Source organism: Dendropsophus ebraccatus, chromosome 15, assembly GCF_027789765.1.
Source record: "Dendropsophus ebraccatus isolate aDenEbr1 chromosome 15, aDenEbr1.pat, whole genome shotgun sequence".
NCBI lineage: Eukaryota > Metazoa > Chordata > Amphibia > Anura > Hylidae > Dendropsophus > Dendropsophus ebraccatus.
This window is the reverse complement of record NC_091468.1, coordinates 3,861,299-3,972,877: the sequence shown is the minus strand read 5'-3', so window position 1 is coordinate 3,972,877 and position 111,579 is coordinate 3,861,299. Positions and strand designations below refer to the sequence as shown.

At 49.2% G+C, this 111,579-nt stretch overlaps 2 protein-coding genes across 3 annotated transcripts in view; both read right to left on the bottom strand.

Moving 5' to 3' along the window:
- STON1 (stonin 1) overlaps positions 1–27,100 on the bottom strand; it is a 93,836-nt gene extending 66,736 nt beyond the window's left edge. The window contains exons 1-2 of one of the 2 annotated variants that reach the window (XM_069955547.1): positions 27,008–27,100; positions 14,919–15,134 (exon numbers count right to left, since the gene is read on the bottom strand). The gene's annotated coding sequence lies outside the window, so the exon portion shown is untranslated. The remainder of the gene's footprint in view (positions 1–14,918; positions 15,135–27,007) is intronic. The other variant, XM_069955546.1, reaches the window with a different exon arrangement.
- Positions 27,101–47,449: 20,349 nt separating this feature from the next.
- PPP1R21 (protein phosphatase 1 regulatory subunit 21) lies at positions 47,450–100,537 on the bottom strand. The gene is made up of 22 exons (XM_069954603.1): positions 100,251–100,537; positions 93,517–93,585; positions 93,082–93,228; positions 90,481–90,579; positions 89,130–89,294; positions 87,222–87,280; positions 85,690–85,784; positions 72,873–72,925; positions 71,415–71,564; positions 68,067–68,168; positions 67,881–67,969; positions 63,905–64,041; positions 63,027–63,119; positions 61,584–61,711; positions 60,849–61,001; positions 56,295–56,387; positions 55,311–55,526; positions 54,415–54,450; positions 52,906–53,022; positions 52,301–52,399; positions 49,270–49,398; positions 47,450–48,050 (listed from the first exon to the last, which is right to left on the bottom strand). The coding sequence occupies exons 1-22, from the start codon at positions 100,305–100,307 to the stop codon at positions 48,021–48,023; spliced, it is 2,316 nt and encodes a 771-aa protein (XP_069810704.1). The 5' UTR covers positions 100,308–100,537; the 3' UTR covers positions 47,450–48,020.
- Positions 100,538–111,579: the final 11,042 nt, after the last annotated feature.

Genomic DNA, 111,579 nt, shown 5'->3' with positions numbered 1-111,579 from the left:
CTCCTATCTATCTCCTATCTATCTATCTATCTATCTATCTATCTATCTATCTATCTATCTCCTATCTATCTATCTATCTATCTATTTATCTCCTATCTATCTCCTATCTATCTCCTATCTATCTATCTATCTATCTATCTATCTATCTATCTATATATCTATCTCCTATCTATCTATCTATCTCCTATCTATCTATCTATCTATCTATCTATCTCCTATCTATCTATCTCCTATCTATCTCCTATCTATCTATCTCCTATCTATCTATCTATCTATCTATCTCCTATCTATCTATCTATCTATTATCTATCTCCTATCTATCTATCTATCTATCTATCTATCTATCTATTATCTATCTCCTATCTATCTATCTATCTATCTATCTATCTATCTATCTATCTATCTATCTACCTCCTATCTATCTATCTATCTATCTATCTATCTATTTATCTCCTATCTATCTATCTATCTATTTATCTATCTATCTATCTATCTATCTATCTATTATCTATCTCCTATCTATCTATCTATCTATCTATCTCCTATCTATCTATCTATCTATCTATCTCCTATCTATCAATCTATCTATCTATCTATCTATCTATCTATCTCCTATCTATCTATCTATCTATCTATCTCCTATCTATCTATCTATCTATCTATCTATCTATCTATCTATCTTCTATCTATCTATCTATCTCCTATCTATCTATCTCCTATCTATCTATCTATCTATCTATCTATCTATCTATCTATCTATCTCCTATCTATCTATCTATCTATCTATCTATCTATCTATCTATCTCCTATCTATCTCCTATCTATCTATCTATCTATCTCCTATCTATCTATCTATCTATCTATCTATCTATCTATCTATCTATCTCCTATCTATCTATCTCCTATCTATCTATCTATCTCCTATCTATCTATCTATCTATCTATCTATCTCCTATCTATCTATCTATCTATCTATCTATCTATCTATCTATCTATCTCCTATCTATCTATCTATCTATCTATCTCCTATCTATCTATCTATCTATCTATCTATCTATCTATCTATCTATCTATCTTCCTATCTATCTCCTATCTATCTATCTATCTCCTATCTATCTATCTATCTATCTCCTATCTATCTATCTATCTATCTATCTATCTATCTATCTATCTCCTATCTCCTATCTATCTATCTATCTATGTGGTATTCTAGTTCGGCTACATTCACTGCAATACCACACACAACCTGAGGACAAGAGAGGCGCTGTTTCTGGAAGACAACACTTATGTTTTTGTAATTCTGGAGAACCCCTTAAATGTTCCATGTTGCTCCATCCTGTATGTAGCAGAGCTGAACCTGCACTATATCACCGGATCATTGATTCTTATACAGAACAAGGTGCATGGGGCGCGGGCCGGGGGGTGGGGTCACTCTAAATAATGAAGTGATGTTCTTATTCATGTGTGGACCTCAGCGCTAGATAATCACTGGCCAACAAATTTTCAAAAGTTGTTTGGTTTAGAAATAAAATTCTCCATTTCTTAATTATTTTTGTGCTGAATTCAAATATCACAAGGAAAAATGTGAATTGTCTCTAGTTTCTCTGATATGGGAGAGTTCTCATGTTACTGTGAATTGTATAGAATACAGTATAATAGCCGACATATTTATTACTTCTGCATCATAAGGAAGCTCGGTCACTGTTCATAAACTCCTGAAATAAATTCATAGAAAACTCAGTTCTATCGGAAATCAGCTACAATTTACAGGCAGATCCAAGAATTTTTACAAATTAATTCTGTTTATTGACCTCTGGAATGTCGCTCCTTATTCAATGGCTTCTCGGTGCATTTACACGTCTTTTGTATTCATACATGGGATTGTCTCTGATAACCGGCCAACAGTAATCTGCAAGCATTGATGGCTTCCATTTACCCCGATACCTTAGGCTAGGTTCAAACTGCGTTTTTGCAATCCGTTTTTTTCAAAAAACGAATGAAAAACGGATGCATTTGTGTGCATCCTTTTTGATCCGTTTTTCCATTGACTTCCATTATAAATAAAAACGGATCAAAACAGATCCGTTTTTTTAACGGACACAAAAGTAGTGTTGACACTACTTTTGTGTCCATTAAAAAAAACATCCATTTTTTTATTTTGTATAATGGAAGTCAATGGAAAAGCAGATCAAAACGGATGCACACAAATGCTAAAAAGCAGTGTGAACCTAGCCTTATACCATAACTATTGGTCATTCTAAGATGATGCAATATACCAGTTGATGATGCAATACTGATGATGCAAACTTTTCTCAGTATTGTATCACAGGCTGTGAGAAGTATAGAAAGTGCGTCTATATCTGGAGATATCAGAGATAAATCCCTGATTCTGCTCAGTCTGCAAAACGATTCCATCAGGCAGATTAGGCGTTAGTGATTCCGGGAATATCCGCACAGGTCTGCCATGGCTTACTGGTAAAGGGGTACTCTGCTCATACATAACTTTTGATATGTTGCCTCCTATGGTGAGACTAACAATTCCTTCCATACTTGTTATTATCTATTCTCCAGCACTGGGGTCCGCTGTCCATCACTCTGGCTCCCGGTCCCCCAACCACTTCCTGGTCCACTTCAGGACCCCACTACGGCCACTGACTGGCTGAGCAGGGCTGACACGTCATGACCCGAGTCCCGCTCAGAACAGGAAGCGGCAGGGGGAGCGGACCCCAGTGCTGGAGCCGGGGAGGTAGGGGCATGTGGTTATATTCAGCCACCTCCTCCCCAGCTGTTTTGAAAGACCTTACTGGTCTTTACTGATGAACTCTGCAGACAGTATATAGATATATAGCTTTGCAGTTGTTCTATTGAGGTGATACACAGTCCTTTGTGCTCTTCTCAGATCTAGCAGACACAGCTGATACACTGGTAGAGGAGAGCAGATACCTCTGATACTTACACAGCTTAGGAACTGGAATACACTGATGAGCTGCAGATGCAAACTATGAAGACGATAGACCTCTGAGATAAGTAACCTTGAGAAGTGGAGTTGAAGCGACTTGGGGGGCTGTGGGGGTGAATGTGGGTTCCTTATCCAGTCTACTATGGTACTCAGCTGGGGCCATAAGAGAAAGTCCTCTATCCATTAAAATTAACATCCACCTAAGCTACCACATAGGCACAGAGTGACACATGATCAGGGATTACAGGCCCACCCAGTGCGTAGAGCTAACCGTCCGTTGACCCTTAGGAATCCTAGCAGGTTTGCATTAGAGACTCTGACTTTGCACTGTGCTATACTACTGACTTGGACAGAACCTCAGTTACTTGTGCGTTGCATTCAGAGGTAGAAGAAGACGACTATACCCAAGCGTGGATAGGATTTAGAGCTGGTGTTCCACAGTCCCTTACTCGCAGTGCTCTAGCTGGACATGGCTAGGGTATCAGGATATAGAAGAAACATAATAGTCACGCACATGGGTCCTGGCCACCTGACCAGGCCCAGGAAGAATACTCTCTGGAATAATCAATAATCACTACAGAACACACTCTCTAGACTGACCAACTCACAGCTAGACCCACCCCTTCTTTCTCTCTCTCTCTCTCTCTCTCTCTCTACATATATATATATATATATATATATATATATATATATATATATATATATACTGTATATCCCTTAAAGGGAGGAATCTAAATGGGCAAGAGACATAATAACCCTCTGTGATAGGGCAATAGCCCCTGAGGTATCTGGCTCAGGGATTGGCTAAAGTGTCTAACACTGGCACGACTGATACAATCAATAGAGCAATCAGTTAACCCTAACATACTTCTGACCTTTAGCCGGGCAGCGAACACAGCGACACCTGGTGGTGGGAGCAGCATACTACAGGCTTCATCCCCAGAGCCTATAACACACAGTACTGACCTATACGTGTTGCTACATTAGTAGTGAACACGGCTCTGGGACACTGCAGCTATACACACTGACTACTGACATTAGTGCAGATCTCTCCTAATCACAGAACGCTGCATAAAGGTCTAATGTAACATTTTTTATATATTTCCTCTTTTAATCTATTTATATAACCTCCATTTTTTAGGTGACCACCACCCATTAGTCACAGACACATGCGGCTCCCATGGGACAAGCGATTGTAATAAGTAACCACTGGGCTCCTCTCTGACCCCCATAATCCCAGTATATGTTGACTATCCCCCCGGCTGGCCGGCGTTCTCACACGATGCAATGATCTGGACAGGAAGCTTTCATCTGATAGCTGGACGTGCACGCAACAGGAAAAAACACTGATACCGGACTATTTTTTTTATAGCCTCATGTAATGTTTGGAATAATCTATGACTGGTGCCATCCTGTTCCCCCAAAATAACACCTAATAGAGGTTCTGCTGAATTGCTGAATATAAGGCCTCCCCGGAAAGTAAGACCTAGCAATGTTTTTGTCTGGAAGCATGGCCGCCGCACAGACCACCAGGACATGCAGCTCGGATTCTTTTTAGCCCACCGCTGTTGTCCCCTACCTGCACCGTCCATTGCAGAGCAGCTGTATGCAGGATATAAAGACCATACCATATAAAGCCACCATACCGTACGCTCTGTCCCTGCTGTGCTGTACGAGTGTGCTGCGGTGAGCTCCCCTTGGTGGCTGGAAGCTGCCATATAAGATGCTCTGTCCCTGCTGTGCTGTACGAGTGTGCTGCGGTGAGCTCCCCTTTGTGGCTGGAAGCTGCCATATAAGATGCTCTGTCCCTGCTGTGCTGTACGAGTGTGCTGCGGTGAGCTCCCCTTTGTGGCTGGAAGCTGCCATACTGTACACTCTGTTCCTGCTCTACGTGTGTACTGTGATGATCTCCCCCTGGAGGCCGGGAGCTGCCATACTGTACATCTGTTCCTGCTGTGCTGTAAGAGTTTGTCGTGGTGAGCTCCCCTTGGTGGCCAGAAGCCGCAATACTGTACGCTGTCCCTGCTGTGCTGTATGAGTGTGCTGTGGTAAGCTCCCCATGCTCTGTCCTGGCTGTGCATGTGACACGTAAATTCTTCTTCACAAAAAAATCCTGAAAATAAGACCCAGCGCATCTTTGGGAGCAAAAATGAATATGACACTGTTATTTTTGGGAAACGCGTTATCTATGTGTAATGGGGTCTCAAGCGCCCCCACCCCCACCCCCGGCAGAGCTTTCCTGAACTATCCCTCTGACCCCTGTAGATGCCACAACGTTCCTCTCTTCCACCAGAAGTGATGACTCCAGGTGCACCGGCAGGTTTTCTGGCCTCTGTACACGACCACCTTGGCCTCCAGGTCTATGGACAATGTTGGGTCCAGCAGTTCCCCAGGTCAGGGGTGTCTTGGTCCCCCGGGAAATACTTCAGCATAGAGAATCCATAAAGCATCATGGGCTACAGGACACAATGTGGTATATCCAGTATATCCATAACACGGTATAAATATGAGGTTATTAGAATGCGGCTCGGAGATGTGGTGACACAGCTGGAAGGACCATGTGATATCGGCTCCATACAATGCATTTCTAATGGGATCATTAATATTGTTGGAGCAGATTATGAAATGTGTGAATATTATAAGCAGAGTAATGGGCGACTGCAGGGGGATTGCATGCTAATAGTGCAGATAGATGAGCCGGGGTCTGATGCCGGGGAACCTGGGTTACTAATAACTAACAGAGAGCAGGCGGTGCACCTCCATAATACAAGACACATGGAGCCGTCTGGGAGATGCTCGGACGTTGTATGGAAGACAGACTGGGCCAACCATGCTTCAGCTGAGTATCTAGAATACAAGGATTAACAACCCACTAAGGCCGTGTTCACACTGCATTTCTGCAATGCGTTTTTGTTATCCGTTTTATGCAAAGGACAAATGAAAAAAAACAATGAAAAACGGAAGCATTTGTGTGCATCCGTTTTGATCTGTTTTTCCATTGACTTTTATTATAAAAACGGATAAAAAAAAAACAGGTCAAAATGCGTCCTTGTTTTTTAGCGGACACAAAAATGTGACTACCTGAGAACTCGATTTAAACAGTAAATTTCTGCAGACACTTTCCCTGTAACCACTGGAGCCCATCAGAGGTCCTGGCTGGGTTCACACTCGCTTGTGTCACATGTTCTGTCCAATTGCTGCTGTTTTGTCTGTTTTGTCTAGTGAAATCCCAGACCGTGCTGGAAACCCTAGGAATCCCATAGTCCACACTAAAAAGATCAAATGCTCCTAAGCCTGGCTGCTCTTACTCACCAAGCCCCCCTGAGTATTTTCAGACGCCTCCTGTCTTTCTAGCTGCTGCAATACGTTTTTCTAAAAGTCGATCTATATCCAAGATGGCGACGGCCAGGAAACTACATTTCCCATCATGCACCTTCCTGATTGGTTTCCCATCATGCACCCCTTTAGCTTTCTCACTCCTATCATTACTATTGCGCAGTAACCAGAGGACTTTTTATTTCACTAATTTTGCATCCTGACATTGCCGATGTCTGTACTCTGAAGTAGTCTGGCGTCTGCTAAAGAGTGAAATGTTTCACTGAAAATGCAGCTGATCGGTGAGCGTCCTCAGCTTCCTTTCTATGTGTCATTCATTCTAATTTTGCATCATATTCCCCCAATCTGGATTCCATACTAGCTGATGGTGTAGCAGAGCTGACGCGTGCATGGTGTAACAGAGCTGACGCGTGCATGGTGTAACAGAGCTGACGTGTGCATAATGTAGCTATGTGCTGCATAATAAGCATCTGTTTACCCAGGGGTGGAAGTGTAGTGTAGATTTAAATCTCTGCTTGCTGACTTTGAATAAAAAAATTCTAGTTTAGAGATAAGCGAACCTGGAGCATGCTGGAGTCCATCCGAACCCGAACTTTCGGCATGTGATTAGCGGTGGCTGCTGAAGTTGGATAAAGCCCTAAGGCTATGTGGAAAACTTGGATATAGTCATTGGCTGTATCCATGTTTTCCAGACAACCTTAGAGCTTTATCCAACTTCAGTAGCCACGGCCAATCAAATACCGAACGTTTGGGTTTGGATGGACTCGAACCCGAACCCGGTTCGCTCATCTCTATTCTAGTTCCATCTAGACTCTAAGAACATCCATAACACTTACAATATACAGAGCTGTGACACAAAGACAGGTACATACGCCTGCATTCACTGACAGCAAGCAGAGATAGAATTACACATCTGCATTCACTGACAGTAAGCAGAGATAGAACTATACCTTCTTATGTTACAGAGACCTAGGCTCAGGGACACATGTAAGTCTATGAAAGCAGCACAGGTGCATTGAGATGATGCAGATATTGTCTCCTGGGGTCTGGTTACCAAGTCAATAGGCAGCTAACCCCGCCCCCAGAGAGATCAGCTTCCCTGTGACTACAAAGGGAGAGGGGGAAGAGGGAGGGTTTTGTTGCAGGGTGTTGTTAGAGAGGATACAGAGAAGATGACTTTAGACATCAAGAGTGGGTAAGTATGATTTAAAAAAACAGGGAAAGGGCGCAGAATAGGTCATATATGTATATTAGACATAGGATGGTATTCAGATGGGGGATCATTTACAATATTGTTTCTGTAACCCAGACAAGCCCTTTAAGGTCAAGGTGGGGGCGCTGTGGCAGACAGACAGCTGCACTCCTAACTTAGTAATAGAAGATATGCTGTCTATCTGCCAGAGCGCCCCCCCACCACCACCACCAAGTGGCCGCCCACCCTCCTCCTATGGTGGTTCGTTGGGGGTGATCCAGTAGACAAACAGCACTGTAGTTGTGTGGGGGAGGGTAGTTGTATGCTAAAGGGGGTAGTAGTTGGGTGTAAGGCTGGGGTAGTTGTTTGTATGGCGGGGGTAGTTGGTTGTATGGCAGGGGTAGTTGTGTGTATGGCTGGGGGGTAGTTGGTTGTATGGCAGGGGTAGTTGGTTGTATGGCTGGGGGGTAGTTGGTTGTATGGCAGGGGTAGTTGCGTGTATGCCTGGCGGGGTAGTTGGTTGTATGGCTGGGGGGTAGTTGGTTGTATGGCTGGGGGGTAGTTGCGTGTACGGCAGGGGGGTAATTGTTTGTATAGCGGGGGTAGTTGCGTGTATGGCAGGGGGGTAATTGTTTGTATAGCGGGGGTAGTTGCGTGTATGGCAGGGGGTAGGGTGATGGGTGTTGGTTGTTGTTTGGAGGGGTGGGAGGATAAAGGAGGTTTATGTTACTTTAAGTGGGGGCGTCAAAAAAACGTTTTGCACGGGGCGCCATTTACCCGAAGGCCGGCCCTGATGGAGTCTATCAGGGGCCCTTGGCGTCCAATAGCGTTGAGCAATCTCAAGCATGTTCACGTCCCTTAAGCTGCATCCAACTTCTTCAGTCACCGGTAATCAAATGCCGCAAGCTCGGCTGCGGACAGATGTGCAACAGCTCCACTGTGTTCCCGTGCGTCTACATTACCATTTTGCACATTTACTACACCTGGGGGCCATATTTATAGGGGGCACCCCGGCACCCAAGACCCTCCCAGGAGGTCAGGACTATAGATGAAGCATTATAGTTGAGGGGCCCTGGGACAGGTTTTGCACTGGGGCCCATTGGCTTTAGGTTAAGCATATGGTAATGACATAGTACAGAACTATCTGGCCGTATTATAGTATTAGTAAGTGGGTACCTACCTACCCTCCCTGAAGAAGTTGCACTTTATGCATGTTCTGTACCATTTTCTTAAAGGGCAACTCCAGGGGAAAAAAATTCTTTCAAACCAACTGGTTTCAGAACGTTATATAGATTTGTAATTTACTTCTATTAAAAAAAATCTCCAGTCTTCAAGTACTTATCAGCTGCTGTATGTCCTGCAGGAAGTGGTGCATTCTCTCCAGTCTGACACAGCGCTCTCTGCTGCCACCTCTGTTCATGTCAGGAACTGTCCAGAGCAGCAGCAAATCCCCATAGAAAACCTCTCCTGCTCTGGACAGTTCCTGACATGGACAGAGGTGGCAGCAGAGAGCGCTGTGTCAGACTGGAGAGAATACATCACTTCCTGCAGGACATACAGCAGCTGATAAGTACTGGAAGACTGGAGATTTTTAAATAGAAGTAAATTACAAAGCTCTGACACTTTCTGAAAGTTTATTTGAAAGAAATTTTTTTTTAACAGAGTGCCCCTTTAAAGCTAAAGACTAATAATGTGGGACGTCATACATGGTCCCAATATATAAACATGGAGTCGGCTTGTATATTCACCTTATCCCAGTGAAGCTGACATCAGTAATGGACAGAATACATTTAATGGAATCCTCGGAGATAACCGGAAATATATTTATAAGGATATCCGCCGTATGGGTCAATCATGGCGGCTTACCTGATCAGCTGCTAATCAGGAAAATGGATTGGATGTCATTTCTGTATATTCTGCCGTCGTGTTTCAAGCACTTTCCATAGAGATTAATACAGAAGATGAATGCGCGGGGTCTGGAGGCGAATGTGTCAGATTAGGGACGGCTGAGGTGCGGGAAGCCTCGGACTCTCACAGTGCAATGGATTACCGCTATCACAGGGACCGCCAGGGGATCGGCGGCCGGCAGTTATCTCTGTCCCAGTCTTCGTGTATTTGGTCCATCATGTGTTTGACTCCAGCAATGCGGCTATAAAGAGTCACCCGGCGTAGCCTGGACGCGGTAACTGCTCCAGGGCGTAAGTGAGAGACTGGACGACATGAGCGAGAAGAGGGAAGACTAAGGGCCCTATTCCACCAGACGATTATCGTTCGCATAATCGTTAACGGTTAACAATCTCAAACGACCGCTATTGCGAAAGACCTGAAAACGTTTACTCATTTCCATGGAACGATAATCGTTACTTATGATCGTATTTGCGATCGTTTTTTCTTCGCTATTTCTTCGCTATTGTGTTTGTACCTACTGCGAACGACCGAACGACGTCTTATTCAATGCTAACGATTTGCGAACATTTTGCGAACAAGCAACGATAAAAATAAGTCCAGGTCCTATAAAGCGAGTAACCATTTCTCGTTCGGTCGTTAATCGTTAACTGCATTTCAACCAAATGATTATCGTTTAGATTCGAACAATTTAACGATAATCTGAATGATAATCGTCCGGTGGAATAGGGCCCTAAGCCTGATGTTACAGCATTGTATGGGCACTGCATGGCGGTATGTTGGTAAACTAGAAAGAAGAAACCATGTGGCACTATGCTATAAGCCTACATGGGCAAAGTATGGCAGTATATAGGGGCTATACGGCTATGTGGGTAATGGCACTATATAGAGGTTATATGGCTATGTAGGTAATGGCACTATATAGAGGTTATACAGCTATGTGGGTAATGGCACTATATAGAGGTTATACGGCTATGTGGGTAATGGCACTATATAGAGGTTATACAGCTATGTGGGTAATGGCACTATATAGAGGTTATACAGCTATGTGGGTAATGGCACTATATAGAGGTTATATGGCTATGTGGGTAATGGCACTATATAGGGGCTATACGGCTATGTGGGTAATAGCACTATATAGAGGTTATACTGCTATGTGGGTAATGGCACTATATAGAGGTTATATGGCTATGTGGGTAATGGCACTATATAGAGGTTATACTGCTATGTGGGTAATGGCACTATATAGAGGTTATACGGCTATGTGGGTAATGGCACTATATAGAGGTTATACTGCTATGTGGGTAATGGCACTATATAGAGGTTATATGGCTATGTGGGTAATGGCACTATATAGAGGTTATGCGGCTATGTGGGTAATGGCACTATATAGAGGTTATACGGCTATGTGGGTAATGGCACTATATAGAGGTTATATGGCTATGTGGGTAATGACACTATATAGAGGTTATACAGCTATGTGGGTAATGGCACTATATAGAGGTTATACAGCTATGTGGGTAATGGCACTATATAGAGGTTATACAGCTATGTGGGTAATGGCACTATATAGAGGTTATATGGCTATGTGGGTAATGGCACTATATATAGAGGTTATACGGCTATGTGGGTAATGGCACTATATAGAGGTTATATGGCTATGTGGGTAATGGCACTATATAGAGGTTATATGGCTATGTGGGTAATGACACTATATAGAGGTTATACTGCTATGTGGGTAATGGCACTATATAGAGGTTATATGGCTATGTGGGTAATGACACTATATAGAGGTTATACAGCTATGTGGGTAATGGCACTATATAGAGGTTATACTGCTATGTGGGTAATGGCACTATATAGAGGTTATACTGCTATGTGGGTAATGGCACTATATAGGGGCTATACGGCTATGTGGGTAATAGCACTATATAGAGGATATATGGCTATGTGGGTAATGGCACTATATAGAGGTTATACAGCTATGTGGGTAATGGCACTATATAGAGGTTATATGGCTATGTGGGTAATGGCACTATATAGAGGTTATATGGCTATGTGGGTAATGGCACTATATAGAGGTTATACTGCTATGTGGGTAATGGCACTATATAGAGGTTATATGGCTATGTGGGTAATGGCACTATATAGAGGTTATACTGCTATGTGGGTAATGGCACTATATAGAGGTTATATGGCTATGTGGGTAATGGCACTATATAGAGGTTATATGGCTATGTGGGTAATGGCACTATATAGAGGTTATACTGCTATGTGGGTAATGGCACTATATAGAGGTTATATGGCTATGTGGGTAATGGCACTATATAGAGGTTATATGGCTATGTGGGTAATGGCACTATATAGAGGTTATACTGCTATGTGGGTAATGGCACTATATAGAGGTTATAGGGCTATGTGGGTAATGGCACTATATAGAGGTTATACGGCTATGTGGGTAATGGCACTATATAGAGGTTATACGGCTATGTGGGTAATGGCACTATATAGAGGTTATACGGCTATGTGGGTAATGGCACTATATAGAGGTTATATGGCTATGTGGGTAATGGCACTATATAGAGGTTATATGGCTATGTGGGTAATGGCACTATATAGAGGTTATACGGCTATGTGGGTAATGGCACTATATAGAGGTTATACTGCTATGTGGGTAATGGCACTATATAGAGGTTATACTGCTATGTGGGTAATGGCACTATATAGAGGTTATACTGCTATGTGGGTAATGGCACTATATAGAGGTTATATGGCTATGTGGGTAATGGCACTATATAGAGGTTATATGGCTATGTGGGTAATGACACTATATAGAGGTTATACTTCTATGTGGGTAATGGCACTATATAGAGGTTATACTGCTATGTGGGTAATGGCACTATATAGGGGCTATACGGCTATGTGGGTAATGGCACTATATAGAGGTTATATGGCTATGTGGGTAATGGCACTATATAGAGGTTATACAGCTATGTGGGTAATGGCACTATATAGAGGTTATACTGCTATGTGGGTAATGACACTATATAGAGGTTATACTGCTATGTGGGTAATGGCACTATATAGAGGTTATACTGCTATGTGGGTAATGGCACTATATAGAGGTTATACAGCTATGTGGGTAATGGCACTATATAGAGGTTATACAGCTATGTGGGTAATGGCACTATATAACCTCTAAGTGTAACCTGGTGTGTAGGTGCAGAATGACAGAGTCCGGCAGCGTAACCAGAATAACGTCCGTTTACGTATAATAATAATAATGCTTTTATTTGTATAGCGCACGCAGATTCCGCAGCACTTTACATAGTCCCTGTCCCCATTAGGGCTCACAATCTAAAGTCACGGAGAGAACATACAAACTCTTTGCAGATGTTGTCCTTGGTGGGATTTGAACCCAGGACCCCAGTACTGTAAGATTAACCCCTGAGCCACCGTGCTGCAATGCAACAATAGGAGAAGTAACTGCAGGTTCAGACAAGAGGTAGGAGAAGTAGTAACTGTAGAGGTGAGAGGAGTGTCGTGAGGGCCCTGTCCAGGGTAGCCGTGTACTCTGCCGGGATAGTGTAGAGGAGAGAAGAAGAAGATACTTGGACTCACGTATAGATCTCTCTGATCTGACCACCTCATGCCCTACAACGTCGGGATAGCCTAGCGCTATTTATATCACTGCTCTAATCAGAGAAGATAGCCCAGAGTAAGAGTGCAAAAACCGCACTCGAAACGCGTCGGCGTATTTATGCTGGGGGCCTGTGTGCAGATGTACCACATGGTGATTCATACTAAACAAACGGGACGTCATTTCTTCCATTATAACCGAGCCTGCTGGATCATTTATTTTGAAGCTGATATATATATATATATATATATATATATATATATATATTGCACTGTATGTATATATCTTTATATCTCTATATTACAGTGTATATACAGTATATTTCATCATGATATTTGGAAGCCATTATAACTGAGAACAGAAACTGCTGCTTTGGATTTCTTTGGTGCGTACGCGGCCGAGAACGGACAGGTGACCGGACGGCTGTCATTAGATTCTGTGAGAAATCAGAAAAAACTGAAGAAAAATGGGAAAAGGAAACAAGATTTGTGGTGAGAAGAGGAAGATGGTGTGAGGAAGTATAGTCAGCCGGAATCCCCTCCGCCGGTCACACGGTTATACGGACACAGGGTCAGAGGTGAAAAGTTATTGCTGAAGTAAAACAGAAGTGAAACTAGAAGCTTCCGGGCCCTAAAATGTGTAATAAAGCCTCGACCCATCATCAGCAGCTATAGCTACACCTTACATGGCAGAGATGCCACCCCACCCCCCCCACATGGAAGAGATGCCACCCCGCCACCCCCACATGGCAGAGATGCCACCCCGCCCCCCCCCCCCACACACACACACATGGAAGAGATGCCACCCCGCCCCCCCCCCACATGGCAAAGATGCCACCCCGCCCCCCCACATGGCAAAGATGCCACCCCGCCCCCCCCCCCACATGGCAGAGATGCCGAGCCCCCTTTATATGGCGGAGATGCAGAGCCCCCCTTATATAGGAGAGATACCGTGCTCCCCTTATATGGCGGAGATACCCTGCCCCCCCCTTATATGGCGGAGATACCCTGCCCCCCCCTTATATGGCGGAGATACCCTGCCCCCCCCCCCTTATATGGCGGAGATACCCTGCCCCCCCCCTTATATGGCGGAGATACCCTGCCCCCCCCCCTTATATGGCGGAGATACCCTGCCCCCCCCCTTATATGGCGGAGATACCCTGCCCCCCCCCTTATATGGCGGAGATACCCTGCCCCCCCCCTTATATGGCGGAGATACCCTGCCCCCCCCCTTATATGGCGGAGATACCGTGCCCCCCTTATATGGCGGAGATACTGTGCCCCCCCTTATATGGCGGAGATACCCTGCCCCCCCCCCTTATATGGCGGAGATACCGTGCCCCCCTTATATGGCGGAGATACTGTGCCCCCCCTTATATGGCGGAGATACCCTTTCCCCCCCCCCCCCTTATATGGCGGAGATACTGTGCCCCCCCTTATATGGCGGAGATACCCTGCCCCCCCCCTTATATGGCGGAGATACCCTGCCCCCCCCCCTTATATGGCAGAGATGCCGTGCCCCCCCTTATATTGTTGTTTCTTGTCTTTCCTCTCTGAGAATCTGGTGGGAACTGAAGGGCACCTTCTCCACCATGTGACTCCTCCTACAGGGGCCTACAGTGTGCATCTTCCTGAGTGGTAGTGGAGTGTGTGCAGGAGAAAGATAATAGGCTTCCCATTGGTCAGCAACAATCACATGGCATACACAAAACCTTAACCCAATACTGACTTCAGCTGGGCATATAAATAAGAGCATAGAAAATACTGACACCTAGTGGTGAAACTTTAGAATATCTCATCACTACTGTAACCTGGGAGAAAAGGCTTTTGGACAAGTGCACAGGAGAGAGAAAAACACCCGTGGTAGGACACCACATCATGTCTTACCTTTAGCTGTTCCAGGGCGGTTCCTGTAGCCAAGGGGTTTGTCTTTGTGACACCGGCCCTTTAAGTATCTAAGAGGTAAAAGGATCCGTACCAAGCGAGTGAACGTGCGATAAAGGATGATGCCATTAGGAGGGCGAAGAGATTAAACGTTCATCACGTCCTTCCTCGGCACAAATCATCTCTCCGGCTCTCCATCAAGCACATTACTTCTTTGACCTATGTAAAGACAATGACAAGCGGGGTCTTAGTGTGGACGTGTGAATTATAACGATCGTTCTGTCATCTCCTCCGTCATCTATCACCATCATGGAGCAGTGTTGGGTTGCGGCGTCTCTTGAGCGTTATCAAGGATAGTCAGTCGTGAATGACTTATGTCTTATTTATCGGATGACTGACAAAGGAGGAACACCGAAATGGAAAATTCCCATCCATCTGATAGAAGAGGCCTGGAGGAGCACCGGGAGGGCACCGTGTGACCGTCACCTCTAATGGTGGGCCGAGGGCTTGCGTATTCAGTCCTTACACAGATCTCTAGGTGTTGGTGACTGATGGGGTGGTACGCCACATGTGATGTTAGTGCTGGTGTTTGGTAACTCAGTCTGAGGTGTTGCTGGTCCAGCATTGATACCTGCTTATTGTGTGCGGCTGGCGGTGTTCCTCAAATGGTCGGTTACCAGGCGGGTTGTTGCAGGTCCCTTGGGCTCTTGTCACGGCAGTCCTGAGTGGCAACTAACCCACCGGGACTGTCGCTACCGCCACCCACAGGAGGGGAAAAATAACCCAAGGTGTGCGGTGGTGTGTGTGTACAGGTGCAGGTGCAGACAGAAGATGACCGAGTCCCATACGTTAGTATAAAAATATAACAGCTTTACTGTAGAATTTGCACATTACAGTACACGGTTTCACAAGTAATAAATCTTGACACACTTAAATGCTTGACCTTAGTGCTGGAGGTAGGTGCTTGAGAAAAGTAAGAGAGGTGGTTGTAGTAGTATTTGTGGATAGTAGAGTAGTAGAGAGAAGTTTGCCAGAGGAGCCCTAACCCAGTGTAGCTTTGTACTCTGCTGGAACCTTGAGAGATATCTTGAGTAAAGTGATACTTGTACTCACGTTTACACACTGTCTGATTGCCTTCTGCCCTCTGGTAACATAGAACCCATTCCAGTAGGGTAGTACACCAGTGGTTATCTGGGTGTAGCTATATGTCTTCCCGTTTACCTGCACTGCGCAGTAGTATACGTAGACCTTGTATACTGGTAGCTTTGTCCTGCTAAGGCTAGTTCCTATCTTGTTCAGGATACTGCCCTGCACTTTTCTGACGTGTTCCTGGTGTGGATCAGGGTGTTCCTCGCTGATTACTCTCCCTGTTGTGTGCTTAGCACTGCATTGTGAATGTAGTGGTAGTTGTAGAAGAAGTGTCGGTCTCTAACTCCATCTGCTCATGCTCATGGATAGACTCAACTGCTTGCGTCCCTGACAAGGGTCCTGGCATCAGCCAGGCCCTGACTTAGCTTCCGCAAGCTTTTGTGTGTCCTCTCTTGCTGAGAATCAGACTAGAACCAAACTGCACTTCCTCCACCAATGTAACTCCTCCTACAGTGGACTTCGCATGGCTGTGAGTGGTGGGCATGAGTGTGTGCAGGAGAAAGGTAAAAGAGGATAGGTTAGTAGGAAAGAGCACAGCATGAAACAAATGGTACAGATAAACATTAACCCATGACCTTCTTCAGCTCTGCAATACATATAAATACATAGGAAATACTGACACCTAGTGGGGAAACTTAATATACCTCATCCACCACTTTAGAAGTCCCTATGAGAGATGAGGACAACTGGAGCAGATGAGTCCGATCGCTCGGCATTTGATTACCTGTGGCTGAAGAAGTTGGATGCAGCTCTTGGGAGTTTGGGAAAATATGGATACAGTCTGTGGCCTATGGGTGCACTCATGGTTTCCTGGACTGCGTTAAACTTCTTCAGCCACCGGTAATCAAATACTGAACGATGGGACTGGAGCATCCTCGAATCCCGCTCATCTCTAGCCCCTTCAGCTTCCCAGAAACAGATCTATCTAAGACAAAAAGAGTAATAATTTTAAAGAGACTGCCAGCAAGGTAATGGGGTCCTATCTCAGGGTCAGCAGGGTAATGGGGTCCTATCTCAGGGCCAGCAGGGTAATGGGGTCCTATCTCAGGGTCAGCAGGTGTATGGCGTCCTATCTCAGGGTCAGCAGGTTATGGCGTCCTATCTCAGGGTCAGCAGGTGTATGGCGTCCTATCTCAGGGTCAGCAGGGTAATGGGGTCCTATCTCAGGGTCAGCAGGTTATGGCGTCCTATCTCAGGGTCAGCAGGTGTATGGCGTCCTATCTCAGGGTCAGCAGGTTATGGCGTCCTATCTCAGGGTCAGCAGGTGTATGGCGTCCTATCTCAGGGTAAGCAGGGTTATACTGTCCTATCTCAGGGTCAGCAGGTTATGGCGTCCTATCTCAGGGTCAGCAGGGTTATGGTGTCCTATCTCAGGGTCAGCAGGTTATGGCGTCCTATCTCAGGGTCAGCAGGGTAATGGCGTCCTATCTCAGGGTCAGCAGGTTATGGCCTCCTATCTCAGGGTCAGCAGGTGTATGGCGTCCTATCTCAGGGTCAGCAGGGTTATGGCGTCCTATCTCAGGGTCAGCAGGTGTATGGCGTCCTATCTCAGGGTCAGCAGGTGTATGGCGTCCTATCTCAGGATCAGCAGGTGTATGGCGTCCTATCTCAGGGTCAACAGGTTATGGCGTCCTATCTCAGGGTCAGCAGGTGTATGGCGTCCTATCTCAGGGTAAGCAGGGTTATACTGTCCTATCTCAGGGTCAGCAGGTTATGGCGTCCTATCTCAGGGTCAGCAGGGTTATGGTGTCCTATCTCAGGGTCAGCAGGGTAATGGCGTCCTATCTCAGGGTCAGCAGGTGTATGGCGTCCTATCTCAGGGTCAGCAGGTTATGGCGTCCTATCTCAGGGTCAGCAGGGTTATGGCGTCCTATCTCAGGGTCAGCAGGGTTATGGCGTCCTATCTCAGGGTCAGCAGGTGTATGGCGTCCTATCTCAGGGTCAGCAGGTGTATGGAGTCCTATCTCAGGGTCAGCAGGGTTATGGCGTCCTATCTCAGGGTCAGCAGGGTTATGGCATCCTATCTCAGGGTCAGCAGGGTTATGGCGTCCTATCTCAGAGTCAGCAGGTGTATGGCGTCCTATCTCAGGGTCAGCGGGTTATGGCGTCCTATCTCAGGGTCAGCAGGTTATGTTGTCCTATCTCAGGGTCAGCAGGGTTATGGTGTCCTATCTCAGGGTCAGCAGGTGTATGGTGTCCTATCTCAGGGTCAGCAGGTTATGGCGTCCTATCTCAGGGTCAGCAGGGTTATGGCGTCCTATCTCAGGGTCAGCAGGGTTATGGTGTCCTATCTCAGGGTCAGCAGGTTATGGCGTCCTATCTCAAGGTCAGCAGGTGTATGGCGTCCTATCTCAGGGTCAGCAGGGTTATGGCGTCCTATCTCAGGGTCAGCAGGTGTATGGGGTCCTATCTCAGGGTAAGCAGGGTTATACTGTCCTATCTCAGGGTCAGCAGGTTATGGCGTCCTATCTCAGGGTCAGCAGGTGTATGGCGTCCTATCTCAGGGTCAGTAGGGTTATGGCGCCCTATCTCAGGGTCAGTAGGGTTATGGCGTCCTATCTCAGGGTCAGCAGGGTTATGGTGTCCTATCTCAGGGTCAGCAGGGTTATGGCGTCCTATCTCAGGGTCAGCAGGGTTATGGCGTCCTATCTCAGGGTCAGCAGGTTATGGCGTCCTATCTCAGGGTCATCAGGTGTATGGCGTCCTATCTCAGGGTCAGCAGGGTAATGGCGTCCTATCTCAGGGTCAGCAGGGTAATGGCGTCCTATCTCAGGGTCAGCAGGTGTATGGCGTCCTATCTCAGGGTCAGCAGGTTATGGCGTCCTATCTCAGGGTCAGCAGGGTTATGGCGTCCTATCTCAGGGTCAGCAGGGTTATGGCGTCCTATCTCAGGGTCAGCAGGTGTATGGCGTCCTATCTCAGGGTCAGCAGGTGTATGGAGTCCTATCTCAGGGTCAGCAGGGTTATGGCGTCCTATCTCAGGGTCAGCAGGGTTATGGCGTCCTATCTCAGAGTCAGCAGGTGTATGGCGTCCTATCTCAGGGTCAGCGGGTTATGGCGTCCTATCTCAGGGTCAGCAGGTTATGTTGTCCTATCTCAGGGTCAGCAGGGTTATGGTGTCCTATCTCAGGGTCAGCAGGTGTATGGTGTCCTATCTCAGGGTCAGCAGGTTATGGCGTCCTATCTCAGGGTCAGCAGGGTTATGGCGTCCTATCTCAGGGTCAGCAGGGTTATGGTGTCCTATCTCAGGGTCAGCAGGTTATGGCGTCCTATCTCAAGGTCAGCAGGTGTATGGCGTCCTATCTCAGGGTCAGCAGGGTTATGGCGTCCTATCTCAGGGTCAGCAGGTGTATGGGGTCCTATCTCAGGGTAAGCAGGGTTATACTGTCCTATCTCAGGGTCAGCAGGTTATGGCGTCCTATCTCAGGGTCAGCAGGGTTATGGCGTCCTATCTCAGGGTCAGCAGGTTATGGTGTCCTATCTCAGGGTCAGCAGGTTATGGCCTCCTATCTCAGGGTCAGCAGGTGTATGGCGTCCTATCTCAGGGTCAGCAGGGTTATGGCGTCCTATCTCAGGGTCAGCAGGGTAATGGCGTCCTATCTCAGGGTCAGCAGGTGTATGGCGTCCTATCTCAGGGTCAGCAGGGTTATGGCGTCCTATCTCAGGGTCAGCAGGTGTATGGTGTCCTATCTCAGGGTCAGCAGGTTATGGCGTCCTATCTCAGGGTCAGCAGGTGTATGGCGTCCTATCTCAGGGTCAGCAGGTGTATGGCGTCCTATCTCAGGGTCAGCAGGTTATGACGTCCTATCTCAGGGTCAGCAGGGTTATGGCGTCCTATCTCAGGGTCAGCAGGGTTATGGTGTCCTATCTCAGGGTCAGCAGGTTATGGCGTCCTATCTCAAGGTCAGCAGGTGTATGGCGTCCTATCTCAGGGTCAGCAGGGTTATGGCGTCCTATCTCAGGGTCAGCAGGTGTATGGGGTCCTATCTCAGGGTAAGCAGGGTTATACTGTCCTATCTCAGGGTCAGCAGGTTATGGCGTCCTATCTCAGGGTCAGCAGGGTTATGGCGTCCTATCTCAGGGTCAGCAGGTTATGGTGTCCTATCTCAGGGTCAGCAGGGTAATGGCGTCCTATCTCAGGGTCAGCAGGGTAATGGCGTCCTATCTCAGGGTCAGCAGGTGTATGGCGTCCTATCTCAGGGTCAGCAGGGTTATGGCGTCCTATCTCAGGGTCAGCAGGTGTATGGCGTCCTATCTCAGGGTCAGCAGGTTATGGCGTCCTATCTCAGGGTCAGCAGGTGTATGGCGTCCTATCTCAGGGTCAGCAGGTGTATGGCGTCCTATCTCAGGGTCAGCAGGTTATGACGTCCTATCTCAGGGTCAGCAGGGTTATGGCGTCCTATCTCAGGGTCAGCAGGGTTATGGCGTCCTATCTCAGGGTCAGCAGGTGTATGGCGTCCTATCTCAGGGTCAGCAGGTGTATGGAGTCCTATCTCAGGGTCAGCAGGGTTATGGCGTCCTATCTCAGGGTCAGCAGGGTTATGGTGTCCTATCTCAGGGTCAACAGGTGTATGGCGTCCTATCTCAGGGTCAGCGGGTTATGGCGTCCTATCTCAGGGTCAGCAGGTTATGTTGTCCTATCTCAGGGTCAGCAGGGTTATGGTGTCCTATCTCAGGGTCAGCAGGTGTATGGCGTCCTATCTCAGGGTCAGCAGGGTTATGGCGTCCTATCTCAGGGTCAGCAGGGTTATGGCGTCCTATCTCAGGGTCAGCAGGTGTATGGCGTCCTATCTCAGGGTCAGCAGGTTATGGCGTCCTATCTCAGGGTCAGCAGGTGTATGGCGTCCTATCTCAGGGTCAGCAGGGTTATGGCGTCCTATCCTAGGGTCAGCAGGTGTATGGCGTCCTATCTCAGGGTCAGCAGGTGTATGGCGTCCTATCTCATGGTCAGCAGGTGTATGGCGTCCTCTCTCAGGGTCAGTAGGGTTATGGCGTCCTATCTCAGGGTCAGCAGGGTTATGGCGTCCTATCTCAGGGTCAGCAGGTGTATGGCGTCCTATCTCAGGGTCAGCAGGTGTATGGCGTCCTCTCTCAGGGTCAGTAGGATTATGGCGTCCTATCTCAGGGTCAGCAGGGTTATGGCGTCCTATCTCAGGGTCAGCAGGTGTATGGCGTCCTATCTCAGGGCCAGCAGGGTAATGGCGTCCTATCTCAGGGTCAGCAGGGTTATGGCGTCCTATCTCAGGGTCAGCAGGTTATGGCCTCCTATCTCAGGGTCAGCAGGTTATGGTGTCCTATCTCAGGGTCAGCAGGGTAATGGCGTCCTATCTCAGGGTCAGCAGGTGTATGGCGTCCTATCTCAGGGTCAGCAGGGTTATGGCGTCCTATCTCAGGGTCAGCAGGTGTATGGCGTCCTATCTCAGGGTCAGCAGGTTATGGCGTCCTATCTCAGGGTCAGCAGGTGTATGGCGTCCTATCTCAGGGTCAGCAGGTGTATGGCGTCCTATCTCAGGGTCAGCAGGTTATGGCGTCCTATCTCAGGGTCAGCAGGGTTATGGCGTCCTATCTCAGGGTCAGCAGGGTTATGGCGTCCTATCTCAGGGTCAGCAGGTGTATGGCGTCCTATCTCAGGGTCAGCAGGTGTATGGAGTCCTATCTCAGGGTCAGCAGGGTTATGGCGTCCTATCTCAGGGTCAGCAGGGTTATGGCATCCTATCTCAGGGTCATCAGGGTTATGGCGTCCTATCTCAGAGTCAGCAGGTGTATGGCGTCCTATCTCAGGGTCAGCGGGTTATGGCGTCCTATCTCAGGGTCAGCAGGTTATGTTGTCCTATCTCAGGGTCAGCAGGGTTATGGTGTCCTATCTCAAGGTCAGCAGGTGTATGGTGTCCTATCTCAGGGTCAGCAGGTTATGGCGTCCTATCTCAGGGTCAGCAGGGTTATGGCGTCCTATCTCAGGGTCAGCAGGTTATGGCGTCCTATCTCAAGGTCAGCAGGTGTATGGCGTCCTATCTCAGGGTCAGCAGGGTTATGGCGTCCTATCTCAGGGTCAGCAGGTGTATGGGGTCCTATCTCAGGGTAAGCAGGGTTATACTGTCCTATCTCAGGGTCAGCAGGTTATGGCGTCCTATCTCAGGGTCAGCAGGGTTATGGCGTCCTATCTCAGGGTCAGCAGGTTATGGTGTCCTATCTCAGGGTCAGCAGGGTAATGGCGTCCTATCTCAGGGTCAGCAGGGTAATGGCGTCCTATCTCAGGGTCAGCAGGTGTATGGCGTCCTATCTCAGGGTCAGCAGGGTTATGGCGTCCTATCTCAGGGTCAGCAGGTGTATGGCGTCCTATCTCAGGGTCAGCAGGTGTATGGCGTCCTATCTCAGGGTCAGCAGGTGTATGGCGTCCTATCTCAGGGTCAGCAGGTTATGGCGTCCTATCTCAGGGTCAGCAGGGTTATGGCGTCCTATCTCAGGGTCAGCAGGGTTATGGCGTCCTATCTCAGGGTCAGCAGGGTTATGGCGTCCTATCTCAGGGTCAGCAGGGTAATGGCGTCCTATCTCAGGGTCAGCAGGGTAATGGCGTCCTATCTCAGGGTCAGCAGGTGTATGGCGTCCTATCTCAGGGTCAGCAGGGTTATGGCGTCCTATCTCAGGGTCAGCAGGTGTATGGCGTCCTATCTCAGGGTCAGCAGGTTATGGTGTCCTATCTCAGGGTCAGCAGGGTTATGGCGTCCTATCTCAGGGTCAGCAGGTTATGGCGTCCTATCTCAGGGTCAGCAGGTGTATGGCGTCCTATCTCAGGGTCAGCAGGTGTATGGCGTCCTATCTCAGGGTCAGCAGGTTATGACGTCCTATCTCAGGGTCAGCAGGGTTATGGCGTCCTATCTCAGGGTCAGCAGGGTTATGGCGTCCTATCTCAGGGTCAGCAGGTGTATGGCGTCCTATCTCAGGGTCAGCAGGTGTATGGAGTCCTATCTCAGGGTCAGCAGGGTTATGGCGTCCTATCTCAGGGTCAGCAGGGTTATGGCATCCTATCTCAGGGTCAGCAGGGTTATGGCGTCCTATCTCAGAGTCAGCAGGTGTATGGCGTCCTATCTCAGGGTCAGCGGGTTATGGCGTCCTATCTCAGGGTCAGCAGGTTATGTTGTCCTATCTCAGGGTCAGCAGGGTTTTGGTGTCCTATCTCAGGGTCAGCAGGTGTATGGCGTCCTATCTCAGGGTCAGCAGAGTTAGGGCATCCTATCTCAGGGTCAGCAGGGTTATGGCGTCTTATCTCAGGGTCAGCAGGGTTATGGCGTCCTATCTCAGGGTCAGCAGGTGTATGGCGTCCTATCTCAGGGTCAGCAGGTTATGGCGTCCTATCTCAGGGTCAGCAGGTGTATGGCGTCCTATCTCAGGGTCAGCAGGGTTATGGCGTCCTATCCTAGGGTCAGCAGGTGTATGGCGTCCTATCTCAGGGTCAGCAGGTGTATGGCGTCCTATCTCAGGGTCAGCAGGTGTATGGCGTCCTCTCTCAGGGTCAGTAGGGTTATGGCGTCCTATCTCAGGGTCAGCAGGGTTATGGCGTCCTATCTCAGGGTCAGCAGGGTATGGCGTCCTATCTCAGAGTCAGCAGGTGTATGGCGTCCTATCTCAGGGTCAGCAGGGTTATGGCGTCCTATCTCAGGGTCAGCAGGTGCATGGCGTCCTATCTCAGGGTCAGCAGGGTAATGGCGTCCTATCTCAGGGTCGTCAGGTGTGTGGCGTCCTTTCTCAGGGTCAGCAGGGTTATGGCGTCCTATGTCAGGGTCAGCAGGGTTATGGCGTCCTATCTCAGGGTCAGCAGGTTATGGCGTCCTATCTCAGGGTCAGCAGGGTTATGGTGTACCATCCCAGGGTCAGCAGGTTATGGCGTCCTATCTCAGGGTCAGCAGGTTATGGTGTCCTATCTCAGGGTCAGCAGGTTATGGCGTCCTATCTCAGGGTCAGCAGGGTTATGGCGTCCTATCTCAGGGTCAGCAGGGTTATGGCGTCCTATCTCAGGGTCAGCAGGGTTATGGCGTCCTATCTCAGGGCCAGCAGGGTAATGGCGTCCTATCTCAGGGTCAGCAGGGTTATGGTGTCCTATCTCAGGGTCAGCAGGGTTATGGCGTCCTATCTCAGGGTCAGCAGGGTTATGGTGTTCTATCTCAGGGTCAGCAGGGTTATGGCGTCCTATCTCAGGGTCAGCAGGGTTATGGCGTCCTATCTCAGGGTCAGCAGGTTATGGCGTCCTATCTCAGGGTCATCAGGTGTATGGCGTCCTATCTCAGGGTCAGCAGGGTTATGGCGTCCTATCTGAGGGTCAGAAGGTTATGGTGTCCTATATCAGGGTCAGCAGGGTTATGGCGTCCTATATCAGGGTCAGTAGGATTATGGCGTCCTATCTCAGGGTCAGCAGTGTTATGGCGTCCTATCTCAGGGTCAGCAGGGTTATGGGGTCCTATCTCAGGGTCAGCAGGTTATGGTGTCCTATCTCAGGGTCAGCAGGTTATGGGGTTCTATCTCAGTGTCAGCAGGGGTATGGCGTCCTATCTCAGGGTCAGCAGGGTTATGGCGTCCTATATCAGGGTCAGCAGGTGTATGGCGTCCTATCTCAGGGTCAGCAGGGTTATGGCGTCCTATCTCAGGGTCAGCAGGTTATGGCGTCCTATCTCAGGGTCAGCAGGGTTATGGCGTCCTATCTCAGGGTCAGCAAGGTTATGGCGTCCTATCTCAGGGTCAGCAGGGTTATGGCGTCCTATCTCAGGGTCAGCAGGTAATGGCGTCCTATCTCAGGGTCAGCAGGGTTATGGCGTCCTATCTCAGGGTCAGCAGGTGTATGGCGTCCTATCTCAGGGTCAGCAGGTTATGGCGTCCTATCTCAGGGTCAGCAGGTGTATGGCGTCCTATCTCAGGGTCAGCAGGTGTATGGCGTCCTATCTCAGGGTCAGCAGGTTATGGCGTCCTATCTCAGGGTCAGCAGGGTTATGGTGCCCTATCTCAGGGTCAGCAGGGTTATGGCGTCCTATCTCAGGGTCAGCAGGTTATGGCGTCCTATCTCAGGGTCAGCAGGGTTATGGCGTCCTATCTCAGGGTCAGCAGGTGTATGGCGTCCTATCTCAGGGTCAGCAGGTGTATGGCGTCCTATCTCAGGGTCAGCAGGGTTATGGCGTCCTATCTCAGGGTCAGCAGTGTTATGGCGTCCTATCTCAGGGTCAGCAGGTGTATGGCATCCTATCTCAGGGTCAGCAGGGTTATGGCGTCCTATCTCAGGGTCAGCAGGTGTATGGCGTCCTATCTCAGGGTCAGCAGGTGTATGGCGTCCTATCTCAGGGTCAGCAGGTGTATGGCGTCCTATCTCAGGGTCAGCAGGTGTATGGCATCCTATCTCAGGGTCAGCAGGGTTATGGCGTCCTATGTCAGGGTCAGCAGGGTTATGGCGTCCTATCTCAGGGTCAGCAGGTTATGGCGTCCTATCTCAGGGTCAGCAGTGTTATGGCGTCCTATCTCAGGGTCAGCAGGGTAATGGGGTCCTATCTCAGAGTCAGCAGGGTTATGGGGTCCTATCTCAGGGTAAGCAGGTGTATGGGGTCCTATCTCAGGGTCAGCAGGGTTATGGGGTCCTATCTCAGGGTCAGCAGGGTTATGGTGTCCTATCTCAGAGTCAGCAGGTTATGGTGTCCTATCTCAGGGTCAGCAGGTTATAGGGTCCTATCTCAGGGTCAGCAGGTGTATGGCGTCCTATCTCAGGGTCAGCAGGGTTATGGCGTCCTATCTCAGGGTCAGCAAGTGTATGGCGTCCTATCTCAGGGTCAGCAGGGTTATGGCCTCCTATCTCAGGGTCAGCAGGTGTATGGCGTCCTATCTCAGGGTCAGCAGGTGTATGGCGTCCTATCTCAGGGTCAGCAGGTGTATGGCGTCCTATATCAGGGTCAGGAGGTGTATGGCATCCTATCTCAGGGTCAGCAGGGTTATGGCGTCCTATCTCAGGGTCAGCAGGTTATGGCGTCCTATCTCAGGGTCAGCAGGTGTATGGCGTCCTATCTCAGGGTCAGCAGGTGTATGGCGTCCTATCTCAGGGTCAGCAGGTTATGGCGTCCTATCTCAGGGTCAGTAGGGTTATGGCGTCCTATCTCAGGGTCAGCAGGTGTATGGGGTCCTATCTCAGGGTCAGCAGGTGTATGGCGTCCTATCTCAGGGTCAGCAGGGTTATGGCGTCCTATCTCAGGGTCAGCAGGTTATGGCGTCCTATCTCAGGGTCAGTAGGGTTATGGCGTCCTATCTCAGGGTCAGCAGGGTTATAGCGTCCTATTTCAGGGTAACATAAACTAGTGACAGAGAAGCTGAGCAGAATGATGGATCACTTACACTGACCTGTGCAGCTGATCCAGAATAACATGGACAATATGTGGGTGTGCTCAGTAGTCCTGGACATTCATGAGAAGCAGAAAACTCCACCCACCAGCTGCTAAATGACAGTTATCTATCAATGGGGTGTATAGGCTGTCCCCGGTCAATCAGCAGCTGGAGGGTGGGGGAGGGGTGTGGCAAAAATCCTATTCACCTGCATATCAGGAGAACGGCTGAACAGAATAACGTCAGTAATACACCGATCTGTTCAGCATTTCTGTCACTAGTTTATGGCAGAATAAACCTAACAACAGATTCCCTTTAAACCTGAAGGGGTTGTCCAGGCTCAGAAAAACATGGCCCTTTTCTTGCAGAAACAGAACAGCGCCTCCCCTGTCCTCAGGTTGGATGTGGCTTTTGCAGCTCAGTGCTGTTGGAATGAATGGAGCTGACTTGTAATACCACAAACAGCCTGAGGACAGGGGTGGCGCTGTTTTTGAAAGAAAGAAACTTTTTTTTACCCCTTTAAAATAAGATGGCAACTCCTGGAATAACATTACATGGTGACCTTCTCTTTAGTTTTCATGGCTAACATGTTTCACCTGGCTTGACCTTTCCCTTGGCCGACGTCTGCATAAATTCGAGCGTCGCTTCCCCAAACCCCGTTCTTTGATTACAGAAGAGGATTTTTATCTGCGGTTTTGTACTTTTCATTTTCTTTAAGTGCATAAAATATTCTTGGTTTATAGCGGAAAATCTTCGGTTTATTTAAGAAGTAGAGAATTGCAGAAGTCAAGAGGTTCTCTGTGCTGATAGATAGACAAGATGGACGTTCATCAGGAGTCATTCTGCCTGTCTCATATCTGGGACGTTGGGAGAACGGACGGTGCTCTGCCTTCAGTTATTACGACCTCTATACTAAACTGTAATCTCTTATCTTATATCCGTCTTCAGATTTCCTGTCCAAAGTTCACAAATTCCTTAAATTTATTATAGATCTATGAATCCGACTTCTGCTGTGATACGACATGTAGTATGCCAAGATGCACCGGAGCTTTACTGGAGAGGAACCCCGCTCCCCCATTTTGCTTTATGTCCTGCATTCATTCATATAACATATGTATACAGGGTATATACTCCCCGATAGAAATGTAGGGTTGCTGCAGTTATGTAATTGGGGTTGCTGCAGGATGAGATGAAATCATTACAGGTGAGGTCTGATTAATTACTGAGTGTGACCACAAGAGGGCGTCAAAGTGATTCCAAAGTGATTGCTGCAAGATAAATAAAAAAAAAGGTCTCAGAGGCTACTTTAGGGTAGTGTACCAAATTGTTGAGCACCAGATAAGCACTCTTAACATCATTTTGCCCTGTTGGGGATGCATCAAGAGGGATTGCCTGCCACCAAGCCACTCTGACCAAGCTGGAAGCTGTCATTACATACGGGCACGAACCCACGGCAAACAAGTTCTGGACGACAAACACAAACACTTCCCACAGATTCCTGGGCCATTCATTCTCTATGGAGCCCGGAGCTGAACTCCATTCTTTTTGGGGGAGGATCGTCCTCCCTTCTTAGGTTGGTATCCCCTATCCTTGTCATAACCCATATAAGTCTATAACTGTATAAGTCTATAGAAGCCTAAAATGTGAATCCAGAACCAAAGAAACCATAAGGCTCCTTTAAATTGTTTCTTATTGCAAATGATAGTAAACCACCAAACTCTAAACCAGACGTATGTGAGCTACGCTAGTACTAGGAGGGACTGCTATGGTATATATATATATATATATATATATATATATATATATATATATATATTGCATAGATACTCGATGTGAACACAGTGCAGCAGGGACACATCTCTGTATAACCATATGGTCCCAGTCATCCCCTCCTCACTATACCGGAGACTCTTCACACCCATTCTCTTACCATGGGAATGGCTCCTTGTTGACTCAGCTGCTGTGGATGACTTTGAACTCCCCTACTTGGCCCCAGTAGCAAAATACTCGTTATCCTCCTCGAATTTCTTCTTTTTCTAAGGAACTGGTGGCGGCTTTGGTCATGTAGAGAATAGAGGAGTCCACTGTCTTATCGCGGAAAACAACCCGAGATGTACAGGACATTAAGTTATCACAACAAACCAGTAACCTTCCTGGACTTATGACGAAGAATGAAGAATGGGACGTGCCAGGAATTCTCTGTAAAAGTTATGTGACCGCTAAAGTGGGGAAAACTGGAGAAGGAAATTATTTGTATTATTGAATATTTTCCATGATGATTTAGGAAGGAGCACCATTATGATAAAGCAATGGTCACAGCACAGAGGGGTTAGAACCTTTCGTATATATTTTCAGATGTTTCATTCCTGTGTTTTCCCTTTGTATTGTCTATTGGCTTATATACGTCGCACGCACAGAAAGCGAGACTGAACCGGGATACGGTAAGTATAGCTGGTATATAGCAGGAGACTGGACCTAGATACAGTAAGTATAGCTGTTATATAGCAGCCTTCAGGAGACTGGAACTGGATACAGTAAGTATAGCTGTTATATAGCTGCCTTCAGGAGACTGGAACTGGATACAGTAAGTATAGCTGTTATATAGCTGCCTTCAGGAGACTGGGCCTGGATACAGTAAGTATAGCTGTTATATAGCAGCCTTCAGGAGACTTGACCTGGATACAGTAAGTATAGCTGTTATATAGCAGCCTTCAGGAGACTGGACCTGGATACAGTAAGTATAGCTGTTATATAGCAGCCTTCAGGAGACTGGGCCTGGATACAGTAAGTATAGCTGTTATATAGCAGCCTTCAGGAGACTGGACCTGGATACAGTAAGTATAGCTATTATATAGCTGCCTTCAGGATACTGGACCTGGATACAGTAAGTATAGCTGTTATATAGCAGCCTTCAGAAGACTGGACCTGGATACAGTAAGTAAAGCTGTTATATAGCAGGAGACTGGACCTGGATACAGTAAGTATAGCTGTTATATAGCAGGAGACTGGACCTGGATACAGTAAGTATAGCTGTTATATAGCTGGCTTCAGGAGACTGGACCTGGATACAGTAAGTATAGCTGTTATATAGCTGGCTTCAGGAGACTGGACCTGGATACAGTAAGTATAGCTGTTATATAGCTGCCTTCAGGAGACTGGACCTGGATACAGTAAGTATAGCTGGTATATAGCTGCCTTCAGGAGACTGGACCTGGATACAGTAAGTATAGCTGTTATATAGCAGTCAGGAGACTGGGCCTGGATACAGTAAGTATAGCTGTTATATAGCTGCCTTCAGGAGACTGGACCTGGATACAGTAAGTATAGCTGTTATATAGCAGCCTTCAGGAGACTGGACCTGGATACAGTAAGTATAGCTGTTATATAGCAGCCTTCAGGAGACTGGACCTGGATACAGTAAGTAAAGCTGTTATATAGCAGCCTTCAGGAGACTGGACCTGGATACAGTAAGTAAAGCTGTTATATAGCTGCCTTCAGGAGACTGGACCTGTATACAGTAAGTATAGCTGTTATATAGCTGCCTTCAGGAGACTGGACCTGGATACAGTAGGTATAGCTGTTATATAACTGCCTTCAGGAGACTGGACCTGGATACAGTAAGTATAGCTGTTATATAGCAGGAGACTGGACCTGGATACAGTAAGTATAGCTGTTATATAGCTGCCTTCTGGAGACTGGACCTGGATACAGTAAGTATAGCTGGTATATACCTGCCTTCTGGAGACTGGACCTGGATACAGTAAGTATAGCTGTTATATAGCTGCCTTCAGGAGACTACACCTGGATACAGTAAGTATAGCAGTTATATAGCTGTTATATAGCAGGAGACTGGACCTGGATACAGTAAGTATAGCTGTTATGTAGCTGTTATATAGCAGGAGACTGGACCTGGATACAGTAAGTATAGCAGTTATATAGCTGTTATATAGCAGGAGACTGGACCTGGATACAGTAAGTATAGCTGTTATATAGCTGCCTTCAGGAGACTACACCTGGATACAGTAAGTATAGCAGTTATATAGCTGTTATGTAGCAGGAGACTGGACCTGGATACAGTAAGTATAGCTGTTATGTAGCTGTTATATAGCAGGAGACTGGACCTGGATACAGTAAGTATAGCTGTTATATAGCTGCCTTCAGGAAATTGCTGCCTTGTTTTACAGCAGATGTCGCTGCATCGACTGGCAGATATTTCATGTTCTGCTTCTCGCTCGCCTGCAGCTCCTTCTCTCAATGTGTCATTGACGGAGAACATACGGATTGACAGTCTGGGCCTATTTTACCAAATTCATTTTTATTCTTCTTCCTTAGTCAGGAGTATTTATGTTGCTATACATTGTCATTATGGAGCGTGACAGATAAGCGTGTGTGAGCGGCCGGATGGGAGGACTATTCATTTAAAGATACAATCACACATTTCACACAGGACTGTCAGTAGACGGCTGCAAAAACTGATAGGGTAATGGGCTCCCCGTGAAGGTGCCCCCCATATCTGTGCCCCTGTGACTGATGTAAATGATGACAATCGCTGTACTGCACTGCGGAATATGTTGGCTTTTTATTAGCAACAGGAAACTATAAAGTTATATACAGATGTAGCGGCCACCAACCACATAGGTAACACTCCGAGGAGCGCTGTCCTATCAGCTCCTGTGTGTCCCCAGACTCCTTACTACTGTAGGTACAAGCCATGCAGACAGTGTGGATTCATGCTTACCATACATTTAGCTGGCTTAGTATACTGAGCGGTGATGCATACAGTACTGTGTAGATTGCTGCTTACTATACATTTAGCTGGCTTAGTATACTGAGCGGTGATGCATACAGTACAGTGTAGATTGCTGCTTACTATACATTTAGCTGGCTTAGTATACTGGACGGTGATGCATACAGTACTGTGTAGATTGCTGCTTACTGTACATTTAGCCGGCTTAGTATACTGAGCGGTGATGCATACAGTACTGTGTAGATTACTGCTTACTGTACATTTAGCCGGCTTAGTATACTGAGCGGTGATGCATACAGTACTGTGTAGATTGCTGCTTACTATACATTTAGCCGGCTTAGTATACTGAGCGGTGATGCATACAGTACTGTGTAGATTACTGCTTACTATACATTTAGCCGGCTTAGTATACTGAGCGGTGATGCATACAGTACTGTGTAGATTACTGCTTACTATACATTTAGCCGGCTTAGTATACTGAGCGGTGATGCATACAGTACTGTGTAGATTGCTGCTTACTATACATTTAGCTGCCTTAGTATACTTAGTGGTGATGCATACAGTACTGTGTAGATTGCTGCTTACTGTACATTTAGCCGGCTTAGTATACTGAGCGGTGATGCATACAGTACTGTGTAGATTGCTGCTTACTGTACATTTAGCTGGCTTAGTATACTGGGCGGTGATGCATACAGTACTGTGTAGATTCCTGATTACTATACATTTAGCCGGCTTAGTATACTGAGCGGTGATGCATACAGTACTGTGTAGATTGCTGCTTACTATACATTTAGCTGGCTTAGTATACTGAGCGGTGATGCATACAGTACTGTGTAGATTTCTGCGTACTATACACTTAGCTGGCTTAGTATACTGAGCGGTGATGCATACAGTACTGTGTAGATTACTGCTTACTATACATTTAGCTGCCTTAGTATACTTAGCGGTGATGCATACAGTACTGTGTAGATTGCTGCTTACTATACATTTAGCTGCCTTAGTATACTTAGCGGTGATGCATACAGTACTGTGTAGATTGCTGCTTACTGTACATTTAGCCGGCTTAGTATACTGAGCGGTGATGCATACAGTACTGTGTAGATTGCTGCTTACTGTACATTTAGCTGGCTTAGTATACTGGGCGGTGATGCATACAGTGCTGTGTAGATTGCTGCTTACTGTACATTTAGCTGGCTTAGTATACTGAGCGGTGATGGATACAGTACTGTGTAGATTGCTGCTTACTGTACATTTAGCTGGCTTAGTATACAGAGCGGTGATACATACAGTAACATGTAGATTGCTGCTTACTGTCTGTGTATATTACTGTATATTACTGCTCATGATGGCAGGCGCTACATCTGCAGTTACTTTTTGTTGATCTGTGATACCCGACTGTCTCTTCTCCTTTACCACAATCTCTTGGTACTTATATTATTGGCAGGACCCAAGGGTGGCGTGGACTATGGGTGCCAGAGAGGGCGTCTTTAAAGGAAAGAGAACAATATTTAAAGGGATACAAAACTAAAATACTAAAAATTCTACTAGCAACCATCACGATATCATCATTAATCCTGTTTTATCGCATCTTTTTATACGAAACCTAGTAAGTAATATATATTTTTTTTAAACATATATTTTGTGCATATTTAACAATATGTAAGTAAAACCAATGTGGCTAAGGCTTTATTACATTATAACCTCCATTCCTCTATCTGAAATTGACATTAAAAAAATGAAGCCTCATCCCTTATGTTAAGCCCCTCCCGTTGTGTTAAGCCCCTTCCGTTGTGTTAAGCCCCTCCCCTTGTGTTAAGCCCCTCCCCTTATGTTAAGCCCCTCTCGTTGTGTTAAGCCCACCCCTTATGTTAAGCACCACCCTCTATAGAAGAACTGTGAGAAAGACATGGTCGAATTCTTCATAGTTTGTTTCAGGGACTTTCAGTCCTTTAGACTGATGAATGTTTTTTTTTATTTTTTTTATCATTCATTTCGGGGTTTAGAGTCTCTTTAATGTTACAGACGTTCCCTTTAATTCTGCCATTGAAAGTTTCACCATTAGTTTCTACAAATTTAGTTTTTTCTGAAAGTTTCTGGGCTCTTCTATCGCAGCCATTTATATTCAGGACAGTGATTTGTAACCTGTTTTCCCGGGCGGCTCTGATATTCCTTTTATTAGTTTGCTAAGAATCAGACATGTTTTCTGCTGCTCGGCAAATCTCTGACAGCTTCCAGAAAGAGACAGAAAGCCGGAAGCCTCCTAACTGAATAAAATGGTGATGAAAGTCGCAAGATCCCCGGAGGTGAATGTGTTTTATTTATTTCCTTGTATTTATATAGCACCGGCATAGAACACGGCACTGAGCAAAGGAACCACGTACCCAGGAGACCGTGCCAGGGCCGGGCAGAGGGGCAGCGTAGTTATATGGCATCGGCACAGAACACGGCACAGAGCAAAGGAACTACGTACCCAGGAGACCCTGCCAGGGCCGGGCAGAGGGGCAGCGTATTTATATGGCACCGGCACAGAACACGGCACCGAGCAAAGGAACCACGTACCCAGGAGACCGTGCCAGGGCCGGGCGGAGGGGCAGCGTATCTATATGGCAGCGGCACAGAACACGGCACCAAGCAAAGGAACAACATACCCAGGAGACCGTGCCAGGGCCGGGCGGAGGGGCAGCGTATCTATATGGCAGCGGCACAGAACACGGCACCGAGCAAAGGAACAACATACCCAGGAGACCGTGCCAGGGCGGGAAGAGAGGCAGCATAGTTATATAGCACCGGCATAGAACACGGCACCGAGCAAAGGAACCACGTACCCAGGAGACCCTGCCAGGGCCGGGCAGAGGGGCAGCGTATTTATATAGCACCAGCATAGAACATGGCACCGAGCAAAGGAACAACATACCCAGGAGACCCTGCCAGGGCCGGGCAGAGGGGCAGCGTATTTATATGGCACCGGCACAGAACACGGCACCGAGCAAAGGAACCACGTACCCAGGAGACCCTGCCAGGGCGAGAAGAGAGGCAGCATAGTTATATAGCACCGGCATAGAACACGGCACCGAGCAAAGGAACTACGTACCCAGGAGACCCTGCCAGGGCGGGAAGAGGGGCAGCATAGTTATATAGCACCGGCATAGAACACGGCACCGAGCAAAGGAACAACGTACCCAGGAGACCGTGCCAGGGCGGGAAGAGGGGCAGCATAGTTATATAGCACCGGCATAGAACACGGCACCGAGCAAAGGAACCACGTACCCAGGAGACCCTGCCAGGGCCAGGCAGAGGGGCAGCGTATTTATATGGCACCGGCATAGAACACGGCACCGAGCAAAGGATCCAAGTACCCAGGAGACCCTGCCAGGACCGGGCAGAGGGGCAGCTTATTTATATAGCATCGGCATAGAACATGGCACCGAGCAAAGGGACAACATACCCAGGAGACCCTGCCAGGGCGGGAAGAGGGGCAGCGTATTTATATAGCACCGGGACAGAACACGGCACCAAGCAAAGGAACTACGTACCTAGGAGACCCTGCCAGGGCCGGGCAGAGGGGCAGCGTAGTTATATAGCACCGGCACAGAACACGGTACCGAGCAAAGGAACAACATACCCAGGAGACCCTGCCAGGGCGGGAAGAGGGGCAGCGTATTTATATAGCACCGGGACAGAACACGGCACCAAGCAAAGGAACTACGTACCTAGGAGACCGTGGGTATGGCCGGGCAGAGGGGCAGCGTATCTATATGGCAGCGGCACAGAACACGGCACCGAGCAAAGGAACAACATACCCAGGAGACCCTGCCAGGGCCGGGCAGAGGGGCAGCGTAGTTATATAGCACCGGCATAGAACACGGCACCGAGCAAAGGAACTACATACCCAGGAGACCGTGGGTATGGCCGGGCAGAGGGGCAGCGTATCTATATGGCAGCGGCACAGAACACGGCACCGAGCAAAGGAACAACATACCCAGGAGACCCTGCCAGGGCGGGAAGAGGGGCAGCGTATTTATAGGGTCCAGGTGGTGCAGGTGGTCCGTGGCAGCAGGGGCCTGCTGGAATCCTCTTTCCTCCAGTGTCTTTTGCTTTCACTGCAGTTCTTCCATTGTCCTCTAGGGCGCACATGTCTGTCTTCTCAGATGTAAAGGGTCGATGTGTATTTCCTATCACCTATACATAACTGCATCATCCGGATCCTTCCTGCCTGAATGTTGTCGGTTCCCTTTGTTCGTAGGAAAGGTTTTGTGTTATCTGCTTTCCCGTGTTTCCGGATCCGCGCCTTTTTATTGGAACCCTTCAGTACTTTAGCATCTCCTGTTACCGACCCTCCGCCAGCTATGGCCACACCAGGGGTGTAACAGCCTCAGCGACTGCTATGGGGCCCGCAGCCCGGTGGCCCCCTCCTGCAATATACCATTCTTAGTTACACCCCTGACCACACCTCTCCTCCGCTCCCGCTCCGATTCTCCTGTTGATGACCGGGCCTGCTGACTACCTCTTTGCCGCCTGGTTCTCTTCTGCTTGGCATTGGCTCTGTCTGGTTCCCAGGATCACCACATTGGGGCGCACATGTGGAGTGACCTGGTGTCTGACAGCAGACGTCCAGCTTCCACGTCCTGGAGTGGGATAAAGGGTGAAGACCTGGAGGGCACTTAGACCTTGGTGTGGCCTAAAGTCAAACCGGTCCGGTAGCCCGGCGGGTCCACATTTACTACAGAAATAGAACTAGAAAAAATAATAACTCAGAATGAGCAAATATAAAGACAAACAAATCTCTCAGTCCCAGAAGGCCAAAATAGGCCCAAATGGGAAGGGGTGACTGGCCCCTGGGGCCCCACTCCGGGCCCCTGCAGATGCTGACATTATAACAACTATAAAAGTTATCTGGAGAAGAAAAAAAAATCCCATTTTCTACCCAGTGACTGGAAGTTTGTGAGATCTCAGGGGAGCGAGAAGAGTTCTATGAAGGTAAATTGGCTTTGTGTGAATATCAATGTGAGAATATATTATGTAATCCTAGTTCTATCCCTGTAACAATTAACATTCTGCTCTGCAATTTATGTGTTTGTTACTGTACGGCCAGACGTGCGCCGCATGCTGATCACAAAGCTCCGCATAGACTCCACGCTCTCCGCCTCCAAGAGGAGACTCTATTGTGTCCGGCCAGGGGACCCCAACATCCGCAAAGGGTCGGGGAACCAGTGAATTGTAAGAATAATGATTGTCCTATAAATTATATTTATTTAACCTTCAATACTAGATGTGGCCTCCATGAAAAAAAAGGCCTTAAAACAGCCAAAACGGGAAAATTCCAGATATTTTAGCCTAAAAAAAGAGTCTGAAATGCTCCTCATAAATGTTGTGTGCACATTGCCTGACGAGTCACCGAAAACACATCCCAGTTTGTGGTTTATACTTTATCATGCTGTTTTTATTTTTTTTTATTTTGTTTGCATTTTTAAAAATCTCTAGTCTTCCAGTACTTATCAGCTGCTGTATGTCCTGCAAGAAGTGATGTATTCTCTCCAGTCTGACACAGTGCTCTCTGCTGCCACCTCTGTCCATGTCAGGAACTGTCCAGAGAAGCAGCAAATCCCCATAGAAAACCTCTCCTGCTCTGGACAGTTCCTGACATGGACAGAGGTGGCAGCAGAGAGCACTGGGTCAGACTGGAGAGAATACACCACTTCATGCAGGACATACAGCAGCTGATAAGTACTGGACGACTGGAGATTTTCCAATAGAAGTCATTTACAGATGTCTAGCACTTTCTGACACCAGCTGATTTGAAAGAAAAACATTTTACCCCTTTACGCCCCCACCAGCACCGCAGTGCATTCCAGAGAGGGTCCTAACTACTCTATGGGGGCAAAGTTAGGACCTAACTACTCTGTGGGGGATACAAGATGTAACTCCTGTGCCCCAGATGTGTTAGGACCCTGACAAGGAGGCTTATATCTCAGCATTTAAAAGGACTATGGAGATAAAAACTGTGGGGGAGATTTATCAGACATGGTGTACAGTGACACTGGCTCAGTCGCCCCCGGCAACCAATCAGATTCCATCTTCCATTTTCCATAGAGTCTGTGAGGAATGAAAGGAGGAATCTGATTGGTTGCTAGGGGCGACTGAGTCAGTTTCACTTTACACCATGTCTGATAAATCTCCTCCTGTGTCCAGAATTTTTGCACAAATTCCAATTTTTGGTGAGTATCGTGGTAAATACTTGTGATTAAAGTATTTTAGGAGTGATACCTTTATTGGCCAACAAAAAATTTCTGGTGAGTAAATAACACGTACAGGTAGTTTATACAAACCTCACCCAGAAAAGTGGCCATTTTGTGGAGTTTCCCGGTCATTTCCCGGTGTTGGCGAGTGACCACTCTCCCAAATATAAGACCTGGTCTTTGTCTATTGTCCCTGTAAGTGCAGTTTCCTTTCTCCTATCTTGTGCAGTAAGAAGCGCTGGTCTGAATCCATCCGCTCTCCGTGCGTCTCCTGCTCCTCAGGACATTGAATGGGAATAAAATCTCCGTCATTACCAGGAAAGTTAGTGCGGCCGCTGATTCACTGACAGACACCCACGTGCACATTATATCCAGGAGAACATTCCGGGCCTGACGCTTTACCAGGGTTATCCTGACACGCCGCTGTATTATATGGAAATGTAGGAGATGGCGACCGCTGGGGTAACGGAGGAGGTGCAGGCCGCGGGCGGATGGGACCGGCAGGTAATTATCAGCCACATTATAATAAACACCAGATGGATCTCACGACTCTCATTCTTCTTATTCTTCTCATTCTGATCTCTCTTTTCTCTCCACCATAGGGGCAGATAGAAGACGGACTGCTCTCATGTGAACTGTGCCCAGCGGCAGATCTGTCTAGTTATCAAGCAGGACAGGAAGAGAGAGAGAGAGAGAGAGAGAGGAGAGATAGAGAGGGGGGGGGAGAGATAAGAGAGAGGAGACAGATAGAGAGGGGGGAAGAGATAAGAGAGAGGAGACAGATAGAGAAGGGGGAGATAAGAGAGAAGACAGGGGGGAGAGGGGAGAGAACAGAGAGGGGAGAGAGAGATAGACAGAGGGGGGAGATAAGAGAGAAGAGGGAGGAAGAGATAGAGGGAGATAATAGAGAGAGGAGAGAGGGAGATAGGGGGGAGAGAAGAGAGAGAGGGGGTAGAGAAAGGAGAGAGAGGGGAGGAGAGATAAGAGAGAGGAGAGACAGAGAGGGAGAGAGAGAGGGGGGAGAGAAGGAGGAAGAGAGGGGGGGAGAGAACAGAGAAAGAGGGGGAGAGAGATAGAGAGAGAGAGGGAGAGAGAACAGAGAGAGGAAGGAGACATAGGAGAAAGAGGGAGATAGAGAGGGGGAGAGAAGAGAGAGAGAGAGGGGGGGAGGGAGGGGAAGAGAGAGAGGGGGGGAGGAGAGAACAAAGAGAGGAGAGAGGGAGGGAGAGAGGGGGATAGGGGGGAGAGAAGAGAGAGGGGGGAGAGAAGACAGAGAGGAGAGAGAGGAGAGGGAGAGAACAGAGAGGAGAGAGGGAGGAAGAGATAGATAGAGAGGGGGAGAGGGAGGAAGAAAGAGGGGGAGAGAGAGGGGGGAGAGAACAGAGAGAGCGAGAGGGGGAGAGATAAGAGAAGAGAGAGGGGGGGAGAAAACAGAGAGGAGAGAGACATATGAGAGAGAGGGTAAAGAGAAGAGAGAGAAAGGGGGGGGGGGGGGGGAAGGAGAGGGGAGGAGAGAGGGGGGAGGAGAGATAAACGAGGAGAGACAGAAAGGAAGAGAGAGTAGAGGAAGGGGGAGAGAGGGAGAGATAGAGGGAGAGAGAGAGAGAGAGGACAGGAAGAGAGAGAGGGGGAGAGAACAGAGAGAGGAGGGAGAGATAGGAGAGAGAGGGAGATAGAGAGGGGGAGGGAAGAGAGAGAGGGGGAGAGAAAGGAGAGGGAGAGAGAGGGGGAGGAGAGAACAGAGAGAGCGAGAGGGGGAGAGATAAGAGAAGAGAGAGGGGGGGAGAAAACAGAGAGGAGAGAGACATATGAGAGAGAGGGTAAAGAGAAGAGAGAGAAAGGGGGGGGGGGGGAAGGAGAGGGGAGGAGAGAGAGGGGAGGAGAGATAAGAGAGGAGAGACAGAAAGGAAGAGAGAGTAGAGGAAGGGGGAGAGAGGGAGAGATAGAGGGAGAGAGAGAGAGAGAGGACAGGAAGAGAGAGAGGGGGAGAGAACAGAGAGAGGAGGGAGAGATAGGAGAGAGAGGGAGATAGAGAGGGGGGAGGGAAGAGAGAGAGGGGGAGAGAAAGGAGAGGGAGAGAGAGGGGGAGGAGAGAACAAAGAGAGGAGAGAGGGAGGGAGAGAGAGAGAGGGGGAGAACGGAGAAAGGAGGAAGAGATAGAGAGAGGGGAGAGGGAGAGAACAGAGAGAGGAGAGAGGGAGGAAGAGATAGAGAGGGGGGAGAGGGAGGGAGAGAGAGGGGAGGTGAGAAGAGAGAGGAGAGACTGAGAGGAAGAGAGAGAGAGTAGAGAAAGGGGGGGAGAGAGAGAAGGGAGGGGAAGAGATAGAGGAGGGAGAGAGATAGAGAGAGAGGAGAGGAAGAGAGAGAGATAGAGAGAGAGAGGGGGGGGGCAGAGAGAGGAAGGAGACATAGAGAGAGGGAGATAGAGAGGGGGGAGAAATGAGAGGGAGGGAGAGAGAGAGAGCAAGAGAGAACAAAAGAGGAGGGAGACATAGAGAGAGGGAGATAGAGAGGGGGAGAGAAGAGAGAGGGTGGAGGGGGGAGAGAACAGAGAGAGGAGAGAGAGATGAGGAGAGGGAGAGAACAGAGAGAGGGAGGAAGAGATAGATATAGAGGGGGAGAGAGAGAGGGGGAGACAACAGAGAGAGGGGAAGAGATAAGAGAAGAGAGGGGGGGAGGGAGGGAGGGAGAGAACAGAGAGAGGAGAGAGACATATGAGAGAGAGGGGGAAGAGAAGAGAGAGAGAGAGAGAGAGGGCGGAGAGAAGGGAGAGAGAGGGAGGAAGAGAGAGGGGAGGAGAGATAAGAGAGAGGAGAGTCAGAAAGGAAGAGAGAGAGTAGAGAAAGGGGGGGGGGAGAGAGAGAGAGGGATAGATAGAGTAGGGAGAGAGAGAGGGGGAGAGAACAGAGAGGAGGGAGACATAGGAGAGAGAGGGAGATAGAGAGGGGGGAGGAGAGAACAAAGAGAGGAGAGAGGGAGGAAGAGAGAGGGGGAAAACGGAGCAAGGGAGAGAAGGAGGAAGAGAGAGAGGGGGAAGAGGAGAGAGGGAGAAAAAGATAGATAGAGAGGGGGAGAGATAAGAGAAGAGAGAGGGGGGAGGGGGGGGAGAAAACAAAGAGAGGAGAGAGACATAGGAGAAATAGAGAGGGGGGAGGGAGAGAGAGGGGAGGAGAGATAAGAGAGAGGAGAGACTGAGAGGAAGAGACAGAGGGTAGAGAAAGGGGGGGGGAGAGAGAGAGAGAGAGAGGAGGGGGAAGAGATAGAAGAGGGAGAGAGATAGAGAGAGAGGAGAGGAAGAGAAAGATAGAGAGAGGGGGAGAGAACAGAGAGAGAAAGGAGACATAGGAGAGAGAGAGAGAGAGAGAGAGAGAGAGGGGGGAGATAAGAGAGAGAGGGGGGAGGGAGAGAGAGAGAGAGAGAGAGAGAGAGAGGAGAGAACAAAGAGAGGAGAGAGGGAGGAAGAGAGAGGGGGAGAGAAGAGAGAAGGGGGGAGAAGAGAGAGAGGGAGGGAGGGAGAGTAGAGAGAGAGGAGAGGGAGAGAGAGAGAGAGAGAGAGGGGGGGGAACAAAGAGAGGAGAAAGGGAGGAAGAGAGGGGGGAGAGAGGGAGGAGAGAGAGGGGAAGTAGAGAGAGAGGAAAGGGAGAGATAGAGAGAGGAAAGTCAGACAGAGAGAGAGGGAGATGTGGTGAGCCACCCCTGCGTTGGTATGGAGGTGGTACGGCCGGTCACTTGCTAGGTGGTGGAGTGTGATGCCAGCTCTATGGTGGTTGGCCGAGACGTAACCGGACCCAAGGGTGTTATGTCGTGACGCCAGTGTTGGTTGGGCACACAGGTATGGTGGCACACCTGCTTTTATTTGAGAGGGCCGGATACACCTTGTTCCCCTGTGGTCAGTGACCTACCGGGCTGCTGAGAGGTCCCTTGGGCTGTTATCATGGTGGGCCAGAGTGGTATAGTGACCCTCCCGGACTATTGGCACTGCCACCCACAGAAAGGGGAAATAACCCAAGGCTATGGTGGATACTGTGTTGGTGCGAGGCGAAGAATCACAGATTCTCTTTACCATAAATAAAATCTTGTTTACTCTGGAGGTCCTTGTGTGCAGCAGAACCTACAGCTTTACATGAACAGAGTACTTTATACTTGATAGGACACTTAATAGTTCAGGATCCAGATCTGTAGTGAGTGGAGTGTAGAGAGCGGTACAGTCGTGCTGACTGGGTTGCTTGCTAAGAGGTATACAGAAGAACCAGAGGAGCAGAGAGAAGGATGTCGTGAGAGTCCCAACCCAAGTAGTACTGTGCTGTGCCGGGATGTTGGAGGATGAGGTAAAATACTTGAGAGAACACTTGTGCCCGTGCATCGACACTTGTCGGAGTGAACTACCTATTGCCCTACCAGTGTCAGGGGACCCATCCTAGAGGGTGACACAAGCCCCAGACCCTGTTACCTGGGATGAGCGGAATGCTGAGGGTTTCCTGCTGACAACCGCACTGCAATATAGAGTTCATAGGCTTCTAGCAACTTTGCTCTATCCGAATCAGTTCCTGTCCTGCATTGTGACTTTCCTAGTCCACAGCGTGGGTTGAGTTGATCTCTGACTTGTCCTCTCCTGTAAGGGGTTTAACACTGCATAGTGATGAGTAAGGTTACTTAAAGAGAAACTGCGAAGTGCATCTTGGCTCTACAGAGTCTGGTGACCAAAGACCTCATACTAAGACTGGGGACCAGGCAGAAGGCCAGGGCCCAAAGGAATCACTGTAGGGAACGCTCCAGCTTGCGTCCTTCCCCTACAAAAACCAATACCAAAAGACCTCTACCTCTTCCACTTCCTCTACCCACTTAATTTCCTATCTACAGCCCCTGGAAGGTGCGCTGTGAGTGGGTGAAGAGTACATAAAGAAGAAGTAAAGAAAGAGATGATAGAATAGGAAAGAAGACACTCTCATTGGTTCACAGATCCATGTGACATATAAGCAAACAATAACCCTTTCCATACTTCAGCTGTGCAGCAACTAAGTACACATACTTACAATAGCGACATCTTGTGGCAAAACTTTATCACTACTACATCACCACTTACAAGAAAGTACAAGTTGCAAGGGGTGTAACCAATAGCAACACCCGTGGTGGGACACCACAGAGAGCGTCTCTTGACTGTAATTACTGGGGGGGGGGGGGGGGGTGTTCTTGTTCGCTGCCATCTGACTGACTCTTTTAGAGAAGTTGTAGCCCGGCCCGGAGAGGACGCCATCACTGCTTCATCTGACTATAGCTGGGGCAGTGCAGGGAAGGGGGGTTAGTTTGATAAATGTGTGTTCTCCATATTCTTGGCAGGTAAATAGAGAGTTAGAGAGGTACTCTGGGCAAGGGAGGGTGGGGGAGGGGGGTTATATAACAGTCATGTGATACTTAGCTGTCCCTGTGCCCCCACCGCTGCAGTGTCTACCGCTGGTCTCCTGGATCTTCCAGTTCCTGTGTCATCACTATACGCTCAGCCAGTCGGTGACTAGAGATGTCCCACCTGTCACTGATGATGTCACAGGAGTCTCTAACCTGATGATTTGTCCCTATAGCGGACGGGGATCTGAGGATGAAGCAGTTTTTATGGACTTTGTAGAATATTTCAGAGGCTCATGAGGCAGCCGCTCCGTCTAATGAAGATTCATCTGGTGATCGGCAGCGATGGACGCCGGAGTGACTGCAGAACACCACCGCAATATTCACAAGAAGAGGCGGCCGGGGCAGAACGGTGAAGGTTGTAGTCCCGCCCCCAGGGCACTGAACAGCCTCATTAGGATATGAATTATAATACAAAGTACAGGAAAACAGCGCAGAGGATGAAGGTAAGAAACCTATCTTCCCAAGTCTAGTTATTAGTCAAGGCCTAACAGGGTGATACCAAACAGGTGGCGGCTTGGAGTGACCACAGATACCCCACGTACGTGTCATGGTGGACCAGCTTATCTAGTCTGAGGGGAGACCCTCTTAGCCGCCGTGTGTTGTTGTGGACCTCTGATGGTGATTGACAGACAGACAGACGTGACTAGGAAACCGCTCAGATGACTAGTCACCACTCTCCCCCTAAACCGTGCACCCTGACATGGAAGGAGATCTGCCAACATCCGTCCCTGGGGGCACAGGGCGCTGATCGGTTTCCTTTCTCAGGACCCAACTCCAGCACTTTCCTGCCAGCATCAGCTCCACAACCCCTCAAGTCCCAATATTGTTAACCAGGGTGCGACCCATCTCACCAGTACAGAGCCTCTCTTGTTATGACCCCTTGGGGGGCACAGAGGACCAGAAATCCCGCTCTCACCACTGGGCATGTGTAGAACAACAGGTAGATGCTGGCCCTCACCTGACCAACCGCGCCTGCCACCCTGGTGGGTGACTGCAGATGGCTGTCCATGTTATACATAGACAGCGGGAAAGATAAAAAAGTACAAGAACCCGTCCCGATCTGGCATCCATCCGTCCTAATGTAGCTGTATGGAGATCTCCATTAATACTGTATACATAGAGTATACACTCACCGGCCACTTTATTAGGTACACCATGCTAGTAACGGGTTGTCTTCTGCTGCTGTAGCCCATCCGCCTCAGAGTTGGCCGTACTGTGCGCTCAGAGATGCTCTTCTGCCTACCTTGGCTGTAACGGTTGGCTATTTGAGTCACTGTTGCCTTTCTATCAGCTGGAACCAGTCTGCCCATTCTCCTCTGACCTCTGGCATCAACAAGGCATTTCCGCCCACAGAACTGCCGCTCAATGGATGTTTTTTCTTTTTCGGACCATTCTCTGTAAACCCTAGAGATGGTTGTGCGTGAAAATCCCAGTAGATCAGCAGTTTCTGAAATACTCAGACCAGCCCTTCTGGCACCAACAACCATGCCACGTTCAAAGGCCTCAAATCACCTTTCTTCCCCATACTGATGCTCGGTTTGAACTGCAGGAGATTGTCTTGACCATGTTTACATGCCTAAATGCACTGAGTGCAGCCATGTGATTGGCTGATTAGAAATTAAGTGGTAACGTGCAGTTGGACAGGTGTACCTAATAAAGTGGCCGGTGAGTGTATATATCCTCTCTATCAGCACGACATAGTTCCTAAACTAGAACTTTTAGATTGCATGTAGATTGTCCGTTGTTGTATTGGTTTTCTGTGATATTTGCTGCAACAAAAGGAATTCTGCCCAAATCGTATTAGGAATCTGTAACGTAATCAGGCGTCGGGGGGTCGGGGGGGGTCGGACGTCGCTTTTTACCGTCATCTGCAGACACAATAGACGTATAATATCTGATACTCAATAAACTGCAGCTGAAAAAAGCGTTGTCCCCTACAAACAAGGAAACGAGATGAGAGGCCGATGACTGGCAGAGAAAGCGGCTGAGCGGTGCGGAGATCACGGGTATGGCCGATACTTCTGCAGGTACAACGTGTGCTGTACAGCGCAGTCACATCACCACTTCCAGCAGGATTGTGCAAACATATTAAAGGGATATTATACCTGCGATCATCCATCAGCTACGAGGCAGGAGTGATCCCCTATCAGCTCGGAGCCTTCTAGAAGCTTCACTACCGTCCATCATCCTGTGTGCCGGCAGTCGCTCCAGTATCTACAGACCCCATGATGCTTCAGGCAGTGCGGCCGTCATTATATGAAGTATAATCCTGGAGAGACGCGGTTACCAGGAGGCCCAGGCTGCATGTCATGGGCGCTCTCCCCAGCCCTGCACTTCTGTGCCTGTCCGGAGCAGCAGCCAATAGTTAGCGCATTAGAAGGATTAGAAGAACATGGCCGCTTTCTTCCAGAAACAGCACCACCCCTGTCCTCGGGTTGGTTTGGTGTCGGTTTTGCAGCTCAGTTTTATTAAAGTTAATTGTAATACCACACACAACCTGAGGACAGCGGTGGCGCTGTTTCTGCTGTAGCTGTGCATTTTCTTATCTTAGAGAACCCCTATAATTGTTTGGATGGAAACCAGGCTGCATCAGGTTGGACCCAAAAGTGAAGGCCCAGGGTGCAGGTAGCCCTGGACAATCCCTTTAAGAGAATTCCGTCTCACGGGTCAGATAGATAGAAGCCGCCTCCTTGGCCCTTGGTCCTGCTCCCTATCTCATCCCTAGTCACCAGCATGGCTTTCATCTCATTCCTAGTCCCCAGCATGGCTCTCATCTTATTCCTGCTCCCCAGCATGGCTCCCATCTCATTCCTAGTCCCCAGCATGGCTCCCATCTCATTCCTATTCCCCAGCATGGCTCCCATCTCATTCCTTCTCCCCAGCATGGCTGTCATCCCTAATCCCCAGCATGGCTCCCATCTCATTCCTAGTCCCCAGCATGGCTCCCATCTCATTCCTGTTCCCCAGCATGGCTCCCATCTCATCCCTAGTCCCCAGCATGGCTCCCATCTCATCCCTAGTCCCCAGCATGGCTCCCATCTCATTCCTAGTCCCCAGCATGGCTCCCATCTCATTCCTAATCCCCAGCATGGCTCCCATCTCATTCCTAATCCCCAGCATGGCTCCCCATCTCATCCCTAGTCCCCAGCATGGCTCCCATCTCATCCCTAGTCCCCAGCATGGCTCCCATCTCATTCCTGCCCCCCAGCATGGCTCCCATCTCATCCCTAGTCCCCAGCATGGCTCCCATCCCATTCCTGCTCCCTATCTCATCCCTAGTCCCCAGCATGGCTCCTATCTCATTCCTATTCCCCAGCATGGCTCCCATCTCATTCCTAGTACACAGCATGGCTCCCATCTCATCCCTAGTCCCCAGCATGGCTCCCATCTCATCCCTAGTCCCCAGCATGGCTCCCATCTCATCCCTAGTCCCCAGCATGGCTCCCATCTCATCCCTAGTCCCCAGCATGGCTCCCATCTCATCCCTAGTAGCCAGCATGGCTCCCATCTCATTCCTAGTACACAGCATGGCTCCCATCTCATTCCTAGTCCCCAGCATGGCTCCCATCTCATTCCTAGTCCCCAGCATGGCTCCCATCTCATTCCTGCTCCCCAGCATGGCTCCCATCTCATCCCTAGTCCCCAGCATGGCTCCCATCTCATCCCTAGTCCCCAGCATGGCTCCCATCTCATCCCTAGTCCCCAGCATGGCTCCCATCTCATCCCTAGTCCCCAGTATGGCTCCCATCTCATTCCTAGTCCCCAGCATGGCTCCCATCTCATTCCTAGTCCCCAGCATGGCTCCCATCTCATTCACCTGGAGAGCTGGCATATCACCTGTATATTGAATCTGTTTAAACTTCTGGTATCTGAATGGATTTTTTATCCTTTTATGTCCAGAACAAAACTCTACATTCAGATTTATCGGGGAAAATACTTTTCTTGTGATAATTGTTTCATTTCAGCATTCTGGGGCTGCGTTCCTGCTGGGTGGATTTGCATCAGAGCCCCTTTACATGGGGGAAATGCAGGGATTTTCAATCAAGCAGCGCGGCCGCCATGTTGTGGATGTGCAGTAGATTTTTACAATGAGTGTTAAAAGCTTTTGCAATGAATAAATAGGAGGGAAGAGAAACTTGTTACACATCCAATACACCTCCTATACAGATTGTATACACCTCTTATACACATCGTATATACATCCCATACACCTATACACATCGTATATACATTCCATACATACACCTATACAGATCGTATACACATCCAATACACCTCCTATACAGATTGTATACACATCATATACACCCCCTATACAGACTGCATACACCTCCTATACACATCCCATACACCTTCTATACACATCGTACGCACCTCCTATACACATTGTATATACATCCCATACACATCATATACACCTCCTATACACATCCTAATGCACACTTGTCCCATACTGCATGTTCCGCCACTACAGCTCAGACCCATTCAGATCTGGACGATTCAAGACCTTAAGATATGGCACAAACTCTTGAGGTACAGATCTTGGGCGATGCGAGCTGCGGCCTCCATGGAGTGGGGGGGGTGGGGGGGGGGGGGGGGTTCTCAGTAGTCAGACTCCGACTAATCAAACTATGGCATAAAGAAACAATATGTAATTTTGTAAGAATTTATTGATAAACTTTCTCTTTTTTTGTTCATTGTACAGACATTAAGGTTTGACAATTGGAGGCATATTCGGATTATTTATTTGCAAGTAAACAGACCTTGAATGGAACAGAATTCTCCCTTTATGTCTCAGTCGTATGAGGTCACGGAGCAGAAAACACTGCGCTAATACGAGTCTCTTACAAAACAGAACCCAACATTACAGACATTTTGTGTTTGTATAAATGAAGCCCAAAAAAAAAAGTACAAAAACAAAACACTTTAAAGCTGTAGAGTGTAAAGAAGTAAAATCTGGTCTTAAAAAAAAAAAAGAAAAAAAAAAAGTGCATTAGAAAATATTTTTCCAGGAGGTAAAAATCATGAAGTGAAGATTCTTTCTGGAGGACTTTCCAAATGTCAGGGTCAGAGGTCGTCAGGACGCGGCGGGGAGGGGGGGGGCAGGGGTGAGACGTCTCATGTTTGACGAGATCCTTTCACATATATGACAGGGACCGGATGGCGGCAGAGACCTCCTGTGGGGGACACATTGGCCGCCTCAGCTACCCTCATACACATCAGCTACCGATTCTTGTTCTTCTTAGAATTTCCCTACGGCCACAAAGAGGAACAAGGAAATAAATGTGCAATGTGTGAAATGTGAAATAAAGGTGCGATCCCCAATCGCCGAACCCCCACCCCCCACCACACACACGTCCAGGACCGGGTGGAATCTGCAGATGGAGGTGGGAGAACACTGAGGATTCTTCTTCTATTAATTTTACATCATTCTAAGAGTTTCATTTAATCTTTTGACTTAAAGGAGAAGTCCGGTGAAAATTTTTATGAAAGTATTGTATTGCCCCCCAAAGTTATACAAATCCCCAATATACACTTATTATGGAAAATGCTTAGAAAGGGCTTTTTTTCCCTGCACTTACTACTGCATCAAGGCTTCACTTCCAGGATAAAATGGCGATGTCACTTCCTGGATAACATGGTGATGTCACTTCCTGGATAACATGGTGATGTCACTTCCTGGATAACATGGTGATGTCACTTCCTGGATAACATGGTGATGTCATTTCCTGGATAACATAGTGATGTCACTTCCTGGATAACATGGTGAAGTCACGACCCGACTCCCAGAGCTGTGCGGGCTGTGGCTGCTGGAGAGGATGATGGCAGGAGGACACTGAGGGACACAGGGCAGTGGAGGGACACTGAGCATCCCTCTGCCCTCATCCTCTCCAGCAGCCACAGCCCGCACCATGTTATCCAGGAAATGACGTCACCATGTTATCCAGGAAGTGGCGTCACCATGGTTATCCAGGAAGTGACATCACCATGTTTTCCAGGAAGTGACATCACCATGTTATACAGGAAGTGAAGCCTTGATGCAGTAGTAAGTGCAGGGAAAAAAGCACTGTATAAGCATTTCCCGTAATAAGTGTATATTGGTGATTTGAATAATTTTTGGGGGGCAATACAATACTTTATTAAACATTTTCACCGGACTTCTCCTTTATTACTAATAATTTTTCCTACAGTAGGAAGTTATGTCTGATGGATGAAGAGAAGGATCCCAATTAAACATAAAACGTATGTGATTACAGATGGAACAGACAGTGTCATCATATAATGACTTATTATATAAATAATGTTTTCTATCTATATCATAAAATAATCCTGGTATCTTGCAGTTCTCATTCTCACCACTAGGGCTTAAACTAAGCTAAAACTTCCTGTTGTGTCTGTGGTGATAAGTATATATACACATACATACTGATCTGAATCCTAGAGATCCTGTCAGTGACAGACCCTCACTTACCTTACTGGCCATCTTCAGTGTATCTATCTCCTCCCGTTGCTTTGTTAGCGTTTCATTCATGACGCAGAGGTGATCGCTCATCATGCTCAGCTGATCCTCGTAACTTCTCTTTGTTGTAATTAATTCATCCTGCAAAGAAGGAAGGAGTTATGGATGGAGATCTCTGGAGTCTACTGTACAGATCTACAACAATAAGGCTCTGTTCACACATCTGTAGTCTTATTGCATATCTATGTCTACATAATCAAAGCCCAATGGATTATGTGATCTCTGCAGTAATGTATAATGTATTACCGGGCTTCATCACGTGATCAGCATTACCGGGCTTCATCACGTGATCAGCATTACCGGGCTTCATCACGTGATCAGCATTACCGGGCTTCATCACGTGATCAGCATTACCGGGCTTCATCACGTGATCAGCATTACCGGGCTTCATCACGTGATCAGCATTACCGGGCTTCATCACGTGATCAGCATTACCGGGCTTCATCACGTGATCAGCATTACCGGGCTTCATCACGTGATCAGCATTACCGGGCTTCATCACGTGATCAGCATTACCGGGCTTCATCACGTGATCAGCATTACCGGGCTTCATCACGTGATCAGCATTACCGGGCTTCATCACGTGATCAGCATTACCGGGCTTCATCACGTGATCAGCATTACCGGGCTTCATCACGTGATCAGCATTACCGGGCTTCATCACGTGATCAGCATTACCGGGCTTCATCACGTGATCAGCATTACCGGGCTTCATCACGTGATCAGCATTACCAGGCTGCATCATGTAATCAGTATTACCAGCATTTATAACAGGTATATTCTTGTCATAAACAATCTGATAAAGCCTGGCAATGCTGATCACATGATGAAGTCTGGTAATACTGATCACATGATGAAGTCTGGTAATACTGATCACATGATGAAGTCTGGTAATACTGATCACATGATGAAGTCTGGTAATACTGATCACATGGCAAAGCTCAGACAGGTAATATATTATACAATACTGCAGAGATCACATAAATCAAATAATCTGTAATTATGTAAAGAACCCAACAAAACTGTGAATGTGTGAACACAGCCCCAAGAGCTTCTCTCACCGTCCTCAGCCCTGTATACCACATTACGGTGGACGGTTCTTTTATTACATAGACTGCATTATATATAAGCGGCTGCCACTCAGACACAGAATCGGTCACTTTCTCTGCAGTTCTGGACACATCAGGTGGTTACGTTCCTCTAACCCTTTAATAAACTAGTAATTTTTTACATAACTATATCAAAAACTTCATCAAAATATTCATAAACAAAATTTCTCAAGAATAATAAAATTAAAAGTAAATTAAAAAGGAGGAAGAGAAAACCTGACATGCTCCCCCCCCCCCCCCCCAGCCTTCGCTGTTATTAAAATGTTCCGGCATCTTCCTGACAGCGCACAAATGGCGGACTACATTATTCATGTCCAAAACAGGCGACCGGAGCGCGGCTGATGGCAATCGCTATTCTTCAACATAAAGGTCATCAAGGAATAAAGCGTGCGGAGAGCGAGAGCCGATAAGAAGCGGCAGAGCGGGATGAAAGGCGATGATACACAGCGGAAGAGGAATGGTAACTGAGAAGCCGCTTCTATAAAGGGACCGGAGTTGATGTGAGAGAAATCAGTAGAGACGGACAACATCCTCCTCTACACGGTGACGGACAACATCCTCCTCTACGCGGAGACGGACAACATCCTCCTCTACACGGAGACGGACAACATCCTCCTCTACACGGAGACGGACAACATCCTCCTCTACACGGAGACGGACAACATCCTCCTCTACACGGTGACGGACAATATCCTCCTCTACACGGAGACGGACAATATCCTCCTCTACACGGAGACGGACAACATCCTCCTCTACACGGAGACGGACAACATCCTCCTCTACGCGGAGACGGACAACATCCTCCTCTACGCGGAGACGGACAACATCCTCCTCTACACGGAGACGGACAATATTCTCCTCTACATGGAGACGGACAACATCCTCCTCTACACGGAGACGGACAATATTCTCCTCTACATGGAGACGGACAACATCCTCCTCTACACGGAGACGGACAATATTCTCCTCTACACGGAGACGGACAACATCCTCCTCTACACGGAGACGGACAATATTCTCCTCTACACGGAGACGGACAACATCCTCCTCTACACGGTGACGGACAACATCCTCCTCTACACGTCGCTGACATTGTGCACGAAGCGGCTCTGCAGGGGAGCAGGAGGGATGTGCAGTGGCGAATGCAGCCGCTCTATCATAACCTATGTGAGCTGTGTGCTTAGTATCCCTCTCTCCTGGCTGAGTTATAGCGCCATCCAGAGGCGGCTCCATCCGAGGGAATGATCAGCTAAATAATGGCGTCCTCCTCTCCAAAACAACAACGCTTCCCTGACCGAGGATCAACAATGGCTCCAATCTGTGATGTAATAACCATCCACAACCCATTATAGAGGGAATCAATGGAGTCTCCGTGCATTGTGAGCAAACGTGGCATCAATCCTGCATCTTATACTCCAGAAAGTCTGGACATCCAAGTCTTATGCCAAAGTGAGAAGACGAGAGACTAGGAGGGGGCTGGTGTAATGGCGGCCGAGCAATGCAGCGGCACTAGTGATGGCAGAGACACAGACAGGTGACTGCAAGAAGTAGCAGCTTTGAGTGACAGCGGAGGGATCAGCCGCCATTACTAGGACTAGAAAGGAGATTCTGCTATTAGTCGGGGTCCAGGAAATCATACAATGAGACAGACTGCAATACCAGGAACAGCCACTATGAAGTGTATGGAGCCGTGCGTCTGCTATGTGGGGGCGCTGGGCACAGACAGGACGGGGTGGGGGGGCTGGTGGCCAGCTGGCCCCCCTTACCTGCAGTCTGCTGATGCTCCCGCTGGCCCCCCTTACCTGCAGTCTGCTGATGCTCCCGCTGGCCCCCCTTACCTGCAGTCTGCTGATGCTCCCGCTGGCCCCCCTTACCTGCAGTCTGCTGATGCTCCCGCTGGCCGCCTTGGTTTCTTCCGTTAGGCTTTGATTGGATTTTTCGGCCAATGCTAGTCTCTTAGCAAGAGCGCGGCACTGCGGACACAAGCACAGAGAGAACATGGCATTACTCACTGCCGGGACCCAACATAATAACCAGTGGACTATAGATAAGTGCAACCAGCATGCGGTGGGTGAAGAAGTTAGATGCCGCCCTAGGGCGGCATCCTATGTCTTCAGCCTCCGATAACCAATGCTGAACAATCAGACTTGAGCATGCTGGAGCTGCGCTCATCTCTAGCGATGTTGCTGGGAGCCCCCTTTAAGCCAATGTGTCAGTCCCCACAGATCTATGTCTGGTATCTTCCCATCATACACCTGATATAGCAATATACCATATACACCACATATATACACACCACATACACACCATATATACACACCACATATACACACCATAGTACAGTATATGAGCAGAAAGTATCCTGACCAGACATGGCGCAGCCTCCCCTGGGTAAGTAAGCTGCTGAGTCCCCTCAGATATAATGAGAGTCCCTTCCCCGGCCCTGGAGGCAGCTGACCATTACAGGGAGCGGACGTACCTCAGCATGGAAGTGCACGGACTTGCTGTCGGCCAGCTGGAGCTGCGTGGTGAGCTCTGCTATTCTCGTCATGTAATGATTCTTTATCAGTCCTTCCCTGGAGTCGTGATCTGGAACCTGTCCATGACAATAAGGGGGGGGGGGGGTATTTTTAGACGGACAATAATGGACTTAGATAACTGATCAACATCTGAGCTGTCAGTCAAGCTTCCTGCCGGCGTTATCTACATCAAAGCCTAACCTGTGCGACCGGCGGCCACAATGACTTCGGCGGTGGGGTGGACAGACACAATGTGCGGACGTCTCCCGGAGAGGAGCGTGTCCGTACTGCTTAAGACGCACATTAATCTCACTGAGCGCTGCTGTATGTCCTGCAGGAGGTTGTTTATTCTCTCCAGTCTGACACAGTGATCTCTGCTGCCACCTCTGTCCATGTCAGGAACTGTCCAGAGCAGCAGCAAATCCCCATAGAAAACCTCTCCTGCTCTGGACAGTTCCTGACATGGACAGAGGTGGCAGCAGAGAGAACTGTGTCAGACTGGAGAGAATTGAGATTTTTAAATAGAATTAATTTACAAATCTATATAAAAGTTTCTAAAACCAGATGTTTTGAGAGAAACAGACTTTCACCCCTTTAACACTGCCCTATATGTGCTGTCACCCAGCGTCTTTCCTCTGGACAGCAGGACACAGAGCTCTATCTGGATCCCTCACTTCCCATCAGGCATGATACAATGCTGACTACCTGCAGCTGCCACTAGTAGGCGCTCACTGCACAAGGATTCATCATAGAGTTACAGAATATAAATTATACAGCTGGCAGCTAGTGACAAAACTAGGTAAAACACTGATCACTGCCCTAACGGGGTATTTGTATCTCATGCATATACGGCCACAGGATAAGGTGGGGTTCCACCTCTGGGATGCATACCTATGTGTATAAGGGGGGGCCCCTCAGTGCCATCCGGCTGCAGAGGTCAGAGACGGCAGGTGTCAAATAAACAGCTAAAAGGGCTTTTTTATACTGTTCACATAACATAACTTTAATAGATGTTATACTGTTTTCTCTAATCCTGGCCACCAGATATAGGTGAGGGGTCCTAGAGGATGGGATACCCCTTCAAAGGGAAACTATCTTTCCCTATCTTTCTGCACTGTTTCCGTAACATTAGGAGTTTATTCCTTATGCTAATGAGGTGTTTCGGTGCACTGGGGGTGGGGCTACTGCCCCCAAGACACTGTTCCACCCTAGCAGGCCCGCCCCCAGCCAGGATCAGTGCAGTGGGGGTGGTAGTTCCGCCCCCAGTGCACCAAAACACCTTATTAGCATAAGGAATAAACTACTAAATAGCATGGAAACAGCGCAGAGGATGGAGGTAAGAGACGCATCTTATCCTCGTGCACAATAGGGAGATATCAGGTTAGATTCTCCAAACCTGCTGACAGTTTCCTTTTAATCTATAAAAATAAATAAATTAAAAGAAAAAAATTTAAAGTCCTGTCCCATACCTGCAGATTGTCGTTACTGATGGATAACATGCCAATCTACAGAGAGAAAGAAAGCAAAAAGTTACACAGAAACATTCACTTATTACAATAGCCCGGTCCTCTCTGCGGCAGCCGGGTCCTCTCTGCGGCAGCCGGGTTCTCTCTGCGGCAGCCGGGTCCAATCTGCGGCAGCCGGGTCCAATCTGCGGCAGCCGGGTCCAATCTGCGGCAGCCGGGTCCAATCTGCGGCAGCCGGGTCCAATCTGCGGCAGCCGGGTCCTATCTGCGGCAGCCGGGTCCAATCTGCGGCAGCCGGGTCCTATCTGCGGCAGCCGGGTCCAATCTGCGGCAGCCGGGTCCAATCTGCGGCAGCCGGGTCCTATCTGCGGCAGCCGGGTCCTATCTGCGGCAGCCGGGTCCTCTCTGCGGCAGCCGGGTCCTCTCTGCGGCAGCCGGGTCCTATCTACGGCAGCCGGGTCCTATCTACGGCAGCCGGGTCCTATCTGCGGCAGCCGGGTCCTATCTGCGGCAGCCGGGTCCAATCTGCGGCAGCCGGGTCCAATCTGCGGCAGCCGGGTCCAATCTGAAGCAGCCGGGTCCAATCTGAAGCAGCCGGGTCCAATCTGCGGCAGCCGGGTCCAATCTGCGGCAGCCGGGTCCTATCTACGGCAGCCGGGTCCTATCTACGGCAGCCGGGTCCAATCTGCGGCAGCCGGGTCCTATCTACGGCAGCCGGGTCCTATCTGCGGCAGCCGGGTCCTATCTACGGCAGCCGGGTCCTATCTGCGGCAGCCGGGTCCTATCTACGGCAGCCGGGTCCTATCTACGGCAGCCTCTGATGATGCTTCCCCTCAGGACATTATACAGGGTTTGTCTGCTGAATAATATTACAGTACATAAAGAACATTATTTCTTACCAAACTTGTGGTTTTTGTTTCCCCGGCATTGTCGGTCACATGTAACAAGGCATTTTCCTGCGTGGGGTCGGCCAGCTGTCCTTTGTCCATGTTCTTCACCATGTCGGATATTCGCTGTGTCTCCTTTTCTAACTTGATCTTGGACAGCTGCGCCTCCAGCATCCAGTGCTCCTTCTCCTGCTCTAGTTTACTGATCTTCTCGAGACTGTGCTGCACCTGCAGATACATCACAGAGCAGATGAGGACGTGAGCCATCTTATCTTATATGTCCGGCTCTCTCACAGATGAGTATGTAAGGACACATATCAGACATCTAATGATCAGACACCGGCGGGGTCTTGCCCATACATCACTGCATCTTTCCAATCCGGGATCAGGTTTGTACATAAACTTCCTTTGCTATATACTGGCTTGATCATGTTTTTCCTTATACACTGAACCATCTATAGCCATTGCTTTTAGTGGTTCTCCCCCTGATTTGGCCATGTGTCGTGTGTGATGTTTACGGCCTCATTCCTCTCCAGTGGTGGCAAAACTACAATTCACATCACGATAGGGTTTGTAGTTTCGAAACCGTTTGGAGAGCACTGGGTTATGGTTGAGGATCGTATTCCCTCCGACAATACTGTGACCACGTGTAGCCGTCCGTATGCCATTAAGCTTTAGTGGCCATTATTAAGGGGAACTATCAGCAGGTTAGACCAGTCTACCCTGCTGATATGTCCCTATTGTGCCCGGGGGGCTGATGAGGATGGTCTGCCTCTTACCTTCATCCTCTGCACCATCCTGTGCTGTTAGCTGTCCGGTAAGCTCAAAAGAGCACTGGGGGCGGGGCTACTACCCCCCTCCCCCAGCCGGCCCCCTCCATTTATAATAATTAGAAGGGGCGGGACAGCAGGGTTCAGAGCCCTTCCCTCAATGATTGCTGATCAAGAGTTCCCCTTTAATCATATGTCCATAATGTGTCAGAGCGGAGCTGCGTACCTGCTGGGCCAGGCCTTCTCTGCTCTCCGTAGAACTTAGCAGCACTCTGCGATTCACCAAGGCTTCCTCATAAGGCACAGAGTCAGGACAGGGCTGAAAAAGAAGCAATGGGATTAATATAGGTCCCAAAACACAGCAGCACCGGCAGACGAGCTGCCTCTTCTGGGGTCCTGACATTGTTACAAAGGGGAACGTGGCCGCTAAATATGGCGCCTGATTTCACCGATTCCTGACTGAACTAGTAAATTCCCCACTAAAATGTCTTTTTCATAAAGAAAATTGTGTCGAGTGACATTCAGACTAACAATTTCTTTTTGGTAAAGATATTGCTATGTACTCTTAGTGATCACATAGGCAAGAACCCAAGAGGGAAATAAAAACCGTAAGGAAAAAAAAAAATTCCAAAAATTTATTTCTATGTACATTGTATGTACTGTACGCACATGTATTTTCTGCACCAGCGTCAGCTCATCCATGTCTGGCTAAAAGCGCACAGAGGAGGCCGAGGTGAACAGGACTAAAGGCCCTATTACACGGAATGATTATTGGCTGTATTCAGCCAATATCGGCCATTACAGCTGATTATCATCCCGTGTAATAGAAGGCAATTGTCAGATGACATGAACGATGTCGGCTGATCGTTGCTATCGTTTGTCTTTCCACATGTTGAAAGACAAACGACTGTGATAGCAGCGATGTGCTGTGTAATAGGGAAAGGGACAACCCTACCCACGCTGGGCGGCTACCCTCTCTCTCCTAATAACTAATTCCAGTCAGTGGCTAGAAAGGTTTCCTTAGGGGTCCCCCGACGGCAAGCTCTACCCACAAGGTGAGGTCTACACTCCTGTTTCTCCGTGACCATAGACAGCGAAAGGTGAAAGTTCATACCCATGGGCACATGTACCCTCTCTCTAAAAGCCCCCATAGCTGAATACCTTAGGGTCTAGGTAGGGCCCCTCAATATCCCTGGAGTAGCCCGCCATCCACTCCTCTCCTCCTAAAGCCAGTCTATACAACCAAGCCACATTAAAGGACGACCCCCGACGCTGATAAAAAAAAAAAACTGAACTAAGCTCGTTGGTTTCTTCATGTTTTCCTTACTTCCTGGTTTGGGGTTTCCCATGATGCACTTTGTCTCCTGTGATGTCTAACTGACTCTATAAAACAGTTAGATGGCTTACAGCTTGGTCAGCCAATCAGAGCGGAGTCATCTGACAAAGGGAGGCTGGCCTAACAGGGCTTAGACCCGCCTCCCTCTTGATGATGTCATTGTCACAAAATGGCTGCCAAAGAGCAGCCTGGGGTCAACAGTCATTAGGTAAGAAGGAGTTTACATCACTTTCTGGTGGGGGGTTGAGGGGGAAAAAGATGGGGAAGGGGGGCAGATAGGAGAGGGGGGCAGATAGGGAAGGGGGCAGATAGGAGAGGGGGGCAGATAGGGACGAGTATTTTGTGTTTCAGTTCCTGGGAGAAAGCTTTTCACCAGAGTTGTCCTTTAAAGTAACACAGTGACTTGTGTAGTAAACAGCCTATTATTCCTCCAGCGAGAAGCTGCGTTTATGTCCATGTACCCGGCTCAGGGGACTGATTTATATGTATTACTGAATCTCTACTGAAAAGCCAGAACTGTAAACTCTCCTAAAAAGTGTGTTGGTGTATCCGGGGGGGGGGGGGGGGGGGGGACATACGACTCCTGGCCACCGCCACAAGTGCCTCAGGGGTACATGGCATCTTGCCCAGCTATATAACACCACCTAGAAACCCCTGGTTACCACAATAGAGAGATCATAGAGAAATGTCCGAGACACATCATAGAGACATGTCAAAGTTTAGATCGATCCAGGACTGTTCACACCTGTACTGATCAGGAGATGTCCTGCAGCGCGGTTCTCTCGTCACGTTGTCCCCGCTCATTCTGTTTCAAAAGTGTTGGAGCCAGTCACTATAAAACCAAGTTCTCCCCAGGAAGCTGGAGCCTCAGGTCAGTGTGTAGGACGTCATGGCTGATGGTGCATTTACACAGACAGATTGTCTGACAGATTATTGAAGCCAAAGCCAGGAATGGATTTGAAAAAGAAGAGAAATGGCCCTGATATTTGCTTTAAGGTACTACGTTCTGGGTCTGTAAGGCAATCTCACAGAATTCAGGACGTTTTACCCACCACCACCTCCAGTCCACGCAGTTCAACCTCAAGGAACCTGTGGCCGGTCAGGCTGCTGCACTAGACTTACGCCATGAACGCCCTCCCTGTGGGAATGTAAGTAACCAACCAGGCCGAAAATCCTCCCCCATAAACGACACAAATAAGGAAGGACCCCGTAACCGAACCCCTCATACATCATCCAGGAATTCATAGGGGCAATGCTGGTCTCCATCACCTGCAGGGCAGAGCTCAGGTAACAAGCATAGGATAAGATGAAGCATAGGAAAACTGCTACAACCGCAATATACAAGATATATATACACACAGGGTATATAACAGCCTGTATATAACGGGTCCAGCTCAGGCGGTGGCGGAGGACGACATCTAGCCAACGTCTGAGGAGCGGGGACAGGAGACGGCGCGCAGCATCTGGATGGGAAGTTATTGTGGAGTTAATGGGAGACATAATGATCCCTCCTCGTGCCGTCACTTTACAGAATAGCAGCGACCGTAGCGGAAACGAGGCAGCGGGGACAGCGGCCGCAGGAAAAAGAGGAGAAGCAAATTAGTACTGGGATCAGGGACGACTCTATCGTCCAACAAGACTGAGACAAGGACAAAGGACGGAGACGGGAGGCGAGGCTGTAACTTTTACATTGGCTTTTATCTTTATTCTCATTGGTGCATTTAGCGGCCACTTACTTGGGACCGCCCGTCCATCTGCTGGCTAAGGCGAATTGGCTATCGGCATAACAGAATGCAGACCAGACATCAGGATATGGGGGGGGGGTGATAGAGACCAGACACTGGGATAAGGGGGGGTGATAGAGACCGGACACCAGGATAAGGGGGATGATGGGGACCAGACCCAAGGATAAGGGGGATGATGGGGACCAGACCCAAGGATAAGGGGGATGATGGGGACCAGACCCAAGGATAAGGGAGGATGACAGAGACCAGACCCCAGGATAAGGGAGGATGATAGAGACTGGACATCAGGATAAGGGGGATGATGGGGAACAGACCCAAGGATAAGGGGGGATTATAGAGACCAGACCCCAGGATAAGGGGATAGAGGTATGGCCGTGGTATAGAATGATGGCATAATGCTGCGATCAGTCTGACCTCTGGGACCCTCTACAATCCTGAACATAAAAAAACAAAAAACATGGCCACTTTTCCCCCTTCTCTTGTCTCTAGTTCAGGTGTGGTTTGCAATTAAGCTCCATTTACTTCAATGGAACTGAGTTTGAAAGCCCTGCCAATCTAGAGACAAGAGAGGGGGGAAAGTGGCCATGTTTTTGTAGCACTGGATAACCCCTTTAAGAACTTTATTCCAAAAGTTTAAAATTCATCAAGACGCCATTCAGACTCCGCCAGCTGCACCCCTGAGTGCTGGAGCCATTGCTTTCTTCCTTCCTAACTATACGCCATGACCATGAATTCGCCGTCCACCATCTCCAATAAAAACTTCAATGGATACCACAACGCATTTCACACATTTTTATGTTCTTTTATCCAGATCACAACCAGATTTGGGATCTGATCAGTACATAAAGGCTTGGAGAGCACGGCCACCCGGCCACATGTGCGGCCAATTCCCATAATGCCTAGAGAGCTAGAGCTCTGGTGGTCCGGACATGATGGAGATTGTGGGTCTCTCATCCCCTGCGTTAGATGGACGTCCACCCCCGGGTTCAGCTAACATGCGCCTAATGTGTATGTCTTACGATCCCACCCACATGGAACACGTCTAAACTCAGAGTCCTGCTGCAAGGCATGATGGGGGATACTATGAATAAAGCATCTGAGGATAAGATTGCTCTTACAATAACCCACAGCCCTGATCCTTCCAGGACGACGCTAATTGTGACCACACATAAATATTCTATGGGCGGAAGCGGCTGCACAGCTTCTCCCCTAATGATCTGCGGCCGAGCGCCCGTGCTGCCGCTGACTGACACTAAGTGCTGACAATCAGCTCCTCCTTCCTCAGCAATTACCGTCATCACAAAAAAAGGAAGAAAAAGAGAGAAAGAAAAAAAAAAGCTGAAAAGAAAGAAAGTCATTATAAAAAAAAGAATAAACGAGAAAGTCCGAGCTGAAGGAGCCTAAAAATAAGACCCGCTCATTCCGGCAATTAACGGCCGCCCGGCTGGTAGGTAGAAGCAGACGCTGCCCAAATATAATGAAGCCCTTACATATCAGTCGATGGCAGAAAGTGCCGGCAGGAAAAAAACGGCAGGCACTGTCCTGTCAGCAGGACCTAAATATTTAATGACCGGCACTGGACGTCTTACTGCCGGCCCGGAACGCTGCAGCTGCCGGAGAGACAATATTTGTTTTGTAATCGGGACGTAACGCAGGTTAAGGACTGGGAGGGGGAGGGGGCGCCGCTCTCTATACAAACCGTTTTTAAAGCTTTCATGTAGCGGGCGGCTTTCTGCTTGTACTGGAGCATCATTTCGGCTGAGAGGGGATTGGTGAAGCCCGGCCTTCCTTTTGGTCCATAACTTAAGGATGTCATGAAGTAGTCCAGGTTGTTGGAGAAAAAGGTTGCGATCTAAAAAAAAAAGAAAGGAGAACGGAACATAAAAACAGATTGCAGACTGCGGTCCAGAGGCGCTAAGGGCCGTATTACATGTCATGATTAGTAATGTACACGAGCGCCAATCTGCTATGGCTACACAGCTCGATAATTGTGCAGCCCATATAGTTAATGATGTGCACCCCATGCTGTAGATATATCTTGTTAGTAATGTCCGTGAAGCCCTTGCTGTAGATATCGTAAGTGATATCCGTGCAGCCCTTGCTGTATATATATCTTGTTAGTGATGTCCGTGCAGCCCTTGCTGTAGATATCGTAAGTGATGTCTGTGCAGCCCTCTCCATGCTCCCCATTGTCTTCCTGGCTTCTCCCCACAGCCACCGATGCAACTTCAGAACTGGTCTGTGAAGTGACAGGCTGCTCAGCCAATCCCTGGCTGCTGCAGTCCCATCCCATCCATGGCAGCTGCGGGGAGAAGAATCCTGATCACTATGTCTATCTAGGGCTCATATACACACCCGTCCTCATTACATATAACCACCAAAGCATAAAACATTTACAGTGTTTCCATCCACATCATGGAGGCGGCATCACTACCTTGCTTGTTGCAGTGGTCAGAGCGACGAGAGAAGACAAGATGCAATCATTTGTGGTTCTGAGTTTATCGGTGGCTCCCGGCAGCTCCTGCTCCAGAGCCGCTTTATGACTGTAGTGCTTGGAGAGATCTGCAACGACATAAACAAGTAAAAAGAGACATAAACCAGCAAGTCCTCTCCAATAATAAGCCGGGAGGAAAGCGCTGCCAAGTGACAGATAGTATCCCGTCAGCCTCTATAGATCCTGTATATACACCGCCACGTGGAGCCATAGTAAAAGCTTAGAGGCATGGGCTTGGCTTCTGCAATACATTTAGAAACACTTTCAGGGGGGGGGGGGGGGGGGGGGGTCATCCCCTCCTCTGCCGCAGAATTGGAAAAACTGCTTTCATTTTATGCAGACAAATGTTTGTGCAATTTTGCCACCTGCACTGGGGATGAGACACCCCCTGCTGGACGGGAGCTGGTTCTGCAGGGATTGTACTCTGTGGGGACAGGATGGCAGCTGGAGGTCCTAACATGCTCTGATCAGCCCCTCGTACCCCAGTCCTAACATGCCACATAGGATTAAAGTGTTAGGGTCCTAATACACAAACGATTATCGGACGCTCTTGGCCGATTACCTACTGTTCTGGCCGTAAATCACTTGGTGTAACAGAACGTGTTAAAAGGCGACGATCAGCCAACATACACAATGCACAATGTCGGCTGATTGTTGTCTTTAAACATGACCAAAACGACATCGATAACAACAGTCTCTTCTATGGCCCGCTATCGTCTATGATCCTTAGATTGTCCGGGCAACGAGGAGCAAGCGAGCGCTGACCTGACAGGTCCTGATAGTGTAACACGGCCCTTACGGCCTCCAGTTACTGATCGCACCAGATCTCAGTCCTGAGAGGTCATCTGATGGATCATCCTATCGCGCTCTTCTCTCCAGCCTGGACTTCCTGCCTCGTGTACTTTGTTTGCCTTTGATTATTCTTCCTGTCTGAATCTCTATCGGCAAATATAAGAGGGCCCGGGGTGCGCCAATACCACATGACCTGCGCAGTGAGGACCCCCCCTGTGAGTGACAGCAGCCGTACCCCCAGAGATCCCACACCCACAGGTGAGAAGTACCCCTTAATATTGTCCACAGATGGGAAATCCCTGTCACTGTGTCTGTGATGAGACAGATGGCAGCTTATAAACACTACTCGGATCCGCGCCAACAAATCCTCCTGCCTAAAACTGCTGAATGTGAACTGAACCTGAGCTCCTACTCCACCCATCATACGGAGATGTGATTGTCCGGCCCATGTAGAAGCCATTACAGCGAATACACAGCGAGCCGAGGGACAGGGACGGATTCAGCCATTACCAGACCATCATTGTGTCTGCATAAAATCTCTATGCAGGATAATTAGAGAGCGGAGAGAGCTGTGCGGCCGCTGTAACTTACCTTTCATGATATCATGGAGTCCGCGGAGAGCGTGGCAGGTCTGGCTCAGGACGGAGCTGTAGTTGGCTTTCAGCAGACCCTCCGGTTTTGTGCCTGGAGTCATCAGGAGAAATAGATTATTAATGTGTGAATAAGGCCGGTAATATTGCAGGAGGATCCGGAGAGATCCGGGCGAGCGGCGCTGCCTGCGATGTGAGGGGGGATACCACACATGTACGACAAGGAACAAACACAATTCATTCCTTACGGTTGGAGGGGAAACGCCACCAAGATGTTAAAATTAGTATATTAAAGTGTTATCCAGGCTAAGAAATACATGGCGGCTTTCTTCCAGAATCAGCGCCTCTCCTGGCCTCAGGTTGTATGGAGATACTGCAGCTCAGTGCCATTGAAGTGAATGGAGCTCAATTGCAATACCACACACAACCTGAGGACTGGGGTGGCGCTGTTTTTGCAAGAAAATAGCTGTGCTTCTTCTAATTGTGGATAACCCTTTTATACATGGCCGGGACAAGTAAGAAAAACTCGGCAAACCCCTTTAAGAAGGAAGATATGCAAAGCAGCTCTCTGGCGCCACCTTTTGGAGCTTCCCCTTAAAAACAATGTGTGTGCTCCTTTAAGAAGCCTCAGAACACGACTGGGAACTTAAAAAGACAGACGAGAAAACAGAAGAATTAGGAGGAGACACGAGCCACTACTTCTGGGGGAGTTTCTGGCTTTATAAATTGGCAGTCATGTTCTCAGGCTTCTTAGAGTGTAACTATAGGGGAAACCGACCACTAAAACGGCCTGTAAGTCTCCAGACATCGTGCGCTCCTCAAGGAGTTACCATAGACATGTAGCAGGGCGAGAAGGGAACGGACACGGACATTACTCACTGGGTAAGGCAAGGAGGGCAATGTACGTCTTCAGCTTCTGGAACAGAGCGCTCATCCTCTTCACATCCCGCTGGAGTTCCGTGTTCCGCTCCCGTAAAGCGGCCGTGCAAAGAGGAGACTGAGATTCCTCCTCCAAACTTAGGAAGCAAAAGGAGGAGAAAAGAAAAACTTCAGCAAAGATGGTTTTATCAAAGCTTTAGTCATGTATATTATCCTGTATATATATCCTGTACATTATCCTGTGTATATATATCCTGTATATATATATATCCTGTACATTATCCTGTGTATATTACCCTGTATATATATCCTGTACATTATCCTGTGTATATATCCTGTATGTATATATATATATATATATATATATATATATATATATATATATATATATCCTGTATATATATCCTGTATATTATCCTGTATATATATCCTATGTATATATCCTGTACATTATCCTGTGTATATATATCCTGTATATATATATCCTGTACATTATCCTGTGTATATTACCCTGTATATATATCCTGTACATTATCCTGTGTATATATATCTCCTGTATATATATCCTGTACATATATCCTGTATATATATCCTGTGTATTATCCTGCTGGGCCTGAGGAGCTGCCGGGAACTGTGCACATGAGCTAGCAGGCTGCTATAGGGGAGAGACAGATGTAGCAGAGCTATGGCTGTTCTAGCTTCACATCATTGTTTCTGACCAACACCGGACACAGCACCCCCAGCACCGGACACAGCACCCCCAGCACCGGACACAGCACCCCCAGCACCGGACACAGCACCCCTAGCACCGGACACAGCACCCCCAGCACCGGACACAGCACCCCCAGCACCGGACACAGCACCCCCAGCACCGGACACAGCACCCCCAGCACCGGACACAGCACCCCCAGCACCGGACACAGCACCTCCAACACCCCCAGCACCGGACACAGCACCTTACACAGCACCCCCAGCACCGGACACAGCACCCCCAGCACCGGACACAGCACCCCCAACACCGGACACAGCACCGTACACAGCACCCCCAGCACCGGACACAGCACCGGACACAGCACCCCCAGCACCGGACACAGCACCCCAGCACCGGACACAGCACCCCCAACACCGGACACAGCACCGTACACAGCACCCCCAGCACCGGACACAGCACCCCCAGCACCGGACACAGCACCCCCAACACCGGACACAGCACCCCCAACACCGGACACAGCACCCCCAGCACCGGACACAGCACCGTACACAGCACCGGACACAGCACCCCCAGCACCGGACACAGCACCCCCAGCACCGGACACAGCACCCCCAGCACCGGACACAGCACCCCCAGCACCGGACACAGCACCGTACACAGCACCCCCAGCACCGGACACAGCACCCCCAGCACCGGACACAGCACCCCCCAGCACCGGACACAGCACCCTCAGCACCGGACACAGCACCCTCAGCACCGGACACAGCACCCCCAGCACCGGACACAGCACCCCAGAACCAGGCACAGCACCCCGACACTGGCCGTGCATGAGAAAAGAAGTTGAGAGAATAATGCAGTAATGGTGGCGCAGGCTTACATCAGCTCACCTCCTATTCACTTCAACGGAAACTCAGTCACTACACAACAAATACAGCCACCTCTTCATCGTGTGTATACCGGAGCCAGAGCTCAGCCGAGCATCACCGGGCACAGCGCAGAGGACAGGCCATCAATGTAGAAGTTACAGAAAACTCCTTAAAGTGTAGCTGCCATTTACATTTTCAATAGTACAAGGAATTTAAAAAAAACTGTGTAATAGGTTTTATTCAGCAAAAGAGTTTCCTTCTGTCCTCAGAAAGCTGTTTTCCTAGCTCCCCCCCCCCACCTTATCTGTGTCCATGATGGTCTATGAAGGGGAAGGGAGAGGAGACAAATAGCTGGTGCATGGCAGAGAGCACAGCACATCGTCCTGCAATCTTCTCTCCCCAGGCTCCCAGACCAGCACTGACCTTTCTGACCTGTGAATGCAGCGTTTTATGCGTCCAGTCTCCAAACTGCACGGCTGACTTTACCTGATAATTAGCAGATAAGAAGTGTGTGTGTGTGTGTATGTGGGGGGGGGGCTGGGAAACCGCTGTCTGAGGACAGAAGGAAACTCTTTTGCCTAATAAAACCTATTATAGAGTTTCTTAAAGTCATATCTGCAATTAAAAATTTCTAACGTTCTGCTCGTTCTCTTGTAGGTTTCGGTCTTTCGGCTTTAGCTCCGCTGCTCTGTTTCTCTGGCTCCTAGAGCTTAGGGATGTTTCTGCTAGGGAGAATTAGTCCAGGATTTCCATAGGGACAGTGCAGGGACAGTGATAGTTCAGAGAAAGATTAGGGACAGTGTGCTGGGATCACTCATTGCTTATGCACCAGTCCCATCTGCCATGATTATTTATCTATTCCATCATGTACTGGTATTGATATGCGGTTTCTACGTCTTTCCTGTTTCTCATACTATTTGGTTCTACTGTAAGTCCTGGGGGTATCCAAGTCCTGGGAGTCAGATGTATTATATATTCTAGACTGCTGTGGTCTTATATACAGCCCTCATGTAGCCTGTTATTTCCTAAGCTTCCAGCCTCTTGTACTAGTGGATCGGCACAGCCTGGCAATGTGCTGCCTGTCAGCTGTACCCAGAGCTGACGGATGATACAGACAATAGATGGCCGTGTCTATAACCTGAGGGCGGACGGAAAAGAAGGAAATAAAAGCAGCAGCCGCATTACAGCATCACAGGGCGGATAGAACTGCTGGGGATAACCTTAATTATTCCCTCCGCTGCAGAGCGTGACGCAGTCCTGGCTACAACGGACGCATAGCAAGACACATTCCCGGCTACAACGGCCACAGAACGAGACACATTCCCAGCTACAATGGCTGCAGAGCAAGGCATATCCCTGCTACAACGGCCGCAGAGCGAGACACATCCCTGCTACAATGGCCGCAGAGCGAGACATATTCCCAGCTACAACGGCCGCATAGCGAGACACATTCCCAGCTACAAAGGCCGCAGAGCAAGACATATTCCCAGCTACAACGGCCGCATAGCGAGACATATTCCCAGCTACAACGGCCGCATAGCGAGACACATTCCTAGCTACAAAGGCCGCATCGCGAGACACCTTCCCAGCTACAAAGGCCACAGAGCGAAAAATATTCCCAGCTACAACGTGCGCAGAACGATACATATTCCCGGCTACAACGGCCGCATAGCAAGACACATTCCCAGCTACAACGTGCGCAGAACGATACATATTCCCGGCTACAATGGCTGCAAAGCAAGACACAATGTCGGCTACAACGGCCGCAGAGCGAGACATATTCCCAGCTACAAAGGCCACAGAGCGAGAAATATTCCCAGCTACAACGTGCGCAGGGCGAGACATATTCCCGGCTACAACGGCCGCATAGCAAGACACATTCCCAGCAACAACGTGCGCAGAACGATACATATTCCCGGCTACAATGGCTGCAAAGCAAGACACAATCTCGGCTACAACGGCCGCAGAGCGAGACATATTCCCAGCTACAAAGGCCACAGAGCGAGAAATATTCCCAGCTACAATGGCTGCAAAGCAAGACACAATGTTGGCTACAACGGCCGCAGAGCGAGACATATTCCCAGCTACAAAGGCCACAGAGCGAGAAATATTCCCAGCTACAACGTGCGCAGGGCGAGACATATTCCCGGCTACAACGGCCGCATAGCAAGACACATTCCCAGCAACAACGTGCGCAGAACGATACATATTCCCGGCTACAATGGCTGCAAAGCAAGACACAATCTCGGCTACAACGGCCGCAGAGCGAGACATATTCCCAGCTACAACGGCCGCGGAGTGAGACATATTCCCAGCTACAACACCTGCAGAGCGATCTGAGAGCTAGAAGGCCAAGGGAACGGTCAGAATGAGCAGTGTGTATGGATCCCGGCCATACCTCTGTAACTGGTACGGGAGAATCTTCTGCAGATATGAGACGTAGGATGTAAAGTGCTCGGAAAAACATCTCAGCTTCACCGCGGTTTCCTAGGAAAGAAACGGGAATCTGACACGTAAACTGGATAGAGACTTACAGGGAGTTGGGGAAGGAAGGTGAAACAGGGAAATATGGAAGCTGTATTACCAGGACGGTAACCGTGCCTTCAGTGATGCTCTCGTGCAGCCACAGCATTCCCTCCTCCAGGGGGCGCACATAGGAGGCGTTTTCATGAAGGTAGTGCGAGAACTGCGGAGAGAAAGAGCAAGGAGTTAGTGGACCTAACTGAGGCGTCGGGGGATCTAACGGAGGCGTGGGGGGATCTAACGGAGGCCTCGGGGGATCTAACGGAGGCCTCGGGGGATCTAACGGAGGCCTCGGGGGATCTAACGGAGGCCTCGGGGGATCTAACGGAGGCCTCGGGGGATCAAAGGGAGGCGGAAATGGAAGGAATGGAGGCGTTGGTGGATCTAAGGGAGGCGGCAATGACACTTTGGATCGCGCATGCCGGATGCATCACTGTCAATCACAGGCGTCTTCGTCTACCGCAGCAAAAGGATCTAATTGAAATTGTGGAAGACGCTAATCCTTCAAAAAGAACTCTGCTCAGAAAACGGAATCTAGTTTCATCAGGAGACGTGGGATAATTGCATTGTCTTCTACAGAACACAGACCCCACAGCATGTAAAGGGATTAGAGGAAGCCACACTGTAACAAGGAGAGGATTCAGCGGCGAGACAACACTGCCATCTCCTGGCCGCTCTCACACACTGCAGCCCACACAGTCGGGAGGAAAAAAAAGCAAAAAACATATTAAAATGTCAGTAAAGATCAGAGTCGTCTTCTGTCAGATGGGAGGAAAATCCAATTCAGATGTTTTTTAGCTTTTGGAAAAGGTAGGGTGACAACCAATATGGCTGCCGTAACTGCTGCCCATGGGGCCGTCACACAGCTGTCCCAGACTGTGCCAAAATGGCAGATCCGTCTATTTATGCAGAAAGACTAATGCCGAGGCTGAGAGAGATAGGAAAGGCCAGACACTCATCGCTTTACACAAGACGAGACACTCGCAGGGTTCCATTTATGGGGATTTTAACGGGAAATCAAATTTAAAGCCTAACTGTCATTTCAGGGCCATTTTTCTGAAAACATTAAATATCAACAGTACAAGCGATTTTTAAGAAACTCTGTAATAGGTTTTATGTACTAAAAGAGTTTCCTTCTGTACTGAAAAAGCAATCTCCCAGCCTCCCCACTCACATCAAATGAAGCAGGATTTCTGTCTCCATTATGTGGCTATGGAGAGGGGAGGGGCTGTTAGGAGTGAGTGAGCACGGAGCAGTCCTGCACAGCACAACACCCTGCAATCTTCTCTCAGTAAGTTCATAGATAAGCACTGACCTTTCTGACACCTGAATTTAGCGTTTTAGGTGCCCAGAGAGTCTACAAACAGCTGACCTTCATGTCACCTCTTCCTGCTCCCTCATCTCCCTCAGCCCCTCCCCCCTCCATAGGCTTACAATGGAGAGAGCAGAACCCGTCTTCACTGGCTTCTCTGTAATGAAGACGTGTTTGCCTGATAATGCACAGATAAGAAGTCAGGGGGGAGGCTGGGAGATTGCTTCTTGAGTACAGAAGGAGGCTTTTTTGGCTGATAAAACCTATTACAGAGTTTCTTAAAATCGCTTATACTACTGATTTCTGTAATAAAAAAAACATGACAGTTACTCTTTAACCCTTTAAGGACATGGCCCATTTTCGTTTTTACGTTTTCGGTTTTTCCTCCTTGTGTTTAAAAGGTCATAGCACTTGCATTTTTCCACCTAGAAACCCACATGACCCCTTATTTTTTGCGTCACTAATTGTACTTTGCAATTACAGGCTGAATTTTTGCATAAAGTACACTGCGAAACCAGAAAAAAATTCGAAGTGTGGTGAAATTGAAAAAAAAAATGCATTTCTTTTATTTGGGGGAAATGTGTTTTTACGCCATTCACCCTGGGGTAAAACTGACTTGTTATGCATGTTCCTCAAGTCGTTACGATTAAAACGATATGTAACATGTATAACTTATATTGTATCTGATGGCCTGTAAAAAATTCAAACCGTTGTTAACCAATATATGTTCCTTAAAATCGCTCCATTCCCAGGGTTATAGCGCTTTTATCCTTTGGTCTATGGGCTGTGCGAGGTGTCATTTTTTGCGCCATGATGTGATCTTTCTATCGGTACCTTGATTGCGCATATACGACTTTTTGATCGCTTTTTATTAAATTTTTTCTGGATTTGATGCGACCAAAAATGCGCAATTTTGCACTTTGGGATTTTTTTGCGCTGACGCCGTATACCGTACGAGATCAGGAATGTGATTAATTAATAGTTCGGGCGATTACGCACGCGGCGATAGCAAACATGTTTATTTATTTATTTATTTGTTTACTTTTATTTAAAACCTGGGAAAAGGGGGGTGATTCAGACTTTTATTAGGGGAGGGGGCTTTTTGCTATTAACAACACTTTATTTTTATTTTTTTACACATATACTAGAAGCCCCCCTGGGGGACTTCTAGTATATACACTGTGATCTCTCATTGAGATCTCTGCAGCATAGATATGCTGCAGAGATCCATGAGATCGGCACTCGTTTGCTTTCGGCTGCTGCAGCCGAAAACGAACGAGTGCCGAGCCGAGGACGGCGCCATCTTGGACGCGTCCCCGGCCGGCATCAGTAACGGAGATCGCTCCTCCGGGACAAGGTCCCGGAGGAGCGATCTCCCCCACTAGACACCAGGGAAACGTTGCCTCCGGTAATCGGAGGCAGCTGTCAACTTTGACAGCTGCCTCCGATTAGCTAATTAGCGGGCACGGCGATCAGACCGTGCCCGCTAATAGCGGCGGTCCCGGGCTACACGCGGCACCCGGGATCGCGGCACTTCAAAGCGGGGCCGCCGCGCGGCCCCGCTTTGAAGTGCAAGTGAGGATATAGGACGTACCGGTACGTCCTATGTCCTTAAGAGGTTAAAAACAATTTTCATTGGTAAAAACATGAAAATGAATTTAGTGGTTAAAAAAACATGGAGAGAACATGGATGCACCGGGCGTATGTTGTCTGGAACCGCAAACCTACAAGTCCCATAGATAGATAATAGTAACTGAGCGCTTAGCGGCCACACAAGAGATCTGTGCTGTCCCTGGGGGTCAGACCCTCACTGATTAGCCGGGGAGCAGGGGTGCAGCATTATCCTGGACCAGAAGATTGCCTACTATAGAACTACAATGCCAGCCTATCAGAATGCCTGCTACAGGGCCAGTCTATCAGCATGCCCACTATAGGACTACAGCACTAGTTTATCAGCATGCCCGCTACAGCACCAGCCTATCAGCATGCCCACTATAGAACTACAGAACCAGTCTATCAGCATGCCCACTGTAGGACTACAGGGCCAGTCTATCAGCATGCCCGCTACATTCTATGAGAGTTGATGGGCACACGTACCTTCTGATTTAGCGGTGAGATGACATCGATGGCAGAGTCAATGGGAAAGATCTGGACTCTCTGTTCGGTATACGTATGGAAGTTCAGGAGGGCAGTGACGAGATCCTGGACAAAGAGCAGAGCCTGGCCGCACAATTCCCGCAACTTTAACTGCAAAAAAACAGGAGGAGACATCAGCTCATTCTGTCCATCAGTGTCAGAGTTACTCAGGATTTCTTGGTCTCTCTCTGGCTGTTATATCTCAGAGCTGCGCTCACACTTCTGCCGGTTGCTATTGGGAACCCTGGCTGACAGACACATCCCTGACAGCTCGGCTGAGCTCCCGCCGTGCAGACAGACACTTCTCCCCATTACTGTAACGTGGCCGCACTTCCAGAATGCAGATCTCCCCGGCGTCTGCGGAGACGATATTATTATAACAGGAGGGAATGCTGGGAAATGTGACGGCAACAAGAGAAGTGATAGATGTATCTATATAATGACTGTGTAACATTATAACAACAGCCTCATACTCTCTCTGACCGATCGACAAAGACGGCCTCATTGTCACCAGATTACAATAATATTCAGGCTGGTTTTAATAATATGGCTGATCTTCCATCAGATTGGTAAAGTTATCTACAAATGTGATGATGGTAACGAATGATTGATGGATGATTATGAAGAAGAATGATGGATGATGGACGGATGATGAATGATGATGATGATCAATGATGGATGGATGATGATTAATGATAATGATGATAATGAGGATGATGGTGGGTGATGATGGGTGGACGATGACGGTTGTCATGGTGATGGATGAATAATGATGAAGATGATGTGACTATGGAATAATCTGCATTCAGGCTCCATCCCTGGATTCATGCTGCCATACATTCCATAATCCCTAATACTGACTACTGACTAGAACCCCCCCCCCCCCCCGATATGAAGGAGGTTATGGCGGTATACCAGCAGGGGGCGTCTAATCTTTTCTTCTGTTACACACAAAGATTTGTTACGATAAAAAAAACACTGGAGCCCTGGGAGGAAGAGGCGACCCATCAAAACAACCTCCATCTATAGAGACCAGTATGGCGCCCAGTGTAGGGGCGGGAGGAGGAGGAGCGGCTCACAAGACATATACTCATGCTGCTGCTCTGGACAGTTCCTGACATGGACAGAGGTGGCAGCAGAGAGCACTGTGTCACACTGGAGAGAATACACCACTTCCTGCAGGACATACAGCAGCTCATAAGTACTGGAAGACTGGAGCTTTTTAAATAGGAGTAAATTACAAATCTATATAACTTTCTGACACCAGTTGATTTGAAAGAAATTTTTTTGTCACCCTTTTAACTTATGTAATCCAAATATTTACGACGTAAAGATGAGACAAGCTCCTTCCCTATAAACTCGCTCAAAAACATAAAAACACAACCGGTTATTAAGAGAATATAAAGATTTAGGACAAACCTGGTGTTTCCTGCTGTGTAGCGGTACATTCAGGGCGTTGAAGTCGCTAATTCCTAGTAAAGAAGAGAAAAGAGAAGAGAAAAGAGTTACACAGGGTTATTAGCAATCAGATGCAGCTGCGGAGACACCAGGTCAACGACTACATCAGAGACAAGATGGCTGCCAAGGGCGACGGCAACGGGCAGCAGAGGAGGACAAAGGGCAGCAGAGGAGGAGGACAAGGACAACGGGCAGCGGAGGAGGAGGACAAGGACAACGGGCAGCGGAGGAGGAGGAGGACAAGGACAACGGGCAGCGGAGGACAATAATGGGCAGCAGAGGGGGCAACGACAATGGGCAGTGGAGGGGGACAATAATGGGCAGCGGAGGGGGCCAACGACAACGGGCAGCGGAGGAGGACAAAGGGCAGCAGCGGAGGAGGACAAGGACAAAGGGCAGCAGAGGAGGACAAGGACAAAGGGGAGCGGAGGAGGACAAGGACAAGGGGCAGCGGAAGAGGACAAGGGGCAGCGGAAGAGGACAAGGACAAGGGGCAGCGGAAGAGGACAAGGGGCAGCGGAAGAGGACAAGGACAAGGGGCAGCGGAAGAAGACAAGGACAACGGGCAGCGGAAGAGGACAAGGACAACGGGCAGCGGAAGAGGACAAGGACAACGGGCAGCGGAAGAGGACAAGGACAACGAGCAGCAGAGGAGGACAAGGACAAAGGGCAGCAGCGGAGAAGGACAAGGACAAAAGGCAGAGGAGGAGGACAAGGGCAGCGGAGGAGGACAAGAACAACGGGGAGCGGAAAAGGACAAGGACAAAGGGGAGCAGAGGAGGACAAGGACAACGGGCAGAGGAGAACAAAGGGCAGCAGCGGAGGAGGACAAGGGCAACGGGCAGCGGAGGAGGACAAGAACAACGGGGAGCGGAGAAGGACAAGAACAACGGGGAGTCGAGAAGGACAAGGACAAAGGGGAGCAGAGGAGGACAAGGACAACGGGCAGAGGAGGACAAGGACAACGAGCAGCGGAGGAGGACAAGGACAACGGGCAGCGGAGGAGGACAAGGACAACGGAGGAGGACAAGGGCAACGGAGGAGGACAAGGGCAGCGGAGGAGGACAAGAACAATTGGGAGCGGAGGAGGACAAGGACAACGGGCAGCAGAAGGAGACAACGGGCAGCGGAGGGTGATAACGGGCAGCGGAGGAGGACAATAACAGGCAGCAGAGGAGGTCAATAACAGGCAGCGGAGGGTGACAATAACGGGCAGCGGAAAGTGACAATAACAGGCAGCGAAGGGTGACAATAACAGGCAGCAAAAGGTGACAATAACAGGCAGTGGTGCTGGTGGCAGTGTGACCTCTAGGACGGCCTATGAATACATCCGCCATATAGAACCTGACATTACCCTGCAATTCCATCTAATAAACCCGCTAGATAGTCGGCTATGAGGCTTCAGCTTCCCCAACTTCCTACAGTTACAGGAACAATGTAGGATGACGAGACGTGGGGGGCGCTCGCTGCATCTCGTCAGAGGGTTGTAAACAAGGCTGAAAGTAATAGTGATAATGTGTCGTCACCTGAGACTATGGAAAGTTTGCCGCATTATTGCTGATCCGTCACAGCGCAACATCTCAGGAGGAAGGTCCAAACCCCTGCAGCCTACTGACTGCTATCTAATATAGAGAGTGAAGCCCGGGCTACAACATACAAGTTGCGCACCTCTCATGTCAGGAAGACTTCGGCTGGGTGCACACCGCGTTTTTCATCCATTTTTTGCAATGTGCATTGGTTTTTCCATTGACTTTTATGGGGAAAAAAAGGATCAAAATGCAGAAATACATCAGTTTCTTTCATCCTTTTTTTTTTTTTTTTTTTGCATAAAACAGATGAAAAAAAATGAATTGCAAAAAGGCAGCGTGAACCCGGCCTACCATATGCAGCAAGGACCTAAAGGGCTAAATGGGCACAAATATTAAAAGAAAACAAAGCTGACCAGGGTCTCTCTGCCGCGACGCCCACCAGTCAGGAAAATAAGTCGGCAGAGCATTTCACGTCCTGCCTCACTTGGCAGCTCCAGTATAATTCTATGGGGCGGCCTGGATAGAGATGATGATGATAGGGGGCTAGTCCCCACAGGGATCCCTGATCTGTGGGGGTCTCAGCAGTGACAGCCACTCATCAGCAGTGACAGCCACTCATCAGCAGTGACAGCCACTCATCAGCAGTGACAGCCACTCATCTAAACATCTGGCCTCCATCTAACACCTTTGCTCCCCTCCATCTATTCTTAACTCTGCTGCCCGATTAATCCACCTCTCCCCTCTGCCAATCCCTTCACTAGTTCCCATTGATCAACGCAATGATTTTAATTTGTTGACCATGACGTACACAACCGTTCACAACCTGTCCCCCCGTATATCTCTGACTTAATATCCCGCTACCGTCCCTCACACAACCTCTGATCCTCCAAAAACCTCTGTCTGTGCTCCCCGTTTGTTCGTACCTCACACAACCGCCTCCAAGATTTCTCCTGAGTTCCCCCCATACTCTGGAACTCATTCCCCCAACACATCCGCCTCTCATCCACCATCAAGACCTTCAAAAGTAACCTGAAAACCCATCTCTATATACTAGGCCGCAACCTATAATAACTCTGCACCACACTGTGACTGGCTGCACTTTACTTCCCGACTCTCTCACTCTACCTCATAGATTGCGGGCAGGCTCCTCTCTCCCTATGTAATACCTGGCGGGCAGGCTCCTCTCTCCCTATGTAATACCTGGCGGGCAGGCTCCTCTCTCCCTATGTAATACCTGGCGGGCATGCCCCTCTCTCCTATGTAATACCTGGCGGACAGGCTCCTCTCTCCCTATGTAATACCTGGCGGGCAGGCTCCTCTCTCCCTATGTAATACCTGGCGGGCAGGCTCCTCTCTCCCTATGTAATACCTGGCGGGCAGGCTCCTCTCTCCCTATGTAATACCTGGCGGGCATGCCCCTCTCTCCTATGTAATACCTGGCGGACAGGCTCCTCTCTCCCTATGTAATACCTGGCAGGCAGGCTCCTCTCTCCCTATGTAATACCTGGCGGGCAGGCTCCTCTCTCCCTATGTAATACCTGGCGGGCAGGCTCCTCTCTCCCTATGTAAGCCCTGGTGGGCAGGCTCCTCTCTCCCTATGTAATACCTGGCGGGCAGGCTCCTCTCTCCCTATGTAATACCTGGCGGGCAGGCTCCTCTCTCCCTATGTAATACCTGGCGGGCAGGCTCCTCTCTCCCTATGTAATGCCTGGCGGGCAGGCTCCTCTCTCCCTATGTAATACCTGGCGGGCAGGCTCCTCTCTCCCTATGTAATACCTGGCGGGCAGGCTCCTCTCTCCCTATGTAAGCTCTGGCGGGCAGGCTCCTCTCTCCCTATGTAAGGCCTGGCGGGCAGGGTCTCTCTCCCTATGTAATCCCTGGCGGGCAGGCTCCTCTCTCCCTATGTAATACCTGGCGGGCAGGCTCCTCTCTCCCTATGTAATACCTGGCGGGCAGGCTCCTCTCTCCCTATGTAAGCCCTGGCGGGCAGGCTCCTCTCTCCCTATGTAATACCTGGCGGGCAGGCTCCTCTCTCCCTATGTAATACCTGGCGGGCAGGCTCCTCTCTCCCTATGTAATACCTGGCGGGCAGGCTCCTCTCTCCCTATGTAATGCCTGGCGGGCAGGCTCCTCTCTCCCTATGTAATACCTGGCGGGCAGGCTCCTCTCTCCTTATGTAATACCTGGCGGGCAGGCTCCTCTCTCCCTATGTAAGCTCTGGCGGGCAGGCTCCTCTCTCCCTATGTAAGGCCTGGCGGGCAGGGTCCTCTCTCCCTATGTAATCCCTGGCGGGCAGGCTCCTCTCTCCCTATGTAAGGCCTGGTGGGCAGGCTCCTCTCTCCATATATAAGCCCTGGCGGGCAGGGTCCTCTCTCCCTATGTAATACCTGGCGGGCAGGCTCCTCTCTCCCTATATAAGCCCTGGAGGGCAGGCTCCTCTCTCCCTATGTAATACCTGGCGGGCAGGCTCCTCTCTCCCTATGTAATACCTGGCGGGCAGGCTCCTCTCTCCCTATGTAATACCTGGCGGGCAGGCTCCTCTCTCCCTATGTAATCCCTGGCGGGCAGGGTCCTCTCTCCCTATGTAATCCCTGGCGGGCAGGCTCCTCTCTCCCTATGTAATCCCTGGCGGGCAGGCTCCTCTCTCCCTATGTAATACCTGGCGGGCAGGCTCCTCTCTCTCTATGTAATCCCTGGTGGGCAGGCTCCTCTCTCCCTATGTAATCCCTGGCTGGCAGGCTCCTCTCTCCCTATGTAAGGCCTGGCGGGCAGGCTCCTCTCTCCCTATATAATACCTGGCGGGCAGGCTCCTCTCTCCCTATGTAAGGCCTGGCGGGCAGGCTCCTCTCTCCTATGTAATACCTGGCGGGCAGGCTCCTCTCTCCTATGTAATACCTGGCGGGCAGGCTCCTCTCTCCCTATGTAAGGCCTGGCGGGCATGCTCCTCTCTCCCTATGTAATACCTGGCGGGCAGGCTCCTCTCTCCCTATTTAAGCTCTGGCGGGCAGGCTCCTCTCTCCCTATGTAATCCCTGGCGGGCAGGCTCCTCTCTCCCTATTTAAGCTCTGGCGGGCAGGGTGCTCTCTCCCTATGTAAGGCCTGGCGGGCAGGCTCCTCTCTCCCTATGTAAGCCCTCCCTGGGCAGGCTCCTCTCTCCTCCTGTATCAGTCTGCCATTTACCTTGTATCTGGTTCTGATCTTGTAATGTTCTGTTTGTCCCTCCCCATGGCTCGTATATATCGCTCTGCAATTAAGGGCGCTCTATAAATAAATAATAATTTTTTGTGGGACAATCTAAGGATGGTGTGGGCAGCCCCTCCCGCTGGTCCCCGCTCGCTGTCTGTGTGTAACAGCACCTGACTGGTCGCTTCCTCCTCTATATCGGGCAGTGTTATAGGCCTCTTACACTTGTTGCACTGATGGCTCCTATTACAGTCCAGTATCAGTGACCTCTATAGAATAATCAGATGTCTGGGAGTGACGGCACTGGTAGCGGCTGATGATCAGTTGTGTATCCTCACGCTATATAATGGACGCGCCTTTGTTACATGGAGTCGGTCCGTTTTCTGATTTCTCCGCTACTTTCCCTCTCGTTTCAGTCAGGGGTTCTTGTCCTACTCCATTATGTACGACTGTCATCTCGCACTGATCCAGCCGTCACCTCTGCAGACATACTGCTGTTCTGATAAATAGGAAAGCCGGCTGATAGATTATATATATCTATATCTTCTATTGTTAATACTAAGATTCTCGAAATACAAATGGTGGGAGTTGAGACGGAGAGAAACGCCAAAGCTGTCGCCTCCTGAATTATTGATTGGCGGCGTCATCCGCTAAAGGAGGCTTCCATCCCCGCACAGTCAGCGCTCAATGTTCTGCTATGTACCTGCAGGGTGTGAAGGGGTTAACCGTATAACGAGACAGGAAGATGTGGCAAGGAAGCGGCTGTGAGTCATCGGCGACTTATCGGGAGATGTGCCGGAGAGACAAGGACATCAATTATTCAGCAATTTTTTTTTTTTAAGGGAAGGAAGCTTCCAGCGAGAGGAGGATTAATGGATTGTTATTCTCTAACTTTAGCTCATTGTGTCCTCATAGACCTCACGTCCCTCGCTTTATAAATTGTTAATTCTCCTTTATATCCAATACAGGGTGGGAGAAATCAGACAAGTGACAGTATACACCATCACCGAGCGGGCGGCTCCGCTCCTAGATTCAGTTGGCTTTCTGGATCCATTAACCTGCTGGTAGCCGCTTTCTTTATGGTAGATATTTCCGTTCAGGCCGGGTTCACACTGCATTTTTGCAAACCATTCTTTTCATCCGTTTCATGCAAAAAAAAAAAAAAAATTGATGAAATTAAGGAAAAAAACCTATGCATTATTAGGGCTGTGGCGGCGTCCTGTGCTTTGGGCCACCGCCGTACTCGCTCTCCTTGTCCCCTTTGCTCTGTGGTGCCCACATGCCTTGGCCCGGCGCTGCTTCCTCTTCCTGGGACGCCTTGCTGCCCCTACTGTCCAGCGTCCCTAGCGTCCCTGCCTTCTAGGGCATACACGTGCAGACTGTCACAGATTAAGGGGGCCTTCACACACACCGGATTCACAGTGGATTTCACGCTGCGAAATCTGTGGTGGATCCAGTGTCTGTTCATCCCTATGAGAATACATATTGACATCCCGTTGCGTGTATGTAAGTTAACCCCCCCACTGGCCAGAGCATACATAACCTCTTCCCCGCTCCGGCTTCCTTCAAGGGGTTCCCAGCGTCTGCTTGTCCTGCGCAGCCAATCAGCACACTGCCCTGCCACAGCTACTGACTGGCTGAGCGGGGGCGTCCAGCCGGGAACCCTGAAGCAAGCCGGGGCAGGTAATGTATATATATCTCAATCACATCTAGGAGGGGTATATATCAGTCACATCTAGGAGGGGTATATATATCTCAATCACATCTAGGAGGGGTATATATATCTCAAATCACATCTAGGAGGGGTTATCTGAGGAGTCCCTGTATGTTTTTGAGCAGTGTATACTGGAGATGAGTGAATCCTGAACGCGCTCTGGAAACCCTGGAAAACATCTATAAGCCATTGGCTGTATCCATCTTCCTCAGCCACTGGTAATCAGATGCCGAAGGTTCGGAAGAAGCCAAGCGTTCTGGAGGGTCACTCATCTCTCATTGTAACACTATGGCTTCCTATGATCCCCTTCTCAGAGCAGGAAGAATTAACATGACTCCGTCAGCAGCCGTGTGGGTAGAAGACTAAAACTCCCATAAAGCACTGCTGTCCTGCTGCACCTGTATCCCCCGGCTGCCTCTGTCCTCTTCTGCGCTTTATACTGTGTCTTCATCTCCATCATCTGCTCTTACATAGAAAACCAGCTCCCCCTCCTCTAACTTCTAACGCTGAGACTGAGCATGTGCGACCAGCAAGGTGACGCTGCCCCACAGGTCACAGCCCTGAGCCACATGCTGGGAACATCCCACTTTGGGCCCGAAAGCGATGAGGGATTATGTGGGAAGCTGCTGAAAAAAGACCGATCAGGAGAACGAGCGGAGAGAAGCCCACACCTAGCACAGTCTCCCCCAGCTCTGCATCATGTGACCTGGGCGGCATAATGTAAGTCTATGGGGCCGTGCAGGTCAGAAGATGAGACAGAGGGGGGAGGGGAGCACACAGCGGCGGTGGCGGTGCAGTCTTCTCCTGACTCAGTATTTTGTGAGTTTTTGCGCTTCTCTCAGCTCGTTCTCCTGATCAGTCGCAGTCTGAACTCTCAGACACTGAACAATCAAATCTTTTGACATCTCTGTGTTTTATGTCTAAGTGAAATGTCTAAAGTTTTTCTTTTCCAATGACCGCTACACTTTAAAGGAATTGTAAAAATTTTCCATTAAAGTGAAGCTGTCATGTACATGTCACTTCGCATAAACCAATAAATATCAATAGTACAAGCGATAAGAAACTCTATAATAGGTTTTATTACGCAAAAGTTTTCTTCTGTCCTCAGAAAGCTGTTTTCCTACCTCCCCCCCCCCCTCACTTCAGAAAAAGCAGGATTTCTGTGTCCATTATGGTCTATGGAGAGGGGAGGGGCCGAGGGTGTGAGTGAGGAAGGAGAGGGGAAAAGGCCGCCCTGCACAGCACATCATCCCGCAATCCTCTCTCACCAAGATCCCAGACCAGCACTGACCTGTGAATCCAGCACATTCTATGTGCCCAGACAGTCTCCAAACTGTACAGCTGCTTCTCTGCTCACTCATCCCCCTCGGCCCCTCCCCCCTCCATAGGTTATAATGGACTCAGCAGAACTCGTTTTTACTTTGCTTTTCATTTTTGCTGCAATGAAGATGATAATGAGCAGATAAGAAATGAGGGGGGGGGGGGCTTCAAAGCAATTGTTTTCTGAAGTTTTCTATGTTTAAATCAATGTTATACATACGGCCAAACTGTGCTCTGTGCTGATATTTAGTCTTTTCTCTGTTCAAAAATAGAGACCAAACCCAGGTACCAATGTATTCCTACTAGAGATGAGCGACCCTCAACCGAACCCTCTGCATTGGATTAGCGGTGCTGATGAAGCTGGATGCAGCCCAAGGGAGTCCTGGTGGATACAGGCCTAGATACAGGATATATGGCCTATGGCTGCATCCATCTTCTTCAGCCACCGGTGATCAAATGCAGATCATCAGGGATCAGACAAGCTGCTTGAGGTTCCTTAGAATAAGCCGGAGGAATCGCTCACCTGTGTGCTTCTCTCCCCACTTCATTGCAAGAGACTGGGCTATAGTAAGTCTATGGAGCCCGTCAGGGGGAGGGAAAAAGTTGCGCCCAGCAGAGCATCCATAGTGGCCTGAACACTGTGTGTGTGTATATATATCAACAACCTGGCATACGATATGTCCGCGTGACACGGTAAAAGTTTAAAAGTTCTTGATGGTAAAGTGAATCAGTTACATCGCTGCTCTTTTCTTACCTTATTGGATCGGCATCGGGGCAGGGTTGGCAGTGACCCAATCCTTTGTTTTGAACTGCCTCATGGTTTCTTTGCTCGGCACCGGTCTTTTCCAGATCAAACCCCCCCTCCCCTCTGCGATTTATTCTAACGGAGCCATGTTACAGAGCGGTGGGGGTTCCATCACATCGGGGGGCGGTGGGCCTGTCAAATAGACTGGCACCGGGCGGCAATGCAAAAAATAGGTCCACGCCATTGTCAATCGATTTAAGGTAAAAAAAAATAATAATAATAAAAAAAAGACCATAGCGATTTACCTGATGGTCCATTTACTTCAAGGGTCTTCTCATACTGGGAATGCTACATGATTATGTTACTGGGAGCACCTAGACGTACCACAAGGTCCCGCGGCTCCCGACAGGAGAGCGGCCCAATGTACCGGGGAGCGGCAAGCATGGCTGCTGTGTTTTATTCTACAGGACTCCATTAACATGTGGATTTTTCCAAACGCAGTAACAAATTGTGTGGTTTTTTTCTCATATTAATGTAAATTGCTAGAGGAGGTTTTATCAGTGCAAGTCATGTGACTCCCCTCAGTCATGTGACTCCAGGGTTTCTATTGAATAGTTGTGGCAACCTGCCCATACAGATATATGGGGTTTTTTTTCTGCCATATTTACCCACCTATGGATAGAAGTGCCCTGAAAAAAAAAAACCTCCATGGCCTAATACGTCCTGCGGGTTTGGTGGTTTATTTTGCAACAACAAAGCAAAAAAGAATTCAGCTCACCCAAATCCTCAAACCTGTGTGTATCAATCCTCGGTGGAGCACGGATAGCAATGGGCCGACTCCCATCCACAGATAAAGGTGCAATGTGCCAAATAGCAAAAAATGTGAATCCAGCTCCAGCCAGTGCAGTAAAAAAAACCAAATTTATTATAAATGCATGTTAAAAATTACATGGACGTCCATATGAAAAAGAAAGAACCGACGCGTTTCAGAGCCTAAGCTCCTTAGTCATGGCTGACTTCCACATACTATGTAGCCATATTTATATCCATTGTTAGTACAAGCACCTGGGGTTTGGTACCACCCACAAAGGGGGTTGTAACCACAACCTCATTACAAAACAATCCACAAAAGGAAAACATGTATGTGGAACACGCACAAATAGTAAACATAGTGGGCTAGATGAACACATACAGTGCAATGTAAATTATTAATAGATGTAAGCTAGATCGTTTTTCATATTCAAGCCTCTTGGGTTACGGGTATTCAGTTCAAGTATCCAAAACGCCTCCCTCAGATGAAGCTGCCTGATCCAGTCTCCACCTCTTGTATTGGCCTGGACTTTCTCTATGCCACATACCGATAGAGAAGACATATCTCCTGAGTGACAGTTCACAAAATGTTTAGTAAGACCAGAGAAGGACCTGTTGGAGAGGAGTCTGGAGGCCGCAGAGACATCCGAGATGTGTTCAGCGAGGCGCTTTTTCAACTTCCTGGAGGTACATCCGACATATTGTAATAAACATTTCTTACACTCTGCAAGGTAAATCACATATTTAGTGTCACAATTGATGAACGACTTTATGTCAAATTTTTTGTGATTAGCAGTAGATGTAAATGTTTTTACTTTTGGAACAAATTTACACACTGAACATCTGCTGGATGCACATGGAAAACACCCCTTAATAGATAGCCACGTGTCATGATGTGTATCAGTGAGGACACTAGGGGACAGGACATTTGCCAATGATTTACCTCGTTTGGCTACACATTTGATCCCTCCAGACAGAATAGATGCACAATCCAAATCACCCATGAGTACTGGTAGATGCTTATGTATAATATTACGGATGCTAGAGAACTGAGCACTGAAAGGAGTAGAGAATACAGGAGGTGTTATTGTGTCAGATTGGAGGATTCTTGTGGATCTATCCTGAAGATGATAGCTACGGTTATGGGATTCCGCAATGGCTCGAGCTCTCCGTATAACGCCATTTTTATAACCGCGTTTAGTAAGTCTCAACTGTAAATCGTGACTGGTAGAATGATATGTGGTGTCAGTGGTTTACAGTTGAGACTTACTAAACGCGGACATAAAAATGGCGTTAAACGGAGAGCTCGAGCCATTGCGGAATCCCATAACCGTAGCTATCATCTTCAGGATAGATCCACAAGAATCCTCCAATCTGACACAATAACACCTCCTGTATTCTCTACTCCTTTCAGTGCTCAGTTCTCTAGCATCCGTAATATTATACATAAGCATCTACCAGTACTCATGGGTGATTTGGATTGTGCATCTATTCTGTCTGGAGGGATCAAATGTGTAGCCAAACGAGGTAAATCATTGGCAAATGTCCTGTCCCCTAGTGTCCTCACTGATACACATCATGACACGTGGCTATCTATTAAGGGGTGTTTTCCATGTGCATCCAGCAGATGTTCAGTGTGTAAATTTGTTCCAAAAGTAAAAACATTTACATCTACTGCTAATCACAAAAAATTTGACATAAAGTCGTTCATCAATTGTGACACTAAATATGTGATTTACCTTGCAGAGTGTAAGAAATGTTTATTACAATATGTCGGATGTACCTCCAGGAAGTTGAAAAAGCGCCTCGCTGAACACATCTCGGATGTCTCTGCGGCCTCCAGACTCCTCTCCAACAGGTCCTTCTCTGGTCTTACTAAACATTTTGTGAACTGTCACTCAGGAGATATGTCTTCTCTATCGGTATGTGGCATAGAGAAAGTCCCGGCTAATACAAGAGGTGGAGACTGGATCAGGCAGCGTCATCTGAGGGAGGCGTTTTGGATACTTGAACTGGATACCCGTAACCCAAGAGGCTTGAATATGAAAAACGATCTAGCTTACATCTATTAATTATTTACATTGCACTGTATGTGTTCATCTAGCCCACTATGTTTACTATTTGTGCGTGTTCCACATACATGTTTTCCTTTTGTGGATTGTTTTGTAATGAGGTTGTGGTTACAACCCCCTTTGTGGGTGGTACCAAACCCCAGGTGCTTGTACTAACAATGGATATAAATATGGCTACATAGTATGTGGAAGTCAGCCATGACTAAGGAGCTTAGGCTCTGAAACGCGTCGGTTCTTTTTCATATGGACGTCCATGTAATTTTTAACATGCATTTATAATAAATTTGGATTTTTTACTGCACTGGCTGGAGCTGGATTCCCATTTTTTGCCATTTGGCACATTGCACCTGGTTTATTTTGCCCCAATTGGCTCTTAGCCAAAGTGCTTTTGCCATGTACCGTTTTTAATAGCGTCTTTTAGGAAAAAAAGTCTCCCTCCTAAGGCTGGGTTTACACTACTTTTTTTTCATCTGTATTTACAAAAAACGGATAGAAAAATTGTGTGAATCCATTTTCATCTGTTTTTCCATTGACCTCCATTACAAAAAAATAAATAAATAAGGGGATAACAACGTACACAAAAATGTGGTAGACTGTGTTTTTGTGTACGTTAAAATGGATGCATTTTGATCCTTTTTTTTATAATGGGAAAGCGGATCCACACAAATGCATACATTTTTCCATCCACTTTTGTAAACATAGTGTGAACCCAGCCTTAGTCTTGCATCATGTTCACGATCCGAGTTTTGCCGTATCCCCAGCGGCAGTGAGGGGTGGGGGGGGGTTGCTATACAGATCATTGTTCCATATCTACAATCATTTCCTCCCCCCAGTGTCCAATGTGCATATAATAACCGATATGCTGAGAAACGATGCGTAATACTCAAACAAGTCAGCAGTGAGACACCCAGGGCTAGAGCGGGGGAGGCTCAGCTATAAGACGCCCAGGGCCGCAGCAGAGGAGGCTCAGCGATAAGACGCCCAGGGCCGCAGCAGAGGAGGCTCAGCGATAAGACGCCCAGGGCCGGAGTGGAGGAGGCTCAGCGGTGAGACGCCCAGGGCAGGAGCAAAGAACGCTCAGCCATAAGACGTCCAGGGCCGGAGTGGAGGAGGCTCATCGGTGAGACACCCAGGGCCGGAGCGAAGAACGCTCAGCCATAAGATGCCCAGGGCCGGAGCGGAGGAGGCTCAGCGGTGAGACGTCCAGGGCCGGAGCGGAGGAGGCTCAGCGGTGAGACGCCTAGGGCCGGAGAGGAGGCGGCTCAGGTGATAGCTCCTTTAGCCTTTCCTACACTATTCTTTACATCACTAGAAAACAACATTTATAGCAGCCGGAGAACAATGAGCTGCTGGAGGAAAAAACTGCTCGATCAGCGGCACAGAATATTACCGCCATCACACTTACTTGTGTCATTGAACGGCACCTTCTCGTTGATGACACCCAGAGACTCCTCCAGTCGGCTGCTCAGATCCGAATGAAGAGTTTTCAGCTGATTCTGGCTGAAGAGGCAAATAATACATTTCAAACTAAAAACTAAAACTAAAAACTAATATTAAAAAAAAAAAAACATAAAAATTCTTTATATGAAAATGAAATCTGCAAACAGATGAAGCAAAACGTCCTCTCGTTTATGTATGCAGCTCCCAGGCAGAGCAGTGCGGCCATGGTGACAAACCCTTCCACTACTGTATGGGAAGGAGAGGGGGACCTGACTACACAGGGTTTGTTTGTAGTCTGTAACCACGGAGACGCACTGGGCTGGAAAGGAGCTGTATACACACAACCAAAATAATTTGCAACGGTGTTTCGTTTTCTTAGTTTCAGAAACAAAAATGGCTGCAGACTCGTTATTACCGTTAAAAATGTTTATATCCTTAGGTTAGGCCGTTTATATTAGATCGATGGGGATCTGACTCTGAGCAACCCCGCCGATCAGCTACCGAAAGTGGCCAGATCCCCTACATTGTTACCAGGCAGATCTCCATATATCTTGTAATGGTTGCGGCTCAGTACCACACCTCACACCTTACTGGTGCTTAGTCCCTTCCAGTACTTATCTGCTGCTGTATGTCCTACATGAAGTGGTGGATTCTCTCCAGTCTGATACAGTGCTCTCTGCTGCCACCTCTGTCCATGTCAGGAACTGTCCAGAGCAGCAACAAATCCCCATAGAAAAACCCTCCTGCTCTGGACAGTTCCTGACATGGACAGAGGTGGCAGCAGAGGGCACTGTGTCACACTGGAGAGAATACACCACTTCCTGCAGGACATACAGCAGATGATAAGGGCTGGAAGACTGAAGATTTAATACAAGTAAATTATAAATCTCTGGCATAAGTTGATTTCAAAGAAAAAAAATTTTGGTGAACAATCCCTTTAACCCCTTAAGGACAAAGCCAATGATCATCAGATTGGAGATTCGCCCATGACTGGAGGGATCAGCAGACGATTGTGTATTGTTCCCCACACGATGTGTACACTGCACCCTTCAGCCTGTGTGTTAGGGTCCTATTACACAGGGCGATTATCGTGCAAATTATTGTTAAATTGTTCAAATTTACATGATAATCTTTAGTGTAAATGCAGCAACGATCAAACGACTATCAAGGAATGGTTCATTGTTAATCGTTCAGTGCAATTCCACATTGTTCCTTTATTTGCTGGGATCAGATGGAGTAAGCGCTCGTAGTAACAACTGTCCTGTGTAATATGGGGAACGATATCAGGATAATGGTAATCTTGTTTGCGATCATTTAAAAAAAAAAAAAAAAAACACACACATTGTCCTATAGGCCGGTAACCATCTCTGTTCTGCTTAGTGGAGGGGGAGGGGGTGTCACTGCCGTCTATTGCGCTATAATGCCGTATTATCCATGTGTAAGGATGGAACTTTTAATCCCAGACGTATCTGCCCCTCACATCACCGAACCACTTACCAGTCTTCTGAGCGCAGTCGGCACTCCTTCGCCTCCTTCTCCAGGCCCTGAGCTTTTACCTGAGAGAAACAGCAGAAAAGTGCATGCTCCTTAGGGTCCGTTCACACTACAAAACTTTCCCAGAATTTCAAGTTGAAAATAAATGGGCAACAAATCCTTGGCTTTCCTGAGCAAAAAGTGATTTGCTGCAAACTTCAAAAAATCCAAAAAGGAGGTCAACCTCTACCTGATAACTTTTTGCAGCATTTGGATGAGATTGGGTCACATTACATTACAGAATCTAGGGAAATAAAGGAGAAAAAAGAGGGCCCGGCGCCTCATGTAAAACCCTAAATAATTGGGATATAGAATGGTGCAGCGGATCTGCTCACCTTAATGCCCCTTGGGCTTTGTGCGTATCACCCCTCAAACAGGTTGGGGTCACCAATGTCAGTATACTATGCAGGAAGTTGAATATAGATGGGGCTGGGGACACCAAAGGACTGCTAAAGCTGGTTTGTAAATATAAACGGGATGCTCCCTTTAAGGGGCTCGTGTGAACAAGTGTAAAAAAGAAAAAAAATCATATACTAATCCCCAGCACTGTCCAGAGGAATGTTCACAAAAGCCAAGTTATTAAAGAGCTGGATATTTATTATAAAGCAGAAATATTAGGCGTTTTAGGAGATATACCCCATTCATCAGGTAACAGTGCATGTCAGACAGGAGTAATGTACAGGTTTAAAAAGGGCGCCAAAAATAGGCTCCACCCCCAAGGGGGAGGAGAAATAAACTACTGTAAACCGATCCAGTAAAAGAACACACAATAATACTATCAAAAAGTGACACAAGTCAGAGCTGAAAGGTGATGTATGTGCTTGAGTGATGCCGCTAGGGTGATGTATGAATCAGATGGCGTGGCGATACAACATAAGGACCACAAGGCTGTATGGTAGTAGAATCAGTGTTATGCAGAGGGAGTGCCAGTATCTCAGCTGAATATGACCGCTGGGGGCTGCAATACTGTAACAGAGTTAGTGGGAACAGCGTCAGACCTCGGCAACTGATAGGTCCGACCGTCCCAGTGTAGTAGCAGCGCTAATCGCTGTTAAGCAAAGGAAAGAGTCGGAGTGCAGCACTACTAGACTGTAGCGGTGTTTGGAATGGGCAGGGACAGTGTCGGAGTGTGCAAGTCTGAGTGTGTGGAAATGTGCAAAAATCCTGTGGAGACACCATCACGTGTTTCTCAACGTCATTGAGCTACCGAGACCTTCTACCAGGAGGGGACAACCAAGCCGAGGAAGGGGGGGGGGCTCCAGTCAAGGAAACCACCAACCAACAAATCATAGTCAGGAATGACAGAATTCCGGAAATACCTTGGAGACCTGTCATTTTTTACTGTGGCTTGTTGGTTGGTGGTTTCCTTGACTGGACCCCCCCCCCCCTCGGCTTGGTTGTGCCTTACCAGCAGACGGTCCGGCTAGCTCAGTGACGTTGAGGAACATGTGATGGTGTCTCCGCCGTGTTTTGAATGATCTCCCTGAGGTCGACCATCATTCTCTTGAGTGTGTGGAGAGGTCTCACTATATACAGCGTCTCCTATATTATTCCAGTGATTGAGACGACGGAAAAGAAAAGGAGGCGTCCCAGAGGGAGACTAAATACAGTTGTAAAGAAAGATAAGAAAGTAACAAGTAATGTAAAAGCAAATAAACTACAGGCAATATAGTGATCTGTGCTCTCCTCTAACATTGTCAGCAACATTCTTCATTCCCATCCTCCTCCTCCTCCCCATCCCCATCCTCCTCCTCCTCCCCATCCTCATCGTCCTCCTCCTCCCCATCGTCCTCCTCCTCCCCATCCCCATCATCTCTATCCTCCTCCTCCCCATCACAATCCCCATCCCCATCCTCCTCCTCCTCTGCTTACTTCTAGCTTGGCCTTGTCGCTCTGTAGCTTCTCGATGGTCTCCATGTACTTCTGCTTCAGGCCTTCCACTACAGCTTGGTGCTGGGCAGCTCCGGTCTCCAGGACTTGCAGCCGGCTCCTCAGCTCGTCCTCTATCTGCCTGTGCTTCTCGCTGGCCTCAAAGAACTGACAACACACAGAGACCGGTCAGAATAGGCTTATAAATGGGCATGCTATCACTTTGCCGTAGCAGAGATTTTCATCAGTCTGAAGACTCATGGACAGACAGAAAGCGGGAGACATGTGCACTATGGATCAGCACCACTGGAGCATGATAAAGTCCGAGCATTCGGCATGTGATTACCGGTGGCTGAAGAAGCTGGATGCCGCCATAGGGAGTCCTGGTGGATACAGCCTACAGCCTATGGTTCTATCCAGCAGGACTCCATAGGGCGGCATCCAACTTCTGCAGCCGCAGGGATTGAAATCCTGAGCGGTTAGGCTCCATCATGCTCTGGTTGTGCTCGTGCACAATAAATGTATTCTCTCAATGAGGTCCGTGCCACGTGACCAAAACATATGTATCCATATAGGTGGGGAGGGCAGAACCCTGGAGTAACTCGGCCATAGAAATGGAGAAGAAAAAGAAAAGCACTGTGTAAGCAGCACTACGCAGTGACAGAACAATACTTTACTATAGCACAAAACAGATAAAAACAATACCAAACCCAAGGCCCCACTATAATAAGGTGTGCGTCTATCTCTACCCCATCAGCTGATCCCATATAGGGGGATGGATACAGATACAGGCGAGGACAGCAGTATATACAGTATAATAGAACCTGACAGAACCCCTACATCTGAATATGGAATAACTAACATAAACCATACAAACAAAACAGGCCCCAGCTATAAGACTATGGGACACAGGTGCCCGTACAGTGGGGGGGAGGGGAGAGAAGCACTCGGCTACACGCTTCCCTCTCTTCTCACTCTAGTGACTGGCCGGAGTCTCAACAATCAGACCCCGACCACCCAAAAGGAGAAACGGCACAAACACACTGCAAATGCCGAGTTATCTGCAAAATATACAGGTTTTCCAACTGCAATCCTGAGGTTCTCATCATACCATGTGATCACAGTGTGTCCCATCCCCCCACAATGCGGTGACCCCAGGGGGATGGACCCTCCTCGCCTATGGTGTACGGTGACTCCCCTTTGACATATAAAATTTTTTCAAATTACTGTGATGCTTTAAATACCTGACCCAGTGGGTTCGGTAAAATCGGAGTGCCACCATTTTCTTTTGTTGTGGTCTAAGTAAAGAATCATTGATCATCAAAATAAAAAAAAGGTAAGAGCCTGCCCCGACCTGTATGTGCAGCCGCTCGTTCTCCTCAATCTTTTTCTGCAGGTCTTCATCAAAGACGCTTTTTTGTTCCTGACTCAGCTGTGACGACTCGACGTGTTTCTAGAGAATTACGTGTAAAAACAGTGAAAAAGACGCATTAATATTAACATATGTTTTTTAAATAACATAAAACTAACACATATTTATGAAGGGCCCATCAGATCTTCTAATATCCCTGACCAGAGCGTCACATATACAGCCCTATCTAGGTGAGACTATGGGCCAGATGCTGCCCTGATCTTATCGACTGGCAGGACATACAGCAGCTGATATGTACTGGAGAGAATACACCACTTCCTGCAGGACATACAGCAGCTGATAAGTACTGGAAGACTGGAGATTTTTAAATAGAAAAAAACCCGTAGAAATCTATATAACTTTCTGACACCAGTTGATTTAAAAACTTTTTTCTTTCCTCCGGAGCACCCCTTTAATGTCAGTCAGGCCCCGTGCCTGTACATACATGTATACGTGTGCATCACATGTTGGCAGGATACCGATGTATACAAGAACTATGTAAGCAAATGGTGATTATACAGGGAGACATCCAACAACCAGGAAATCTTAAGCTTAATAAAGGATCAGTCGACTAACAAGATCAGCTGATCGCTGGGTCCATTGCACAGGGCAATACTGCTACCAATCACAAGCCTGCTATGGTCCCTGACAGTTCTGGCTGATGCACAGAGGAGGGGGAGGGGGCTCAGCCATTAGTGGTAATGGGGTGCATAGAGGGGGAGGAGGAGGAGGAGGAGGAGGAGGAGGAGGGGGCTCAGCCAATAGTGGTAATGCTGATGCACAGAGGAGGAGGAGGGGGCTCAGCCAATAGTGGTAATGCTGATGCACAGAGGAGGAGGAGGAGGAGGGGGCTCAGCCAATAGTGGTAATGCTGATGCACAGAGGAGGAGGAGGGGGCTCAGCCAATAGTGGTAATGCTGATGCACAGAGGAGGAGGAGGAGGAGGAGGCTCAGCCAATAGTGGTAATGCTGATGCACAGAGGAGGAGGAGGGGGCTCAGCCAATAGTGGTAATGCTGATGCACAGAGGAGGAGGAGGAGGAGGCTCAGCCAATAGTGGTAATGCTGATGCACAGAGGAGGAGGAGGAGGAGGCTCAGCCAATAGTGGTAATGCTGATGCACAGAGGAGGAGGCTCAGCCAATAGTGGTAATGCTGATGCACAGAGGAGGAGGAGGAGGAGGAGGGGGCTCAGCCAATAGTGGTAATGCTGATGCACAGAGGAGGAGGAGGAGGAGGAGGAGGAGGGGGCTCAGCCAATAGTGGTATTGCTGATGCACAGAGGAGGAGGAGGAGGAGGGGGCTCAGCCATTAGTGGTAATGCTGATGCACAGAGGAGGAGGAGGAGGAGGCTCAGCCATTAGTGGTAATGCTGATGCACAGAGGAGGAGGAGGAGGAGGAGGAGGAGGAGGGGGCTCAGCCAATAGTGGTAATGCTGATGCACAGAGGAGGAGGAGGAGGAGGGGGCTCAGCCAATAGTGGTAATGCTGATGCACAGAGGAGGAGGAGGAGGAGGGGGCTCAGCCAATAGTGGTAATGCTGATGCACAGAGGAGGAGGAGGAGGCTCAGCCAATAGTGGTAATGCTGATGCACAGAGGAGGAGGAGGAGGGGGCTCAGCCAATAGTGGTAATGCTGATGCACAGAGGAGGAGGAGGAGGGGGCTCAGCCAATAGTGGTAATGCTGATGCACAGAGGAGGAGGAGGAGGGGGCTCAGCCAATAGTGGTAATGCTGATGCACAGAGGAGGAGGAGGAGGAGGCTCAGCCAATAGTGGTAATGCTGATGCACAGAGGAGGAGGAGGGGGCTCAGCCAATAGTGGTAATGCTGATGCACAGAGGAGGAGGAGGAGGCTCAGCCAATAGTGGTAATGCTGATGCACAGAGGAGGAGGAGGAGGGGGCTCAGCCAATAGTGGTAATGCTGATGCACAGAGGAGGAGGAGGAGGGGGCTCAGCCAATAGTGGTAATGCTGATGCACAGAGGAGGAGGAGGAGGAGGAGGAGGCTCAGCCAATAGTGGTAATGCTGATGCACAGAGGAGGAGGAGGAGGAGGAGGGGGCTCAGCCATTAGTGGTAATGCTGATGCACAGAGGAGGAGGAGGAGGAGGGGGCTCAGCCATTAGTGGTAATGCTGATGCACAGAGGAGGAGGAGGAGGGGGCTCAGCCATTAGTGGTAATGCTGATGCACAGAGGAGGGGGAGGAGGGGGCTCAGCCAATAGTGGTAATGCTGATGCACAGAGGAGGAGGAGGAGGGGGCTCAGCCATTCCTGGTAATGGGGTGCATAGAGGAGGGGGCTCAGCCATTTCTGGTAATGGGGTGCATAGAGGAGGAGGCTCAGCCATTTCTGGTAATGGGGTGCATAGAGGAGGAGGAGGAGGAGGAGGGGGCTCAGCCAATAGTGGTAATGCTGATGCACAGAGGAGGAGGAGGAGGCTCAGCCATTTCTGGTAATGGGGTGCATAGAGGAGGAGGAGGAGGGGGCTCAGCCATTAGTGGTAATGCTGATGCACAGAGGAGGGGGAGGAGGTGGGGGTCAGCACCTTGGCCTTCTTGCCTCGGCCTTCCAGCACGGACAGCTCCTCCTGCAGCAGCTCCACCCTCTTGGCCAGCTGCTGGTTCCTGAAGGTCAGGCTGTCCATCTCCTGCTGCTGCTTCCTTAGCGACTGCTCCTTCATCTTCAGCTGCTCCTGGGAGAAGGGACAGCACCATTACTTCATGGTTATCATTACTTAAATGGGAACACTCATCTCAGCGTGTCATATATCCATAGGATAAGGGGTACCAGGACCCCCACTGATCCCGGGACGTGTACCCGCAATGCTGGAAGCGGCTCCTCAGCGGCTGGAGCACAGGATTGAACCGCGAGGGTCCGGGCAGTCAGACCGGCTCGTTATCCTGTAGATACCCATAGATGAGAGGACCCCTTTAAGCTACATACTGTGTATTCTTCCATCTGGTTGAGGAGGATAGGATACCTTAAAGGCTGCAGAATTGGCCTGTTCATCCACCACCGCCTTCTTCAGCACCTGGTTCTGGGCCCTCAGCTGGAAAGCAGGAAACAGAGATCATACGTTACATATACAGGGATATTAGCCTTATAATGCCGCCAGGATCAGCACCACAATGTGCATACCATGGCCCCTGGCTCCTTAAAGGGGTATTCCACTCAAACATAACCTCTGATATGTTGCTGCCAATGGTGAGACTAACAATTCCCTCCATACTTGTTATTATCTATTCAGTCTCCTTCCCCCAGTTCTCAGCTGCTGCTTTCTGCTAAAAACACAAAAATCTCTGTGTGAGCTTTTCTCTCTGTCTCCCCCTTCCCTTCTGAGACGGCTGATGTAAACAAATCCCTGGCAGGCTGTATCTGCAACATTGTAGCTTCTCTGTAATGCTAGGAGGTTTATTCTGAGGTCAAGTTGCTGATGAACTCCCTGTGATTACCCCTCTCTGCATTACAAAGAAGCTACAATGTTGCAGATAGAGCCTGCCTCGGACTTGTTTACATCAGCTGTCTCAGAAGGCAGGGGGAGGAGGGGGAGACAGAGAGAAAAGCTCACTCACAGATTTTTGTGTCTTCAACAGAAAGCAGCAGCTGAGAACTAGAGGAAGGAGACTGAATAGATAATAACAAGTATGGAAGGAATTGTTAGTCTCACCATGGGCAGCAACATATGAAAAGTTAAAAAGAGTGGAGTACCCCTTTAACATAAGGCTGGAAATGTGAATCTCCACTATGAGAGAAGGAGCAGATGAGTGTGTTATTATGGTGGACCCGGCACAGGTAGCAGAGTATAGCTCACCCTGTGCCCAGACACTGCAATAGGGATGAGAGATATGGGCAAAAAATACAATCTCAAATTTTTATTTTTAACATTATGGACAATTTTAGATTCAAATCTAAATTTTCTTTTTTTTTTTGGTAAATAAAATTTTTCTCCTTGCAGACAGACGCCGTATTGCTTCACGTGTAACAGCTCCCGCTGACCTCCAAATAGTATTTAGGCCATTCTGTGCCCCCATATAGTATAGGAGGGCCCCTGCGTGCATCCATATAGTATAGGAGGGCCCCTGCGTGCATCCATATAGTATAGGAGGGCACCTGCGTGCATCCATATAGAATAGGAGGGCCCCTGCGTGCATCCATATAGTATAGGAGGGCCCCTGCGTGCATCCATATAGTATAGGAGGGCCCCTGCGTGCATCCATATAGTATAGGAGGGCCCCTGCGTGCATCCATATAGTATAGGAGGGCCCCTGCGTGCCCCCATATAGTATAGGAGGGCCCCTGCGTGCATCCATATAGTATAGGAGGGCCCCTGCGTGCATCCATATAGTATAGGAGGGAAGTTCCGTGCATCCATATAGTATAGGAGGGCCCCTGCGTGCATCCATATAGTATAGGAGGGCCCCTGCGTGCATCCATATAGTATAGGAGGGCCCCTGCGTGCATCCATATAGTATAGGAGGGCCCCTGCGTGCATCCATATAGTATAGGAGGGCCCCTGCGTGCATCCATATAGTATAGGAGGGCCCCTGCGTGCATCCATATAGTATAGGAGGGCCCCTGCGTGCATCCATATAGTATAGGAGGGCCCCTGCGTGCACCCATATAGTATAGGAGGGCCCCTGCGTGCATCCATATAGTATAGGAGGGCCCCTGCGTGCATCCATATAGTATAGGAGGGCCCCTGCGTGCATCCATATAGTATAGGAGGGCCCCTGCGTGCATCCATATAGTATAGGAGGGCCCCTGCGTGCATCCATATAGTATAGGAGGGCCCCTGCGTGCATCCATATAGTATAGGAGGGCCCCTGCGTGCATCCATATAGTATAGGAGGGCCCCTGCGTGCATCCATATAGTATAGGAGGTCTCCTCTGTGATTCCATATAGTATAGGAGGGCCCCTGCGTGCATCCATATAGTATAGGAGGGCCCCTGCGTGCATCCATATAGTATAGGAGGGCCCCTGCGTGCATCCATATAGTATAGGAGGGCCCCTGCGTGCATCCATATAGTATAGGAGGGCCCCTGCGTGCATCCATATAGTATAGGAGGGAACCTCTGTGATTCCATATAGTATAGGAGGGCCCCTGCGTGCATCCATATAGTATAGGAGGGCCCCTGCGTGCATCCATATAGTATAGGAGGGAACCTCTGTGATTCCATATAGTATAGGAGGGCCCCTGCGTGCATCCATATAGTATAGGAGGGCCCCTGCGTGCATCCATATAGTATAGGAGGGCCCCTGCGTGCATCCATATAGTATAGGAGGGCCCCTGAGTGCATCCATATAGTATAGGAGGGCCCCTGCGTGCATCCATATAGTATAGGAGGTCTCCTCTGTGATTCCATATAGTATAGGAGGGCCCCTGCGTGCATCCATATAGTATAGGAGGGCCCCTGCGTGCATCCATATAGTATAGGAGGGCCCCTGCGTGCATCCATATAGTATAGGAGGGCCCCTGCGTGCATCCATATAGTATAGGAGGGAACCTCTGTGATTCCATATAGTATAGGAGGGCCCCTGCGTGCATCCATATAGTATAGGAGGGCCCCTGCGTGCATCCATATAGTATAGGAGGGCCCCTGCGTGCATCCATATAGTATAGGAGGGCCCCTGCGTGCATCCATATAGTATAGGAGGGCCCCTGCGTGCATCCATATAGTATAGGAGGGCCCCTGCGTGCATCCATATAGTATAGGAGGGCCCCTGCGTGCATCCATATGGTATAGGAGGGCCCCTGCGTGCCCCCATATAGTATAGGAGGGCCCCTGCGTGCATCCATATAGTATAGGAGGGCCCCTGCGTGCATCCATATAGTATAGGAGGGAAGTTCCGTGCATCCATATAGTATAGGAGGGAACCTCTGTGATTCCATATAGTATAGGAGGGCCCCTGCGTGCATCCATATAGTATAGGAGGGCCCCTGCGTGCATCCATATAGTATAGGAGGGCCCCTGCGTGCATCCATATAGTATAGGAGGGCCCCTGCGTGCATCCATATAGTATAGGAGGGCCCCTGCGTGCATCCATATAGTATAGGAGGTCTCCTCTGTGATTCCATATAGTATAGGAGGGCCCCTGCGTGCATCCATATAGTATAGGAGGGCCCCTGCGTGCATCCATATAGTATAGGAGGGCCCCTGCGTGCATCCATATAGTATAGGAGGGCCCCTGCGTGCATCCATATAGTATAGGAGGGAACCTCTGTGATTCCATATAGTATAGGAGGGCCCCTGCGTGCATCCATATAGTATAGGAGGGCCCCTGCGTGCATCCATATAGTATAGGAGGGCCCCTGCGTGCATCCATATAGTATAGGAGGGCCCCTGCGTGCATCCATATAGTATAGGAGGGCCCCTGCGTGCATCCATATAGTATAGGAGGGCCCCTGCGTGCATCCATATAGTATAGGAGGGCCCCTGCGTGCATCCATATGGTATAGGAGGGCCCCTGCGTGCCCCCATATAGTATAGGAGGGCCCCTGCGTGCATCCATATAGTATAGGAGGGCCCCTGCGTGCATCCATATAGTATAGGAGGGAAGTTCCGTGCATCCATATAGTATAGGAGGGCCCCTGCGTGCCCCCATATAGTATAGGAGGGAAGCTCCGTGCATCCATATAGTATAGGAGGGCCCCTGCGTGCATCCATATAGTATAGGAGGGCCCCTGCGTGCCCCCATATAGTATAGGAGGGAAGCTCCGTGCCCCCATATAGTATAGGAGGGAAGCTCCGTGCCCCCATATAGTATAGGAGGGCCCCTGCGTGCATCCATATAGTATAGGAGGGAAGTTCCGTGCATCCATATGGTATAGGAGGGCCCCTGCGTGCATCCATATAGTATAGGAGGGCCCCTGCGTGCATCCATATAGTATAGGAGGGCCCCTGCGTGCATCCATATAGTATAGGAGGGCCCCTGCGTGCATCCATATAGTATAGGAGGGCCCCTGCGTGCATCCATATGTCTGTGTTTACCAGTGTTACAATACAAAATATATGATGCACAAAAGCACTTGCAATTGAATACTGGAGACTACCTTGTCCTTAATTTTCTATAAGTGAATCGCTGGATTACTATCTATACTAGATATACTCGTTTCCACCTGGAATATACTACTGAGTGATACTCCTTCCTCCCACAATTGTGTGGTACCCCTTTAAAGTTGTCAGGGTCTGAATACTCGGACCTGTGCCGATCAAAAGTTGTTGTTTACTTATAGCGGACCATAGCGGACCATTCACATTCCACAGACATCGGTCAAAAAGGATGATTCCTGCCAGAGCAGCCGACCCCGACCTGACAGTACGTGTAGGAAGAGAGGACGATCCTTCTCTTCTGACGCTTCCTCCTCTCCACCCATGGACACATGGACTCTCAGCTGAGCGGAGTATACACGTGTATGGGGGAGGGGGTGAAGTATCTGTAAACGTTCCTTCACCTGACAGCTATACTATGTGTACGGCCAGCAACGGATGACGACCGCATCTTACTACAGAGTCCAAAACAGAGGGGGCCGACCCGCTGGAAGCCCCCGGGGTAGGAGGAGCGCTACTCACTGACAATGGAACCTTCTATGGTTAAAGATTCATAAAGACACCAATTCTATCCCGACCAAAGTCCCCGCTCTGCTCGGTTGCGTCTTCACCTACAAGAGGCTGGAGTGATAACAACCAGGATGTAACCTGAGAAATCTTATAGTGGTCTAGGAGATGGCGGGGATGACCTATGACCCCCGGTGGGTGCTAGAGACGAGAGGGATCATGATTACAAAAGATTTAAGGGTCCTCGCTCTCCTCTCCCCCAGTAGTCACAGCAGGGTCCTCGCTCTGCCCCAGTAGTCACAGCAGGGTCCTCGCTCTCCTCTCCCCCAGTAGTCACAGCAGGGTCCTCGCTCTCCTCTCCCCCATTAGTCACAGCAGGGTCCTCGCTCTCCTCTCCCCCAGTAATCACAGCAGGGTCCTCGCTCTCCTCTCCCCCATTAGTCACAGCAGGGTCCTCGCTCTCCTCTCCCCCAGTAGTCACAGCAGGGTCCTCGCTCTCCTCTCCCCCAGTAGTCACAGCAGGGTCCTCGCTCTCCTCTGCAGCATGAAGAGCCTGTAGCCTTAGGCCCCATTCACACGTCCGTTGTGTGGCCCATAAATGTAGACAATTACTGACCGCACTATGGACGTGCATCTCTAATTACAGAACACTGCATTGGAGAGAGCGATCTGTGACGCAATCCCAGGTCCCCACTAGGACATGTCTTATGCCGCAACAAAAAAAGATGTGTGAACGGGGCCGTTGAAATACATTGGCCCTACATTCTGACTACAACAGCGTATCCACAACTGCGGACAGCACTTTCCAATCACTTGTATCACACGGTTTAGTGACACGCCCCATTGACATGGGGGAATGGTAACACCCATTTGTCAGTTTAGTCATAAACTTCCAGGGGCAGTAACAGAAGAATCACACAAGGTAGAGCCCCAAGAACTGTTCTGTCATAGGGAACCAGGAGATGTGTCAGGAGAGGTTACAGATCCTCCATAAAGGGGGATGGCAGCGCTCCCCTGTCCTCAGGTTATGGCTGGTATTGCAGTTAAATACACTACATTAAATTAAAATACCATGCAAAACCTGACGGCAAAAGGGGGGCGCTGTTTTTGTAACAACAAAACCCCTCAAAAGAATACTCACCTAGTTCATCAACTCAGAAGATGTGTTGGGCCTTTAATGTACAGACTGCACCCCCAAACGTCTGCCCTCATGTCAGGAAAACATAGTGACAGTAACAGAGCCCCCCTATATCACAGCCCTTCTACATCAGAGCCCCCTATATTGCAGCCCACCTGTATTGAAACCCCTCCCCCACATCAGAGCCCCCCTGCATCAGCGCCCCCCTATACCAGCAGTCCTTATAATAGAGCCCCCCTGTATCAGCACCAACACCCCCTATATCACAGCCCCCCACCCTATATCACAGCCCCCTGCCCCCTGTATCACAGCCCCCTCCCGCCTGTATGAGAGCCTCCCATGTATCACAACCCCCTCCCCCCTGTATCAGCACCAACACCCCCTATATCAGAGCCCCCTCCCCCCTATATCAGTGCCCACCACATATCCCAGCTCCCTCCCCCTGTAACACAGGCCCCTCCCCCTATATCCCAGGCCCCTCCTCCCTGTATCACAGGCCCCTCCTCCCTGTATCACAGGCCCCTCCTCCCTGTATCACAGGCCCCTCCCCCCGATATCACCGACCCCCTCCCCCCTGTATCCCAGGCCCCCCCCCCTTTATCCCAGGCCCCTCCTCCCTGTATCACAGGCCCCTCCCCCTGTATCACAGGCCCCTCCTCCCTGTATCCCAGGCCCCTCCTCCCTGTATCCCAGGCCCCTCCTCCCTGTATCACAGACCCCTCCCCCCTGTATCCCAGACCCCTCCCCCTGTATCCCAGGCCCCTCCCCCTGTATCCCAGGCCCCTCCTCCCTGTATCACAGACCCCTCCCCCCTGTATCCCAGGCCCCTCCCCCTGTATCCCAGGCCCCTCCTCCCTGTATCACAGACCCCTCCCCCCTGTATCCCAGGCCCCTCCTCTCTGGCTGGACATTATTGGCCGCCTATAGGATGATACAATGTGACATCACCTGCAGGCTTCCCCCCCCCCCCCAGCACTGATGACGTCACCCAGGTCACATGATGCATGCAGCCCCCTCACCTTGCTGTACTCCTGGGCCAGCTTCTGATACTTGCCCTGCAGCTCCCCTGTGGCCATGCTCAGCCCGTGGATTGAATGGATGTGTGAGGAGGAGGGGGAGGGATGGAGCCCCCCGCCCCGGAGACAGCGCGACCACGGGGGCTGCGGATCCTCGATACGGTTCTGTGCAGGTTCCGGGCTCCTACATCTACCATAGCTCCCTGCTCCGCCGCTGCAGCTCGGTGGGTGGCGCTGTGACACTGAGGGAGACCGTGACCGGAAGTCACACAGCAAAACACTTCCCTGATGCCCGGCGGCCCCGCCCACAGCCGTCACGAGCGGCCAATGGGGGAGCGCGACGGCATTGACCAATGACTGATTGTCTCTCATCCCTGTCAGGCGCCGGCGGCGTATGTAAGAAGGATTGTGATTGGCTGGCCGGGATCCTCGGCTCTGAGCGGCCTCATTCAGTCATACAGTGTGAGGGATCAGACATTGTCAGAGGGAAGTGTCCGATCTCAGGGAAACCTGGAAGAGCAGGAGAGCAGGACCTTTTGTTCTTTCTTGTGATTTCCAGGATCTGCGATTATTAGTGATGAGCGAGGATGCTGGACCGAGCTTGGTACTCGGTCAGTATTAGGGTACTGGATGGAGCATTAGGGTACTCGGTTGTGTATTAGGGTACTGGATGGAGTATTAGGGTACTCGGTTGTGTATTAGGGTACTGGATGGAGTATTAGGGTACTCGGTTGTGTATTAGGGTACTGGATGGAGTATTAGGGTACTCGATCAGTATTAGGGTACTGGATGGAGTATTAGGGTACTCGATCAGTATTAGGGTACTGGATGGAGTATTAGGGTACTGGATGGAGTATTAGGGTACTGGATGGAGTATTAGGGTACTCGGTTGTGTATTAGGGTACTCGATGGAGTATTAGGGTACTCGATGGAGTATTAGGGTACTCGATGGTTCTCGTTACTCGGACGAGCATCTCGCGATACTCGAGGAAATCTCATCATCCGTTTCCTGTAAGTTTGGGCGCTATTTCTCAGCCAATAAACATGCAGGAGACTCTTTGGTGCATCCTGCGATGACGTGGGACCCATACATGTCGATAGCAGCGATTGGTTGGCCAGATCAGATGACCCTGCCGTATAAAACTGGGCGCCGGTAGACGCATGCTGTGAGAGATCAGGGACAGAGCTGCTGCTGGTCAGGGAGAGTGTCAGTGTAGGATATAGCGTTTCAGTAGGCCGGGTATATACTAGCTATACAAAAACACAGACCTTTTATTAACCCATAGCTGCACCAGGACGTTACTGAACGTCCTGGTGCCGCTATGGGAGTTCAGAGGGGGGTCGCACGGCGACCCCCCCTCTGAACTGCCGCGATCCCGGGCTCCGCATGTAGCCCGGGATCGCGGCTATTAGTGGGCACAGTCCGATCGCCGTGCCCGCTAATTAAGTACTTAGAAGCAGCTGTCAAAGTTGACAGCTGCTTCTAAATACTTGCTCAAATCCATCCCTGGTGGTCTAGTGGGAGGATCGCCCCCCCCAATCGCGCCGCATCCATCCCGGGCCAGGGTCTGCGCTGTAGTGGCGCTGATCCCGGCTCGGCATTCTATTGCTTTTGACTGCAGCAGCCAAAAGCAATAGAACACCGATCTCATGGATTCATGCAGTATAACTATAGTGCATGGATCTCTATGAGAGATCAAAGTGCATATACTAGAAGTCCCCCAGGGGGGAATAACCCTAACCCCAGGGGGAATAACCCTAACCCCAGGGGGGGAATAACCCTAACCCCAGGGGGGGAATAACCCTAACCCCAGGGGGGGAATAACCCTAACCCCAGGGGGGGAATAACCCTAACCCCAGGGGGGGAATAACCCTAACCCCAGGGGGAATAACCCTAACCCCAGGGGGGAATAACCCTAACCCCAGGGGGGGAATAACCCTAACCCCAGGGGGGGAATAACCCTAACCCCAGGGGGAATAACCCTAACCCCAGGGGGAATAACCCTAACCCCAGGGGGGAATAACCCTAACCCCAGGGGGGGAATAACCCTAACCCCAGGGGGGGAATAACCCTAACCCCAGGGGGGGAATAACTCTAACCCCAGGGGGAATAACCCTAATCCCAGGGGGGGAATAACAATAATCCCAGGGGGGGAATAACCCTAACCCCAGGGGGGGAATAACCCTAACCCCAGGGGGAATAACCCTAATCCCAGGGGGGGAATAACCCTAATCCCAGGGGGGGAATAACCCTGACCCCAGGGGGGGAATAACCCTAACCTCAGGGGGAATAACCCTAACCCCAGGGGGGGAATAACCCTAATCCCAGGGGGGGAATAACCCTAACCCCAGGGGGAATAACCCTAACCCCAGGGGGGGAATAACCCTAACCCCAGGGGGAATAACCCTAATCCCAGGGGGGGAATAACCCTAATCCCAGGGGGGGAATAACCCTGACCCCAGGGGGGGGAATAACCCTAACCCCAGGGGGAATAACCCTAACCTCAGGGGGGCTTCTAGTATATGTGTAAAGTAAAAGAAAAATGTATTTTTAATAACACAAAAGCCCCTCCCCTAATAAAAGTCTGAATCACCCCCTTTCCCCATTTTATAAATAAATATAAATAAATAAACGTTTGCTATCGCCGCGTGCGTAATCGCCCAAACTATTAATCACATTTCAGATCTCGCACGGTAAACGGCGTAAGGGAAAAAAAATCCCAAAGTGCGAAATTGCGCATTTTTGGTCGCATCAAATCCAGAAAAATTGTAATAAAAAGCGATCAAAAAGTCGCATATGCAGGGCTCCAGACTAAAAAATTTACCTGGGAGCCATTGGCTCCTAACCTGAAAAATTTAGGCGCCAAATAGAATATTTGGTCGCCAACATTTTAAACCATGTAAAATTAATGTTATGTTAAATGGGACTTACTGTGTGCAGAGGCCGCGGCAGCCTCCTCCTCCGCCTTTAGATTCTCTCTTTTCTTAGTTTGAAAACGTTCAACATGGAAACTTGCAACTTGACAACCATATCCAGTCTGACTCAGTACTTCAGCCTCACTTGGCTAGCCTTTTAATGAGGCTTACTCTTCTGAACTTGAACTTAAAGGGAACCTGTCGACCCCTGTGCCGGGGTGACAGGCTCCCAACCCCCCGTTAGAACCCCCTATACTCTATTCTCTATGAGCGTTGGACTCATCTCTCAGTGTGCGCGTCAGGCTGCAGCGGCTGAGATCTCCGTGACCCGACCATCTTCAGAAGCGGGACCCGGCGCGATGAGGTGTGTATAGGGGGTTCTAACGGGGGTTGGGAGCCTGTCACCCCGTCACCGGGGGAGACAGGTTCCCTTTAAAAGCTTGCAACAGTCTATACATACTGAGCTAGACTTATGACTGCAGCCATAGTGACCCCCCCACAAGGTGTGTATATAGATAGATATATCTCTCACCTAGTGACTAATGCAAGTGACCCCCTACAATACAGACACCTGAGGGGCCCTGATAATAATAATTGTGCATATATCTATCTCCCAGTGTCTGCAGCCAGTTTGCCCTACACTTATAGATGGCCCCCTCCCCCCATTATAGATGACCCCCTCTACCCCCATTATAGATGCCCCCTCTCCCCCCCATTATAGATGCCCCCTCTTCTCCCCCCCTTATAGATACCCCCTCTTCTCCCCCCCTTATAGATACCCTCTCCCCTTATAGATGACCCCCTCCTCCCCCCATTATAGATGCCCCCTCCTCCCCCCCATTATAGATGCCCCCTCCTCCCCCCATTATAGATGCCCCCTCTTCTCCCCCCCTTATAGATACCCCCTCCCCTTATAGCTAGCCCCCTCTCCCCCCCTTGAAGATGGCCCCTCTTCTCCCCCCATTATAGATGCCCCCCCTTCTCTTCCCCCCATTATAGATGCCCCCCCCCCCTTCCTCCTCTATGCTAAGCAGTATTTAAAAAAAAAAAAAACACACAAACTCACCTGACAACCCGCTCCCCCGGCGATCCTCTTCTTCTTCGGACGCTGTCCCCGGCTGATGCGCGGCTGCCGGGGGTGTCCCGTCCTATCCCCGGCAGCACGGCGCGTCAGTGAGCTCCCTGTACGCCGGGGCTGTGACTTCTGACACAGGAAGCGTCTCTGACGCGCGCTTCCTGTGCCGGAAGTCAGGGCCCCAGGCAGCTCACTGATGCGCCGCGCTGCCGGGGATAGGACGGGACACCCCCGGCAGCCGCGCATCAGCCGGGGATACTTAAAGAGACAGCGCCCCGCCGCCGGGGCCAGTCGCAAATGGCGCCCAGATTAATAAATCTGGGCGCCATTTGCAAAATGTCAGTCGCATTGGCGACCATTTTGGTCGCCATCTGGAGCCCTGATATGGTCAATCAAGGTACCGATAGAAAGAACACATCATGACGCAAAAAATACAGGCGCTATCGCCTTATATAGACAAGGAGGAAAAAATGAAAGCGCAAAAATGAAAACTGGCTGTGTCCCCTAAGGGTTAATACTATTACTACAGACTGCTGGCTGGGACTTGTAGTGCTGCTACCGCAATTTCACCAGCACACTGTGGTGACCGGCTGCTGGCAGAAAGGGGGCATTAGGTGTTGCATACTCACCCCTAACAAGTGCTCAGTGTACTCCTTTTTGATTTTGGGGCTGGTGGTCCTGGTGTACTGCACTGTATTGCTGGGATTTGTAGTGCATGGAAATGCCAAACGATGGGACTTGAGCTGCTCCACTTGGATCTCTAACAGATTGCAGGGGGTCTGACTGCTGAGACCCCTCATTCTCAAGAAAGAAGCCCGGAGTATGAGAAAATTGTGTTTAAATTAGACTTCTCAGCCCAGAATATATCAGGTTATTACCAATAGTCCAGGCCTCACCGGCTTCTCCTTAATACTGACAGGAAATGGAACATAAAAGGACTCCAAAATATGTACTGACCCCCAGCTCCCCTCTGATGTCACAGGAGGCGGGGCTGGATCTCCCACCCCCCTGAAAGAGTCACCATCTCTGACCTGGGCAGCCTCACTGACTGTGCAATAGGGGCTATGTTCACACACAATAGAGTTTCAGTGCAATATTGCAGCATCTTCACAACTATTTAATAAAGTTAAGTTTTGTGAAGGAATGAGCAGGGTGGAGGACTGTAATGAACAGCTGAGTGGAAGCAATGCATTCTGGAACCTGTAGTACTGAGCAACTGCTCCACCAGGAAGTACAGTCACACAATACAGAACTAAGACCCCAAAACAAATGGATTTTTGGTCATTTCAGAATTTGGTACCAGGTAAGCAGCGCTGTGTGCATCTGCAGCAGGTTTATTCGGAGTTGCCCTTTAAAGCAGTTATCTAGAGAGTAGAAAAGACGCCACCTGTTCTGCTACAAAGAGGGGACACCAGGAATAGAAAAACTTTTTATTCCCTCCCAAAAGATTTTCAAACTGTTTAATTTTTAATATAAGTGATAAGTAAACTTACCCAACACCAACTCTCACTCCTCTCTATATACATTATACGGCTGAGAAGTATACAGAGCACTAGATGGCGCACTATACCACACTGGTATCATCTAATGTAAGATGTACTGTGCCACCAGATGGTGCACTATACCACCCCGGCGTCATCTAATGTAAGATGTACTGTGCCACCAGATGGCGCACTATATCACACTGGTATCATCTAATGTAAGATGTACTGTGCCACCAGATGGCGCACTATACCACACTGGCATCATCTAATGTAAGATGTACTGTGCCACCAGATGGTGCACTATACCACCCCGGCATCATCTAATGTAAGATGTACTGTGCCACCAGATGGCGCACTATACCACACCGGCGTCATCTAATGTAAGATGTACTGTGCCACCAGATGGCGCACTATACCACCCCGGCGTCATCTAATGTAAGATGTACTGTGCCACCAGATGGCGCACTATACCACACTGGCGTCAACTAATGTAAGATGTACTGTGCCACCAGATGGCGCACTATATCACACTGGTATCATCTAATGTAAGATGTACTGTGCCACCAGATGGCGCACTATACCACCCCGGCATCATCTAATGTAAGATGTACTGTGCCACCAGATGGCGCACTATACCACCCCGGCGTCATCTAATGTAAGATGTACTGCCACCAGATGGCGCACTATACCACCCCGGCGTCATCTAATGTAAGATGTACTGTGCCACCAGATGGCGCACTATACCACCCCGGCATCATCTAATGTAATATATACTGTGCCACCAGATGGCACACTATACCACCCTGGCGTCATCTAATGTAATATGTACTGTGCCACCAGATGGCGCACTATACCACACTGGCGTCAACTAATGTAAGATGTACTGTGCCACCAGATGGCGCACTATACCACACTGGTATCATCTAATGTAAGATGTACTGTGCCACCGGATGGCGCACTATACCACCCCGGCGTCATCTAATGTAAGATGTACTGTGCCACCAGATGGCGCACTATACCACCCCGGCATCATCTAATGTAAGATGTACTGTGCCACCAGATGGTGCACTATACCACCCCGGCGTCATCTAATGTAAGATGTACTGTGCCACCGGATGGCGCACTATACCACCCCGGCGTCATCTAATGTAAGATGTACTGTGCCACCAGATGGCGCACTATACCACACTGGCATCATCTAATGTAAGATGTACTGTGCCACCAGATGGTGCACTATACCACACCGGCGTCATCTAATGTAAGATGTACTGTGCCAACAGATGGCGCACTATACCACACTGGTATCATCTAATGTAAGATGTACTGCCACCAGATGGCGCACTATACCACCCCGGCGTCATCTGATGTAAGATGTACTGTGCCACCAGATGGCGCACTATACCACACTGGCGTCAACTAATGTAAGATGTACTGTGCCACCGGATGGCGCACTATACCACCCCGGCGTCATCTAATGTAAGATGTACTGTGCCACCAGATGGCGCACTATACCACACTGGCGTCAACTAATGTAAGATGTACTGCCACCAGATGGCGCACTATACCACACTGGCGTCAACTAATGTAAGATGTACTGTGCCACCAGATGGCGCACTATACCACACTGGTATCTTCTAATGTAAGATGTACTGTGCCACCGGATGGCGCACTATACCACCCCGGCGTCATCTAATGTAAGATGTACTGTGCCACCAGATGGCGCACTATACCACCCTGGCGTCATCTAATGTAAGATGTACTGTGCCACCAGATGGCGCACTATACCACCCCCGGCGTCATCTAATGTAATATGTATTGTGCCACCAGATGGCGCACTATACCACACTGGCATCATCTAATGTAAGATGTACTGTGCCACCAGATGGCGCACTATACCACACTGGTATCATCTAATGTAAGATGTACTGTGCCACCAGATGGCGCACTATACCACCCCGGCGTCATCTAATGTAAGATGTACTGTGCCACCGGATGGCGTACTATACCACACCGGCGTCATCTAATGTAAGATGTTCTGTGCCACCAGATGGCGCACTATACCACCCCGGCATCATCTAATGTAAGATGTACTGTGCCACCGGATGGCGCACTATACCACCCTGGCGTCATCTAATGTAAGATGTACTGTGCCACCAGATGGCGCACTATACCACCCCGGCGTCATCTAATGTAAGATGTACTGTGCCACCAGATGGCGCACTATACCACCCCGGCGTCATCTAATGTAAGATGTACTGTGCCACCAGATGGCGCACTATACCACACTGGCATCATCTAATGTAAGATGTACTGTGCCACCAGATGGCGCACTATACCACCCCAGCGTCATCTAATGTAAGATGTACTGTGCCACCAGATGGCGCACTATACCACACCGGCGTCATCTAATGTAAGATGTACTGTGCCACCAGATGGTGCACTATACCACCCCGGCATCATCTAATGTAAGATGTACTGTGCCACCGGATGGCGCACTATACCACCCCGGCATCATCTAATGTAAGATGTACTGTGCCACCGGATGGCGCACTATACCACACCGGCGTCATCTAATGTAAGATGTACTGTGCCACCAGATGGCGCACTATACCACACCGGCGTCATCTAATGTAAGATGTACTGTGCCACCAGATGGCGCACTATACCACCCCGGCATCATCTAATGTAAGATGTACTGTGCCACCAGATGGCGCACTATACCACCCCGGCATCATCTAATGTAAGATGTACTGTGCCACCAGATGGCGCACTATACCACCCCGGCGTCATCTAATGTAAGATGTACTGTGCCACCAGATGGCGCACTATACCACACTGGCGTCAACTAATGTAAGATGTACTGTGCCACCAGATGGCGCACTATACCACACTGGTATCATCTAATGTAAGATGTACTGCCACCAGATGGCGCACTATACCACCCCGGCGTCATCTGATGTAAGATGTACTGTGCCACCAGATGGCGCACTATACCACCCCGGCGTCATCTAATGTAAGATGTACTGTGCCACCAGATGGCGCACTATACCACACTGGCGTCAACTAATGTAAGATGTACTGTGCCACCAGATGGCGCACTATACCACACCGGCGTCATCTAATGTAAGATGTACTGTGCCACCAGATGGCGCACTATACCACACCGGCGTCATCTAATGTAAGATGTACTGTGCCACCAGATGGCGCACTATATCACACTGGTATCATCTAATGTAAGATGTACTGTGCCACCAGATGGCGCACTATACCACCCCGGCGTCATCTAATGTAAGATGTACTGTGCCACCAGATGGCGCACTATACCACCCCAGCGTCATCTAATGTAAGATGTACTGTGCCACCAGATGGCGCACTATACCACACCGGCGTCATCTAATGTAAGATGTACTGTGCCACCAGATGGCGCACTATACCACAACGGCATCATCTAATGTAAGATGTACTGTGCCACCGGATGGCGCACTATACCACACCGGCGTCATCTAATGTAAGATGTACTGTGCCACCAGATGGCGCACTATACCACACCGGCGTCATCTAATGTAAGATGTACTGTGCCACCGGATGGCGCACTATACCACACCGGCGTCATCTAATGTAAGATGTACTGTGCCACCGGATGGCGCACTATACCACACCGGCGTCATCTAATGTAAGATGTACTGTGCCACCAGATGGCGCACTATACCACCCCGGCGTCATCTAATGTAAGATGTACTGTGCCACCGGATGGCGCACTATACCACACTGGTATCATCTAATGTAAGATGTACTGTGCCACCAGATGGCGCACTATACCACACCGGCGTCATCTAATGTAAGATGTACTGCCACCAGATGGCGCACTATACCACACCGGCGTCATCTAATGTAATATATACTGTGCCACCAGATGGCGCACTATACCACACCGGCGTCATCTAATGTAAGATGTACTGTGCCACCAGATGGCGCACTCTACCACACCGGCGTCATCTAATGTAAGATGTACTGTGCCACCAGATGGCGCACTATACCACCCCGGCATCATCTAATGTAAGATGTACTGTGCCACCAGATGGCGCACTATACCACCCCGGCATCATCTAATGTAAGATGTACTGTGCCACCAGATGGCGCACTATACCACCCCGGCGTCATCTAATGTAAGATGTACTGTGCCACCAGATGGCGCACTATACCACCCCGGCATCATCTAATGTAAGATGTACTGTGCCACCAGATGGCGTGTGAGACCACATTAGGTGGAGGCATCTGGTTTCACGCTGAACTTTTATCATATAAGAACTAAATAAGACATCCGGGTGTGACAGGTTGCACTCCTACAGATTAAACTCTTTCTCTGGTGCCCTCACACACCTTTCGTCTGGTGTTTTTCAGGCTAAAAAAAAAAAGCCAGAAAAAATGGCAATGTGGTGCATGGTGTTTTTTCTTTTATTTGCAGGTCTTTCTGGTGTTTTTGACCGTGTGTGTGAATGATCTTTTTTGTGGTTTAGGCATTTTTGTGTGCAGCACAGGGGGTATCTACTATAAGGGGTAGCAGCACAGGGGGCATCTACTATAAAGGGCAGCAGCACAGGGGGTATCTACTATAAGGGGTAGCAGCACAGGGGGCATCTACTATAAAGGGCAGCAGCACAGGGGGTATCTACTATAAGGGGTAGCAGCACAGGGGCAATCTACTATAGAGGGCAGCAAAACAGGGGGCCATCTATTATAGGAGGCAGCAAAACAGGGGGCCATCTATTATAGGAGGCAGCAGCACAGGGGCCATCTATTATAGGAGGCAGCAGCACAGGGGGCACCTACTATGGGGGGTGGCAGCACAGTGGGGGCATCTTCTATAAGGGTAGCAGCACAGAGGAAATCTACTATAGGGGGCAGCAGCACAGGGGACATCTATTATAGGGGCAGCAGCACAGGGGGCATCTACTATAGAGGGCAGCAGCACAGGGGGCATCTACTATAGGGGGCAGCAGCACAGGGGACATCTACTATAGGGGGCAGCAGCACAGGGGGCATCTACTATAGGGGGCAGCAGCACAGGCGGCATCTATTATAGTGGGCAGCAGCACAGGGCACATCTATTATAGGGGGCAGCAGCACAGGGGACATCTACTATAGGGGGCAGCAGCACAGGGGGCATCTACTATAGGGGGCAGCAGCACAGGGGGCATCTATTATAGGGGGCAGCAGCACAGGGGGCATCTATTATCCGCCCCTAGTCCCACCATTGAGCACTATTCTATACAGTGTCTCTCTTGGCTCAGCGCTATACAGAAAACTACAAATCCATTACAAGTGGATCAGGATTGGCGCTATCCTGGGTATAAAAGGTTCCGTAATCTTTCTGTACTGGATCCCTGATGATTTGTCATCCCCGATAGTATTGAGCGAACTTGCCGAACTGTTTAGGTTCCGCAACATTCTCTGAACCCGATTGTTCAGCACATACAGCCTATGGCCTATGGCCGTATACGTGTTTTCCTGGCAGCCCTAGGGCGGCATCCAACTTCTTCAGTCACTGGGAATCAAATGCAGAATTCTCGGGTCCAGAGAACGTTGCTGAATCGGTCGGTTCGCTAAGTACTATCCCCTGAGGAAGAAGAACTTCTGGATTAACATCAACTATGCACCCAGTTTGTTTGGTTTAGAGACTGGGGATGATGATGATGATGATGATGATGATGAAGCACCTGATGAAGTTACCGTGCGGAGTGATGGATGGGAGGCTGGCCGCATGCTGATCACATATATCTTCTCTTTGTATCCATGTGAATGAGTCAGAGAAGAGAATGATGGGCCCCATTGTGTAGAGGCCTTTATAGTGTGTAAC

Coding starts and splice junctions, on each gene's coding strand:
- PPP1R21 (XM_069954603.1), bottom strand. CDS start 100,307: ATGGCCACAGGGGAGCTGCAGGGCAAGTATCAGAAGCTGGCCCAGGAG. Junction 90,580..93,081: donor GCCGAGGCAAGAAGGCCAAG/GTGCTGACCCCC, acceptor GTAATTCTCTAG/AAACACGTCGAGTCGTCACA. Junction 52,400..52,905: donor CCGTGCACTTCCATGCTGAG/GTACGTCCGCTC, acceptor TTGTGTCCGCAG/TGCCGCGCTCTTGCTAAGAG.